At 36.8% G+C, this 141,506-nt stretch overlaps 11 protein-coding genes, 2 long non-coding RNA genes, 2 other non-coding genes and 1 pseudogene across 47 annotated transcripts in view; 6 read left to right on the forward strand and 10 right to left on the reverse strand.

The window, feature by feature from the left end:
* The first annotated feature begins 15,412 nt into the window (after positions 1-15,412).
* On the forward strand, positions 15,413-16,325 carry LOC147565550 (uncharacterized protein At4g22758-like). The gene is made up of 2 exons (XM_086667819.1): positions 15,413-15,942; positions 16,046-16,325. The coding sequence occupies exons 1-2, from the start codon at positions 15,510-15,512 to the stop codon at positions 16,243-16,245; spliced, it is 633 nt and encodes a 210-aa protein (XP_086523945.1). The 5' UTR covers positions 15,413-15,509; the 3' UTR covers positions 16,246-16,325.
* A 132-nt stretch (positions 16,326-16,457) lies between these two features.
* Positions 16,458-16,529, reverse strand: TRNAG-UCC (transfer RNA glycine (anticodon UCC)). Its single transcript has one exon. It is a non-coding gene; the product is annotated as a tRNA-Gly (tRNA).
* Positions 16,530-16,837: 308 nt separating this feature from the next.
* LOC147565552 (glucomannan 4-beta-mannosyltransferase 9-like) lies at positions 16,838-26,974 on the reverse strand. 2 transcript variants are annotated; one of them, XR_015230229.1, is made up of 9 exons: positions 26,183-26,922; positions 25,950-26,048; positions 25,590-25,842; positions 19,179-19,289; positions 18,957-19,093; positions 18,534-18,647; positions 18,244-18,443; positions 17,768-18,150; positions 16,838-17,707 (listed from the first exon to the last, which is right to left on the reverse strand). XR_015230229.1 is itself a non-coding variant. In XM_086652023.1 (9 exons), exons 1-9 carry the CDS (start codon positions 26,465-26,467, stop codon positions 17,193-17,195), a joined length of 1,569 nt encoding a protein of 522 aa, XP_086508149.1. In that variant the 5' UTR covers positions 26,468-26,974; the 3' UTR covers positions 16,838-17,192. The 2 variants fall into 2 exon arrangements, 1 of the variants encoding a protein (XP_086508149.1); XM_086652023.1 differs by having other exon boundaries at positions 16,838-17,355; positions 17,944-18,150; positions 26,183-26,974.
* Positions 26,975-28,484: 1,510 nt separating this feature from the next.
* On the reverse strand, positions 28,485-29,562 carry LOC147565553 (uncharacterized). The gene is made up of 3 exons (XR_015237295.1): positions 29,495-29,562; positions 29,330-29,387; positions 28,485-28,670 (listed from the first exon to the last, which is right to left on the reverse strand). It is a non-coding gene; the product is annotated as an uncharacterized LOC147565553 (long non-coding RNA).
* A 1,513-nt stretch (positions 29,563-31,075) lies between these two features.
* LOC147565554 (AT-hook motif nuclear-localized protein 1-like) lies at positions 31,076-34,585 on the reverse strand. Its single transcript, XM_086652024.1, has 6 exons — positions 33,985-34,585; positions 33,617-33,684; positions 33,194-33,325; positions 32,513-32,677; positions 31,468-31,816; positions 31,076-31,360 (listed from the first exon to the last, which is right to left on the reverse strand). Exons 1-5 carry the CDS (start codon positions 34,298-34,300, stop codon positions 31,481-31,483), a joined length of 1,017 nt encoding a protein of 338 aa, XP_086508150.1. The 5' UTR covers positions 34,301-34,585; the 3' UTR covers positions 31,076-31,360; positions 31,468-31,480.
* A 2,779-nt stretch (positions 34,586-37,364) lies between these two features.
* Positions 37,365-41,618, reverse strand: LOC147565555 (uncharacterized). Of its 2 annotated transcripts, none has more exons than XM_086652025.1 (5): positions 41,514-41,618; positions 41,343-41,413; positions 40,430-40,641; positions 39,441-39,559; positions 37,365-38,015 (listed from the first exon to the last, which is right to left on the reverse strand). In XM_086652025.1, the coding sequence occupies exons 3-5, from the start codon at positions 40,515-40,517 to the stop codon at positions 37,902-37,904; spliced, it is 321 nt and encodes a 106-aa protein (XP_086508151.1). In that variant the 5' UTR covers positions 40,518-40,641; positions 41,343-41,413; positions 41,514-41,618; the 3' UTR covers positions 37,365-37,901. The 2 variants fall into 2 exon arrangements, with proteins under 2 accessions (XP_086508151.1, XP_086508152.1); XM_086652026.1 differs by having other exon boundaries at positions 40,430-40,653.
* A 7,319-nt stretch (positions 41,619-48,937) lies between these two features.
* Positions 48,938-60,782, reverse strand: RAD5 (DNA/RNA helicase protein). 26 transcript variants are annotated; one of them, XR_015230232.1, is made up of 24 exons: positions 60,141-60,762; positions 57,991-58,111; positions 57,135-57,872; positions 56,900-57,033; positions 56,251-56,386; positions 55,551-55,604; positions 55,335-55,481; positions 55,094-55,245; positions 54,932-55,016; positions 54,562-54,834; positions 54,221-54,367; positions 53,967-54,119; positions 53,731-53,798; positions 53,119-53,241; positions 52,936-53,035; positions 52,738-52,850; positions 51,299-51,577; positions 50,970-51,170; positions 50,778-50,871; positions 50,620-50,691; positions 50,161-50,259; positions 49,435-49,590; positions 49,119-49,336; positions 48,938-49,003 (listed from the first exon to the last, which is right to left on the reverse strand). XR_015230232.1 is itself a non-coding variant. In XM_086652046.1 (24 exons), the coding sequence occupies exons 4-23, from the start codon at positions 57,678-57,680 to the stop codon at positions 49,468-49,470; spliced, it is 3,099 nt and encodes a 1,032-aa protein (XP_086508172.1). In that variant the 5' UTR covers positions 57,681-57,715; positions 57,991-58,111; positions 60,141-60,475; positions 60,603-60,734; the 3' UTR covers positions 48,938-49,336; positions 49,435-49,467. The 26 variants fall into 26 exon arrangements, 21 of the variants coding, with proteins under 21 accessions (XP_086508172.1, XP_086508170.1, XP_086508165.1 ...); XR_015230230.1 differs by having other exon boundaries at positions 49,119-49,590; positions 60,141-60,475; positions 60,603-60,734; XR_015230231.1 differs by having other exon boundaries at positions 49,119-49,590; positions 57,135-57,715; positions 60,102-60,475; positions 60,603-60,734.
* An 832-nt stretch (positions 60,783-61,614) lies between these two features.
* On the reverse strand, positions 61,615-83,547 carry LOC147565557 (uncharacterized). 2 transcript variants are annotated; one of them, XM_086652048.1, is made up of 8 exons: positions 83,455-83,547; positions 65,059-66,246; positions 64,039-64,192; positions 63,831-63,884; positions 63,496-63,587; positions 62,597-62,832; positions 62,328-62,498; positions 61,615-62,154 (listed from the first exon to the last, which is right to left on the reverse strand). In XM_086652048.1, the coding sequence occupies exons 2-8, from the start codon at positions 65,982-65,984 to the stop codon at positions 62,057-62,059; spliced, it is 1,731 nt and encodes a 576-aa protein (XP_086508174.1). In that variant the 5' UTR covers positions 65,985-66,246; positions 83,455-83,547; the 3' UTR covers positions 61,615-62,056. The 2 variants fall into 2 exon arrangements, with proteins under 2 accessions (XP_086508174.1, XP_086508175.1); XM_086652049.1 differs by lacking the exon at positions 83,455-83,547 and having other exon boundaries at positions 65,059-66,522.
* A 4,181-nt stretch (positions 83,548-87,728) lies between these two features.
* Positions 87,729-93,235, forward strand: LOC147565558 (pyruvate kinase 1, cytosolic-like). Of its 3 annotated transcripts, none has more exons than XM_086652052.1 (16): positions 87,729-88,078; positions 88,247-88,343; positions 88,462-88,559; positions 88,716-88,871; positions 89,307-89,384; positions 89,602-89,733; positions 90,086-90,166; positions 90,338-90,409; positions 90,550-90,639; positions 90,891-91,035; positions 91,402-91,490; positions 91,825-91,920; positions 91,996-92,063; positions 92,178-92,268; positions 92,353-92,397; positions 92,811-93,235. In XM_086652052.1, the coding sequence occupies exons 1-16, from the start codon at positions 88,010-88,012 to the stop codon at positions 92,961-92,963; spliced, it is 1,560 nt and encodes a 519-aa protein (XP_086508178.1). In that variant the 5' UTR covers positions 87,729-88,009; the 3' UTR covers positions 92,964-93,235. The 3 variants fall into 3 exon arrangements, with proteins under 3 accessions (XP_086508178.1, XP_086508179.1, XP_086508176.1); XM_086652053.1 differs by having other exon boundaries at positions 87,748-88,078; positions 91,996-92,126; positions 92,215-92,268; XM_086652050.1 differs by having other exon boundaries at positions 87,748-88,078; positions 92,178-92,397.
* A 3,067-nt stretch (positions 93,236-96,302) lies between these two features.
* On the reverse strand, positions 96,303-97,327 carry LOC147565559 (uncharacterized; annotated as a pseudogene).
* Positions 97,328-97,633: 306 nt separating this feature from the next.
* Positions 97,634-97,706, forward strand: TRNAR-UCU (transfer RNA arginine (anticodon UCU)). Its single transcript has one exon. It is a non-coding gene; the product is annotated as a tRNA-Arg (tRNA).
* A 577-nt stretch (positions 97,707-98,283) lies between these two features.
* On the forward strand, positions 98,284-100,754 carry LOC147565561 (thioredoxin reductase NTRB-like). Its single transcript, XM_086652054.1, has 2 exons — positions 98,284-98,464; positions 99,306-100,754. Exon 2 carries the CDS (start codon positions 99,343-99,345, stop codon positions 100,456-100,458), a length of 1,116 nt encoding a protein of 371 aa, XP_086508180.1. The 5' UTR covers positions 98,284-98,464; positions 99,306-99,342; the 3' UTR covers positions 100,459-100,754.
* Positions 100,755-106,348: 5,594 nt separating this feature from the next.
* Positions 106,349-108,894, forward strand: LOC147565562 (protein RGF1 INDUCIBLE TRANSCRIPTION FACTOR 1-like). 3 transcript variants are annotated; one of them, XM_086652057.1, is made up of 4 exons: positions 106,349-106,787; positions 107,118-107,300; positions 107,612-107,830; positions 108,095-108,894. In XM_086652057.1, the coding sequence occupies exons 2-4, from the start codon at positions 107,127-107,129 to the stop codon at positions 108,383-108,385; spliced, it is 684 nt and encodes a 227-aa protein (XP_086508183.1). In that variant the 5' UTR covers positions 106,349-106,787; positions 107,118-107,126; the 3' UTR covers positions 108,386-108,894. The 3 variants fall into 3 exon arrangements, with proteins under 3 accessions (XP_086508183.1, XP_086508181.1, XP_086508182.1); XM_086652055.1 differs by having other exon boundaries at positions 106,453-106,899; XM_086652056.1 differs by lacking the exon at positions 106,349-106,787 and adding an exon at positions 106,870-107,009.
* Positions 108,895-109,428: 534 nt separating this feature from the next.
* On the reverse strand, positions 109,429-109,992 carry LOC147565563 (uncharacterized). The gene has a single exon (XM_086652148.1). The coding sequence runs from the start codon at positions 109,990-109,992 to the stop codon at positions 109,429-109,431; it is 564 nt and encodes a 187-aa protein (XP_086508274.1).
* Positions 109,993-110,100: 108 nt separating this feature from the next.
* On the forward strand, positions 110,101-111,466 carry LOC147565564 (uncharacterized). The gene is made up of 3 exons (XR_015230235.1): positions 110,101-110,319; positions 110,417-110,459; positions 111,271-111,466. It is a non-coding gene; the product is annotated as an uncharacterized LOC147565564 (long non-coding RNA).
* Positions 111,467-141,009: 29,543 nt separating this feature from the next.
* LOC147565565 (ADP-ribosylation factor GTPase-activating protein AGD7-like) overlaps positions 141,010-141,506 on the reverse strand; it is a 2,656-nt gene continuing 2,159 nt past the window's right edge. The window contains exon 3 of the mRNA XM_086652058.1: positions 141,010-141,506. This exon is cut by the window's right edge and continues 18 nt beyond it. Coding sequence (XP_086508184.1) covers positions 141,150-141,506 — 357 coding nt within the window. The 3' untranslated portion in view covers positions 141,010-141,149.

The following is a 141,506-nucleotide window of genomic DNA, read 5'->3' on the forward strand; positions in this document are numbered from 1 at the left end:
AATTTTTCTAATTACGTTAACACGCAATTCAATTGCAATATTAAGACAATTCGTTCGGATAACGGTTCCGAATTTATGAACAATTCTTTACAACATTGGTTTCTTGAAAAAGGAATTTCCCACCAACGTAGTTGTACCTATACACCTCAACAAAACGGAGTTGTTGAGCGCAAACACCGTCACATTCTTGAAGTGGCACGTTCTTTACGCCTTCAAGCTCATCTCCCGCTTTACTTTTGGGGAGAGTGCGTCCTAACCGCCGTCTATCTCATTAACAAGTTACCTACACCTATCCTTGATGGAAAATCACCTCATGAAGTCCTCATGGGTTCTCCTCCAAATCTTACACACTTACGTGTATTCGGTTGTCTTTGTTACGCCCGAATCCCTTTGGTCAACACCAAGATGGACGCTCGTTCCTCCGCCGGCATCTTCCTTGGTTATCCTAATGGACAAAAGGGTTATCGAATTTATGATATCTCCACACGACGTATATATACTTCTCGTGATGTGACTTTTTTTGAAAATCGTTTTCCGATGTCAACCGAACCGACGGATAAACCGTCTAGCTCGCGCCCGACACCTTTCATCTCCATCGACGACGACGACACATTCGAGTTTCCGGCAACCGATAAACCTCGATCAATATCACCGCCGGACAGCAGCAGATTCAACGATGAACCTGCTGTTGCTGTTCCGGCGAGTCTGAATTCGGGACAGGGGGTGCCTTCAGACACCCCCGATGACCCGCCTACAGGCCCTGTTCACACAGGACCATCTTCCCCATCAGGAGTGCCTTCAGCAGACCGTGATGGGGATCCAGTCTCTGGAGTGCCTCCAGAACAGTATACTCCACCGACGAGCAATGAATCCTCATTGCCGTATCCTTCTTCCGACACCGCTGTTGCCGATTCCGGCCGACCAGTCCGGTCCCGCCGACCACCTAGTCACCTTGATGATTACGTGTGTTCCAATACAAGCAATATTAAATATCCTCTTGAAAACTACTTTTCCATCAATTCGTTTTCAAATTCTCATCAACAATTTCTCTCTTCGGTTTTATCAACTACCGAACCAACCTCTTTCACTCAAGCAATGAAGTCCCCTCATTGGAAAGAGGCAATGGCCAAGGAAATCTCAGCCTTGGAAGAAAATAAAACCTGGACAATCACTGTTTTACCACCCGGTAAAAAGCCCATCGGTTGTAAATGGGTGTATAAAATTAAGTTCAAATCCGATGGTTGTATAGAACGATATAAAGCCCGCTTAGTAGCCAAAGGATACACCCAAATCGAGGGGTTGGATTATCATGACACTTTTGCTCCGGTTGCTAAATTAGTAACCGTTCGTGTCCTTCTTTCAATTGCCGCCATTAAAGGTTGGAATCTCCATCAATTGGATGTCAATAACGCCTTTCTTCAAGGCGACCTCGATGAAGAGGTTTACATGAAATTACCCCCCGGTTTTTCATCTCAGGGGGAGTCTAAGGTATGTCGTCTCCATAAATCCCTTTATGGTCTCAAACAAGCATCCCGGCAATGGTTTTCCAAGTTTTCCTCCGTTCTCATCGAACGAGGCTTTTCTCAGTCTAAAAGTGACTATTCTCTTTTCACTTTTCGATCTCACTCCACTCAAATTTATGTCCTTGTCTATGTTGACGACATAATTATTACAGGAAATAATGATCATGCTATTTCCCAGTTAAAAATATTCTTAAATAAAGCTTTTTCACTAAAAGATATGGGCCGTCTACAGTACTTCCTTGGTATCGAAGTATCTCGCTCATCACAAGGCATTTTTCTATGTCAAAGAAAATATGCGCTTGATATTTTGAAAGATTCTGGACTCACCGCTGCACGTCCTTCTGAGTTTCCAATGGAACAAAAACTCCGCCTCAGTCCCACTGACGGTACACCTTTACCAGATCCGTCAGTTTACCGCCGTCTCATAGGCAGATTACTTTACTTAACGGTTACACGGCCAGATATCACCTTTGCCGTAAACAACCTCAGTCAATTCATGCAAACACCTAGCCAAGTACACTTAGACGCAGCTCATCGCGTTCTACGATACTTGAAGGGTACTCTTGATAAAGGAGTCTTCTTATCCGCAGACAGCTCTCTCCATATTACAGGATACTGTGATTCGGATTGGGCTGGCTGTCCTTCAACCCGTAGATCTACTACTGGGTATTTCACAATGTTGGGATCCAGCCCCCTCTCCTGGAAATCAAAGAAGCAACCCACAGTTGCAAAATCTTCGGCAGAAGCAGAATATCGAGCTTTAGCCATCCTCACATGCGAATTACAATGGCTCAAGTATTTACTACTTGATTTTGGAATCAATCACTCTGACCCGATGACAGTTTACTGTGACAATCGGGCCGCTCTCCACATTGCTGATAACCCCGTCTTCCACGAACGTACAAAACACATTGAGATAGATTGCCACATCGTTCGTGAAAAGATTAAAGACAACGTCATTGCCACACGCTTCACCAGTACAGAAAATCAGTTAGCGGATATCTTCACAAAGCCACTTGGGGCAGAACCGTTCAAGAACATTATTGGCAAGTTAGGCGTTACTTCCATTCCCGCTCTAACTTGAGGGGGAGTGTTAGAGAGTCTACTCCACTCGGCTAAACCGAGTGGATTAGTCCATTGATTAGGAAAAGGTTTCCTACTATAATTAGGAATCCTAGTCCTAGTTTAATTAGGAATGTTGTAGTAATTAGTTTTTCTATTTCTATTTTCTATTTCTAAAACTTCTTCAATGTAAACCTATATAAAGAGATCAAACCATAATGTAATGTTTATGTTATTGTGAATAAACAAAGGTTTTACCTAATCTCTCTCACGATCAACATCTTCTTCTTCTCGACTTCATCGAAGCTCTCTCACTCCATCTCTCGGTCTCACCCGAAGCTGCTACACAGTCCTCTCGGATTCAACCGAGTTTACTCTTTCTCTCGCTCTCGGTTTCACCCGAGAGCCATTATCATAGCTCTCGGGTTCAGCCGAGAGTTACTTCTCCTCCTCTCGGTTCACACCGAGAGCATCTCCTTCCCACTTCTCGGCTTCAACCGAGATATTGCTACATCACCCTCGGCTTCATCCGAGTCGATCATCAAGAGGTTAGTACCTCTTCACAAACTTTCGAGCAATCTCCTTCTCAATGTACAAAATCAAAAGATCTACAAGAAAATTTCATCCACTTGACTGCGTAAAAACACCTAAAGAAAGTTGTAAGCATCATCAAATATAGAAGTATATAAAGATAAAACAATTGATCTTTATTAGATAAACTTTACACTTTCAGGATGTGGTATATGTTAATTATTTATCATGTGATTAAGAGGGGTTGTTAAGAAGTTTGGCTTAAGATCCCTCACCTTGGGTTTCCTATCAAAAGAATATGGTATCCGCAATACGCGTTTTAAGAAAGAGTTCATCTCTTTCACAATGTAGCAAAGACATAATAGAAAACCTACGGGAGTTCATCTCCTTAAGAAGAGATAGTCTCAGTAAAGGCCAAATAAAAAAAATGGGAGAGGTCTGACAGAACCAGTGGAGATTTAAATTTGAGAAATTCTAAAAGCACCCACTGTTATTACCACTGGTACTCCCTTTTATGTGTAAAAAAAAAAGCGTAAAAGTTAATAACGTCGAGGGCCGTTGGAACTTCTCTTCAAATTCTCTTAACTTACCAAATAGCATAAAATAGATTTCTGATAACAAATCTTGGTTTTCATTTCTACCAGAAAACAAATAGTTTTCACATCCAAATTCTTTCACACTAATTAAACGGACTCTAGATTCAATGGTGGGTTCTTTTGTTTTGAGAGTGATCTGACAAAACTTTATGGGGCCACTCCTAGTAAGTTTCGTCTATGTCACTTTATGATATTTCTATATATTCATTATTTGCTGGTGTTGATTTTTCTAGAGTTCTAGGAGGAAAATTAAGTTGGCACAGTCGATTTGGTTGGACACTTCAGCTGCCTTTGACTCTCAAATCTGAACTCGGTAATGTTTTACTTTAGATCGAGTTTATGTCCCATCTAGTGAACTTCTACTAGAAACTCCACATTCTTTTGGTAAATATTCTTCTAAATTAAATATACTTATAAACTTCTATTAGAAGTAGGTATATTATATAACATTCTATATCATATACGTTAGGGACGAAGACGATAGATAAATAAAGTATTACTTTTTATAAAAATAGTTTTTAAGCATCTAAATAACTATTTTTTTTTATGTAAAATAAGAAAATGACTTGTCCAATGAAATTACCATTTATAAGTAAAACTTGAGAACGTTGACTTTGATAACCAAACCAGTCGTAATCACTAATCACTAATCACTAATCACTAATCACTAATCAGTGTCCTCTTTGCGTGACCTAATTGAACAAGTTTGAACATGTGGGTAGAGAGCCAATAAGAGAGAGGAACTGCTCTGAGTTAGTTAGCTACTCTAATAACTCTAACTTCTATCATGTTTAACACTCAATCTCTCAATGTCTTACGGGGTTAGTTGGGCCAAACGGATCAAACTGACCCGTAGTGAAGCTAGGTTTTTTTTTTTTATGAGATACAGTGAAGCTAGGTTGAGCTTATGATAGTGAGATATGTCCAAAGAGATATTTGATTTTGTCTCATTTCATTCGTTTAATTGTGAATCTTCATTGACCACGATACAAATCCACTCAAAAATCTGTTCAAATGCTACAAATTAAAAAAAAAACACAAATGTCCTGAAATCTAACACGAGTTTCAATTTCAAATATAATGTAAGAAAAGAATAAAAAAAAAAAGACAAAAATGGATCAAACGTTTTGTCAAGTACTACTGCATCCAAAACGGAACTTCTCTCTCTAAACTTAGAGAGCAAAAGTAGATCTAAACTTTTTTTACCAAGAACATAGAGCAAATACATGATCTTGGCTGGTAACAGTCGGAGATAAAGGTACCCCTGAACAAGGGCGGAGCTATGTGGAGGCAGCCCCTGGCTGCAGCCAGGGACCAATTCTATGAAACTAGTGCTGTCCAGTGTAATTTTATAACAAAAGTTAGGGCTAGCCAGGGTGGTTTCGTCCCTGCCTCCCACACCACAGGTCACGGGTTCGAATCCCCTGTCCCTCCTATTTTAGTTTTTTCTTATTTTTGGAATGAATTTCGTCTTAGCCCCTCATGTTATGTGTTTTTCGTTTTTGGTCTCAATTTATGACCCCTACTTCTCAACCAAATTCTATTTTGATCCTTTTTTTTTTTTTTTACAAAGTCAAGTTTTACCCATTTCTTTAGGTTCCATACTATCTTCTAATAATTTCTTTGTCCCCAAATTGCCAAAGATCACATACATTATAAATTCTAGATTGTTCATTTTTCTTAAGTTTTTGTTGTTTAAACTATTAACGACATTTTTACGTAAATCTTATTTTTTTCTAATGTGAAGTTTTGGAATCGCTTGTTTTTTATCGAAAGTTATATACATACATATATGAGAATGATAGTCGAAGAAAATCTTGTATGTGTCAAATTTTTTGCTTTTGAAATACTACTTGTTAGTACATATACATCGAAAATGAAATTTTTTCTCTCTTAGTAATTTTAGGCTAGTCCGGGTTAAGATAAAATCCTAGCTCCGCCCTTGCCCCTGAACCCAATCTGCAGGGAGTAACGATCTTGCCTTATATCAATCCATAACAGAATCATAACCGAATTGGAAGAAACTATCATCTTTAAGCCAAAAAGATGTTCAGAGTTTGGGAAATCAACTGAGATAGCCCTAAGTGATGCTGCTTCATGGATTACTTTGTTGATCTCCTTAACCCCAGCTATTTATTTCTTCTTCTAACGCCTACTTCATAGATTGGCCTTGTGTATGTGTTATCTTCGGGTTATTCTTCGGTACAAGTAGTAGCTTCTTAGTCTAGTTTCTTTTGGTTTTGTTTTTGGTTCTGTAATTACAGTTCTTACGTTAGATAGTCCTGTTGTTTTTGGTTTCCAGTTCTTGGGTTCATATCACTCAAGCCTTTAAGTTCGATCTACCTTGACTCCATGCTTTCCGACGACTTTAGCTCTGTTGCCGGCAAGAATAGCCAATGGAACTCGGACATCCACGTGCTCAACTATTTGCTCCCCACCTGGTCTCCATTGTCACGTGTAGTTTCCCTAGTCAAGGAGATTATTTTCACTCAAGGGGGATGTTCTTTTTTCCTGGGCCCAGCTACTCTTCAATCGGTTGGGCCAAGTTTTTCTACCTTCTGGGCACTCCCTTCCACCTAGGAGGATTCAGCCGAGGCCCATTTGTATTTCTTCTGGGTCGGTCTTTTGATCCTGGAAAATTGACCAGCTACATCTCTCAAGTTACTACTACAACTACTTGCTTCTTAGAAGCTATCTCTTTAGGGAGATGCTAGAGTGCCCAGTTTTTAGCCCATTAAATTGCCCAGCTGATGTGGAATCACTAAAAGACAAGGGTTTTTCAAAGTTTGACTACAGTGGGGACCGCTTTTATTTCTAAATAAGGAAAGTTGGGCATTTTAATGGGCAAAATTGCTGGGCACTCTATCATTTCCCCCATCTCTTTAATGACTCTTCGAAACAGATTTGGTCTGCATTTGTCTTGGAATACAAATTTATTGTCACTCCCTCCGCCTTTTGTAGCCTTGCTACTTCCTTTAACTGATTCAGTCGGGTCTTTCGATTTGACCTGAATCAGTAACCCTAACCAGGTATCCAATTTTTCTTCCTTTGACAGATAGCTGGATATTATCTCTCTATCGAGAGAAGTCTGGATGGTACCCCGAGTCTGATGATTTCGAACTCTGGAACACTATTGTCTTCTTTGAAGATACTAGATTCTTTTTTCACCCTACCTTGGAGTGGTTAGTTTTTGTGTTCTCGGGACTAATTTGGATTGGTCGGCTTGAAAGTTTTATGGAGTGGCGCTGACTTCTTGAGATTTCATGCTCAGTTCCGAATGAGCTGCAATGGACTGTATCTTTACTATACACTTACTTGTGGGGGTCCGTTGCTACTCGTTCTCTTTTAATGGAAGGTTGGACGTTGTTACATACAAAACAACGGCTTATCACACAGCCATGAGGGTTACAATCAGGAGATTTAATTTTATGTTGCGTTTTCAATTTCTAACTCCTATGTTGTAGCTTCGTTTCTTTTCCATGGGAAACTTCTGATTTATAAATAATACATGTTTCAGCTTTCTCAGAAAAAAAAAAACTGTACTACCTAGTAACAGGAATTGGGTGGACTCTAATATTCTACCAATTACATTGGTGGGTCTTGTTGACCTACATTAATAAACTCAATTTGATTTCGTATAGGTAGAAGAAACATAGTGTGTGACACTTGGCCCCAATTATTGGGACAACTTCTACACCATCTATAATAGAATATTATTTGTTTTGTTGAAAGATCTATAATAGAATATGATAATTGAAGATTCATTGAACACATTTCTATTTACTAGGGGCCACCATGAGAAGTCTGCTCCCTCTCCATTCAAAATTTCAGGACATTTGTATATCACTTGGTTTTGTTTTGACTTAAAGTTGGGTGTGATGACCAAGTTCTTAAGTCCATCCTTTTTCCTTTTTTCGTTAAAGAAATTCTTACTCCATGTTCTTTTGTAGTGTTTCTTCATAGTTAGTCTGAAGTACGATTCAGATATAAAATTTACTGACCTAATATTAGATCAAATTGTGTCAGACGATTAGATTCACATAATAAGAAACAATGCACCTTTAGTCTAGTTTTTTCTTTTTTGTTGACTATTTTCATCCAGGAAGTGTTGTGTTATAATATAGTAAGGTTGTGTTTGTTTTTTTATTTGTGTCTGAATCTAAATTAGCTGAATCTGAAACGGCTGAACTGAATTAGCTGAATCTGAATTGGTTGAAATGTTGTCCAAGTAATCATGTTTGTTTTCCAATCTGAAACATATTATATAAATTTTATTTGGACATTTTTACCCTTATTTTTTAGGGTCTTTTGGCTGTGAAAACTCTCTCCATTTCTTCTCCTCTTCGCACCAAATTATTCCCCGACAAAGAAACCCCCATTTTCTTCAATAGATCAATTAGGGTTTCGATGGTTGGAGAAACTAGGGTTTTGGAAGTAAGGGGTAAGAGTTCTGTGAGATTGAGATAGAAGGGGTCTGTTAGATTGAAAAAGAAGGGTTGAAGGGTTTTGGAAGTAAAGATTACGGTTTGCAGGACTGTGGTGACGAACCTGTTGAGAAATTGCTCCTGGAGTTGGCGGCTGAGCCGAGCACCACAGGATGATGGTGGTGGTGGTGGTGACCGTGTAGGAAGAGGGTAGCAGGAAACTTCTCGACAAGTTCACATGCAGAGAAGATTTGAATGAAAACTTCTCTAAATATTCAGAACCGAGATCAAACTTTGAAGAATCAAGATCTATCTTCTCTAATCTAACAGTGAATGGTAATATGAAGGACCTTTAATGAAGGAATCAATATATAACTTCGAATAACAAAAGAGAAGCAAAACTTTAATGGAGGAAAACTTTGAAGAAGAAGAGTAGTCGACCTAGTTTTCTGTTGCCCTTTCTGTTTTTCGATGGAAGATAGAAATGTGATATTTTTGCGGGGGTAAAATGGTCATTTGGTGTATTTCAGATGGTGCCCTGAAGTTTCAGACTGGTTTTGAAGTCTGAAAAAGTGGGTTTTATTCAGCCCATTCAGACTTTCACTCCATTCAGTCAATTTTTCAGATTTTGTTAAAGAGGAAAAAAACATCTGAAATCTGAATTGGGTTCCATTTCAGATTTCAGATCTGAAAAAACAAAAAAAACAAACAGCACCTAAGTTGAATTCGAATTCAGCCCCCAAGATGTGACTAATTGGAAAACTTGGTCATGTATATGTATTTGTCTAGCATTTAAATAAGACCCCTAGACAATGGTTCTGCTAGTCAGACATAACAAATTTTATTTTTTTCTGTTCTTATTTCAAAATTTCTCTCTCCTTATAATCTCTCTTTCTTATTCACCAGATTTAGTCTCAGAAAGAGTAGCTGACAACGGTTGATAGACCATCGCCAGAGACCTAAAAATGGATAAAAGAAGAAGAAAATCTTAACCGTTGAATTTGATCAATACTCTAGGACCCAATTAGAGGGTTGGATAATAGGAAAGCCATATTTTGTGAAATTACAAATTGTGGACCAATGGAGTTAAACTAGATTATTATTGTTTTGAATATTGACTACAATATCAATACAAAGACATTGATACTACTAACCTAAAGCCCGACGAAATTAAATGGCCAAAGTTCAATATTCCTAGATTTACGCTTTCATGGATCGAACCTAGGACTTCCACACTGCGGAGTGTATGCACTTGCCAGTAGGGTCGTGGATGGGCCTGTGCGGACAGGGCACCCGCACTGGCCCCACCACAAGGGGCCTAATATATTTGGAGTCACTTTCTATCACTCATTAATAATATATTTACTTGTAGGTTGAAAGATTAACATTATATTAGTAGTAGCCCAGCTGGTTGGCATATGAGAATACGCGCAAATGAGAGGTTGTGCGTTCGAGGGTCATAGTAGGCGTTTTTTAGTTGGTTTCTTATAGCTTTTTGCTAACTTCATTTTTTCTTCTAGTTTCTTGTAAAAATCACAATCAATACTTTGAGTCTTGCATTTTCTATATTAACTTTAAAGGTTATTTTCAAAATAGCCCCCAACTTTGACTGGTTTCTTGCTTATCTCCTTACTTTATCAAAAATATCCAGACGGTCTCATTTTTAAGATTCAGTTATAAAAACGTTAACTACTCATCACCTTTTCTCCTCCATCTCATCACCTCTCTCTGCCACCTCATCGTCTTCACCGGTGAAAGTCGTCGGCCGAAAAATTTTCCGGCCGGCAACCTTCAAACATGAAAAAAAAAATCCTCTCTCTTTCTCTAAATTTTTTTTTCTTTCCTCTCTAGATCTGGATCAGATCTAGAGAGAGAGGAAAAAAATTTTGTTTTTTTTTTTTTTTATGTTTAAAGGTCGCTGACCAGAAAATTTTTCAGCTGGCGACTTTCGCCGGTGAAGACGATGAGGTGGCAAGAAGGTGAGGTTGCAAGAAGGTGAGGTGGCAGAGAGAGGTGATGAGATGGAGGAGAGAATGTGATGACTAGTTAACGGTGTTATAATTGAAAAAGGGGGGCATCTAAGTATTTTTGATAAAGTATTGTGCTAGGCAGGAAACGGGGTCATAAAGTTGGGGGCTATTGGGGAAATAACCCTAACATTAATTGCATCTTGGTTTTTTATCTTGTAATTTTCCTCTATTTCTTTTCCACTCCATTAATTCACCTCTTTTTTTCTCGATAGCTAATCTTTATCTCTATCAAGTTTTCTATTTTAACTGTTAATTTTAAATTGTGTGACCGTGTGAGAAAAACATTAATATCCTATTTTGAATAGTGATACGATGAGAGAGTTTAAATCTTCTTATTGCCTACTTAGATACGATAATCACACAAAATGTTCTTTTTTTCATGAAAATATTAAACTCCTCTCTAAATCTTGTCACACTAGCAAAAAAAAAAAAAAAAATATTGATTCTTTATCCGAGATGAGTACTTTTCGAAAATAAAAATTTCTATAATTCGGATGAGCTTTACTTACAAAAATGCAAAATTTATTATATAGTAATGTCATATATTAACCACGATAAAACTATTTTTTCCAGAGTTAAATTATATCGACTTTTTATATATCACTTTTTGTATACAAAAAACCTTTCAGTTCGTTCAAAATTACCCTTAAAAAAATTTCGCACTGGGCCTCTAAATAGTCAGCCACAACCATGCTTACCACCTGGGCTACCAGTTGTTGGCAAACTAGGGATAAATAGAGTAGTTTATGTATGTTTTAGGCCATTTAATTTCGTCGGACTTTAAATCATTAATTTTGTCAAACTTTAAATCAGTAATAATTCGGTAGTTATCTTGCTTATCACATCGTATCAATGTCTTCAGAATGATTATTGTAGTCAATATTCAAAACCATAAAATAATTACTATATAGTTAGTGGTCAAGTAGACACGTGGCACGGCATATTTAAACGAAAAAATGAGTGAAAAACCCAAAAATCTAGACCCTAATAGGAAAAAAACCCACTCAAAAATAATAATGTCAAAAAGACCCATTTTTTGAACACTTTTCAAAATGTTCACAACATATGTAATTATGTTGTTAACAAGACAACATATTTTTTTCATAATTTCATTTTTACCCTTATATGTTGACAACATATATCATTGTGTTGTTATAAAATGTTGACAATATCTATAATAATGTCCCGACTTATTATAAAATGTTGGCGTCATGTATAATTATGTTCTTAACAACATATATAATGTATTAGTCAAACTATTATTTGTTCGTTAACGGATTTGTTAAATACAAAGGATAATATGTATAACATTTTAATTTTTGTAAAGGACAAATAAAAAAATGCTTTAGTCTTTATATTTATGTCGAAAGCAAAACAAAAAATGCGGAAACCATTTATTTTTTCACAAGACAAATCGAAAAATGTTGTAGCCAAAATGTTTGTGTTAGTTTGTCTATGTAAAATGCAAAAGAAAAAAATGCGAAACATTTTGGCAAAGCAATGTCTAAGCAAAAACGAATTTGTTCAAAAATTTACAAATTGTTGAGACAAACTAAGATTTGTTCAGAAATTTACAAAATTTTCGAGAGCAAACCAAGAATTGTTCAGAAATGTTCAAAATTGTTTTTGACGTTGATTTGGACGGAAAATTTCATTTTGGAGGGTAAAATTGTATTTTTACCTACTGGGTTTTTTCATTATTATTTAGTATTGGGCCTGATTCTCTTTAACTTCTCCATTTTAGGCCTTATAATTACCGGCCCTATTTAAACTTGTTATTGGGATCCCATTTCGGCCGGACAACCACATGGTAAACATTGCCATCCCTTTACCTCTTTTTGTCTTTTTTTTTTTCTTTTTTTTTTTTATTTTTTTATTTTTTTGATGAACTCTTTTTGTCGGTTTTGACCATCTTTTACCGAACCTTCCACTTTCCTTTTTCTTTTATGGAGTAGTTTATCCTTTCCACACTCTAACTAACCTCACGTGCCTAACATTTACCTTCTATAGCCGGTTACCAAAAACAAATAATGATGAAAACCAACTCTTTCTATTTCTCACTCCAACATCCCCCTAATCTAACCTCCTCTCTTTCCTTATAAATAATAAACTCACCAAAAACTAAACAATACTCCCAATTATTATGTTATCTTCTCTAGCCCTAGATTCATTCGAAACTACAAAGAGAGAGAAACTAGTCTGTAATTATTCTCCATCATAATACCATGAATACTTCTTCTTCTTCGAAAAATCATCGTAGAGTAGTAGAAAATCATCATCATCAAGATAAGAAGGGAAAATCAGTTACTGGGAAATCAGTATCTTTTCATGTTCACAGCAAAAATCCGACCAGTCAGAGTCTTCTTCGCCGACCAAAAACCGATCCTAACTTGCTCTCGGGTTATCATACTTCATCATTTTTATCATCATCATCGATTGATGAATCTAATAAGCCTAAGAGGCTAACGAAGTTACTTCTCAATGTCAACGTACAAAGAAGTTTAGGAACGGTACACGTGATTATGTCAGAAGAGTCAACGGTGGAAGATCTTGTAGCGGCGGTGATAAAGAAGTACGACAAGGAAGGAAGAAGACCTTGTTTGTCAACTACCAATCCTTGTGATTTCAGTCTCCATTATTCTCAATTCACATTAGAAAGTAAGTAGTTACTAGTATTATTTTATTTTGCTATTTTTAACTGTCAGTCTGATTTTCAATCGGTGGTTTGACTAACTTAAATCTGTTTATAATTTTTTGAGAGGGGTTAAGAAGAGATGAGAAGTTAATAACACTTGGATCAAGGAATTTCTTTATGTGCCCTACTAGGAACAACAATGTTGCCGCTTCTCCTCCTGCTGGTGTTGCTGCTGAATCTTCGTCTCATGTCTCATGCTCCAAACAAGTAAGCAGGGAACCACCAAAGACCGATCTCCCATGGTGCAAGCTCATTGATTTCTTTATTTTGAGTCTATAGTTACTTTTGTTATTTTTTTTCTTTATTACAACTTCATAATTTGTACAAACAATGAAGATTTGAATATATGTAATGCAAATTTCTTATGGGACTGACTGTATTTCATCCAAATGTACCAATTTTAATTAGACCTCTTTCATCAAAAAAAAAATTTAATTAGACCAATAGCTTTTCTCCTTTTGAAAATTTTGTTTTCTCTTCAACTTAATGAAAAGTAGGTCAACACATGGTTGCCAAGTGGTTTAAAGTGTTGATATAAACTCGAAAAACCTGGAGGTTCTAGGTTTGATTCCCACGGAAGGATGAGATCCATAGTTATTGAACTTCGGTTATTAAAAGTATAAATAATGCTATAAGTTTGTCGGGTTTAGGTTCTCAGATTTAGACCTATTTCATGTTGTTGGATTTTAAGCCTCTTTCATCATAAGTTCAACGTAGGCGGTTATCCTGTTTATCACATCTTCATTATGTATTAATGTCTTGTAACGACGAACATAGATCGTAGTCGGTTTCTCAAATAGAAAAAAAATCTATGGAAAGTTCTCTTAGATGATAGAATTACATGCATAACAAGAAGTTGGGGGCACAACAGTGGTGGGTCTTGTTGACGTACGTTAATAAACTAAGCCCGTTTCCTATGAGTACAAACATATAGTGTGTGACACTTGGCCCCAATTATTGGGACATCTTCTACACCATCTAGAATAGAATATGTTAATTGAAGATTCATTGAACACATTTCTATTTACTAGGGGCCACCGGGAGAAGTTTGGTCCCTCTCCATTCAAGACATCTGTATATCACTTGGATTTATTTTGACTTGAAGTCGGGTGGGATGACCAAGTTCTTACTGCTTTGTTGTATCTGGTTCATGTCTTTCATTATTTTACCTCACATTTATTTATTTTTTTGCTCTGTTGAAGAGAGTTCGCAATTAGGTAGTTTCTCGCTTTGTATTAGTTTGAATATGATTCACGGTCTAAATTGGTTCTCAAGATTATATGTTTGTCTGCGTCGTCTGAATAGATTATAAGTCAATTTGCGTACTTTTCAGATTGAAACAGTAAATGAGTAATATTCACATAATAAGAAAAAAAAAAACACTTTAGTTTAGTCAGGATTTGATATCTTTACCATGGGTTGTGTAACTTGTGTTATAGAATAGTAAAGATAAATTCCAATTTAACCCTCAAATTGTGACAAATTAAGAAATTTGGTCCTCTAGTTATCTAATTTCCAAATTTGGCCTCATTACCATGGCTTTGCTAGTCGACCTCAACTATTAGTCCGTATTTCTTTCCTTTTCTCCCTTATCTTAAAATCTTTCTCTTCTAATCATCTCTCTTTCTTGTTCACCAGATTTAGTCGTAAGAAAAGTAGCCGACAACGGTTGGTTGACCATTATCAGTACCTTCAACAATATTTATTTCCTTCAATTGTCGTTTTTTACTCTCACCAACCCCACCATCATCTAATCACTGCAGCCGCCAAATTTTCACTCTCGTCTTCCCCTATCTCTCAGAACAGAAACCCCATGGATCTACGAGGTTGCTTCACAAACTAAAATTCCATAGATGAAGCAACAGAGAGATTTCGGTGGTGGTGGTCAAAGGAAGTTTTTTTTTTTTTTTTTTTGTAGATTTCTAGAAATGATCTGTCGTTGCCCCACCCGACGACTAAATCTAGCTAACAAGAAAGAGTACTAGGGAGTTGAAAAATGGATAAAACAAAAAGGAAAATTTAACTTTTAAATTTGAATGATAGAATTATAGTCTTTGGGACCAAATTAGAGTGTTTAGACATTTATGGAAGCCAAATTTTTTGAAATTACAAATTGTGGACCAAATTGAAATTAAACTAGTGTAATGTTGGGGTCCCAAATCTTACTCATTTCCGCCGGACAACCACATGGTAAATTCTTTTAACAAAAAAAAAAAACCACATGGTAAACATTGCCACCCCTACCTCTTTTCGACCGTTTTGACCATCTTCACCGGACCTTCACTTTCCTTTTATTTTTTAGTTTATCCTTTCCACACTCTAACTAACCTCACGTGCCTAACATTTACCCGCTATAGCCGGTTACCATAACAAATAATGATGGAAACAGAATCTCAACTCTTCTTTCTTTCTATTTTTTTTTAGAAACTTCTTTCTTTCTATTTTTCTGACTCCAACTTTCCCTGATCTAATCTCTTCTCTTTATAAATAATCTCATTGAAACTAAACAATACTCCCAATTATTATGTTATCTTCTCCACTTCCCCTCATCTTTTCTCGCCCTAGATTCATTCGTTTCCGCAAATTCAGATAACCTACAAAGAGAGAGAGAAACTAGTCTGTAATTATTCTCCATCATTATCCCTACCATGAATACTTCTTCTTCTTCGAAAAATCATCGTCAAGTAGTAGAAAATCATCATCATCAAGATAAGAAGGGAAAATCAATTAGTGGGAAATCGGTATCTTTTCATGTTCACAACAAAAATCCGACCAGTCAGAGTCTTCTTCGCCGACCAAAAACCGATCCTAACTTGCTCTCGGGTTATCATACTTCATCATTTTTATCATCATCATCGATTGATGAATCTAATAAGCCTAAGAGGCTAACGAAGTTACTTCTCAATGTCAACGTACAAAGAAGTTTAGGAACGGTACACGTGATTATGTCAGAAGAGTCAACGGTGGAAGATCTTGTAGCGGCGGTGATAAAGAAGTACGACAAGGAAGGAAGAAGACCTTGTTTGTCAACTACCAATCCTTGTGATTTCAGTCTCCATTATTCTCAATTCACATTAGAAAGTAAGTAGTTACTAGTATTATTTTGTTTTGCTATTTTAACTGTCGGTCTGATTTTTAATCGGTGGTTTGACTAACTTAAATCTGTTTATTAATTGTTTGATAGGTTTGGGTAGAGATGAGAAGCTAATAACACTTGGATCAAGGAACTTCTTTATGTGCCCAAGCAAGAAAAGTGTTGTTGCTTCTGCTGCTCATGTTGCCGAATCTTCGTCTAGTGTCTCATGCTCCAAACAAGTAAAGAAGGAACCAGAGACAGATCTCCCATGGTGCAAGTTCATAGATTTCTTTATTTTGAGTCTATAGTTACTTATGTTATTTATTAGAACTTGATAATTTGTACAAACAATTAAGATTTGAATATATATAATAATGCAAATTTCTTATGGGGAATGACTGTATTTGATCCAAATGTGCCAATTTTCATTTGACCTATAGTTTTTCTCTTTTTGAAAATTTCCTTTTGTTTTCTCTTCAACTTATTAGGAAAGTTCTTTGGATAAAAAAAAATTAAAAAGTGCGTTTGCCGGGAGTCGAACCCGGGTCTATTGCTTGGAAGGCAATTATCCTAACCGTTGGACTACAAACGCTTTCATGCCAAACCGTTACCATCACTCTCACCCATAGGAATTTTAAATTCCCCTCTTAAGAGGAATCATGTATCGCTGGGAATGCGATTCGTAATGTATTCTCGCATAACAAACACTATTTTGGAATGTAATTTTTTGTAATCACATTTCATTCATGCTCGTCAAACATGATTATAGAATAAATGTTCTCCCAATGAAACTGGAGGTCACACTACTTACAATTCCATCTACAGAAATAAATTCAGATTTTAAAATATTTCTGTGCCCGTAAAGTTTATACCTTGCTCAAACACAAAACAACATAAGAATGACGATCAAACAAAACAATCTAAATATCAAATAACCCAAATTTGAAAGTTTAATTACAACAATATAAACACTCTCACACTTCTTTAGCATTTCAAATTTCTTTTACTCGTTCTCTTCTTCTTCTTCTTCTTCTTCTTCTTCTTCTTCTTCTTCTCCCCGTGCAGTATTGAATTTTGGGTGTTCTCTTCTAAGTTTTTCTTTTGATCTTTTCTTTTATCACAAAAAAAATTATATACCATGAAGGCATGAACCAAACATTTTGTGTTCTTTCTTACAAGCTTAAACATACAGATATTTCCGGACCATAACAAACCCATTTTTTGTACCAATAGGCATTATGCAATGTTAAATTTGCTAAGAGTTGGGGACTACTATACCAACATACCCAAACCCCATTATTAAGAATGCACCAGCTTGGAAGAAGAGATATATGAAGTAATTGTTCTTCCCCATTGCAAAATCATAGCAAGCACAAACGAATAGAAAGCTTCCGACAACTACTTCAAGAAGGTGGAGTCTGTAAATGTTTTCCACACAAAACAATCAGATAAATATGGTTAACATCGTTAGTCCATACATGCCCGACTAAGGCCCAAAGCAACAATTTTTTTGCTTTGAGCTTTAAAGTCACGGTCTAATCGACGAGAATGGGACAAATCTTTTCAATAGAATATAGATGAGACTAAAATGCTATCTCAGTGGTTTAGAGTGTAGTTTCTGTGTAAGTGGTTGGAGGTTCAAATCATTTTCAAAACACTCTCAGAGTCTCAGGTAGTAATTTATTTTGGGTCAATTCTTTGTTAGCTCCTTAGCTGTGAGCAACTCATCCGTCTAGCCCCTTACTTTTTCTAACATTTCAGTTTGACCACCTTTTTCAAAGTTTTGTTAACTCAGTCTATTTGTTACGGTAGCACCCATAAAATAATCGCCTTTCATATCAGTTCATAACTCTATTTTTTTTTTATATTAAGGTTCTAAAATGGTTTATCTTCGTGAACTAATAACTAAAACGACTTTTCGATGTTGGCCCTAGAGCTTATTGATTCCATATTTTTTAGTTTGTTTGAAGAGTGTTAAAGAGTTTAAGATATAAAAGATAGTTTACCTCTCTCCTATTCTATGAAGCCATTGAAGAGGTTTTCTAGCGGATGATTTCGTTGTTGCTTTGATCTTGAGAGCATCGCCCAATTTCTCCGTTACAATCCATTCATTTACTCTTTTAGCTTCTAATAAACCAATGAACAACGCTTTAACCCGATGTAAAGCCATGACATTCTCAAATAGGATCCAAAAGATTATTAGGTGAGCAGACCTGGAACAACAAAAATATATGGAAAAGAAATTCAATTTCCATAGAATATAGTAGTTCTTTTCGTTTGTTTCGGTGGATAGAAAAACCACAAACCTTAGAGTTCCAATGGCATTAAGGATGGTAATTACGGCTGGGATATAAACAGCTCCCCATTTGGGGATCTCAACTTCAGGAATCAACACCGTTAACGGAATCAGGACGCAGTAAAAAATGAATGTGACCAAATGTGCTACGATCTTTCTAACAAAGAAGAAGTTGTATATAACATAAAACTTCTTCCACAAATTGACATTCTGCAACCATAGAGAAACAAAGAATCTTAATCTAAAATATCAGAAAAATCAATAAGAAAGGGAGACGAAGACCCAAGTTTTGAAACATACCTTACTTCTCACAATCTCCATTGCCATTTTCCTAAACAAGTTAGCCGGACCACACGACCATCGATGTTGTTGATAGCGGTAAGCCTTAAAAGTACTTGGCAATTCATTTTTCACCTACATAGTAACCCTTAAAATTGTTACAATTTTGATTCTTAGTTCCACTTGGTACACATTATCTATTAGAGTAGTGTTAGAGAATAAAACATTCCAGCCAGATTCTAGGCAGAAATCCAATATGGTTAATGAGCGAACAATTTGATGTTGGGCCTTCTATTAATGGTAATATTTAGACTACACCTCTATTTTCTTGAATCTACTAATATAGACCCATCTCTGGACGGAAACAGCCAAAACCTAGTTAAGTAGTTTGTGTGATAATGTTATATAAAAAGAATGACCATAATACCCCTGTTATGAGAATACCTTGAGATCTCCCAAGTAAACAAATTTCCAGCCCTTGAGACTAGCACGGACGGCTAAATCCATGTCTTCAACTGTAGTCCTGTCATTCCATCCACCAGCCTCCACAATAGCTGCAGTTCTCCACACTCCGGCAGTCCCTATATCGTAATAAAAACATTTAATAAGGGTAAATAAGAACATACAGAAAAGTTGTTTATTAATAAATTAAGATAAATGGTTTACCGTTAAACCCGAAGAAGGCGTAAGTCGATGATCCGACCTCTTGTTCCACTGTGAAATGATAGTCTAATGACATTTCTTGCATTCTAGTCATTAAGCACTCGTCGGCGTTAACTGCAAAACCGTCAGGAAAACCACTTATATTTGACAAATAGCTTAAAATTGAAAAAAACAAAAAAGTTAGGTGGATTGTGGATGGAGTTATTTAAAACATCCACCACCATGGGTTACCCTACCATTTATTTCAGTGTAAATATGTCTTTAAGTAATATTTGAGTAAAAATTCTAAATAGTTGCAGCCCTTTCTTAACAATTAATTTTCTATCAAACTAATTATCGAAGATCATCTAAGAAATTTATAGCGACATCACAACTCAAGTCAAAGCCAGATGATGTCACTTTAGTAAAATGGAACTCAAGTAATTTATACACGTAGACGCTTCACATGAGAGATGTGTATAGAAAGTTGGATTCAACGGAACCCATCTCTACATAGTGTACAGGTGTCCAACCGTCAAAAAATGCAACATCTGTTGGGGTCCCTCCTTATAATTAAAGGACTCCTAGTTGGAATAGGATTTCCCTTATTCCTTGTTTGGGGAAAAAATAGAAGTTTCTATTTTTTCAAGCCTAAAAAGGAATTCCTATTTCTATTGGTAAACCTCCTTATTTATTATTATAAATAGGGAATGAAAGGGAAGAGATTATACACAACAACTTCCAGAACAAAGAGAAGTCAGAGAAAGAGAGATTTCTGAAGTGGTTCTTTCAAGAGAGATTGAAAGAGCAGAATATTGGTTTGAAGAAAAGAAGATTATTAATCTTGTGAAGCAATTTAGTTTGTGGTTATCTTCTTCAACCTTTAGTAATCTAGGATTTGTTCAAATCCTAAGGAGTAAGAGATTTCTATTTCTTTGTTTCTTTGTTCAGTTTATCCACCATAGGTTTGGTGAAGAGTTGTGTAACCCATTATTTAATTATAGTGGAAGATTTCTGGACTAGGTCCCGTGGTTTTTTACCTTCTAGTTTGGAGGGGTTTTTTGCCACGTTAAATAATCTTGGTGTCTTTACTTTTACTTTCGCATCGTTTATCTTCATATTCTTGAACAAGTTAATTAGGTTATTTTTCCTAACAAGTGGTACCAGAGCTAAGGTTGGATTTATTGTTCAGAAATATGGAAGTGAATACTAATCGCATGATTAGTTTAGATGGAGAAAACTACTTGATGTGGAAAGCAAAAATGGAAGATTTGTTATACTGCAAAGACCTAGCTGCACCCATTGAAAATCACGGTACAAAACCGATGAAGATAGATGAAGAAGACTGGAAGGTATTAGATCGTAAGGTTGTTGGATTTATTCGACAATGGGTAGAACCCAGTGTTTTTCATCATGTATCAACGGAGACTTCCGCTTATAGTCTATGGAGGAAATTAGAAGAATTATATGATCAAAAGACAGCTGCCAAAAAGGCTTACTTGTTCAGAAAGCTAGGAAAATTACAATATAAAGAAGGAACCTCAATTGCTCAACACTTGAATGAGATGAAAAGTCTAGTAAACCAGCTTTCTGCAATGAAGTTAGTTTTGGATGATGAGTTGCAGGCCTTACTTCTTCTAAATTCTTTACCAGATAGTTGGGAGACATTGGTGGTGTCTCTTAGCAATTCTGCTCCTGATGGCATAATGCGTATGAATCACGTAACAGGTAGTTTGTTGAATGAAGAAACAAGAAGGAAATCATCGTCAGACGAGTCTCATTCAGAGGCACTTGTTACAGAAAGACGGGGGAGAGGTAAAAGTAGAAAACCTCATAACCGTGATAAGTCAAGGGGGAGATCAAAACCAAAGAAAGAAGTTAGATGTTTTGGTTGTGGAAAAATGGGTCATTACAAGAGTGATTGCAGGAAACCAAAGAAGGAAAATAAAAAGGATGATGAAAAACAAGATAATGTTGCGGCAGTTGCCTCAGGTGATGACATTATCTTACTCTCAGGTTGTGGAGACACTTGCTTAAGTATGACTGAGTCAGAACCAGAAACAACATGGTTGGTTGACTCAGGTGCTTCGTATCATGCTATTCCATGTAAGGATTTCTTTAACTCTTACAGAACTGGTGACCTTGGCAAAGTCAGGATGGGAAACTTAGGTTTCTCAAAAATCGTAGGAATTGGAGAAGTGAAAATTGAGACGAGCACAGGGAGTACATTGATTCTTAAGAATGTGAGGCATATACCAGATCTTCGATATAACCTAATCTCTACCGGAGTATTAGATGATGAAGGGTACCACAGTCACTTTGGTGATGGAAAGTGGAAGCTCACAAAAGGGTCAATGGTGATAGCAAGAGGGAAGAAGTGTTGTACTTTATACAGGACTCAAGTAAAACTGTGTAAAGGAGAATTGAATGCAGTTGAAAAAGATTCTTCCACTGATCTTTGGCATAGAAGACTCGGGCACATGAGCGAGAAAGGACTTCAAATCCTTGCTAAACGACAAGACTTACCGAACGTAAAAGGTATAAATTTAAACACTTGTTCTCATTGTTTAGTAGGAAAGCAACATAGAGTTTCTTTTCAAAGGAATGCATCTGAAAGAAAATCCAGTGTTTTGGAGCTTGTTTATTCTGACGTTTGTGGACCTTTAAAGGTCAAAACACTTGGTGGTGCTTTGTATTTTGTTACTTTTATAGATGATGCTTCCAGGAAAGTTTGGGCATATGCCATAAAGACCAAAGATCAGGTACTTGCAGTTTTCAAGAATTTCCACAACATGGTAGAACGGGAGACAGGAAAATCATTGAAGTGCATTCGCACTGACAATGGAGGAGAATACATCGGGTCGTTTGAAGAGTACTGCAAAACCCATGGTATTCGACATGAACAGACAGTTCCCAAAACTCCACAACAAAATGGTGTAGCAGAACGCATGAACCGCACGATTGTGGAGAGGATCAGATGTATGCTCTCAGAAGCAAAGCTGCCTAAAAGCTTCTGGGGTGAAGCAATGCGTACTGCATGTTATCTGATTAATTTATCACCTTCAGCACCATTAGATGGAGATGTAGCTGAGAGAGTGTGGGCTGGGAAAGAAGTCAGTTATGAACACTTAAGGGTGTTTGGTTGCAGGGCTTTTGTGCATATACCTAAAGATCAAAGAGCAAAGCTTGATGATAAAGCCAAGCAATGCATCTTTTTAGGGTATGCAGATGAGAAATTCGGATATAGGTTATGGGATCCAGTCGATAAGAAGATTATTAGAAGTAGAGATGTGGTCTTTCTTGAAAATCAAACTATTGAGGACTTCGGGAAAGTTGAGAAGCATGAGAATCATAGTAATGATCTTATTGATCTAGATCCACATATCTCTTCTAAGGTTATGCATGATAATGCAGGTGAAGAACAAAATCATGAAGATGAAGCTCATGAAGATGTTCCTATGGGTGATGATGTTGAGCAAGGAATGGAAGTTCAACATGAACCACCAGTTGAATTGAGAAGATCGACTAGGGATAGAGCACCATCTACCAAGTATCCTCCACACGAGTATGTGATGGTTACAGATAGTGGAGAACCACAGTGTTATGAAGAAGCCATAGATGATGAACACAAGAAGGAGTGGTTGAAAGCTATGCAAGATGAGATTGAATCATTGCATAAGAACAACACTTTTAAGTTGGTTGAAAAACCTAAGAATAAGAAAATTCTTAAAAATAAGTGGGTTTTCAAAATCAAAACCGAAGAAAGAAATTCACAACCACGGTATAAGGCACGCCTAGTGGTGAAAGGATTTGGGCAGAAGAAGGGTATTGATTTTGATGAGATTTTCTCTCCGGTGGTGAAGATGTCCTCTATACGGTTAGTATTGGGATTGGCTGCAAGTATGAACCTAGAAATTGAACAACTAGATGTCAAGACCGCTTTCCTTCATGGTGACTTGGAGGAAGATGTGTATATGGAACAACCAACAGGGTTTGAAGTTAAAGGTAAGGAACACTTGGTTTGTAAGTTAGAGAAGAGTTTATATGGGCTAAAACAAGCACCAAGACAGTGGTACAAAAAGTTTGAATCATTCATGAAGGATCAAGGGTATCACAGGACGGCTTCAGATCATTGTGTTTTCGTTCATAAATTTCCTGATGGAGATTTGATTATACTTCTACTTTATGTTGATGATATGTTGATTGTTGGTCAGGATGCTAATAAAATTAGCAGGTTAAAGAAGGAACTAAACAAGTATTTCGATATGAAAGACTTGGGTCCAGCAAAACAAATTCTTGGCATGCATATCTCTCGTGATAGAAAAGCTGGAAAACTTTGGCTATCACAAGAAAGATACATCGAGAAGGTTCTAGAAAGGTTCAATATGGACAAAACAAAACCAGTGAGTTGTCCATTAGCCAGTCACTTCAAGTTGACTCGTGATCAGTGTCCATCAACTAGAAGTGAGAAAGAAGAAATGGAGAAAATTCCTTATGCTTCAGCTGTAGGAAGCTTGATGTATGCAATGGTGTGTACAAGACCAGACATTGCATTTGCAGTTGGAGTAGTAAGCAGATTTCTTGCTAATCCAGGCAAAGAGCATTGGTTAGCAGTGAAGTGGATTCTGAAGTATCTTAGAGGTACGTCTAAAGCTCGTATATGTTTTGGTAATGATAAGCCAGTATTAGTCGGTTACACAGATGCAGACATGGCAGGAGATGTAGACTTTAAAAGGTCCACATCAGGCTACTTATTTACATTTTCAGGGGGAGCAGTGTCATGGCAATCTAAATTACAAAAGTGTGTAGCTTTATCTACTACAGAGGCAGAATATATTGCCATTACAGAATGTTGCAAAGAGATGTTATGGATGAAGAGGCTGTTAGAAGAACTTGGTATGAAACAGAATAATTATGTTATTCATTGCGACAGTCAAAGTGCCATCCACCTCAGTAAGAATTCTAGTTTCCATTCCAAGTCCAAGCATATAAATGTGAGATACCAGTGGATCCAAGATGTTCTTGAAGAAAAGGTGTTGAAGATCGAGAAAATCCATACTGACGACAATGGTTCAGATATGATGACAAAACCATTACCCAAAGGCAAACATGAGCTATGTAGCAGTGTTGCAGGTTTGGGGATGGTAGGTCCCTCTTCATAAGTCGGGAGGGGGAGTTTGTTGGGGTCCCTCCTTATAATTAAAGGACTCCTAGTTGGAATAGGATTTCCCTTATTCCTTGTTTGGGGAAAAAATAGAAGTTTCTATTTTTTCAAGCCTAAAAAGGAATTCCTATTTCTATTGGTAAACCTCCTTATTTATTATTATAAATAGGGAATGAAAGGGAAGAGATTATACACAACAACTTCCAGAACAAAGAGAAGTCAGAGAAAGAGAGATTTCTGAAGTGGTTCTTTCAAGAGAGATTGAAAGAGCAGAATATTGGTTTGAAGAAAAGAAGATTATTAATCTTGTGAAGCAATTTAGTTTGTGGTTATCTTCTTCAACCTTTAGTAATCTAGGATTTGTTCAAATCCTAAGGAGTAAGAGATTTCTATTTCTTTGTTTCTTTGTTCAGTTTATCCACCATAGGTTTGGTGAAGAGTTGTGTAACCCATTATTTAATTATAGTGGAAGATTTCTGGACTAGGTCCCGTGGTTTTTTACCTTCTAGTTTGGAGGGGTTTTTTGCCACGTTAAATAATCTTGGTGTCTTTACTTTTACTTTCGCATCGTTTATCTTCATATTCTTGAACAAGTTAATTAGGTTATTTTTCCTAACAACATCCTCTCTCACAAATCCTATTGAGTCACGGACCATTTCAGAAACTACGATGATGACTTATACGATTAAAGAACTGTATTTTTTATAACAAGAAACAGAGAAAATGTTTTTCTTCCTTCTTTTAAAGAAAAAAGAAGCTAAGATTTAATGTATCATAAGTAGTTGATATTGGGGACGGGTGGTGTTATTAAATCAGGGTCCCAGAATTCATGAAGAAGTGTAATCTCCACACTAAAGAACAAATGGACAACATAAAACCATAAGACTCAACTCACTCAAAAGTAGAAAATGAAAACAAAAAGCAAACCACCGACACTTCATTTGTCACACTAGTTCAAACCCTAATTTGAGTGAGATTCTAACTTCTCATATTTTCACTAAAGCAATGAGTGGGTATAGAGACTAGAGAGAGGGTCAGAGGGGTAATTAAGGGGAGGGTAGAAAGAGGGGAATAGAGAGTTAAGGTAGTTTTTGTCCAGGCTGAAGTTTAAATTAACTCGAATCAGATTTGAGAATATTTGTTACGACGTCTGACAATTTGAATGACTGATTTGGATTGATTTTGATCCATTTAAATCAGACAATTCAAATTTAGACGAATTAAGTGAGTCAGATCCAAAACAATGAAGAACAAAAAAGTAGAGAGATTACCGAAAACCCAACGAGCTTGAACAAGACCAACTTTAGGATTATGAAGAAGAAAAGGAATAGTTCTCCATAAAAAATCAGGTTCGGGTTGAAAATCAGCATCGAAAATTGCAACGTAATCACATTGTTTAACGTAATTACGTTTCATTCCTTCTTTAAGTGCTCCTGCTTTATACCCATTTCGATTATCTCTTATTTCATATTTGATGTTAATTCCTTTGCTTGCCCATCTTTGGCATTCCAATTCCACCAAATTCTGTCAAAATCACAAAAACCCATTTCCATATCTCACTCAATTTGGATTAAAATGGGGGGAAACATCAACTTTTTCTATATTTAATTGTTAGGGTTTATGAAGAAAACCTTGATTAATGGGTCTGTAGAATCGTCAAGAACTTGGATAATTATACGATCGGACGGCCATGAAAGTCCACATGCAGCTCCAATTGAAAGCTGGTAAACCTGGATTTGATCATTTAATGAAATCAGGATTATGAACCAGAAAAACATGAAAACAGGGTAGAGAGAAACAGAGAGAATTTTGAGAGAGAGAGAGAGAGAGAGAGAGAGAGAGAGAGAGAGAGATGGAAATGGACCTCCTTTTCATTGTACATAGGAATTTGAACAAGAACCATAGGATAAGCTGAATTACCCATCTCAAGATCATCTTTAATGGCTTCCCATTTATAACATTTCTCAAGTTTTCTCCCAAATAACTTCACATAAATGATAACAATAGCCATATAAACCCTCTCAATCAATAACATCAAAGACATTAACAAACACAAAAAAACTGCAACTTTCATTAATGGGATGATCAATGGTTCTTTAATTTGGTTCCAAATGAACCCAAATTGCACTGTCGAATCGACTCGATCCATACCTCTCTCTCTCTCTCTCTCTCTCTCTCTTTCTTTAGACAGAACAGGGGATTATAGAATCAACTAAAACTGCATCAACTTTATGGAAGTAACCAAGAATTTATTCCTCTCTCTAAGCTGTCAGTTCTAGTTCAATTACTCTCCTTCTCCATTGAAAGAAACCCAAAATTCAGACCTCACTCCTTTGAAAGAAACCCAAAAACACCCAAAATCTCTACCCTTTTCTAGCTTTTCTCCAATTGGAGATTAGCTAGAGAGAAAGAGAGAGAGAGTGAGAGAGAGAATTTGAGTCTTGAGAGAGAATATTAGAAAAGATAGTGTTTTTAACTTCCAACTTCTATCTTGGTTTTATAGTAGTTATGGTATTTCCTCTAATTTCTCTGTTTCTCTCTCTCTCTAAACATCTCCTCTGTTTGAGCTAGGCAAATGCAATACGTACGTCCGATCCACCAATCAAAATTTTCTTTTTTTGAGGTTTTTAAATCAAATTTTTCTTTTACTTAATTTAAAAGGAAAAAAATGAATACTCCAACTTATATTTAGGGTGAAGTTTGGCTATCCATTTTTAAGTCTATGATTTTCGAAAAACTACTAAAGAAGTCACGAAATTAGTGACTCAGTGTTATATCAACGGTAAGTAAGTAGACTTGTCGTTGTCTATCACTATAGAGAAAAGATTTATATGTCAAGAATAATAAAATTTTTCATTTCTAGTATAAATTTTGAACTAATGAATTTTTTTAATTTTAACGTTAAAGATTATGATCGGGTGAGTTCTTTTAATCCATGCATGTTAAATTTTATGGTTCTTCTTTTCTTTAATATGAAAGTATCGAATCTTAGTTAGTCCACTTGATTTTAGCTAAAATTAATTTTCGTCAAAAAATATCTAAATGTAACCCACTAATCCAAAAACTATGATGTACTTATAAAATTTGTTTACACGATATAAAACCGATAAAATTCCAAAAGCATGCAACTTTAAAATATAAAATAAAACTATCTCCACCAATTAATATAAGGGTCCGTGGGTATAAGGTCCAAAATAATCTTTTAAAAAGATTTATGATCCAATCTTCTCAAAACATGGATATTTAGTCCTTTTGCTTAATGGACGAAATTATCCATACTTTACAAAATACATACCGTCCATGTCCCTCGTTCAAAACACGCGGGTGTTAATGAAGTCGGGGGTTAAAGCGTATTTTCCATCTTTTTCCAGCGTGGTTTATGGGATTTGATAAAAGCAACGAATCAATCATTTCTCTCTCTTCTCAACCGTTTCGGAATCAAAATCCAGATTCAAATCTTTTCAAAACCGAAACCCTAAACAATCGTACGCACATCGAATTCGAATCAAAACGATGAAATACTATCCTTTGTCTCCATCTTTTATTAAATCTGTGTATAGAATCAATCATTTCTCTCTTTTCTCAACCGTTTCGGAATCAAAATCCAGATTCAAATCTTTTCAAAACCGAAACCCTAAATAATCGAATTTGAATAGATCAGAAAATATTGTATTTCATCGTTTTGGTAATGGTTTATAATCGGTAAAAACCTAATTTTTATTTGAAAATCTTACTTTTGTTTGAGATTTAGACAAATTTCAGTAACAAAGAACGCATACTTTATTAAACATGTAATGTAATTTTTGGGGTTTAGGGTTTTATTTGAAAATCTTACTTTTTGTAATTTATGATAAAGAATGCATAATTTATGTATAATGTTATATATATTGTATCTAAGTGTTTATGCTTTATGCAACATTTATATTTATTACAGGTCGGAGCAAGCTCAGCCACCAAGAAAGGGAAAACAAAAGAAAACACTTGACTAATTTAGAATAAATTATGCAAACTTTACGAAACATAATGATACATTTATCAAAAATAATAAAATTTTATTCATTAGATTGTCAAAAATAGAACCGGAAGTACATAGCAGATGCGGTAACCGAAGAAATAAAATCAGTTATGAACATGGATTCTCATTTCAATGGTGCCCACATGCACGCTTCATTTGCTATCTTCAACATGACACACATCAGTAACACGGTTCAAATCATTTTTTAAGAATTTGAAATCATGCCCTGTGTTGATTCTATATTGCCTGAAACTCCATCTGTAAATATCTTATCCAACCCCTCTGATTTCAGTGTGATTTGCTTTTTTTGATTTGATGATTCTACTTGAAACTCCATCTGTGATAACAAATGGAGAGAGATTAATACATATAAATTTTATAGAAAAGCATATTTTTTACAATAAATGACATGAACGTTTATGTAAATTATATATAATTTATTTCAAAGTACACTAGATTTGCATAAATAAAGCGAAGTTGTTCTAATAATGAAACGAGTACTGTTTTGAGATTAAAACATACGTAATGTTCTATAAATTACGCATAATTTATGGACAATAATATAAGTTTCATGATATTTCTGATAAAGTATATATAATTTGTTAGAAAATACATATATCATGTTCTCATTTTCAAAAACCTCGTACGGGGGATGTTTGCATAGTTTACGGTAAAGTATGATAATTTATGGTAAAGTACATGTAATGTTAATTCTGTTATTAGGAACCGTACGAAAAACGCACGTTTCATAAATCCGTACAGATTGAAAACCAGATCTGAAGAAAAAGTGTGAATATCATTAGGCTTAAATTGCAAATCTAAAGTTATCTGATATGATGATTGATTGCAACAATAAGTATACTCGATTTGTAGGAATCAGTAATGAAGGATTATCTCATCAATATCAAAAACATTAATGAAACTTTAAGAGAGAGAGAAAGACAATAATAACATACTCGATTTGAAACAGAATCAGTAAATAAGAATTTTGTTTACCTGATTAACAATTAAGAAGATGATTTTCAGAAGCTCCAATGAATATGAAACAAGTTTTCTGTTTTAATGGAAGATTTTCAGTCGATTAAGATGTAGAGGGAGAGAGAATCAACTATAATAGACTGAAACAGGATCAGAAAACTTTTAAATTGATTTTTGTTTTACCTGATTAACAATGATGAAGATGATTTCAGCAACTCAAATGAATATGAAACAAGGTTTCTGATTTAATGGAGGAATTTTCGATTAAGATGTAGAGAGAGAGAGAGAGAGAGAGAGAAAAACTAGAAGGTTTCGGTTAAGATGTAGAGAGAGAGACAAAACCAGAAGGTTTCGGTTATAGAAAGCTAATGAAGATCACGGTTGCTTAATATAAAACGTGATTGGAGAGAGAAACAGTGAGATAAAAATGGAAAATATCTTAACGGATTTTGATCTTATATATAACTGTTTAGATATAGGACTAAAGGTTAGTCTGGGTATTAATAAAGTATAATTATTCTAGGGATTTGTGATTGCTCTCTAGATTGAACCAAAAGGATTAGATATCTATTTCTAATATTATTTTGGTTTTTATACCCTTTATGGGATTAGGGAGGACTAAAAGTCCTATTAGGGCCACTTTTTTGGGCCATACACCCAAAAATTCTTAATTTTTTTGAATAAGTTTTCTTTGAGGGATTTCAATACTAATTTTACTTTTACTTAATATAATCTTTTTGGTTACCTTTAACAGGTTAAGGCCTATTTTTATTTTCAGCCCTTCAAATAAAGGTACTTTGGATTTTAGGTACGACCATAAAACATACACAATTTGTATTCTAAAGCAATTGGAGTTTTTCTTTTTGACATGAAAATAATGTGAATATTGATATTTGATTAGAATTTAAAACAATTAAATACATTGTGCCCTAAATCATCTGACATTCATCACCTCTTGTACTCTCGTCCATGGTCCTCTTCCACAAAACTGAAAAAGCAATTTACTCTGAGTGCTCCTTTTGAAGTTTTTTTAATACAATGAAGCAAAAGATTACTAATAAAAAAAATTATGGTCTCTGGAAACTACCGACAAATTATGAAGTAGTGTCAACAATCTTTGGTTGGAGATGTTACCAATTAGGTTTCCAACATTCAGGTCAAAAGTTCAAGACACGGAGTCATACTCCTTAAAGCATGCTAACATTTCGAAGAAAAATTATGAAGTACATAAACCTGATTTAAGCAATTAACCGTCTAATTTAAGCACTTACCGTTTTATACCTAGTATAAAACTCAGCTTCATCATTGACAAGAAAAAGAGAACATTAGTGATGCAGTTGGATGGGTTCATATAAACCCTTTGGAAATGATATTTCATCTACCATTGTCCCCAAAAAGACCAAACAAGTCATACTTCAAATGAGATTCTCATGAAGCTTCCTTTTTATCCATTTATTAAACTCATTAGATTTTTTTGTCCAACTTGTAGAAAACAATACTAAACCAATACCCAAATAAGCTACACAAATCCAAAATTATTGTCTTTACCGTCGATTTCTGAATGACTTGGATCTCTATAAGAAGAATAAAAGGTTGATAGTTATATTTGTAGTTACTTTAACCCTGTGCCGTGTCGGTGTACCACAAAAAGAAAATGTTATGAAATTGTTGATAGTTATATTGTGTGAACACATAGGCTATCTTTATATATGTGGGTTAAAATTAAGAACCAAATAGTTGTCAAGACAACCATAAACAATCTCATTGTAGGACAGGAAGAACAAATGACATCTTTTACTGGTACAAAGTAAAGTTTAGGTCCACAAACATTGATGAGATCTAAAAGCTTCCCTCTCCTACCTATTTCTCTCACTCTATTTAACAAACAAGAAGAAATAAATAACAAGAAGAAACAACAATTGAAAACACAGGTTATTTCCTCTTTTCTGGTTTGAAGTTTTAACCATCAGAAGCATTGCAGAAACAAGAAGTGACTTCCAAGATAGCTTCTTCTGCTTGCCCGTTAGTCATGAGCCCCAATTATAATACCTGACAAAGAGAATACCATTTAACGATGAAAAATGTGTAGTTAGATCATTTTTTAGTAGGTCCTAGATTATCGTACAAAAAATTAACAGAGAAACAAAAATACACACCTTAGTAAATATCCTATTCCCCGGGTAATCTCACGTTAATGTCAGGAGACGGTTTATGATGTGATGTGGCGTTAGAACCTGCTTGCCAACCAACACGTTCAAAAGAAGTTGAGTTTAGGTTGTGATTGCTGCTTGCGCTATTTTCTTCTGCTTCAACTTGGTTGTTTTGTTCCGGCAATGTTGAAGTTGGTGAAGCAATATTATCGCCGTTAGGTGTTGCTTGAGATATGGGTCTTGCGGTAGTAACTACCTCGTTCGAACTTGGGACAGTTGATGCCACTGACGGGGCAACATAACGTTTCTTTTTCTGCACCTTCTGAGTATTGGGAACGAAACTCCCCACCACAACCTATGAGGCATTCGAGTAAAATCAAACGGTTAAGTTTGTGGTCATCCAACTCAAACAAATTGAATAATGAGTTAAGAGGACCTACCTAGACATCTATGTTTGGTTAGCAGATCGCCCTTTTCATAGGGTGGGACTATTCTCACACGCCACTATCACGTGTGGCGTTTTGACCCTAACACATGTTTTTTTCCGGTGATGTGGAACGCACGTGGCTTTTAAAACCTATCACGTGTGAGTCTAGCTCCGTTACCAAATTAACTTTTGTGGGCATCCAACTCGACACCTATTGACTAATGAGTGGAGAGGACCTTGACATTATATTTTTGGTTACTGGAGCATCCTTTACCCATGTGGGACTATTCTCAAAGTATATACAAAATCTGCTAGTTCCTTATCGGGCTTGAGTTTAACATTCACAAACTTAATAGGTTTCCATGGGATCATAAACTAGAGCTTGGAGTCTATAGTTTAAAATAGTGGTTTCATTGTCGGTGTTCGGCCAATTATTCTATGTATGATTACAAAATGATTACTGAACTTCCTGTACTTAGGTAAGCGAAAAGGAGGATCTCCACTCTTTCATATAAAACTCAATGTGAGAGAGTGTAGATACAATATTACGATTAAAGGCAGACGGATAACATCTCCCACCCTCGAAGCACCGTTTTAATCTGAGAGATTATAGTAATCACTTACTTGGATTGGACTTGCAGCTGTTAATAAACCTGCAACTCCACCACCGACCACACGACCATCAGGGCCAGCCAGTGAGACACTTAATCCACCAGTTCTACTACGCACACCACCGCCAATATCAGTGAACGAGAAGGACCCTGTTAAAGATAGTATCTCAAAGCGACCCTGCACGAAAACACAAAGGTTAGAAAGCCCGCCATCCGAATGATAAATTTGTCTTTTCAAGTAAATAATTTAAATTCTGATGGGAAAGATCTGAGACAATCTATCTTTCACTCATGACTCAAGTGGTCTAAGCCTTTCTTTAACACATTTGTATGTGCATGTAACTATTTCAAACCTAGTAAGATTCATTTGGTATTTATTTTCAATCGAAACTACAAAATTACGATATTTGGTGCCTTATTTGAGTTCCACGATAACAATATAATATCGGCTTCGCAACTGTGTACATGGGGGGAAGTTTTACCCAAACTATAACTCTCGTCATCAATGGCAACTGAAAAAAAAAAAAAAAATCTTCAAAACATCTTTCCGAAATGAACATGAGTTACATTGGCTAGTAAGACAACTCCATACTAATTTTGAATTTAGAGTAAGAAAGAACCCAAGAGATCTAGAACGTAACTCCAGTAGACGTCCTATGAAGTAAGAAGAACAAAAAGCGATTAAGTATCATACCTCATAAGTCAACAAACCACCACAAGAACTAGACTGGCGGATCGTAACATTTGAGACAGATCCATTGGCAGAGAGAACACAAATTGACCGAGAACCCGTTTGAGAAAATGAAAATATCTTTGTAGCAACATCCTGCCCTCAAAAAGAAAAGGTGTGAATGTGTGATGGTATGAAATCTCAGATCAATAGGAGCCAAAAACATGATTAAAAACTGGTATGTTTTTTCTCTGTGTCTGAATTTGACTGGTTTGAATCAAATGGGCCCATAATTAACCAGAATCAGCCCTTCGAACGAGTCGAGAGTCAGACAAAGACGAGCGTTCTGAAGTCTGACTTGATTCAGTTCAGAGGATGGAGTCAAATTTCAGATCTGACTTGGAAAAACAACAAACACTAAAACAAGTTGAGGAGAACAAGTATTACCTCTCCTGTATTGATGGTAAGAATATGAGGAGTGAAATTTGTTCCTGCTGAATTAGCAACCCATTCACCTTCAACAAAATCAAAGTTTGTCAACTTCAACTGTTTGATCAAATTATTTGAATCTCAATCCAAATAAAAGTATTTGATTTGAAGGGGAATCAAGTAAAGAAATAAACATTCTATCTTTCTCACTCATCTTCCCCAAAAACAATTTTAAAAAAATACTAAAAAAAACTGAAATAATGAAGAACACTAAATCAAGAAGAACCCAGATAAGTAAAACATAGATAGATTAGAAAAAGATCAAAAAATTTCATTCAAAATGGAAAGAAAAAAAAATACCCATTTCTTAATTTTGTTGAGATTACCTAAAGAAGGAAGAAGATGGCGGTTAGCAGAGGCAAGTGTTCGTCCTTTGGGTCTGTTAGGAGAGAAATCAGAGGAAGGGGGAAAGGATTGAGAAGATGAAGAGAGAGAAAATGAAATATTTCCATCTGGTCCATATTTTCTAGGTCTTCCTCTCTTTTTCTTTTCCTCTGTTTTTTTTCCTCCACTTCCAATGCTTCTTTCCATGCTCATATTCACAGCCATATCAATCACTTGAGGAACTACTCTACTCACTGGAGAATCAGTACCTGTGTTTGTTGGTGACCCAGAAAATGTACTCTCTCTACCATCCATCATGCATATATTTTGATTTCTTCTTTCTTTCTCACTCTAACAGTTGCAGATGTAGTATAGAAGTTTTAGAGAGAGAGAGAGAGAGATACCCACTTTGAGGAAGGAGAAGAAGAAAGGATCAAACTTTTTTTTTTGGGTGTTTCAAATGAGAGAATGCCCTGAAAATGGCGCCAGAATTAAAGGGTTTTGCAAGTTTTTCAGAGACTAATTTGAAACCTCTTTCCTGTTAATGAAGAAAAATTATAAAAACTGCTCTCTCATTTTTATCTCTCTAGTTGTCTGTAGGTTAGAGGAGAGAGAGAGAGAGAGAGGCTTAAGAACAGTTTAGTATTTTCAATATGACTAAGATACCCTTTAAATTTCTTTTTTTTAATTAAACTGTATTTTACATTTTTATTTTTCACTTCTACATTTTTAGAATTATTACTTCCTATAACTATCTTGAAATAAATTATTTTCATCTTTCTCTTTCATCATAAGGAATGATTTTTTTTGTAAATAAAACTGTTACAGTTGGTTGCTACGAAACATTAGGGCGTAGATTATCTTTTGTTATTCATTCACTGACCATTTATGGATCTGACATCTTTTCTAGAATCAACTAATATATCAATTTTTAATTTTTGTTGTTTTTTTTGCTTTTGTATAATATCTCAAGATTTTGTTTCAAGTAGGTTCTCGATTATGTGGCTAACATACAATTTTTCTTAATATTGATATTACAAAAAAAGAAAGATGTGCAGTACAAATATTGATTTTATTTTGCATATTTTCAAAACTATTTTTAAACATATGCAGTAAAAAAAAATTACAACACATAATTCTATAATGGTACAAAACATTGGTAACCACCGGTTTTATAAAGAAATTGTTAAGTCACGTACACATAATGTATTCATCCTAAACTAGTTTATATAAGACAGAAAAATTATACTATATTTTTTTTCTCGTACGACAAACTGGACACTATAATATCTTTGTTTTCAAATACTTATAAGCCGTTTTAAAAAAAAAAATACTTATAAGCCATATCATTAAAAAATTGCAAGATCATATAATCATGGTTTTAGTTGAAATAATATATGAAATTGCATAATTGAAGGGTATATTGGTATGATATAATGAAAATTACTTCACTTTTTTTGGATAATGATGGTGGTTTGCCCAAACTATTTAAGAAGAGTAATTAAGAGGAGAGGTTGGGATAGTAGAAGGGTAAGGTGCACCTTTCCCCACACACATCCAGTCAACTATTAGCTGTGTTGTACAAGCTAAATTACCTCTTACCTATTTTAATTTCCAAAATTTCAAATCCCTAAAACGTTGAAGAATTTAAATATAAATAAATAAAAGGGGAAAAAACAAAATTAAAGAGAAAAGGGGAGAGAGAGAGAGAGAGAGAGAGAGAGAGAGGGTAAAATTAATAAATAAATAAATAAAAGAATTAAAGAAAAGAAAATTGAAGTTCCCTCTGCCAAAGCAAACTGCCGTTTAAAGGCTGTCGGGAAGACCGTTGACCGACTGGACTTGTGAAAACCTCTCTAACAAAAGACCTAGACCTCTAAATCCACACATTTTCCAATTCACCCAAAATTATGACAAATTTCTTAATGAAACAGTTGTCCCTTCTAATGGATGACTTTTCCATAGCATTTGGGTTTAAAGTATTGGAGTTTATAGAGCTAGCACAATGAGGGTATTTGATTTGTGTGAGGTAAAATTTTAGTTTCTCTTTATAATTCACTCCTGACATGAAAAACAAAAATATTCTGTATTAATATTTCGATAGTGTTGAAGTAACTGTCAGTTTATAAAATTGATACAAATATCAAATAAATATGAACATGATGTAGATGTAAAATCTTTGAGACAAGATAAATAACTAAATAGTAAAAAAGCAAAATGCATATTATTTTATTCTAGTCCCGACCGATAAAAGTAATTTAAATAGTTAGTACTATTTTACTACCGTGTTACTATAATGTTTTTGTTCTCACGTATTTAAATATTTATTGACTACGTACATAGGTGTGTAGCTACCATATTTCCCCAAATTTCCACTAAAGCATATATATTTTTAACCTAAACAGAAATCTTATTGGTTTTCTTTGCATTATTTTTACAAAATGAGAAGATAATGAAGTCTTCTAATGTATTAGTGATCTTTTTCTAGTTTCTTTAAGTTTTAAGGGAAAAATGTTATTTCAAAATTATTACGTTATCTATGTAACTCCAATATAAATAGTGCAAAAACAAAAGCACATAAACTAAGATTCCATTTTTTTGGCTCACAAAGAAAAATATTTTGATTATTTTGGTGAAATGTTAAGAAAGTTTAACGCAGTAATCTTTTTCCCTTTGTTAATATTGCACTTACCACTATACTGAGACACACTTAAAAAAAACTACAATCAGGTACTCTGATTTCTATTCAACAGTCTCTTAATTGATATTCCAACTTGTGGTCTCCTAAGCGACAGATACTGATTCAGTGAATCAGACCCATAAAATGTATGCTTTCACTACAATTAGCAAATACGATTTCTAATTAGCTGTCCCTTAACTGACTGGTTCCAACTCGTGGTCTCCTAGTTGATAGATTCTGACTCGTAGCTCGGATGACCCTTAAAATGTACGCCTGCAGGGCACGCGGTGAGTACCCGAACTGAGTAGTCAATTGCATAAGAAAACTTTCCTATTTTTCTAATGGATAATAGCCATACTTTGAGTGCCTTTTCCTCTAATTAACCCTAAAAAATCTATTTATTAAGAATGGGTTTCTTAGATAATAAGCAACCAAAATACAAAAAAATTAAGGGCAAAAAGAAAAGAGTGAGATATGAGAGGAAGATAGATTCCCGAGTAATGATCATGTGGGGAGGTAAGAGCACATGTAACCCTAATTAACAAATTAAAAATAAAGAATTGGGTTTTCCAATATATTCTTTATAAGGTGATTAGTCCAAAGAGAAACCCTAATCCATATAGTGCTTTCTATTCTTTTGATTCTTGCAGTAAAGCATAACTATATATATAACTAAATAAATAAATAAATAAAATGTTCATCTTTTTGAAGTAATGCCTTATAATGAGATAAACAATACATCTTATTGCAAGTCACATTGTTAGTAATGGTATAAAGTATATAGCTAAGATGTTCATCTGATAGGAGAATTCGATCTCTAGGCTAGATAACATATTACTTCACAATTTAAATTTAACTCAATGCATTGGAAAGAACTGTCCGTGCTCCACGGCCACGGGTTACACCCTCGTATATATAATATATATATATATATATATATATATATATATATAGAGGGAGATGCAACATTTGTGTTTACTTAAAACTAAAGAACACAAAACACAATGAGAGAAGAGATAAGCAAGAAAAAAACAATGGCCAGTCAATGAATGCACAATAAAAAAAATTCTTCTCCTTCCCTTTTAGGCTTACTTCCATGAGAGGTGAGTAGTTGCTAAAATTGGAGAAAACTCACTTGACCTAGTCTTTTATGTTCTTAATGCTTCTTGTTCATGTCCTTTTTATGCAATGTGTTAGTAAGTTGCTAAAAGAGCAACAAGAAATGTAGAGCCTGTCTTCTCATTCCATGTCGTCAAGGTGACCAAAGAGTTCTTGCCAATGGGTTGAGGCATCTTCTGGAGTTCTGAAAGACCAGATGTGGGTCTTTGCTTTCTCCCGGGCTTGTAGAATTTCCTGTCGTTAGAAAAGTCGAAACTTTATTACTTCACAAGACTAGATAAGTAATAACAGCTGAAAAACAATGGCGCTTAATCTATCATAAGAGTTATAAACAAGAAAAGGGAAAAGAGATTTAAGTGGTTATATTTTTTCTGGAGCCCGAATCAGCAATATGGTTCTCATCCAAATGGTAGACTGCCACCAGGGTCCAACCTTTTGGTTCTGGTTTTCAGTCTCCCCTCACCTAGTCTTCTAATAAGCCTCCCGCATACCATAAACTAGAAAACAGATCAACTTATCGTTTCTAACCTCACCAAGTCCGTGTCAGCATCCTTCAGAGACACATAGATGTCGCATCCATCAGCTAAATGCTTTTCTATTCTTGTTGCAATTTTATTATCTTCAAATTTAAGCTTAAAAAGAGTTCAATCAATGGGATACTTGAAAAACAACTATCACAGTATGAAGTTCTTGAAGTTGACCCCATAGAAAGGATCGAACTTCTTCTAAGAATTCAATTGTGATATTTCAAACTCTAAAAGGCTACAAAGACAAGAGAATAGTAAACTAAGTTGGTGTTTGTGTTTTAATCATCTGAATATAATTTGTGTGTTGTTAGGTTGCTAGTTTTTATCATTCTAATGGAGTTAGATCTTAAAACAAGATTTTGTATCCAATGCATGTGTTTTCAGCTATAAAAACAAGTCTAAATTTAAAATTTAAGATCTGATTTTACTAGAGAAATAAATGCCTATAAGAACTCAAACTATAAAAGTAAATTACACATGAAAAAAACGAAGACTCGGACCTTTGAAATACAAACAGCACCTAAGTTGAAGGATCCAGATTAGATAATTTTGCAAGTACTGAAAAACAAAATAGATCCCAGGGTCGAGAAAGGAACCACTGTGTCGCATACTAAGAAGTAAGAACTGTTAGGTTAATTACCATCTAACTTCAAACGAAATTCGACTTTTTTGGGGAACTCGCTGACTGAAACAAAAAACTTTATGTTCTAAGTTTCCCAGATAAGAACTATCGCCCCACCTAACCCTCATCCATTTGAATACAAGAACCATAATCCGTATCTTTTGTAATAATCATCAAAGAGTTAGCAGGGTAAACTGATTAAGCAATAACTGGATGCAACTATATAGGTTTAACCTAATGTGGAAGTTTATCACAAAGAATGAAACGTTCATACGCACAGAGTTCTGAACTTATATAAATTGTTTCTGAGTAACTAAGTAACCACCCGACAGTAGCCACACTGACAATCATGCTACATGATCGTTACTAACAATAGTGTACACTTTTAATGGTTTCGGAGTAAAATTGATGCAATGTTTAGAACAATTTCATTTTTATGATTTACTGAGATTTTCGGAAACAAAAAACACAATTGTCAGTAAAACAAGAAAATGCGGCCAGAAAGCAAACCTCTGCCTCAGCATGGCGTTTTGTTTTCAGATTTAAACAATCAAAGAGAGCACTCCATTTCTCAGAACAATTGTCAAGAGCTCCAAGCCTGTAATATTGCTGCATCTGGTAAACAGGAGCTGCAGAAAGATAAACACCCTTTAATCCGGCAACATCATAAAAAATAGTAAACAAAGTAGAGAACTTGAACAACTAGTCGAGAATATTAAGTTCCAATACCACGCAACAAACATAAAGCAGAGGTTCCGACGAAAAAGTCACAACTTAATACGACATACTACTAATTTGCTAAGAAATAAAGAGTAAAAACAAGAACTCTTAGCTAAAGCTTTGAACTTCAATTTTTGAAGCGTCGACGGAAATATGAGAAAAGAAAAGACATAATTGAGTAGTCACAAGTCGTTTTCAAGTTCATCACGTTTATAGGGTCTCGTAGATTTCAGAGGAGAATAGGAGACAAAAATCAAAAACCAAGTCTTGAGAGAATTCGAATAAATCAAGAACTTAAGCAGGATACTGAACGATCGTGATTGAATAGATGAATTAGGGTTCATTATATTAAGAACATTCTCATTCACCTCCTATGTTCCTACCGTTGTTTTTCTACATGACCTACTAGATACCACCTTGTCAAGTGTCAACATACTACAATAACAACATAAGTTGCACAAAATTGCCCATATTTTCTGCACTCAATGAGCCAGAACTATTCAAGGATATAAACCCTTGAAAGAAAAATCTCTCCCCTTTCACCAAACAAGTATAAGTTCCATCAATTGCAAGAGACCCCAAATTTTGAATAGTTACCTATCATATCAAATTCGAAATTTTGTCCAGGGGATCCAGATTTTTTTAGGGTTTAATAACAATCATATTCAATAAGCTAATAACTTCACTAAAGGTAGTATGGATTTATCTAAGTGAAGAATTAAAAATTGAAAACAATTCTGAAGAATATTTTCTTGAATAGAGATGGTTTAGGTACTTACAGTAGCAAAATCCGAGAGCGTCGAAGCATTTCATGCACGATAGTTTAGGGCGAGCTGCTTCGCTTCCTTCTTCTCCCTTTTGATCCATTTCTTCCTCTCTCCAAAACTCTTTCTCTCTCTCTCTCTCTCTCTCTCTTTTCTGGATTAGAGAGTAGCAGAAGGACGATAGATCTGATTGGCGATGTAATCTCTAATGCCGGCGGGCGGTGATCCTGGGGATTTGACTACTAATCCCATTAAGAAGGGAGAATTACTGAAATCTTGACTACTAATCCCATTAAGAAGGGAGAATTACTGAAATCCCCACCTTTTGAAAACGTCTTTACATAAATCCCAACCTTTTATTAATAATTAAATTTTCCACCACCTTCTGTTAGATTTAACTTTAAACTTTTCAATATTACTTTATTGTCCATTTACATATTACACCATGTTTTACTAATTCATTTACAGATTACACCAGGTTTTCAAAATCAAGGGACATGATCAATCTAAAATGTAGCCGTTTTTTTTTTTTTTTACCGTTTCCCCCCTTAAATTTCCCTATTTCAACACATCAACTAATGAAAAGTTTGTTGTTGCTTCCTTTATGGTGGTAACATTCAGTGACAATTCCCAACTATATTTCATAACGAAAAGATAATTTGATAACAAAGTTTACAATCAAGCATAACTAATGACAACCTTAGAGCAAAATACAGTAACAATTCCCAACTATATTTCTTGCAATAAAAAAGTTTACAATCAAGTATTCAAAATTAACTTGGTGTTTGTCCCTAAACTATCTTCATCAACCCATATTTAGTAAGATTATGTAATTTTTTGAAGAATGGAGGTTTTTTTTTTCTGCTGTTAGAAACCCTGGTTCGATTTCGCGCAAAGATTAGGTAAATAATGAGAGAGTAGAGAGTACCTGGAGACGAGAGAGAGAGAGAGAGAGAGACTCCCTGTTGTAGTCTTTAGTTTAGATTTGTGGAAGGAACCCTAGTTTGATTTGGGATTTGTGAAACGCAAATTCGATTAGGGTCTGTTGCTACCCTAGTTCGATTATCAAAAGTATAGAAAGATAAAGGAGAGAGCGTACCTGGAGGCGAGAGAGAGAGAGAAACCCTATTGTAGTTCGAACGACATGAACACAATCAAAAGTATAGAACGATGAGGAAGATGAACAATAGAGGATTCCCGTTCGTTGTTTTGATAATCCGATTTTGAAGAGGGGGAAGGTTACCCATATGTGTTATAAACGCCCCTCCTTTAGGCGCCCTTTTTATGGTGCGGGACACTTCTGATTTAAAGTGTTTATTTAGCAAATCCGTCTTTACACTTAAATCTAATAAAAAGTGGTGGAAAATGTAATTACTAAAAATAAGGTGAAGATTTATGTAAAGACGTTTTTAAAAGGTGAGGATTTCAGTAATTCTCCCATCTGTAGATGTACTCGCCGACCCTAGGGATTTGACTACTTATCCATCCAAAGAAGATGGTTATATTCCGTATTGATTTTTTTGACATTACACCCTCCCTCTAATCGGAAATTGAGTTTACCTCTTCCATCAATCAAAAGGAGATGGTTGTACTCCCCAATGGGGTTTTTGACATTACACCCTCTCTCTCACTAATTGGTAATTGAGTTTATCCGTCCGTCAACACTTTCCGTCACTCTTCTAATAAGAACCAAATTCGTGACCAAATTACCCCATTTTTCAAAATATACTCTTTTTTAAATACTTTTCTCATCATTGACCTTACCATTTGAAACATTTCTAATTTAGAAGTTATGACATCACTTGTTAAACGACCAAATACAAATGAGAGATTCAATTTACATTTAGTGCCAGAGAGTAAGGTCGAAAAAGACTTTTTGCACCGAAGCATAGATTCTTTTTTTCTTTGATAAGAACCAAAGCTATTCAATTAGGGTAAAAAAAGATTGTCATCAATTTCATTGTTTTGACAACCTAGCAAGATCATATATGATTTTTGTATCCATCCATATAAGAGATTTTGTGTCCTCACATATAACCAATAAAAGAGTTATGGGGTAATTTCTATAAAGGTCAACATAATATTGAAAATGAGTAGAAAAGCACATAACGTTTGAAAATTCCCAAAAAGTGTGCAAATACTAAAATACTCATTTTTGTCATTTTATGTGACTAAATTCTTTTATTTTTCTTTAAATTTTAAATTGATATAACTTTTGTTTGATATGTCGGATTTTTATAAAATTATGGGTTATTTCCCTAATAGCCCCCAACTTTGTGACCAACTTCACGCCTAGCCCCCTAAATTAGCAAAAATACCCATATGGCCCCCTATTTCAGTTATCTTTAACTTCCGTTACTCTCTCTCCTCCATCTCTTTTTCTCTCTCTACCAAGTCACCGCCACATCATCTATCACGCCACATCATCATCTTCTCCGGCATAAGTCGCCGACCGACCAAATTTTCGGCCGGCGACCTTAATTTTTTTTTTTTTTATTCTCTCTCTCCAAAAAAAAATATTTTTTTTCTCTCACATCTCTCTCTCTCTAAACTCCGGCGAAGGGTTTCCTTCGCCGGAGTTTAAAGAGAGAGAGATGTGAGAGAAAAAAACAATTTTTTTTTTGAGAGAGAGAGAATAAAAAAAAGAATTTAAGGTCGCCGGCCGGAAATTTCCGGCCGGCGACTTATGTCGGAGAAGATGATGATGTGGCGTGACTTGGCAGAGAGAGAAAAAGAGATGGAGGAGAGAGAGTAACGGAAGTTAAAGATAACTGAAATAGGGGGCCATATGGGTATTTTTGCTAATTTAGGAGGCTAGGCGGGAAGCTGGTCACAAAGTTGGGGGCTATTAGGGAACCTAAAATTATATTATATATTTAGAAATGATTTTTCATTAGCTTTCTAACAAAAGATCCACTTTCAATACTTTTTTTCCAAAAAAAAAACCCACAAAAAACGACGTTTTTTTCCTTTACGTTTTTTTGCAAACGTGTTTGCGACAATCTGTTATGCAAACGTGTTTGCGACAATCTGTTTCGCAAACGTGTTTGCGACAATCTGTTCCGCAAACGTGTTTGCGACAATCTGTTCTGCAAACATGTGTTTGCATAATGTAAACTGTAAACATGTGTTTGCATAATGTAAACTGCAAACATGATTTGCAAACTTTGCAGAATATAATCTCGAGTTGCATATCTTTCAAACTCGATTTGCAAATCGAGAAAATAAATTAAGAGTATGTGTCTACGAAATCTTGAGTTTGGAATCGATTTCATCATTCCATATAAAACTCTTGAAGAAATTGTGTCGTTGAATTTAAAATCAAACCTTCAAAATTCTTATTGTTTTTTACTTTATTGATACCTATTAACGGAGTCAATAAACAGTGGATTTCCACTTCCTTTGAAAAATCAAATTGTGACCTCATGAATTTTTGGAACGGATGCACAACCAACTGAAGAAGCACATAAACTACAGGTACATAAACTTTAATTACCTTACATAGATCTTCTAAGCCAGAGCATAAGTTATAAGAAGAGTTAACCAATTACTGGATATATTCATGACATATGCAAACTGCAAACTATTGCTTAAAAAGATTATGAAACTAAACATTAAAGTAGGAGAATTCCACAAATCTAATCAAACAGTTTTGTTGCAAGAGAAGACCAAAGGTAAATTCTGATTAAACATTCAACTGATCACGAAAAAAAACAGATATAAGTAAAATAGATCAAGAGTGTCACAAATAAGTAAATAACAAATCATATTTACAACCACCCAACAATCAAAGGAATGAAGTTTCAAACTAAAACATACATGCACCCTCTGATCATGACGAGGGAAAATAGTGCTTCGAAAAGCATGAGCCGAGAACTACAACTGATACGCTGAACTGAACTTCACCAAACACATTTTTCTCCTACTTTAATGTTTAGTTTCCAAATGTTTCTCTTTGCTGTTTATATTATATCTATAATAAGATCTTGGAGTGTAGGTTTTAGAGAGAGATTCTTAAAATCAAATCTTATTCCACACATTTCTTCTTATTGATTCTTCTTGTTCTTCTCTGTCTAACATGGATCACATCTTCATTTTCTAAAGTTACAAAAATTAAATTCGATGAGGGATTTAATCCATTTGTTGGTGATTTTATATGTTTAAGGGATGGAAGTAAGTGAGAAAAGAAGATTCAATATCGCCGAATTCTATGATGAACAATTCAAGAAGATTGAAGATGAAATTACAAGTCAAGAGACAAGAAATATCATGATTTCACTTTTATTAGTTTAATATTATTGTTGTAATTTTCTTTTTGTCGACCTTTAGGGTCTTTTGTTCTCGATCTATAGGATCTTTTTGTCGATCATTAGAGTATTTAATTCTCGATCTACAGGATCTTTGTCCCTTCATGAAGCACTTTACATTTGAATGTATGTAACTCTCATGAAGTTTTCAGAGGAGAGGAATAAGTCTACAATGTACTTCGTGATCTTCAATGATGAAATAAAGTAACCGCTTTGATTAAAAGATAAAATAAAAGAGTTATTCCCTTGTTACATCAATCTATTCTCCACTTGTAATAGCTATATTAATTAAATATTCAATTTTCAATTTTCTCCAACATCCTAAGTTTAACTTTTTCTTTTTGTGTGCGAGACATACCTAGTTTCTTTTTTTTATGAAATGGGACATACCTAGTTCAACAAAAAAAAATGGGACATACCTAGTTAACTAATTGATGTATAAAACAATGAAGGTATGCATAAATGCGAGAGTACTACTGGGTAGGTTCATAAATATGAGTTTAGTTTTAATTTTTGTGATACCATGATATTGTCATTAGTTACCACACAATATGCAAGACAAATGAACCAAGTGTGACAATACAATCATAAAAATGGATTGAATGGGAATCAGACGGGCACAAGTATCCATAGGATATTAGGATCTAATGTCATGTAGTCGGATAGCGTCTATGTTGTAACCTAATTGGCCCAACTCCATTAATCAGGCAACCTAAGTCAACATGCAAATCTTAGTGTCTTTTTTTTTGTTGAAACAAATCTTATGGTGTGTTTGGTTGCAGGATTCCTATCAAAAGTTGAATTTGGTAGGAATCATGAATCCTTGGTCTGTTGGGCTACCAAGAATCCTTGGTCTGTTGGGCTACCAAGAATCCTAGGACTCTTGAATCCTAAGAATTCCTAATTCCAAAATTTGTATTGGACCAAAATCCCACCCTACCCCCTAGGATTTGCTAGAATTTTGGATTAATGAACCTAAATTTCAAACTTAAAATCAACAAAAAAATATTTCCTTCTACAAAATCATTATTTTTTTTCAAAATCATTGATTTTTTCAAAAATCATATTTTTTCTAAAGACATTTAAAAGTACTCAACTAATAGGGTCCGTGGGTATATAGCCCAAAATAATGTTCAAAAAGGGTTTAGGGTCCAATCTTCCCAAAACATGGATTTTTAGTCCTTTTACTCTTTGGTCAAAAAACCCTTACCATCTCTATTTTTTTTCCAGTTATGTCCGAACTCTATTTACACGGGATTTCTAAATGTGGGGCCGAGGAATCTTGGTAACGGTTAAATGAAGCGTGATTTTTGGATTATTTCTGTTTACAACAAAATCTCTTAATCGACTTTCTCTCTCATCAGTTGTACTGTTTGGCAAAAATCACAACTTTCCTAAATTGAAACGCTCCAAAATCCTAACGAGAAAATTGAATCGTCATCTTCCAGAAGGTAAGAAACCGGCTTTATTCTTCAACTTTCTTAATCTTTCAAGATTCTCATTCAGTTGAAGAGGTATCATCGCCATTAAAACGAAAAGGTTTCTCGATTCGTTTGGGTTTCGAACCATCATCACTTTCAGGTGAAAATCTATATAAAACCGAGTTTGCATGGTTATTTTTCATCATAAAGCAGTTTGTTTCAACGTTATGGTGAGATTTTGGGTTGATTTTTATGATTTTTCTGTTGTGACATAGTTTCTGATGTTCAAAGCTTCGTCATAAATCAATTTTTAGAGATCTGTTTGATAAATTATGTTAATTTCTGTCTGGTATAACTTAAACAACTGTAAAGTATGTATAATTTATTCACAAGTATCCGTGATTTACCACAGGATTCGGTAATTTTTGATAAATAACCAATGATAATAACAAAAATTTAAAAGTTTTTAATTGATCAAACCTTGTAATTTCTGATAGTGGTCATTTATATGAAGGAACTTATATTGTATACTGATATACAATAAGTATGTTTTACAATGGGATTTAATGATGTACAACAAATTATGATATACTAATGATAAAGTATAATTTTAAACGTTATATACCTAAACTGTAAATACGGTATTATGTATAATTTACAATAAATTATGCAAACTTTGTGAAAAATAATGAGACATTTATCACAAATAATGAAATCATGTTTCATTTCCATGTCTTTCAATATGAACATAGGATCGCATTCCAATGGGGCCCATCCATGCACTATCCATTTGCAATCTTTAATAGGGCACACAGCAGTAACACGCTTGGAATCATTCTTTATGAATTTGAAATCATGACCGGTGTTGATGCTATATTGCCTAGGAGCATATCGAAAAGCTTTTCCACCCCCAGGAAATAACTGTCCTAGTTCTGTAAATATCTTATCCCAACCATCTGATTTCAGTTTGATTTCCTTTATTTTGATTTGATGATTCTGCCTGGAACTCCATCTGTGATAACAAAGTGAGATAGATTAATTCAAATAAATTATATATACAAGTATATTATTTGCAGTAAATTATATGAACATTTGAATAAATTACATGTATTTACAGAAAAGTACACAGGATTTACATATGTAAATCAAAGATGTTCTAATAATAAACGAGAACTGTCTTGATATTAAATCATACATAATGTCCATAAATTACGTATGATTTACACAAAATAATATAATGTTAATGTTATTCGTGAAAAATTTGCAGAACCAGAACATATATCATGTTCTCAATTTGATAAACATCGTAGGGAAAAGTTTATATAATTTACGTTACATTATGGTAATTTATTCTAAAGTATATATATAATGTTAATTCTGTTATGAGTAACCGTGCGAAAGAATCACGTTTCATCAATCTGTACGGAAAAAAAATCAGATCTGAAGAAATTTGAATATCATACTTTGCATAAACTCCAAATCTATTGATAACTGGTATGGCGATTGATTGCAAACAATAAGTAAACTCGATTTGTAAGATTTAGAAATGAAGTATTAATCTCATCAAGATCGTGATCATTAATACAAACTTTAGAGAGAGAAAGACAATAATAACTTTCTTGATCTGAAACAGAATCATCAAATAAGAAAATTGTTTACATGATTAACAATTAAGATGATGATTTTGAATAGCTCTAATGATAATGAAAAAGTTAATGGAAGATTTTCAATCGAAACATAATCAGAAAACATAAAAATTTGATTTGAATTTTACCTGAACTTAGAAACTCAGTTTTCTGTTTTAATGGAGGATAGTTTCAGAAGATGAAGATGTAGAGAGAGAGAAAGATAGACGAGAAGGTTTCGGTTACAAAGTTTTCTGTTTTAATGGAGGATAGTTTCAGAAGATGTAGAGAGAAAAAGATAGGACGAGAAGGTTTCGGTTACAAATTTAAGGAAGATAACGATTTCTTTCTTCCTTTAGAGCCGGTAATTGGAGAGAGAAACAGGGAGATAAAAAAGGGAAACGAATATTGGTTGTTTTGAGCTTAAATTAGAGCTTATATATATGGAAGGTTAGTTTAGATATTATAAATTATTTGGTATTCTAGGGATTTGTGTTTTCTCTCTAGATGACACAAAATGGACTAGATATCCATTTGTATTATTTTTTTGGTTTTGAAACCCGTTATAGGATTAGAGAGGACTAAATGTCTTATTAGGGTCCGTTTTTTGGGCTATAAACCCAAAAATTCCAAATAATAATCAATCGTAGAATTCTTAGTTGCCAAAAATATTACTTGGATTCATGAATCCGTGGAATCATGAATCCGAAGGCCTCATGAATCCGCCGATTCATGATTCCGCAATCCAAACACATCATTAGTCTTCTAGGCAATTATTTTTCACTTCTTATCTGCACCTCTTTCCCTCCCTTTGGGAAAAGGGTTCCTTTGAATTTTTGTTGGATACTTTGAATTCATGTGGGTTACACATGTAAGCATCAAAGTATATTCCTTTAACTCTAAATCATAAGAATCCAAGGCAACATTTGACGCAGAAAATAGAATACAATTACCACACAAATAGCAATATCGTTATGTGACTGAGAACAACATATTAGTGCAGATTGATTTTGACAATAGATTACTTAGTTGCCAGAATCGAGGAGCCGCCTTAGGGAGGGGCCTCCAGCAATTCTACACAGTTCGAGGAGCGCCTTAGAACAAACCAGAATCGCAAAGATAAAGTTCGTCGTACCAAACAACGGATTAGCTCAGCGGAATAGTGCCTCAATAAACAGCCATAGTTCATCAGCCTACAAATAGTTAACTGTATACTAGTACAAGGGAGTTATGGACCTGCTTTCAGTCAAACCATCAAGTCAGAGTGTAAGCAGCATATATTAATACAAAATCAGATCAAAACTAAATTATTGAACTTTTAAATGATCAACACGGTTTATGACATTTATACCATCATTGATGAACTTCAAGGTAACTGAAAGAGCTGAGTGTAAGACTCCGACCCGAACTCAGCATCACAAAACTTGCTTTGGGACTGGGTGTTTTTGTGTAGGTTCCGAAGAAAGGGAACCTCTCACTTTCTCCCTAGTACAGCTTTCATTATGTGCTAAAGAATGATACAATGTGACCACAGCCTGTCGAAATACCTGCTCGAGTTCTCTGCTTTTCCTGAGAAGTTTAAGAAAAATAAGCTCTCAGACTTGCACGAGTTATCGTCTTTTTTTAGCTGCAACTGAGTTGTGAGTGAGTTGCTCCTTTTGCTTAACCTGGAAACGAGGTGATCTGTTTCGAGAGCTGTTTCAAGTGAAAAGCATTTTGAGTTCCTCTATACGTGCAGATCGTACTTCTTGATCAGTTAAAGCACCAGATATCATCCGTTGTTTACGGGCCTGGACTGCCTCCATTCTTTCCTCCACAGTTCCCTAAATCAAATGTCATTCAAAGGTATTAATAAAAACAACCATAAAACGATGAAGTATAAGTTAAGCCAAGTTTAGTAAACCGGCCTCCCTAGGCATCAATCTCAAACTCCTATCCGTCGTGTTTGACAAGAAAGATCAGGATAGGATTTAGTAAACCGCATTCTTTTTCCCTCTTTGGTACACAAATGAAAACCCTGAACCATATTTCCTCCAAGTAGCCATAACTTTCCAGATATTCGGAAAAATGTCCTACCGAATATTTTAATCCTACATATGATCTAAAAAAAACAAAAAGATCTCTTTCCAATTCTTGGACCGAAACGATTTTCACTAGGAAAACAGAGTTCAAATATCTAGAGTTAACTGCTTGGCCATCCTATCAAGGTTTCTCCTAGATTTAGTGATAAAGTTATCAACCAAGGTCGGTAGACCAACAAGAAGGTATTCATGATTCAGCTGTATATCCAAGAAGGGTTAGAAAAATCAAAATATATGACAAAGCACGGACCGTTAATTACCATTAAATACTAGATAAGGGACAAAAAGATACTATTCATTAAGAAAATATACCTTCACAATGAACCGTTTGATCATAACGCTTTTAGTTTGACCAATTCGATGAATTCGCATGACTGCTTGTTCCTCAACTGCTGGATTCCACCAAGGATCCTACAACAAAATCGAACAACAGTATGACTAGTCAACCTCTATATAAAAAAGAATATGTCCAGCGCAATCATCAGGGAAAAAAGCGTAAGCGTTCGTGTTATATCGAACAACAGTATGACCTCCCAAGTCCCAATCATTTTTGTTTTCCTTTTTTCTGTTTTTTGTGGCTAGCAGATGAAAGGAGATTCAAAGCGGGAACAAGGTAGAAGAAGCACATGCATAGATTAGAACTCAACAAGCTGGTATTTTGAAGTTCGAACCTACTTGGTAACACACGTCGCCGGGTCAAGAACTTAAACTGGCCAAGTAATACCAACAAAAGAGATGATTAGGGTAAATTACTTGAAAGTTGAAACGTACCAAAACAAAGGCATTGGAAGCTGCTGTTACATTTATTCCAACTCCACCAGCCTTCAGGGACATCAACAACACCTGTGGTGAACATATAGCCAACATTGAGATAATGAACTGCTACTGCCGAGATAACAAAAGCAAATTATTTCTTAACCATGACATACTGATAAATCATTTTCTTCCGAAAATTGTTTAATTACTTTCTCCCTCTGTTGCTGATTTAGAGTCCCGTCCAAACGGACAAAAGGGATATTACTCCTGTGGACAGAGAGAACATAAACTTTAGGCTATTAAACATGACAAAAACATTAACAAAGAAATCCCCTTCAAATCTTAATGCAGTCGAGAAACATCACCGGGAAAGAGGAATCTGCAGAAGGTCCAAAAAGGAAGTCCACTGACTAAAAACAATACTTTTGGAGCCCGATGCACGAAGATTTTCTAGCTCATGCAGAAGAGCCACAATTTTTGTTGATTCCACCCAATTCTTCTCAATATCAATCTGGAAGCGACTATTAGTTGGAGCAGTGATCAAATCCTGCTTAATAATGGTTTTCCTGTAGATAAAAAAAATGATACATTAAGATTTTTTACCTTATAAAACATTGGTGAGCATGATCTGTTGTAGAACCAGATTTGATTAAAATATAAACATAAATGCAAAAAAAAAAGAATTGGAAGATACCTACAAACGGGGCATAAACCAGATGTATGGTTCCGCCAACTTGCTAAAAGACATTCCCTGCACAAGCGGTGAGCACAAGGTGTCAACACTGCATCTTCGAAAGCTTCAAGACAGATTGGGCACTCTCCGTTGTCCCCCTTGCGCAGTTCATCCACAACCTCCTCGATATAAGCCTTTGAGGGTGCATCAGTTGATTCCCCTTGTGCAGCATCCTGACCACCTCTAAGAAAACGCTTCGCAAGCTTATTTAGGTCGGAATATTCTTGAGTATCGCCACGACTACAAAATAAAAACTTTCACCACCAATCACTATTGTGTACATATATATCAAACAAACCAAGATCTCTGAATTTCTGAAACCTAAGACAAGATAGTTATATCCATCTCTCTTCTGGAATCACTGTAGTCAAACATTATGAAGAGAGGACCTAAAAGCACTGCAATAGATTCCAGCGGACTCATCGTAATAGGTACGGTTTTCCCTTTTTTATAGCTTTAAATCTGTGCAGCGGAACAGGAGCATGACTCTGAGATCAGCTCAAGCTTCGTAGTTGCCTGAGCTGGCCACACAGGTGCAAAGATACGGCAAGTCACAGTCAAGAGCGAGCCGCAGCGGAAACAGGAGCATGACTCTGAGATCAGCTCAAGCTTCGTAGTTGCCGGAGCTGGCCACACAGGTGCAAAGATACGGCAAGTCGAGAGAGAGAGAGACCTATCCATATCAATCTTAGATAAGGTTTCCATTTCATCTTGACAAGACTAGGTCAGCTAGTGCTGGTGAGCTTCATCTGACTCAATGAATCTCAAGCATGAGTCAGATAGTGGAGTAAGGTTTTTTAATCCTCTCTCATTGTTTGCCTTTATCTATGTTAATTGCTATCAACATACCAAAAGGGCAATTGTACGCACACGAATAAGTTTCAACACTGTTACCTATCAAGACTACCTGAAGGTAAACTCAAGTAACACTTTCTAGTCTCTAATGATTACAGTAATCAAATTTCATTAGGAAATAAGCTTGCGATGCAAATAGTAATCTACCAAAACTCTAGAACAATATATTGAAAATTAATATGACTTCAAATTGGTCATGTATTCCCGTAACAGAAGTTAAAAGTACAGAGTCAGATTTCATGAAGTAAAATTTTAGAATGATAGAGATAAACGGCTTACTAGTTTCTAAAGCATAGGTCTGTTAGAATAGTTATAAAGAGTTTTATAAAAAAGGGGGTGAACGTAAAGGTTCAATCTTTCAGATTTTAATGAAATGGAATATTTACATGGGTGACCTTTCTACGAACTAATCTAGGCTCCAAGAGGATGGAGCAGCAAACCTTACTACTGTAAAGTTCTAAACAAGCAATGTGTTCTTCTCTGTTATGATAGCCTGCTTAAACATAAAATGTGCAATGATAAAGCTGATGAAGTAAGAGTGAAACCTCATTACAAGAAATGGATGGTCGCAGCACTGACGAAGACGTAGAAGCAATTCTAATATGGAAGCATAATTATGAAGAACCCGCCCTTGCTCAACAAACTGGTCAAATTTAACCTGAAAAGGGGGCCCATCCAGTGAAAAAGTTCTGTCGACACTTATAAAGTTACATCTGATCACGTAAAAGAAGAAATATGTATACCTTGGATCTTTTAAACAGTGCATCATAGAAGTCTCTTTCAGCTTCTGTGAGTTCACAATAGACCACCTGAACATCAGCTGGAGGGAGAACAAGAATAGGCCTGCAAGCAAATAAAAATGTCAGAAACAAGAAAAACAAAAAGGAGCTGTAGTGACAAGCCTTCTCTTTAATTAGTTCATTTACCTGCCCTCTTTGTCTGTGCTGGACTTAGTTCTTCTTAACATAATTGGCTTTAGGATGGACTGGACCAGCTTTAGGCCCCTTTCATCACCTTCCTCATACGGCTTCTGAACTAATTTATTCCATCTAATACAAAAGGAAATGTATGAATGAGAGAAATTCAGCACCACTGAACCGAAAAAAGATACATGCTAAAATCCCCCTTTTCAACGACACAAACTCTACCAAGTTCCAAATTTCATGGACTATTTGAAGTTTTAATTAACAGAAGAAGTCATCAGTACCAGCAAGGAGCAAATGCCAGTAAAAACAAGTGCCTTCTCAAGGTTGCAGAGTTTTCCATAAATAATTTAAACACACCTTATCTAGCTACAGAAAACAAAGCCTCGTGGTATTTTATTTCAAGTACAAATACATGAAATAACAGATTTGTTGGAGTTTGCAGAACTAAAATGCTAATAGTTAGTAACGCTTCGGCGCTTGTTCACTATATTGTCCCTGAGGTGGAAGAGTAAAAGTTCTGCACAATTGATGACTTATTTCACAAGCAAATAGGCACCTCAAAACATCAGTAATCAGTTAGGGTGAAATTGTCAAATAAAGTGCATTACTTACATTGGCCAGTTGCCCCACGGCTCAACTCTCAAGAAACGGAGAAGACTGTAAATGTCCTCCAAATTGTTCTGTCACAAATAAAGAAGTGAAACGAAATCTTAAGAAAATAAAAGTATATAAAAATAGAGGTAGAAAATAAAAATAAAAAAACAGAAACTTTTCAAAACATAAACTAAATTTCATCCAAAGAAAAAAAGTGACAAAATGTAGAATCGTAGCCCGGTAAGATAAATCACCTGGATAGGAGTACCAGTAAGGCACCACCGACAATTTGCAGTTAAAGCAGCTGCAGCCACTGAAACTTGACTTTTTGTAGATTTTATTGTATGTGCCTCATCTAGCACAATTCTTAACCATCGGACTGAATAAAGTCCTCCATTTTCTTCACCCTGAAACAAAGAACGTAGATCTCTCGTAAATGGAAGTGCGGAAGTGTCTCGTGGAATACCGATATTCTGTTGCATGAACCAGACTAAGCATAGGGAGATACCTCAGCTGAAAACTCTGAAGCTAATACACCATACGTAGTAAGAACAACATCACTCTGTGCTAGTAGCTTTGCATCTTTTGGTCTGCTTTGCCCATAATGAACAAAGAGAGACAAAGAGCCAGGTTGGGTATGAGTCTCAATTTCTGCCTGCAATTTAGATAATGGAAAAAAAATTGTAACTTTAGCAGAAGACAATATACAGGGACAAAGCTTACATTTCTTTTTTTATGAGTAGGAAGTCTAACATTGTTAAGTGAAATCTCGAACAACCAAGAGATGGACAATAAGAAGTAAGATTGTGCAAAATAAAGTGCATAATAAGAAGCGAAATATGGAGTCACCTTCCATTGTCCTAGCAGGGTCATTGGGCAAACAATCAAACTTCCCCCACCAATGAGTGATGTATTAGGTTTCATCAGCTTATCGAACCCAGAGGGTCTCTTTGCTTTCTCAGAAGGAATTGGAGATTGACATGACAAATTGCTCACTTCACTATTTTCACTAAAATTTTGGTTCATCAGGCAACCTCGAGACGAGCCACCCCTTTCAGAATGTGCAAGAAGCAGTGATATGGTCATAATGGTCTTCCCTAGACCCATAGCATCTGCTAAGATCTTAAAGTGAACGATAAAGTTAGAACAAGCCACCAAAGTATAAGCAAAAACAGTTTAAATCCTTGATTAGCGAAGAGATATAAGGCATGTCACATACACCTCCTCTTGACATTTGAAGAGTGCTGGGAAATTCAGTTGTAGCTTCTCCAGAAAACGAGTTCAAGTAGACAACAAGCTCCCTCCTGCAAGACAAAGGATGTTCAGAAACCTAGTTTCTGAGAAAATGAAAGAGGCAAAGCATGTTTAGCTTTTCAAATACTTGTCTGCCAGTTGATATGCATCCCAACATGGGTGGAGGGTTGTTGCTGCACTCTCACCACGTCCCCCCTTCTCCAGCTGAACCATCCAATGAAGAGCTTGTTTCTGGTAGGGCCGCAAATCACATTGAAGGGTAGTTGGCGGATCCATCTCCTGCCACAAGTAAGAAGATTTATATTGTCTTCATGCACTAAATGAGGGTGCACAACAAGAAGGTAGGAAGTTCTTGGACATAATAATACCTCTAGCTCGGAGCTGTCTCCTGCCCCTACAATATTTTCCAAGTCTGAATCCGACACAGGTACATGTTCATTTTCTTCATCACTTCCACCGGAAAGCTTTTTAGACTTCTCATTGTGTGATAATGTGGTATCAGATCCAACATTATCCTGTTCAAATACTAGTATTAAACCCAATCCAACATAGCAGAAAATAAAAAATATTTTTGTGAACAGTACCTTTGACTCACGAGGTCGCTTCCTCGTGTAAAGATCCTCTGGAGTGAGTTCTGCCTAATTTTCAGAAGGGACAAATTTTCAGAAACAAACCAACAAAGACTGCCCAAATGTAAAATTAATGCACAGAACTTAACTAGTAGCAGGCTAGCAGCCTTATAAGCTTTTTAAGATGGATTCTTTACTTGCATCAATTTTGCTACATGGCAGCTAGTGGATCACTAAAGTTAATTTTTTTGAAACTTTGATTGAATATATAGAGAGAAAAAAACTATTTACAAAAGTCGAGGAAAAGGAGTGAACATCTCACGACATCCATGCCTCCCAATTAATTACAACATCAATGTAAGAAACGAGCTTGAAAGTGTCAACACTTTTTATCCAAGAATATAAAGTGTCATCACTAAAGTTAATTGAATCTCAGGTGGTATACCAAATACAAGTTGTGGACCCAATTTTCTCCATCCTACTTGAATTTAATAATTAATAATGCATGTTAAATCCTAAGTACGGCTAGATGCCTAAAGTCAAAGCAAATGTGATTTAGAATGATTTCGAATAAACTAGACAGGAATATAGTCATCAAACCACTTCTTGTCCTGGACGAGATGAGAATCAATTCTAATCAGACTTCTAAACCATGGAAACTGAAGAGAAATGAAAGAATTTTCCGCATGCATACAAAAGAAACAATAAAGATTACCTTCTTGAATGGAGTCAGCCCAAGTAACCTGAACAAGTTTGGTAAAGGATGAACAACTGATTCCTCTGTAGGACTGCGGGTTGTCTTCAATGAAGTTTGACGGCACTTACGGAACAAGGAACTGTTAATGTATACACTGAATGGTCCAAAAACATAGATTTGTTAACACTCGTCAAACCCATATAAAGAATTACATGAAGACACTCATGTACTCCTCATTGCATAATCCCATTTCAAATGTGGAGCATCCAACGAAATGTGTAGCTCAAATGTTCTCTGTATTTTTCTTTTGTTTATCGCCCTCTTACTCTGCTCTCAATTGTGAATTGAAATAGATGTTATTCACATTCGGTAATTATACCGCAGAAACAAAATGCGAAAGAACATGCATTTTGGTAAGAGAGCATTGTAAGCGACTTAAGAAGCATTCTTTTCTAAAATGGGAAAACAGGATGATGAGAACAACAGAAAAAATGTAGCTGATGGGTATGCTTTATTTTGTCATTCAGCACCTTATTGGTATTATATGGTGGCCATTGGGGATATGTAGTGACATAGTGTCACTAGTGACTATTGCCATCAAATGAAAATAAAGAAACCACCAAAGACAACACTATAATTTTCACAGTTCATATCGTCACTAACATACCTAACTGACAGCAGAATCGTATCCATAATGGAGAGTACATCAGGAGCATATTTACAGTACCCCTCAATCCGGACCTTCTTATCTTTCACAAGTGGAAGAAGGCAACGAGCCCATTCATTTGGAATTCGACCAATCTAAAACACATTACAGATTTAAAAACATGATAATCAATTAAACCTAACCAAGAAAACAATGATGAAGAGAAAAAAATGAGTTCTTTAAGTTCAGAACAAACCTCTCCAGAATCTTTTGACGAAAACCTCACAATCTCTGAACAAGTAGAAACCGATGATCTTCCCTTACCAAAAGGCTTACTTGTAGCAGGCGAATTAGATTTCTTGAAAGGAAATGAAAAAAATACATCTTCGCCTGGTTTGAGTTTTCTCCCTTTACAAGTGGATAATCCTGCAAGTTCCGAACTACCAATCAACCACCATTCGTTACCAGTACTAGTGGAGGGCTTCTTGGGTGCTTCAGATTCAGTGAGAACACTACTCTGAGGGATCAAGTTAGAACCTCCTCTTGAATCAGATTCGACCAAATTAGGGTTTGCCACAATCATTACATCTTCGGAATTCAAATCCTGAGACGAGGCTTCGGGATCCTTTCTAACCTCGGCTCTGGTCCTAAAATCTGGCATGTCAAAGATTATGTTAATTGCGGCAGTTACGTCGTTCTTGGCCATGTGAAGAGCTCGGATTATATCCATGTCTGAGAAATCTTGACCAACAACTGACCTAACGATCATCATCATTTCTTCATTCACTTTCTTACTTCCCATTGAACCGGTACCAGTAAAAACCCCTAATCGAAACCCTAACTTTCAATAATGAAATTCAATACATTAGAAAGAACAAGAAAAACGATTGAAGGAACTGAAAAGCTAAACCAGAAGATGAAACGCTGAACCCAAGAAGATCGTAATAGGAGAAAAGGTTCGTAAATGAGATGAAGAACTCTCTACTGGCGCGAACTGTTTATGAAAGACGCGCCGCGCGCGTAATTATTATTAGTATCTTTCTGGAGAAGATACTAGAAAAAAAAAAAAAAAAAGTATCTTTCTGGAGAAGAAGCACCAAGCGAAACATCACCTTTTTCCCGCCAACTATACGTATTAGTCTGTGTCGGTTTTGGTTCGGCAGTCTGGAACCGGTACTTGTTACTGTCTGGTCATTCTTATCCCAAATATGGACTCTCTCTGACCAGGTAAATCTGCTGAACCGGTTCTTGTTAGTTGTTACTCTCAAGTTGAAAAAACTATTTACAGAACTACTTTGGCTATTTACAAAGCCTAAAAATTGGAATTTTTTCACTTTCTCTGTAAAAAGGTTTTGCTATTTACATAGTACATAGTCTGACGCACCTGACATTAAACCTTGTACTTTCCACGAATTTACAGAATTACCATTACAAAATTTACCAACTTGCCATTTTCGTTCTTTTTTCCAGATTTATTTCTTATTTCTTTTTTATTTTCTCCCACACATATTTCTCTCTCCAATCTCAACAAATTTCGTTCTTTTTTTCCAGATTTATTTCTGATCTCTTTCCAATCTCAACAAATTTCTTCATTTTTGGTAGTATTTCATTGATTTGTGTAAAGAAATTTTCTTGTGTACCGGGAACTATTTAGTGTACTGGTCATTTTTTAGATATGTACTACACATTTTTGTACTGGGAATTTTCTTGTGTACCGGAAATTGTTCTGTGTACATGCCATTTGGTTATGTACTAGAAATTTTTGTAGCGGGAATTTTCTTGTGTACCGGGAATTGTTCTGTGTACTCGCCATTTGGTTATGTACTAGACATTTTTGTACTGGGGAATTTTCTTGTGCACCGTGAATTGTTCTATGTACTGGCCATTTGGTTTAGTTCTGGACACTTTTGAACTGGGAATTTTCTCCTGTACCGGAAATGGTTCTGTGCACTGGACATTTGGTTATGTACTTTGATGTTTTTAGAGATGAAGAAGATAAAATGTGAAACAAATAAGAGTGATGAAGAAGAAAAATAAGAACATAAAACTTTTAGAGAGAGAAAGACAGAAAACTTTAATGTTTTTAGAGATTGATTGAAAGAGATGAAGAAGATAAAATGTGAAACAAAATAAGAATGATGAACACCCAAAAATGAGAACATAAAACTTTTAGAGAGAGTAAGAACAGAAAATTGATGTTTTTAGAGATTGAAAGAGATGAAGAAAATAAAATGTGAAACAAAAAAGAATGATGAACATCCAAAAATAAGAAAATAAAACTTTTAGAGAGAGAAAGAAAAGAAAATTTATGTTTTTAGAGATTGAAAGAGATGAAGAAGATAAAATGTGAAAAACAAAATAAGAATGATGAAGAAGATTTTTGGATGTATAAATAAGAAGAAAGAAGGAGTTGAAACAAAATATAATGGGAGGGATCCAAAAAAATTAGCTGAAATTTCGTCAAAAAATGGCGCCATTTTTGAATTTTCAGAAAATCTGAATGTTTCTCTAACATGACGTCATGTACGGGGAATTAATTGCTTCGCTGTCGTCCGTCAGATTGTCAGAAAATACAGAACTTTCCCGTGGAGGGGTAAAAGAGGGATAAATAAAATAAAAGCCAAAAAACTGTGAGCTGTCCTGACAATTTGGACTGGGTTCTAATTTTTTTTTTGGCTGGGGGTAATGCTTATTTACCCTCCATTTTTTGGGCCTCTCACTCAAAAATCCTAAAATAAACTAGTTTATGGTGATTATTCTAAAAAAGAACTCAAATTTCTAGGTCAACATTGTAAGTGAACGACCCAAATTTTCGGTGAAATAATGCTTAGAACGATGAACATTTTCAGTGACGTTTTTACTAACAAATTTCGGTAACGTTTTTACCAAATAATTTCGGTGACGAAATTTTGTGTGAAGAAATTTTTTTTGAAGAAACTTGATTTTTGATGTTTAATTTTTTTTTCTTAATGTTTCGGCCATTTTGATGTTTAATTTTTCAACATTTTCGGTCAATTTGATGTTTAACTTTTCAATATTTTCGATCGGTTTGATGTTTATTTTTTCAATATTTTCGGTCGGTTTGATGTTTATTTTTTCAGCATTTTAGATGGAGAGGAATGACCTATCTCTAAAATAGGGGTTTTATTCTAAATAACTAATAAGTCGTTAGGAAGTTAAAAGATTTGTAAATAGTAAAAAGTAGATCTACAAATAGCCAGACCTGTAAATAGCACTTAGTAGCTCTGTAAATAGCACCTACCATCTCTGCCGGAGTGAAAACCCGGAACGTTTTAATTGGGCTACTGTTTTGGGGAAAGCATTAAAGTTTCCGGGGAAGACGGTGGAAAACAAAAAACATTAAACCGAACACTCCTTTAATGTCGCCGGAAAAAGTCACCGGCCGGATGTTGCCGGCGACTTCACCATCTTCTCTTCTCTTTCTTCTCTCTCTCTCTCTTCTCCCTCTTTTCTCTTTCTTTATCTTCTCTCTCTCTCTTCTCCCTCTCTTCTCTTTCTCTCTCTTCTCCCTCTCTTCTCTCTTTCTTCTCTTTCTCTCTCTTTCTTCTCTTTCTCTCTGGCGAAGGGGAGGAGCCCCTTCGCCGGAGCTCGTCTGATTTGAACAACCAGACGAGATCTGGTTTGAAGATCAAACCAGACTCGTCTGGAAACCAAACCTCCGTCGAAGGGGCTCCTCCCCTTCGCCGGAGATGAAGAGGAGAACAAAAAAAAAAAAAAATTGTCGTCGGAGATGATGGAGTCGTCGGAGATGGTGGAGTCGCCGGAGAAAAGAAGAAGAAGCCGAAAAGGATTTGGTTGTTTGGGGGAAATAAAAAAATCAATTTTTTTTGTTTCCATCCAAAACTTCACACCCCGGAAACTATATAGCTTTCCCCAAAGCGTTGGCCTTTAATTGAGGAATGAAGGTATGTATCTATTTTCCCTGATTTATTAACTGGATAAAAACAAGAATTCGATATTCTGGTTCTGGTTGAATCACGAATAAAACATGTGTAGGGACATGAGATTTGAGCTGAAGATCACAAATCATCTAGAAATCCAATGCGTTTGGTTTTGTGATATACGTCAGTAGTGTACATAATTTTCGAATTAGGATCAGGGGTTCTAGTGTTTTACAACTTTGCGAAGAAGGGGCCATTCAATTTGTCTCTACAACTCTACTACTCTCAATGGAGAAAAAAAAGTGAGGTTTGAGATATTAGAGTAACAACATAAATTGTACTCTGTATGAAGTGGGTGAGACCTAAAGGAGTTCTATAGCGCTCACCCCAGAATTCTTCCTGTTTTTGTTAGAAGCCCCAGTGTACTACCATTCAGTGACACTTGGATTTCTTCCTATTTTAATTAAAATTGGAAGTGCACCACCATTCAATAACACAAGTCCGTTTGAATGTTTCCTTGCTTGTTCATAGACTTAATCGTTGTTACAGTCTACTACTTCCATTGTTTTGTATCGTATTTAGAAATTGAGAGACAGGACGGATTCCTGGACATGCTCGAACCCATCAAGAGTACAAGAATGGTGTTGCCTGCATATACGATTTTGGTTTGGCCTTCTAAATCCAATTCAAGCAGTTTCAAGATTAGGAGGCTCTCAGCGTTAGCACCACCCCTCATCGGGCCCTTGTGGATTTCTTACACTTGGTCAAGAACTTTCTATATCCCTGAACAAACCTGCAACTTTTTAGAAACTATATTATGAATTAACACTGATAGAAGAAATATCAAACTACTTGTTTCTTCCAGTAAAATAAGTACATTTTGTCTTCAAATCCAGTTATATGTCTAGATCATAAGAGTAACTACATTTTACCTTCACCTTCTTCCAATTCTCTCCCCCATTATCAATATCACTACAGCAAGCTTTGATACAATCTATGGGTCAGAGAGTAAACAACAACAGTAATAAACTCTGAAGGTTATTACTGCCTTCATTGCTGCTAACACGATAAGAAAATAAAGATCCTGAGTAGTAAAAGACTATCTCTGAACAGGTAACTAGTACAGAGGGAAATCAGAATCTAATTCCCCACATTTTCATGTACAATGGGGATGGTGCTAGATTAAGATCGCTAACTACCTGAAATGTACTAATTCCTCCATTCGATTTGATTTAAGAACTGGTTTTCGATCGGCATATTAACTGCTTCATATGCATCAGTTCATCTTTCCTGACTCATCAATAAGGGTTCCAACTGGGTTTCCACATAATGCACTTGAAACGTTGCCCGATTCAAGGAGATTAAAGATCACAACTACAATAAAATAGAATACACTCTTTATTCGAGAAAAAGAAGGTCAAATACCAAGATATGTATATATATATATATATATATACATATAGAGATAGAGATAGAGATAGAGAGAGAGAGAGAGAGAGAGAGAGAGAGAGAGAGAGAGAGAGAGAGAGAGAGAGAGAGAAACCTACCAGGAATCCCATTTTCTTCACAGAACTGTACTGCCATAACGTCCATAGGACTAGCACCTCGGGAAACTAAGTCTCCATAAGAAATATGCTCAAAAGCCACATTGTTGTTTCTGGAGCGGCGATCATACACACCGTCAACATTGGTACCTTTGAGGAGTGCTTCGGCCCCAACTGACATAAAAGAGGTATATCACATCAAAGTCTCCCCAGGAATATATGACATAAAACAGAATTATTTTATAAGCTATGTAAATGGAGGAGATCAATACTCTCGGAAGCTCTCAGAGCTGCAGCTGTGTCTGTGGTGAAAATTGGATTTCCTGAGCCAGCACCAACACCACCAAATATAACAACTCTCCCTTTTTCTAAATGACGGATGGCTCGATTTTTATTGTATGGTTCAGCAACCTCAAGCATGGGAAAAGCAGTTTGTACACGTGTTTGAATACCCTGTTTCTCCAAAGCTGACTGAAGCAATATAGAGTTCATCACAGTTGACATCATCCTATTATCGGTCAAACAATTCAACATGATAAATAAGGTGAAAGTTTACAAACAAACTTAATGATAACTGAATCGAACATTTTTTTTCACGGAACAATTAAGTATGGATAATGGAAAGAATACTAGAAACGGAATCTGCAGTGGCAAACATATGACAGTATTGTTTTGACTGGTGGTGGTAGGTATTGTGGCAAACATATATATATATAATCTTCATTTTAAATTTTAGTAAGTATAGGAATGATAAGGCATTAAAGACAAGGGAAGAAACACAGCAAAAGACAGGTGAGGTAACAAAGGGCACGAAATTAGAAATTAAGTGTTGGATAGAGAACACAAAGGACAATTCAGGTGTGAGGAAACAAGCCGCACCAAACACATTCTATGTCTGAAGAGAAAATTGGGAGATCAACAAAGGCTAGCAACTTCATGCAAAAGTTGTAAACATAAAAAAGAACATCTAGTATCGCTGCTATCGCACTATAAGCATGATAAGATAAGACATGTAAGGCTATAAGTTTGGTTCCATAAACCTATTATTCGAAGAAAAAAAACATAAAGGATCTTTGAAGTTAAATAAGAGATAATAAAATCTTAGTAAAAGGGTAGGGAGAATGTGGAACAATAAATATTTAACTACAAGCGGCAAAGTAACCAAAATTACCCAATTTGGTATGCTGTAGATCGATCCAATCCAGTGGCGTTAACCCATGAGTTGCCACAAAAGAAATTGCGACCACCAACAACAATCGCTACCTGGTGAATACCAAGAGGATAATGTAATCGAAGTTCAATATATAAATGCTCGTATTTCTTTTCGGGTCATTCGTAGTTTGGTGCTCGTATGTATTTCATTATTCTTTTGTTAGTACATTATTCTTCCTTTCTTCGATATATGTATATATGTGGTGTGTGTGGGTGCGTGTGCGCGGAAAATCCGACGAAGTAAAACCAAGTTTTTAGAAGGCAAATAGAATCTGGATAGTACTCTGGGGATACCTGTATACCAAGGCGGCAAGCCGTTGCAACTTCCCTAGCAATCAGCATAGACACCTGACATACAAAGGATGATTCTATTTATTCTATTTTTATCTTCTTTAAACAATAAACTCTAAAGTGATCATCGTTGCTCAAGTAACCACTATGTGATATTGTAATAATCAGATAAACCATCCATATATAAACTAAGGCATTTGCAAGAACACACCTTTGGGTCAATATTATGAGGGGTTGTCCCAGCTAATGCCGCACCACTAACTTTAAAGACCACTCTTTTCCATCTAGGATTTGACAAAGACTTCACATTCAAGTTATTTGTCGGAGAAACAAGCCTAGATGCTACAATTGGATACTTGCAGCTCCTGCAAAGTATATCAGCTACTTGATTAACAAATTATATCTTAAACTTTGGCAGAGCGTTGATGACATAATATAGACTTGTACAGTGAGAGATCGTGTTAAGAAAAGAGGTGTCCTTTCTAAGCATGGTCAAGAAATTTAACTAGGATACTGTAGTACCATTAACTTCGTCAATATTAGGCCCTTACTAGTAAATGAGATGATTTTATTGAAAAGAAAACATACAAACATAACAGCATGCATTCAAATTTAACAAATAAACCATTTACTATCCATCTGCCTATAATTACTATATTAAGAAATCTTAAGGAACTTATTTCTGGCAGGGAGCTTGTGTAGTCCAAACTAAGATCAAATACATCTTGGTTTGTGAAACTTTCTAGTACCTTCATGATGATGAATGGGTGAATCGGAAAAAATATCAAATACAGATAACCCACGAAAAGGAAATTTATTCAAATAATGCAATTGGGAACTCAGGGGTTTCATCTTTGTGCACCTTCACCAAACATCCGATCACGGGAGAGAACCATTTAGCTAAAACGAAAAGGTAGATACAAAGAAAATGATAAACTTGAACACTAAAACGTTAAATAAACTGATAAATCTACAAAGTTCATCTCCATCTAGATTAGCAAATAAACCAAAAACAATTTCAGGATTCAGAGCATAACCCCTGAACCCTAATCCACTCTTGCGAATACAAATGCAGAGAAAATAAGAAACATGAATCCATTTGAATAGTAGCTTGAAGAAACTATGAGCATTTATTCAATCAATATCTATCTAACAAGGAAGAGCATGATCAAACTCTCCATAATCTTAACCAACGAAGTAAGAATATGATAACAATTATGAAGAAAATTACCTCTTTGGCTGCTGCCTAGTTACACTACCAGGAGTAGAAGCAGCAGCAGGAGACTTCTCTTCATCAGAAACAAACTTCGAATTCGAAGAAGGCGAACTACCCACTACTTGATCCATCTTCTTAAACCAAATCCAGTGACTTTCATCTAAACCACTTTTCTGAACCCGATTCAACTCAACCTTATATCTTTTCTTCAGATTATCCACCTTGTTCTTACACTGTTCAATACTTTTACCTGGTTTCTCTTTATCAGGCCTATTCTCATTAACAATTTTAGCTACTTCTTCCCAATCTTTACCTCGTAAATTGCTCCGATTTAGCTGAAGAAACTTCTCTACGTAATTATCAAGAAGAATACCTATATCAGTTTCACTCCATTCCTCTCGATCTTTCCTACTTTCACCTTTGTATCTGTAATCTTTCCCACCAGATGCAGTATTAGTTGTAACATTTGTTGTATTTGTTGAATCCGTTTGCTTAGATTTCTTGTATGAATCAGTAGTTTCAGTATCGCTGAGTTCTTCACGATCTTTCCTCTTCTCACGTTGAGAATCATCTCTAGATTTGTTTGGATCAGTCCGATCTGACTCATTACCATCAGCACCAGGAGTAACGAAAGGATTTGAATCGTCTTCACCGAAAGCGTTGATGTTGTTCGCCTGAGATCCAAATCCAGCCTCAGTGAAATCTTCTTCTCCGGCTACTAAATCGCCGGGGATATTAGCGTCATCTGCTTTATCCTGAATTTCGGTGTCACCGAGGACGTTGATTGGATTGGGTTGATCTGGATGTGGTTGAAGTTCTGTGTTGATCTCTGGCGATTTAGATGAAAATGGATCGGGATTGAAAATTTCGTCGTCGTCGTGGTTGTGGTGAGTTTGGTTATCGTCTCCGAGGAGAGAGAAATCGTCATCGCAGGAAGCCATGGATTGACGGAGTTAGGGTTAGGAAAGGGGGGTTATTTCGGGGTGGGGAAGTGAAGAAGATGAGATAGAATGTTTAGACGACGTTAGTTTACAGGGATGGAAATATTTGAGAAGTGTTTGATGGTAAGCGTGATCCCGTGATAACTGTGGCAGAAGTTGTGACGTTGATTTGAAGACTCCGTTAAGGGTTAATTCCATTTTGGCTATCCAAGGATAGCCAAGTCAATAAACGCTCCCCTAAAGATGTTCTCGTCAGTCAACTCTATGCATAGACATTTCCTATTATTTTATTTATTTTTATTTTTTTGCCATTTGACCCCAAACATCTATTGGCACGCGGGCACGGATCGACCCGCTTGAAACCCAAAGCGAGGCTTCAGACTCTGGGCAGTCCGAGCTCTTGTTTTGGGTTTCGAACCAGCCCGAGAACAGTTCGAAAATAAGGTTCCCCAGATTATTTTTAATTCTGGTTTTGGTGGTTTTGGATAAAGGGTTTGGAATCATGGTTCTTTCTCTCTCTAACTCCTCATCGTGTATCAAAGTTGGTTTGGAACCAAAGTTCTTCTCATAATTGTTTTACTTTATTTCTCTCTCTAAAACAAAGTTTTTTATCTCTCAAACTCCTCATTGTAGATTGATGAAGATGGGTTTGGAAACAAGGTTTTTTTCCATAATAACGTGATGATGATAGGAAAGAGAGGAAGAAGAAGAAAAATGAAGAAACATGATTATGGTTGGGGGCAGACTAGGTGCCTCCTCAGCAAGCACCATGCCCGTGTTGGGTGATAATAGGCACCCGACCCAAATAACTCTATTCCCTTGTCTTTTTTGAATCTTCGATGGCCATTCCCATAGTAAAACAAAAAAAAAATCTTCTTCCTCCATCACCAAGTCCGACTAAATACCAGCATCTACATATCTTCCTCTTATTCTCTATCTAACTTTCTCATATTTCTTTTCCTTTTTCTATAACTTAGCCTCTCCAAATATGTTGAGGCTTGAAAAAGGCGAAGGAGATGCTTCCCCTTCTTCATCTTCATCGTTGCAGCGCAGATATGTTGCTTTATCTCGTGAGGGACACTGAAGGATATAATGCCTAAAGTCTGAAGGAATGGTATCCTTCCGAAGGAGTGTCCTTCGACCAAGGATGCAATGCGTGCAATTTGGCTAATAGGATCTTAATGACCTTACTCGGAAGATCATTAGTCCGGTCCAATTAGGGGTCGTAATGCTTAGCTAGAAGCCAACTACGATCGTCGAATCAAGAGTTGATTCGCGGCTAACATAGACCAGATCCTACAAGGGTTACACAACAGAGTAGTGATTTGAACGGAGAGAATTGACTAGATGGACAATGGCAAATAAGTGGATTGGATCCATTATCGGTAAGTCCTGAAAGATTCGGAGAAGTCCGAAGAGATAAACATGTCCGGGCCCAAAAGGGAGGCCCGGAATGGCTTTAGGGAGGCCGGCCATGTGATGGCCGGCTAGGCCCTAAGTGGGCCGGCCAAGGAAGCCCATAAAGGGCTATGTTGGCCGACCAACTTAAGTGACCCAATGGAGGGTATTTTGGGTGTTGCCTAATAATTAGGTTTATGGAATCCTAGTTTGAGTCTAATACCTCTTCTAGGGATTTCTATATATACCAAATTATACAACCTAAAGAGGAGGCAATTCAGAGACAGAATTGTGAGTGTCTGAAAGAGTTTCAGAATATACATCTCAGAGAGAGAGAGAGAGAAAAGGAGTTTTCTCAAGTATCTAGTCAAGAAGGAGTTCTTCATCTCAACCTTCAAGAAGGTCCTAGCTGACTGTAAGGAGGGAGTTTAAGTCATTACTCAGTGTCTCAAGTAGAGGAGTGTGTTGACCAAAAACTACACCTGGGCCCTCGACGGTCAAATGTCCATCAGGACGTCAAGCCCAACCCGGCTCGCTTGTCCTTGTTTGGGCCCAGCCCAGAAGTCTCTTAATGGATACTCGTCAACTAGACCCTAAAACTCGTGTCAAGGCCCAATCACGTGCAAAAGAGTTCCCACGTGCACAAAGCCCCACACGCCCGAATCTCCACACGTCTGGCGCTCGACACGTCTATAGCTCCACGTACCACGTGTAAGAGATTATTTAATGAAGAGATACTCCACATGTCAAATATATCCATAATGACAAAGATATCTGACTTGGTCAACGTAACCTCAGAGACAATTATCCCCCATCAATGACATGCATAACATGGTAACGTCTCACATAAATGTGAGACCATGCACATGCAGAGTAGTTGTCATAGAACATGCACAACCGTTGTGCATGTACAACCAGTGTACACGTCACCATATCCCAGGTATCTTGACGTGCATTTACTCCGTAACGGTCAGCCTTTACTCCTCCCAACGGATCACTCCTCAAGCCTATATAAAGAGGAGCACTTTCATTTCTCAGATCATCGAATACAGAGCAAAGCAACTCATACAACTTCTTCTTCTCCACTCGCCCTCTGTTCTTCGATTATCCTCGAGACGTTTGCATACAAGTTCACCTGGTTCTGGTCGTGGACACTACTAGACGCCTCAAAGGTGTTATAGCTTATCTTTGCTCGACGCTTCCTGCTCGACGCTTCCGGCTCGACGCTTCCTGCTCGACGCTTCCGGCTCGACGCTTCCTGCTCAACGCTTCCAGACGTCTTCGAGGAGATCACAACCTTCTTCTTGCTCCACGCTACTGGTAACATCTACTCTCGTACTTCTGATCATTTCGCTCCCGTAGATTCGAACTCCGGTCATTCTACGAGCCTAGCCACTCTCCGATAATACATCAACGGTTATACCCTCGGCTTTTCGTTTATTATCCATTATAATACTTTGCTGACTTGACCGTCGGAGGGCCCTTGGCAGGCACCATCCCGGTGTCCCCCCAAGCCTTCACGGGTTTGTTTGTGTCTGTTCATCTTCTTTTGCAGGTTTCTTTCACACGTTGCTGGTGCCCATCAATCAAGAACTCGACGTTTGGAATTCCAGAAGACGTTTCGGCTACCGACCTTCTGACTTCCGACCCGTAGACTTCTCACCGTCTACAGTTTGGCGCCCACCGTGGGGCTTCAGCAACTAACAACGAAGACAATCAGCCACATGGAAGAGAATATGACATCTGCTCCTCTTGACGTTTCTGCTCAACTTGCTCTACTTAACGCCCAAATGCGAGAGAACGCTGAACGTGTCAAGGCGTTAGAGGAAGAAAACCAACTGGTCAGAGCAGAGAACCAGTTACTCCAAGAAAAAATTACGGAAATTTCTATGATGACTCCAGGAGGTTCCAGAATTCATACCTCGAGAAATGCCCGACCAGTTCCTATAAGTACAGAAGAAGCAGGCCCCTCGAGTCAAGAAGTTCCTGTAACAGCTGGAGGATCGACTCCAGTCCCTACCGCTACTCCTGTCACACCATTACGTGCCACCCAGCACACGCATCAAACTCTTCCAACTACTACCCCCTTTTACTCTTCTCTCCCATATACTTTACCTACTGTGTATCCTATGACAAACGGATCAACTCAGGTTAATGTGTCTTCTGATTCACTTCCGTTTGCGTTTACAGGTACTCCTTTAGAACAGGCAATGGCAAAGAAATTGGCAGAGATGGAAGCGTTGATTACACGTATTCCAGGAATGCCCACTCCTTTCAAAAAGAGTCTTCCTCACAGTTACGCTGACTCGCCCTTTGTCGATGCTATCGCGTTGGTGGAGATGCCAAAGAAGTTTTCTTTCCCAAACATGAAGATGTATGATGGTACGTCTGACCCAGATGACCACATTGCCTCTTATAAGCAGAGGATGTTCACAGCAGCTATTCCAAGAGACCTGCGTGAGGCATGCATGTGCAAAAGTTTTGGGTCTAGTCTCATCGGACCAGCATTACAGTGGTACACAAACCTCCCAAATAACTCAATTGCATCATTTGCCTAGTTGACGGACACCTTTGTCGAACAATTCGCCAGCAGCAAAAAGTTGGAAAAACTTTCTGGTGACTTGTACCGAGTCCACCAAAGAAGAGGAGAACCATTACGTGACTACGTGGGAAGATTTAACAGGGAGAAAGTATCTATCCCTTATTGTAACCAGGAAACTGCTGTAGACGCCTTCAGAAAAGGTCTTTTACCAGATGGAGAGCTTTACAAAGAACTCACAAAGTTCAACTGCACTACAATGGAAGACGTGTTAGCAAGGGCGTGGGTAGAAATTCGTTGGGAAGAAGACGAAGCTCACCGAAACAAGTCGTACTCGTATGAAGGAAGAAGCAGTGATCGACGCGCTAGACAGTCCGACAGAAGGACCGATCGTCGACATGCAGAACCATATCCAACATCCAGAGGACCCTTGTCCCGAGAGAACAGGAAACCATTCAACACCCCCTCTGGACGTCCAAGTGATAAGAATCAAGCGCCTGTTCGCTCCAAACTTCCGGAATACAATCTCAACATTGAACCTGTCGAAGTAGTCGCTGTAATGAAAGGAATGGGCAATGTAGTAAGATGGCCCGCCAAGACAAAAACTCCTAGTGATAAGAGAGACAATACCAAGTGGTGTGAGTTCCACGCTGACCACGGACACATGACCGCTGATTGCATAGCCCTTCGACTAGAAGTAGCTGAACTCTTGAAGAGAGGTCACCTCACTGACCTATTGACAGATAAAGGGAAAAATACTATAGCCCAAAGAGATGTTCATCCAAAGGAACCAGAGGAACCAACTCCAACAAAAACATGTTTGGTTATCACAGGAGGATCAGAAGTAAGCGGAGTCAGTCATTCAGCCGCCAAAAGAAGTGCACGTGTAGCAGCCAACCCAGACGCTCACTCATCTAAAACATCTTCACCTATCTTCACAGACCAAGTTCTCAGCTTCCCAGACAATGAAGCATCAGGGCTCGTCAACCCTCATCATGACGCTCTCGTTATCTCACTTACTATTTCTAATGTTCTTGTTAAAAGAATACTTGTCGATAATGGTTCGTCTACTAACGTGTTGTTTTTACATGCATTGCGAGGAATGGGACTGGAAGAAACGAGTATATGTCGCCGACCCACCATTCTCATCGGTTTCAGCGGCGAGCAAAAGTACACGCTCGGCGAAATTTCTTTACCTGTTTTTGCAGGTGGAATCAACATGAGTACAACTTTCGTAGTACTCGACAGTCCCTCTGCCTACAACATCATACTTGGACGTCCTTGGATCCACAACATGAGGGCAGTCCCATCAACCTTCCACCAAGTTATAAGGTTCCCTACTCCATGGGGGGTGCGTGAAGTTAAAGGCGAACAGAGCACGTCTCGAAACTGCTACAAAAACACCTTGAAGACGCCCAAAGCTCCTTTATAGCAATTACAGACAGAACAACTACTCCATAGTGACCCAGACAAGCCAACTATGGAGGAGTTGGACGAAGTACAGATTCACCCAGAGCTACCGGATCATAAAATACAGATCGGTTCAAGACTAAATCCTACGCTCAGAGAAAAGCTAGTAGAATTCCTCACGCTTCACCATGATTGCTTCGCATGGTCACACGCTGACATGACAGGTATTGATCCTCAAATCATAGTTCACAAATTGCAGGTCGACCCAAGTTTTTCTCCTGTCAGGCAAAAAAGGAGGAAGTTCGCTCCAGAGAGAAATAGAGTTATCAATGAAGAAGTTCAGAAATTGATCGATATCGGATCAGTACGCGAAGTCAATTATCCTGACTGGCTCGCTAATGTAGTAGTGGTAAGAAAGAAGAATGGTAAGTGGAGAGTCTGCATCGATTTCACCGACCTCAACAAAGCATGTCCGAAAGATTCTTTTCCATTGCCACATATTGACATGCTGGTCGACGCTACCTCTGGCCATGAACTTTTGAGTTTTATGGACGCCTTCTCCGGATACAACCAAATCTTGATGCATCCTGAAGATCAAGAGAAGACGGCTTTTGTGACGGAACGGGGTATCTTCTGTTATAAGGTGATGCCCTTTGGGTTAAAAAATGCAGGAGCCACTTATCAAAGACTCGTCAACAGAATGTTTGCCGAAATGCTAGGTGATACCATGGAAGTATATATTGACGACATGTTAGTCAAATCTTTGGAGGCTGAACAACATTTGGATCATCTCCGCCAGGCCTTCGACGTCCTTAAAAGGTATAACATGAAACTAAACCCTGCTAAATGTTCATTTGGTGTTTCCTCTGGAAAATTCTTAGGTTACATGGTGACACAAAGAGGAATCGAAGCCAATCCAGAACAGATACAAGCAGTCATGAACATTCCATCTCCCACTTGCATAAAGGACGTACAGAAGTTAGCAGGGAGAGTCGCCGCACTTAGTCGCTTCATATCAAAATCTTCTGAAAAGTGCTACCTTTTCTTCGCCACCCTACGCAAGTCAAAAAACTTTGAGTGGACGCCAGCATGCGAAGACGCACTTCAACAACTCAAAGCGTACCTGACCTCTCCACCTCTACTCTCAAAACCCAAAGAAGGTGAGAAACTTTATGTTTACTTGGCTGTTGCAGAAACGGCAGTAAGCGCCGTGCTAGTACGAGAGGAAGATAAAAAACAACTTCCAGTTTACTATGTAAGCAAGTCACTTCTAGACGCAGAGACGCGTTATAGCCAGTTGGAGAAGCTTGCACTTGCACTGGTCCACGCTGCTCGTAAACTCAGACCTTACTTCCAATGTCACTCGATGGTAGTGGTTACAGAATTCCCGCTGAAGAACATTCTCCATAAACCAGAACTTTCTGGACGCCTTACCAAATGGGCAGTGGAGCTGAGTGAGTATGACATTTCATACCAACCAAGGACCGCCATCAAATCACAGGTATTAGCGGATTTCCTTGTTGATTTTTCACCTAACATGCTAATGCAGGCAGAGAAAGAGTTGTTGTGTTTAACCAACAAAAGCGAACAGAAGTGGAACCTCTCAGTAGATGGTTCAAGCAACATGAATGGTGTAGGGTTGGGCATAGCTCTGACTTCTCCCGAAGGAGATCTAATACAACGAGCTATCCGTTGTGCGTTCAAAGCAACAAACAATGAAGCTGAGTACGAGGCACTTATAGCTGGACTTACACTTGCAAAAGAAATGGGAGTCCAGAGAGTAGACGTTAAGTCAGACTCCCAACTCATTGTCAACCAATTACAGGGAACATATCAAGCACGTGATGCCAAAATGACTGCATACCTTGCTCATGTAAAAGAATTACAAACTTCCTTCAAAGAAATGAACATAACACAGATACCTCGTCTAGAGAATGGACACGCTGATGCACTCGCTAACCTCGGTTCTTCAATTCAAACAAAGGTAACTCAAAATATTCCTCTAGTTTTGCTTGAGTGGCCAGCAGTATGGAAAAATCCTACTTCAGAGGTAGCCGCTACGGATCAAACCGACAGCTGGATGAATCCTTTGATTCGATACTTGGAGAATGACGAGTTACCAGAAGACAAAGGAGAAGCAAGAAAGATTCGTGCTAAAGCTGCCCGATACACCATCCTAGATGGACAACTACTCAAGAGGTCATACTCAGGACCTTATCTCAAGTGTATCACCCCACAAGAAGCCAGGTACGTCCTCACTGAATTACATGCAGGAGAATGTGGGAATCATTCCGGAGGACGCAGTCTAACAGCTAGAGTACTCACTGCCGGGTACTATTGGCCAACTATGAGGTCAGATTGCATTGACTTCGTAAAAAAATGTGATAGTTGTCAGCGCTTCGCACCCACATCTCATCTCCCCCCAGAACGCCTCAACTCAATACTATCTCCTTGGCCATTCATGAAATGGGGGATGGACATAGTAGGAAAACTTCCTACAGCACCTGGACAACGGGTGTACATGTTAGCTGTGACGGACTACTTCACCAAATGGATTGAAGCAGAAGCATTCCACCAAGTCCGTGATAGAGAGGTAAAAAGTTTTATTTGGAAGAATGTCATTTGCAGGTTTGGCGTTCCAAAAGAAATTGTGACCGACAACGGTTCGCAATTCATTAGTTTCGACTTTCAAGATTTTTGCAAAGAATGGGGGATCAAACTAAACTTCTCAACTCCGAGATACCCCCAAGCAAATGGACAAGCTGAATCCTCCAACAAAACAATCATGAACACAATAAAGAAACGATTGAAGAAAGCCAAAGGCGCCTGGGCAGATGAACTACCAGGAGTCTTATGGGCGTACAGAACCACTGTTCGAACTCCGACAGGAGAAACTCCTTTCTCACTCGCTTATGGCTCAGAAGCCGTCATACCAGCAGAAGCAGGACTTCCTTCTACCCGTTACCAATGGACAGAAGAAGAAAGTAACTGGCAACAACTCAATCACAATCTCGACACGCTCGATGAAATTCGTGATATGGCAGCCATTAGAAATGCAGCTTACCAACAGAAAGTGGCACGTCATTACAACAGAAACATACGAGCTCGAACATTTAAGGTAGGAGATTGGGTACTTCGAAAGGTGTTCCAGAACACCAAAGAAAGCGGCGCTGGAAAACTTGCACCTACTTGGGAAGGCCCGTATCAGATCACTAAAGTGGTAGGACAAGGCGCGTATAAAATTCAAGCACAAGATGGACGTGACATAAACAACAGTTGGAATGCCGTGCATCTCAAACTGTATCATTTCTAAACTCTATTGTTACTTCTTTGTTTTCTCTCCTACTTGTACATGTACTGACTTAGGCATCGGAGAGTCGGTGGGATTTCCACCGACTATAGCCCCTCGACGGAAATTGTGCAGGTAAAAACATCTTCACACCAGTACACGTTTCACGCTCACAAGAACATGTCGAGAGGAAATGGGAAGTAGTTTTCGCACTTTAAACTCAAATATTCCATCTTTCGCTTCTCTTTTAGTACTTGACTAACTTGAGCGTCGGAGGGTCAATGGCTATGCCATTGACTACTTGTTTCTTCCCCCACAGGAAATCGAAGACACCTCTTGCCGAAGGTTAACACAGCCTAAGTCCAGCACAAAGTTCAGTACTACACTTAGGCTGGGGGGAGCACACTCATGATGTAATTTCACAGGACAAAGAGATGTAGGAAAAAACAAGCATGAACGAAGAAGCAATAAAATACACATACAGACATGAGAAGAAGCAACATTGCACGTAAAGACGTATGAAGAAGCAACAGTTGAAGAAGCAATAAAATTCACATACAGACATGTGAAGAAGCAACATTGCACGTAAAGACATATGAAGAAGCAACAGATGAAGAACCAATAAAACGCATGAAAAGACGACACAAACCAGGTGTGAATGTACAACAAACTCAACTACAAGACAATCCGTTTGTCTACATTCGCAAGCATCGACAAAGTGGCAACCCGATTGCTCATTTTCTTTACATGTACTTAGCAACCCGATTGCTCATCTGTTTTACATGTACTCGGCAACCCGATTGCCACCCTTCCTATAAAAGGGTTACATACGACAACCCGATTGTCTTGTACTCGTACTAACGCACGAAATTTTCACATGTATCAATAAAGAATTTCCTGAGGTATTATTCACTTAAAATCTAAGTCTCTTACTTCTGCTTGTCTTTTTACATGCACAAAATACTTGCACAAGATTCGGCATGCTCCACATCTATAAGACATAAGTCAATATGACTCATAAAAGGCAACCCGTTTGCCCATACAAAGAACGTTCACACCTTGTGTGCACAGTATAAACGTAAACAAAATACTTCATTCATAACATAACAAGTGAGAATCAACGCCTCACCAAGTTCGAGTTGAAATACTTAAAAAGAATGGGGCAAAAACGCGCCCATTCACGAAGTTTATCAAACTAGTACGGAAACAAAAACAAACAAGCAAAGAAGGAAATAGAGTCCACGACTCGAAAGACATCTCTAATCAGAGCAAGGATCCAAGCTGTAATCAATATCCTTCAGGGCCTCATAACGCTCAATCTCTCCTTCGGGGTCCCATCCTGCGTGCTCGTTTGCGACGTACTGCTTCATCATCTCGCCTCGAGCTACTGCCACAGTGTTGTAAGTCATCTCTTTAAGCACTCCCGCACACTTCTTATGCGAGATCTTCAGCTTGGAGTACTTGGCCTCTAACTCCTCATAGCGCCCTTGCATGGATCTCTCCGACTCTACACGGCGACTACTCTCCGCTTCGATCTGCGCGTTCAGAGAATTAATATGTTCCTGGGCGTAGTTCGCACTCATCATCGCCTACAACAAAGAATATGGACGTTAACACATACAAGTCGGGAAACCGATGATGTAACAGACGTCTGCTCTAACATTTTCTGAACTACAAACCTGGTAACCACTAAGCGCAGTCTGCTCCAACGCCTTCTGAACACCTATCTTCTTAAGATAAGCTCTATCACTCTCAGAAGTTAAGGAGCTAGAAACACGTTGGAGGGAGGATGGGTCTTCGAACACCGACATCGAGGGGGAAAAATCCACATGCATCGCTCCAGAGTCTGGCTCATGCGTATTGACTCTCGAGGAAGAGGGCTCAATACCGGAAGTAGGGGGATGAACGAACACACACTCGGGAGACGTTTCGACTCTCGGCTTCTTCGTTGGAATTTTCTTCTTGGAGGCCACCTCCTTGGCCGATGGTACCTTGAAACTCTGTCTTGGAGCCATGTTTCCACCTGTAAGAAACAAAGGAAACAGCTGAAGAAAACATCTACTCGCACGAAGGAAACAGGTAAAAGTCAAACGACTGAAGAAAACATCTACTCGCACGAAGGAAACAGGTAAAAGTCAAACGACTGGAGAAAGCTAAAAGCAGAACACGTACCCTGTGCGCGTCTAGACTCAGTCTCTCCGAAAACCAACCTTTTCCAAGTCCTCCTCAATGCGGGTTCCTCCCAAAATTTTTGGAGCCTGACTATCTGGTCGCCACGAGAAAATCCGTGCAAATTCCCGTCTGCTATATCTACATTACACAGAGTAGATGTCAGAGTAAAACATGTGAAACAAAACATGTGAAGCAAAACATGTGGAGCAAAACATGTGAAATAAAACATGTGAAACAAAACATGTGAAACAAAACACGTGGAGCAAAACATGTGGAGCAAAACACGTGGAGCAAAACATGTGGAGCAGAACATGTGAAACAAAACACGTGGAACAAAACATGTGAAACAAAACACGTGAAACAAGACATGCGAAACAAAACATGTGAAAACATAACGCGTAAGAACAATGCGTGTGAAAGCGTAATCGACAATATGGACGGCACTCACGAGCACTTCTCCATTTAAACGAGACATTCCCGCTCTCGCGCGGGGTAAACACACCGTCCCTCTTAACAAAGAAGAACCGGCGCTGCCAATTCTTTTCAGAACGTGGCAAACCGACTATAATCTTTGCCATCTTCGGACGGACTTTGAGTTGGTACTGCCTTGATCCATGATCATTTGCTTTCATGAAGTAGTGGGCAATTACATCTTGCGCGGTTAGAGGATCATTCAGATTCTCCCCAAGCTTCTCCAAGGCCATCAACAACCTCCACGCGTTCGGCATAAGTTGGGTGGGGGCTATCCCAAACCTAATCAACACATCCCTCACCAGACAAGAAATGGGGAATCGTACGCCCGCTTCCAGAAAGTTCTCATAAAAGGCATAATATCCAGGCCGACGCGACTCGACTACAGTTTCGCCAAGTTCAGGCGCTCTCATCTTTAGAGTTGCTGGAATTTGATAGTTCACCCTGAGGTTTTCTACGCACTCCTCAGTCAGCACCGAGAGTTGTTGTTCCACATCGATCTCGTCATCAGAAGACGAGTCGACATGAGGCACTTCACCTAAATGCGGAGAAAGCTCAGCACTACTTTGTTCACGGTTGTATGGGAAAGTCCTGGCCATCCTACGTATCAAAGGGAAAACACACTCAGGAATGCCTCACGCGAGTACAAGACGGAGTAACTGAAGATCGCGTGCAAAATGGGGGCATGTACAAAATAAAGACACTTACGGATCAAGAACGCATATAGACGAGTCTCGTTAAATTGAGGTATTTTCCGCACTACTTACAGGATTGAGTAATTTTTTGTGAATAGATACATGTCAGAGATTTCGCACGCATCCTCCTCATGAGTACGCGTACACACCTCCACCTCACAAGTTTGCATGTACAACTACGCATGTCATAAAGCTTTACATGTACTCCCACACGCGCTACTAATTTACGTGTACTCCTACATGCTTCACCGGTTCACTCGTGCGTCAATACGAATTACAAGTTTACTTGTACTACAACTACTAACAGTTTGCATGCACATTTACAACTACTCCTAGTTTACACAACAGCTACAGGTTTCCATGTATCCTTGTAACTCCTACGAGTGAATGTATACGCCTACTACAAGTTCACATGCATACGGGAAGTTTCATACAAAGCACTAATATGGAAGAACATGCTAATCGGTAAGACAAACGGAAAATAACAAGTTCCATACGACGAGAACAGATCGAAGGATCGAAATTTCAAAAAATAAAAAAGTGACTTACTTGTTGAGAATTGGTATGAAGATCACGAAGAACGCGAAGAACAGGAGAAAACCGCTTCTAGGAATCCAGAGCTCTAAAAAAGTTTTCACAACAATGAATTTCAAGGGCCTAAGGACCCCTTTTATAGGACTTTCAACCCCTGATCAAAGGGCCATATTGACTCATGGGTCACATCGCCACATGGCAAGATCCTGATGACCCATGACATAAACGCCACCTGGGCGTCCACATGGCGCTACTCCGCCAAGTCACCAAATTCGGCCTTCCCGAAAAAAGAACCCCATGCGTCGCACCTCGACAACAGTGGACCCTCCGCGCTGCCCCGGCAGCAAGAGCTCCCCGCTGGCCCCACGCCGCCCAGCCGCGTGGGAAGCTCCACGCTGCCCGTCAGCGTGGAGATCCTGCTCCACGCTGCCCGTCAGCGTGGAGGTCCTGCTCCACGCTGCCAGGCAGCGTGAGAAGCTCCACGCTGCCAGGCAGCGTGGAGATCTTGCTCCACGCTGCCAGGCAGCGTGGAGATCTTGCTCCACGCTGCCAGGCAACGTGAGAAGCTCCACGCTGCCAGGCAGCGTGGAGATCTTGCTCCACGCTGCCAGGCAGCGTGAGAAGCTCCACGCTGCCAGGCAGCGTGGAGATCTTGCTCCACGCTGCCAGGCAGCGTGGAGATCTTGCTCCACGCTGCCAGGCAGCGTGAGAAGCTCCACGCTGCCAGGCAGCGTGGAGATCTTGCTCCACGCTGCCAGGCAGCGTGGAGGTCCTGCTCCACGCTGCCAGGCAGCGTGGAGGTCCTGCTCCACGCTGCCAGGCAGCGTGAGAAGCTCCACGCTGCCAGGCAGCGTGGAGACCCTGCTCCACGCTGCCAGGCAGCGTGGAGACCTTGCTTCACGCCGGAAACCCGCCCGACGAACCTTCGACGTGTTCCGATAATGCGAGGGACATCTCGAAACCTGCCCGACGACGGGGAAGGTCTCCCGGACTTCTCCTCCCAAGCAGGGCTGCAACGTTGTTATCTGGTTCACACGCTTGACACAGAAATCATCTAACCAACGGGACCGCCCTCGTTCCTTCCTTCTCATCTACTCTCCAAGGAAATAGACCATTTACTTAGAGAGTGGGGGGCAAACTGTGTTGACCAAAAACTACACCTGGGCCCTCGACGGTCAAATGTCCATCAGGACGTCAAGCCCAACCCGGCTCGCTTGTCCTTGTTTGGGCCCAGCCCAGAAGTCTCTTAATGGATACTCGTCAACTAGACCCTAAAACTCGTGTCAAGGCCCAATCACGTGCAAAAGAGTTCCCACGTGCACAAAGCCCCACACGCCCGAATCTCCACACGTCTGGCGCTCGACACGTCTATAGCTCCACGTACCACGTGTAAGAGATTATTTAATGAAGAGATACTCCACATGTCAAATATATCCATAATGACAAAGATATCTGACTTGGTCAACGTAACCTCAGAGACAATTATCCCCCATCAATGACATGCATAACATGGTAACGTCTCACATAAATGTGAGACCATGCACATGCAGAGTAGTTGTCATAGAACATGCACAACCGTTGTGCATGTACAACCAGTGTACACGTCACCATATCCCAGGTATCTTGACGTGCATTTACTCCGTAACGGTCAGCCTTTACTCCTCCCAACGGATCACTCCTCAAGCCTATATAAAGAGGAGCACTTTCATTTCTCAGATCATCGAATACAGAGCAAAGCAACTCATACAACTTCTTCTTCTCCACTCGCCCTCTGTTCTTCGATTATCCTCGAGACGTTTGCATACAAGTTCACCTGGTTCTGGTCGTGGACACTACTAGACGCCTCAAAGGTGTTATAGCTTATCTTTGCTCGACGCTTCCTGCTCGACGCTTCCGGCTCGACGCTTCCTGCTCGACGCTTCCGGCTCGACGCTTCCTGCTCAACGCTTCCAGACGTCTTCGAGGAGATCACAACCTTCTTCTTGCTCCACGCTACTGGTAACATCTACTCTCGTACTTCTGATCATTTCGCTCCCGTAGATTCGAACTCCGGTCATTCTACGAGCCTAGCCACTCTCCGATAATACATCAACGGTTATACCCTCGGCTTTTCGTTTATTATCCATTATAATACTTTGCTGACTTGACCGTCGGAGGGCCCTTGGCAGGCACCATCCCGGTGTCCCCCCAAGCCTTCACGGGTTTGTTTGTGTCTGTTCATCTTCTTTTGCAGGTTTCTTTCACACGTTGCTGGTGCCCATCAATCAAGAACTCGACGTTTGGAATTCCAGAAGACGTTTCGGCTACCGACCTTCTGACTTCCGACCCGTAGACTTCTCACCGTCTACAAGGAGCTACACTTGGAGCTCTTATCTTCCGAATACTGGTCGGGATTTAGTTCATGGGAAAGCGATTAAGAGGTAATCATCTTTCAAATCTAGTTCATTGGTATGTTCATGTATAGATCCTGGAAACTAGTGTTAAACATATGATGTTTGAGATTCCGTTACCAACACTAGACAATTAGGTGTATGAGATACACTAGGTTATTCCCCTTCAGACACTTCGTATTCTTTATCGCGACAGAGAAAATATTTTATACCGCGATGAAGACCCTTCATTTGCACGTAGAAGAACCATGTCTTCTCTACCGCAATGTCAGAATGGAGGGGAAGTTTCCTTTTCTTTGCTTCAAGCCTTAGCAAATTTGTCTGTTAATGCTAAATCATAAAGAAAGAAAAGAAAAATGATCTAGAGGAAGAAGAAAAGGTCAATGGAACTCGCATATTTTGTGCCCTGACCATTTTTATTTATTTTTTGGTGAAAGTATGTCCGTTTGAAAACAAGTTTGTATCAGGTGCGTATCTTCTGACATGAGCGTATCTTCAGGTAATAACGACTCACATATTGAAAGCGTATCTTTGGCACTATCATGGCTTCCACGTAACTGTCATTCTCAGACAAAGAAAAGCTCAAGGTGTCGAACTTGAAGGAGTTGAAGGAGATGTCCTTCGACCAAGGTGACAATGCGAACAAATTGTCGGATAGGACAATTGATGTGGAAGATCATCAAGTCCGATTGATTTAGGGATCGTAGAGTTGTAGCTAGAGACCAACTACGATCGTCGAATTACGGAGTAATTCGCGGCTAACTTCGATTGGATCCTACAACGGGTTACACATAAGAGTGACAAATTGATCTAGGATATGACTAGTGGGAGTGAGATATAATCATGGGAGTGTCCCATAAACATATCTCATAGGCCTAAAAAGGAATTAGGCAAAGATAGTACAAAAAGGCCAAAAACAGGGTTTTTGGGCCTAGACCGGTTCGGGTACTTCTAGGATTCGGATTGGGCTGAATTTTGGAGGGTTAGTTGCTGATATAATAAACATTATATCTGCCAATTTTCGTGGTGTTTGGGCACCTCCTCCTTAGGGAATTGAGAAAATACCAATAGTTGCTATTTTCGACTATTTCCCTAAATCTTATTCTAAAGGGTGTTTTAGGAAACCTAAAAGGAGGTGGATTCTTATTAGGGTTCTATATAAACACTCTTAGGGCAGAGAATAAGGCGTGGAATTTCACTCTAAGCTTTCTTACTCTACCACATCAAGTAGAGAGGAGAAAGTGAGCTAATTCCCATTAACTATCTATCTAGTCAAGAAGAAAGGAGTTCTTCTTTTCCAACCACCATTGGTGTGCTAGCTATACAACAAGGTGGGAGATCAAATTGATTGCTCGTGTCCCAAGTAGAGGAGCTACACTTGAAGCTCTTGATCTTCTTCAATCAATTCAACTAGTTCGAGGGAAAAGCGATTAAGGTAATCTACTATCTCCATTAGATTAATTACTAGTTTTGCATGTGATCCTGGGAATACTAGTGTAGACATTAGATGTCATATTTCCGCTATAAACACTAGTAGAAGGGTGTAAATCCCTACAGAACTTACATATGCAGATCTTTTTATTTTAGGGCTCAAATGGTAGAGCTTACTTGAGTTCACCTCTTTATTTACCTTTAAGTTGCAGCAAAGTTTCTAAGTGCCTAGGAGACTCGTGCCGACCTCCAACAATCTCCCAGGTTAGAGTTTGGTTTCATGTGACAAAACTCTTTTTTGTCCACCTCTTTGTTAACTTTGTCACTGATCCGCTTGTGCGCGTGTAGACTGTAGAGTCTCGGCTCAATTGTCTCCCAATGGCGGAGCCAGACATCAACAACATGGATGTAGTCAAGAGCCTCAAAGCGTTATTTAGGGATTAGACAAACCTACTTCGTCATGTTAGCTTTGCTAAGTTGATCAGTTACTTGGTTATCCCCATTTTAAAGTCTGCCGTTAATCTTTTTCTTTAATCGATTATGATCTACGTTAGTCATTACAAGGCATTGATACATCATCAAGATGTGATAAGCACGATAACCGCCTGAGTTAAACAAATAGCAGAACCTATGCCCGACAACCCCTCTGAAATCGTACTAGATACCTCCAGGGTTAAATCTTACTAAGGGCATTTTTATTTTGTATTTGATTAATTCGTCTCTGGCCATTTCTTTCTCTACAATTTCGTTGTTGCCCCCCTTAACTTTACCCTTGTTTCATGTTTGACCCTTTAAGTTTGTCCTTAATTTCTGATCAAATTCTTTTCTAGGGCTTTTTAAGCTAGCGCACATTGACTCCTAATCCTGACTCTGCACATGTTGCCTCCTGGTTAATCTGGTGACTTATTGACGAGTTAAATCTTACTCATATTTAGCTCAACAATCACAAAATGCGAGTCAAACTGAATTGATCGTGGTAATAGTCGTATCCATCCTCCACCCTAACTTTGCAAGGTGTTGCCCAAACTTGATATTTCTTTTAGGCCCAATAAGGAGGCAATTGGGCCCTTCATGGACTCTAGTCGGTCTACAAAAAGATAGATGATTGGGCCAATAAGCATCGTGCTTCCTCTTCTTAGGCTTTAAGGTTGTGTTCATTTTTGCTAGGGGGAGTTCTAAAGGATCCAAATTACTGCAGTCAGCACCCTTCCGTGAGCAAATCTTTAAATATGGTAATTCGTAAATGAGGCACAATAATGCGGGACGCAACGCCCGTCTTACTATTCACACTCCCTAAATCACAAAATTTTGCAAAAGAGAAGAAGACTCAACACAAACCTCAACAAAAGAGACTAAATTTGGTTTCTAAATCTCCCAAATTCCAATCCAACGAGTATTACTAAAAGAATTCTATATGAAATAACATTAGATTCAAACTTGGGTAAATTTGGTTTAACTTTGTTTTGACCAATATATACAGAATAATGTAGCAATAACATTAGACTGATTTTGGAGGCTCATTTTTTTTGGAGATTATGACATTTTTTGTGATGAAAATTCACAAGTGAAACACACATTCATAGGAAAAGATAAAATAAATCAATCAAGAGGCTGACGACGACGCCATGACAAAAGTAAACTTGCTCGCTACTTATATTATTACTTTATTTGAATTTTAAAAATATATGTGATTTTCACTGATGAAGATGTAAATTTTAAATAACCTTTTTTTCTTTTTTCTAAATAACCTATTATTTTATTCGAAATCTTTTCAATACAAATTGACCAGTAATCTATGAGCCAAAATAATCTTTATCTTGCATTAGTAGTATGGATATGGTATATGCTAATTTGTCTAGGTTGTCAATAAAGATATACCAATTATCTAATGTCATAGAATTATGATTTATACTTCTTATCAAAAAAATTATGATTTATACCGACCTTAGTCCACTATATATGCTTATGCGGAGGCATAATGCCCTTTACTTTTTGTTGGAAAAAAGGCATATTCCTTTGAATACATCATCTCTGTTCCCACACTTTTAATACACCAGACGAGGTTAGGTGACTCCACTGCTATGACTCCAGCCTCCATATATAACATAAACATGTGAAAAGCACTGACTATTTTTTTTTTTTGTTGAAAAAGCAGTGACAGTCTCAGACAGCAAAGAGGGAATGGAGGAGATGTTATGCCTCGTTTATACAAGAGAATGAGAGATATCACGAAAGTTTTGGGTTTCTAAGTTTACTTGGAAGTTGTGTTGTTTTATTTACAAAAAAAAAAAAAAAGAAGTATATTAGATTCATGTAAATAGAAATGAGTGAAAAACCCAAAAATCTAGACCCTAATAAGAAAAAAACCCACTCAAAAATAATAATGTCAAAAAAACCCATTTTTTGAACATTTTTCAAAATGTTCACAACATATGTAATTATGTTGTTAACAAGATAACATATTTTTTCATAATTCCATTTTTACCCTTATATGTTGACAACATATATCATTGTGTTGTTATAAAATGTTGACAATATCTATAATAATGTCCCGACTTATTATAAAATGTTGGTGTCATATATAATTGTGTTCTTAACAACATATATAATGTATTAGTCAAAATATTATTTGTTCGTTAACGGATTTGTTAAATACAAAGGATAATACGCATAACATTTTAATTTTTGTAAAGGACAAACAAAAAAATGCTTTAGTCTTTATATTTATGTCGAAAGCAAAACAAAAAATGCCAAAACCATTTATTTTTTCACAAGACAAATCGAAAAATGTTGTAGCCAAAATGTTTGTGTTAGTTTGTCTATGTAAAATGCAAAAGAAAAAAATGCGAAATATTTTGGCAAAACAATGTCTAAGCAAGAACGAATTTGTTCAAAAATTTACAAATTGTTGAGACAAACTAAGATTTGTTCAGAAATTTACAAAATTGTCGAGAGCAAACCAAGAATTGTTCAGAAATGTTCAAAATTGTTTTTGACGTTGATTTGAGCGGAAAATTTCATTTTGGAGGGTAAAATTGTATTTTTACCTACTGGGTTTTTTCCTCATTATTATTTAGTATTGGGCCTGATTCTCTTTAACTTCCCCATTTTGGGCCTTATAATTACCGGCCCTTCATGTAATTGGGTGTCAATAAATTTAGGTGGCGTATTCAATCAAGATTTTGGTTGACATTCATAGACATCATGTCAATGTACGTTTTTACTCACAATGGACTTTAAAATGTCTGCAATTAAATGTTACTGACAATCGCAGACTTTGAATTGTCTGTGAAAAATATATCATTTTAAGTGATAATAATAATACTAATAATAATTATTATTTTTAATTACCATTATTGATATTAATTATAAATTAAAGTAGAAGCATCAAAATGTCAACGTAAGTGTACCAAAATCTATGGATTTGCAAATGCCACTGATATTTGCGGACTCTGAAATGTATGTGATTGAATGTCACTGACAATCAAGGACTTTAAAATGTCTGCAATTGAATGTTACTGACAATCGCAGACTTTGAATTGTCTGTGATTGAATGTTATTAGCATTCGCGGACTTTGAAATGACACCCAAAGTCATCATTGCCTACCACCCTCTTAGAATACCTCCAAGTGTGTGGAGTTTTTGCAACAAAAAATGAAAAAAAAAAACTGTGAGAGATTGAAGTCCGAAATTCACTGTCATTACGATCTGGACCCCTTGGGGCTAAGGTGAGGCTCAACCCAAGGGGGATGCACAGTCGGCGGGGATGTTCAGTCGACTGAGCACAACCTCCACATGACCGTCGGGCTCCCAACGATCATGTGGAGGATGATCTTGGCTGTTGGGGCAATCCAACGGCCAAAATCAGTTTTAATCTTTTTCAAAAAAACCCTAATTAGTTTTAATTAAACTATTACATCTCTAATTATTATACTCTAATTAAACTCATACATTAATAACTAAACTCTTAACTAATAATTAAGGATTTACACACATTTTTCGCACTCACAAAAAGTCCACACACGTGTTTCTCACATGTAAAAATTTTAGACCTGAACTCCTTTTGAGTTGGAGTTGATTTTTGAGGCTGAGTCCATCGACTTAATTTTAAATTGGAAAAATGATTTTTTTGTCTAACTCCATCTTGGAGCGGAGTTGCTCTTATAAAAAACCAGAGTCGACTGGGATAAATTATGGTGTAGGCAATATCATGGATGCATCTAAAACTAAATTTTGTTTGAGAATGCTAAAAAGTTCAGCCATGTCACGAGCATGTTTCACCTCAACAGTTAGCTAGCTAAAGAGATTGAATTTCAACAAAAAAAAAAAAGAAGCTAAAGAGATAGAAATTTTACCGGACTTGTGAATTTATAATGGGATCATCCCAACAATCTCCCACCTTACACATTAGATTTGGCTTCAATAAAGTACTGGGATTCTCAAATAAATCACATTCCTAGTAGAGAATGATCTCTTAAAACGTGAATGAGTATGGGATCTATTTATCTTCGGTCGTGAATCAAATAATCTACTTACAAAATCAATTTTTTTCCAATTGTATATGTGACCAAACCAAACATTAAAATAACGTGTTGCAATTATTGGGAATCACACGAATTGTACTATGGGATATTCTAATCCTGACTATTTATCTCATTTCTTGCCTACTTAACATGATCTAGGACTGGAAGTACAATTGATGTTGTCGTTATAGTTCGAGAGTTTGTATTCCCGTCACATGATGTTTTTGATTAATCCAAAAGCAATTAATTTTTTGTCGAGGTTGGGGTCGTAAAAAAATATTCTCCGCAACATAAAGACTTGGGTCAATTGTAATTGATGGAGGCAACCTTCATTTGAGACCCAAAATCAATTAGTTTACTTTTTACTCCATAATCTTGGCATTCATTCTCACTTCCGACGCTCCCACTTTGACTTGACCACCACCCACCACCTACAACCCCCATCCAACACTGAACAGTAATATCTTTCCCTCTTTCTCCCCCTCAACCTTTTTCTCTTATTATTTATTTTGAGAAATCGACCACAATCTACGTTAGTGGTTATAAGATATTGATACATCGATACGATGTGATAAACAGGATAAAATCCGACGAATTAAATGACCTAAAGTCTGCCAAATTAAATGACCTAAAATCCACATAAATTATTTTTTTATCTAGTTTAATGTTCCTGGATTTGCACTTCTATGGAACGAACTTGGGATCTTCACATTGCGAAATATATGCACTTATCAGCCGGGCTACTAGTTGTTGACATCCTTTGAGTGAAACAACTCATAATTGTAAGGTTTCCCCCTTAACCAAATCAGGGTACAATGTAAGGAAAATCTGTACACCAAAAATCAAAGTGATTGTTTCTTTTCTAATTTCATTTTTTTATCCCAAACCAATTATATAGTTAACCGAAGTCTTTAGTTTCTCACAGCCGTTAGATATGGTCAATAGCTGAAAGTCACGATCAGAAAGAATTTCAAGAGATGGGTATAAAAATTAAAAAAACCTTCCATTTACTGACTCCAAGTTTTGGTTTCTCTCTCAAGAAACAAACATCCCCCGGTTAGTTGGAAAAATTCAAGAAAGGAAGGAACCTCTCAAAGTCTTCTTCTTCTTCAAGGAAGAAAAAACCTCTCGAACAACTCCTCACCATCTTCATCATCATCATCATCATCAAAAATGCATGCAACACACTTGCTCCTCGAAGAACCTATCAGGATGGCTTCCATCCTCGAGCCATCAAGAACTGTAAGTTTTCATCTCTCTCTCTAGCTCTCTCCTCATTGTATGAAAGAAATCAATTCTTGATCGGAGATCCGATCTCTCTCATTATTTCTTGATTCAGAACTGTAAGTTTGATTCTTCTTGATTTAGAGACTAGGCTTGTTTTGATCTCTCTCATTATTCTTGATTCAGAACTTTTATTCTGCAATGACAAGAATCGTCGGGACATTAGGTGCCAAATCGAGATCTGTGGAAGTTCTTTCTGGTTGTCTCAAGGCCGGAATGTCTGGTACTTCATCTCTCTCTCTCTCTATACCTAACTAGTATGCTCGAATTTCATTTTCTTCAAAATCCATAGGGTAAATGATGCTGGTTTTGATTTCGATTTTGAATTCCATTTGTAACAGTTGCTCGTTTCGATTTCTCCTTGGGAGACGCTGAATACCACCAAGAAACTCTCGACAATCTGAAAGTTGCTGTCAAGAAAACTGAAAAGCTTTGTGCTGTGAGTTCACTTTCTTAGTCTGTTTTGGTTTTGTCGTTTGATATAGTCAGATCTTCATCTGTTTTTTTTCTTTATTCAAAAGACAAAACGGGGTTTCTGTTTTTCTTTTGTTTTCTTGCGCTTGATTTTGATGATCTTTGTTTTTCCTGTTTCTAGGTTATGCTTGACACTGTGGGCCCTGAATTGCAAGTGGTAAATAAGAGTGAGGGTTCAATTTCACTTGAAGCTGATGGGTTTGTTGTTCTAACCCCAGATCAAGATAAAGAAGCCAGTTCAGAGATTTTACCCATCAATTTTGGTGGTCTAGCTCAGGTCCTTCATTCTCTTTGGACTCTTTATGTTCTATTTGGTCAAAAGTTATTTGGTTCTATTTATCACATGATTTTGGCATATGATATTTCAGAATATATTCTTTTATAACTATTTTATACCCATTTTCGATTAATTGAGTGGCTTTTATTGTTCAGTTAGTTTAGTTGGTTTTGGTATATGTTCTTTTAGGAATATTTTCAGTAAACCTCATTTAGGGATAATTTTCCATAATTTGGGTGCTCATCTTATTCAGTTTGATTAAGTGAATTGTGTTGTAGTGGTTGCTCTTTACTTGCATAGAAAATAAGACTTCGAAATCCCTTTTTAATTTTTCTATAGTCATCATCTATGTTGCTATCAGACTTTAACTTTATTTGGTCTTGCCTTGCTTGCCAATTTTGAATTCAATTGTGTCCTAAAGAAAAGTGGTTGCAGGCGGTGAAGCCAGGAGACACTATTTTTCTTGGGCAGTATCTTTTTACAGGAAGTGAAACTACGTCGGTTTGGCTTGAGGTAAGATGAGTAGTTAGTTCTTAAGTTGCGAATATGTTTTTATATCTTTCTAGCCTTTTAATTTAGATAAAAAACCCGCTGCCAAATTTTGACGCGTGTAAGGGAGGCTGATTAAATTTGCACTTCAGCAGGATATTTTTTTCACTTTAGGCGTCTCTTGTCAATCCTATACGTTCTCTTTCTTTATTGGTAGAATCCTAAATATTATTTTCTTTAGGTCTCCGAGGTAAAAGGGGAAGATGTTGTTTGCATTGTAAAGAATTCTGCTACTTTGACTGGGGCATTGTTCACGATGCATGTTTCACAAGTTCACATCGATCTGCCAACATTAACTGAAAAGGATAAAGAAGTAAGTATCATTCTATATGTTATTGTTTGCTTTATTATATAGCTACAACAAAACACATTATAAGCAGAACATGCTTTTCTCACAAATAAGTCATGGTCAGACACCAAGTATACAACATATTGCACACTAACAGAATGTTGACACTTAGGTTTTGATTATCTAAAAATTGCTTGCGTTTTCATTACCCAAAACTTGCAGAATAATGCTCTAAATTATAGTTTTAAGAATTTTAAGGCAGAGATCCCTGTACACTCGAGGATCAATATAAGTTCCAAATATGTGTAAGTTTGCTGCTAGGTTAGTAGATATGCTTATGATTATACCTAAATTTCCTCCTAAACTCAATGTGCAGATCATAAGCACTTGGGGTGTTCGAAACAATATTGATTTCCTCTCGCTATCATATACTCGGCACGCTGAAGATGTCCGTGAAGTAAGTACTTCATATAAGTAAATTCCTGATGCCGTTCTTACCCCATCCCTTTTACCCGCGGTGTGCTGATGAAGTAGCTTTGTCTGAAGTCTTTATCATTCTTTGTGACCATTGTTGTTCATTATGTTAATCTCTATAAAGGAGTAATCCCTTTCTTGCTTAAACTTGCAGGCACGTGAGTATCTTTCCAAATTGGGTGATCTGAGTCAGACTCAAATTTTCGCAAAGATTGAAAACGTTGAGGTGATATATTTAGATATTTAGCTTGGTTGGGGTCCGAATCTTCTTTTTACTGATTCAGTTTCTAAGTCACAAGGTTCTGTCATTAGCAGAATAGTAACTCGCATTGTTCTTCTGTCACCATATCTCACCATATCTTGCAGGGATTAAATCATTTTGATGAGATTCTTGAAGAAGCAGACGGCATTATCCTTTCTCGTGGAAATCTTGGCATAGATCTACCACCTGAGAAGGTAAGGGTTCTGTAGTTGAGATTAAAAAACCATCTCGAGGAATAAGTTCTGAGTATACAAATGTTCAAATAGAATATATATACATATATACACACATTTTCCAATTTTGCAATATTATCACAATTTTCCATGTCACATTTGCTTTAGACTTCTTCATTAAATATTTTTAAAAATTTATTTTGATTTTTATGTATGCGGTGCTTGTTAGTTATCAATTTATCCCCGATCATCAAGCATCATCTTTCCTGCAGGTTTTCTTATTTCAAAAGTCGGCAGTTTACAAGTGTAATATGGCTGGAAAACCTGCAGTTGTTACTCGTGTTGTGGACAGTATGACTGACAACCTAAGGCCAACTCGTGCAGAGGCAACAGATGTTGCTAATGCTGTGTTAGATGGTATGTTAGTCAAATTCAGTGAATATCCATATTCCATAATTATATTCTTAGATTATTAGGAAGCAAGTAGTATAAGTAGCTGCCTCTTAGCATTTTATTCTCCTACACTAACATGAGATTATGGCTGAAGAATTTACTTCCAAAACTCTTTTATTGATTTATAAACATGAAATGTTTCTCCCAAGGTTTAAATGACTAACTACATCAATGAAATGTGAAGGCCTCGTACCACTGAGTGGGTAGAGCAGACCGTGCAATTAGATAAACTATGTGGGGATTCTGTATTATAACAACCAATTTAGCAGTTCACTGTATCTTTTATATTCTATCTTAGTTTTCTGTTTGAAAAGTTTCCAATTGTTGTAGGAACTGATGCCATTCTTCTTGGAGCTGAGACTCTCAGAGGATTGTACCCTGTTGAAACTATTTCTATTGTTGGTAAAATTTCTGCTGAGGTAATAATTATTTTCTTCGCAGTTGTTGTGTACTTTAGCTGTAGAAAAGGGTTTGGTGTTCAAATGGTTAAACTTAAGACTGTAATTTTTCTGATGTTTTCTTTTCTAATTTATATGAGCTTGGAGCCACTAAGGTTCTGGACATGTCTGAGGATCAGAGCTATCTGTTAATACTTTGAAATATGACAAATACCAAAAATAATTGTTCTTCTTCCATTTGTTCCCTCTATCCAACTTACTTCGCTCCACTTTCTATCTTTTTGAGTCATTCTGCGGTTTGAGATATTATTTATCATTGTCTGCACGCCGTTCAATTGAAACACTACCCTTGCAGGCTGAGAAGGTTTTCAACCAAGACATGTATTTCAAGAAGACTGTGAAATATGTTAAAGAGCCGATGTCCCACTTGGAGTCTATTGCTTCCTCAGCGGTATGTTTGTACATTTTTCCTGTTCGAGGTCATCTATTAGCAATTTGTTAAACTTTTGGAATGTTCGTTTTCTAGGTACGTGCAGCAATTAAGGTGAAGGCATCCATTATTATTGTTTTCACTTCATCTGGAAGGGCTGCAAGGTACAGTATATCTGCACCTTTCCGAACCAAGTTTCCTTTTGGGACACATTTTTGGTTATTGTCTTTAGGAATCTCCTATGCAATTAGTGCCCTTAATGTTTTCTGTGGCTGCAGATTAATTGCGAAATATAGGCCAACAATGCCTGTACTATCAGTTGTTGTCCCCCGACTCAAAGAAAATCAAGCTTACAGCGGTCCCTTTGAGGTTCGTCCCATCTCTTCATCAAAGATTTTAACACAACACCGTATAATGAATCTAATTATTTTTCTTTGCAATGTGAATGAGCAGGCAAGACAATCGCTTGTAGTCAGAGGCCTTTTTCCAATGCTTGCAGTAAGTTACTCGAGCTCTTTTAATTTTAATTACCATGAGATCGCAATTGTGATAGGAAGATATCCCAAATTGGCTGTGATAGAAGGTTGTGGTTAGTTTATAATTGTGCGGAGATAGGCCCTTGAGGCTAAGACCTTTTTGTGGGTGGGAAAGGCTTACGACCATTCAACAAATGTTGAATGGTATCAGAGCCCGGGTTTACGCAAATCTTCCAAGACTCAATGCCTGAAGGGAAAGAATGGTAGGACTATCCTACATTGGTTGTGGTGGTCAGTTTATAAGCGTAGAGAAAGTTTCATCTCTCGATATACCTTAAGAGTTGATTTAGGCCCAATATGACCCGACAATATCATTCAGGTGGTTAATAAAAATTTTCCCTCATGGTTTAATCTAACTGATGATATTTCGACCAGGCTGAATCGACTACTGCTACAAATGAGTCAATCTTGAAGGCAGCTCTTGATCACGGCAAGGCTTTGGGCGTGATCAAGTCACATGATCGTGTTGTTGTTTGTGAGAAAGTGGGTGATTCTTCAGTGGTGAAGATCATTGAGCTCGAAGATTAGAAATTTTATATAATCCATTTCCTTAATGTTTGTTTTTCCTCGATTATTTTTTTGATTTTGATTGGAGTAACTGGTCAGCTGCCTTCCTCAAGGAGCTTCATTAGATAAATATTCTTAATATATGTTCCACAAATTAGAGTGAGAAACTGATTTTTGTCTGTGTAGTAAGATGTATTTATAAAAAAGAAGTGCAACTGAGACAGTTGGATGCTTCTTTAAACACATTATTAGTGTTTTTATTCATGGTTTTACGTATCAATGAAGTTATATGCGTATCTTGAGGGCTCATGGGAAAATATGTTGGCAATCTGTGCAAATAGGTTGGTAAGAGATTAGCTTGAAGTGTTTTTTCCCCCATACTTGGGATAAAATGCCCCAAGATGAGTACAGTTAGACTCATAAAATAGAAAAAAAAATGTAAAAGTATAATTAAAATCAAAGAATATGTTATAATTAACATTGATTCTTTGATTTTAATCAAACATAGTGTCTTATGTCTGAACTATCTTCTAATTTGTCATCGCATAAAAGTATGTGTAATAATAAGGGCTTCTAATAATAAACCTATGCCAAGTTGGATATTGATTCTTGACTTAGAAATGTAAAATTTCTCTTCAAAATCTTGATGTTTATGTTGATTTAATATGCTGCCCAGTTAAAATTAGAAGATAGTTCAGACATAAGCCACTATGTCTAATGAGTTATCGATCAAACGACAGTGTAAATCGTACTAGGAAAATAAATGAAAATTAGGGTAAAACAACCAATATATTAACACGAATATTTCTTAACTATTACTTTGTTAGTTTATGAGTTTCGGGGTTTATACCAGGATCCTTATCATCATTTAGACATATTCCTTTATACCGAGGAACTAAACTAGTTGTCTGAAAGTTTACTAAAGAGGGATATTCTGAAAGAATTAAATCTCCTTCTCTAGTTTGTCTTTCTCGACTTAGTCTCCAGCCCGAATCCAAATGGGAAGAGAGGGTCATAGTGCGAGTCCCCCACGTTCATTGGTAGTTGATCGACCGATTTGAACCAAGTTCTTGCTAACTTGCCTGTGAACCCATAATCGCCAAATAGAACATCAGCCACTCCTTGGCCTTCACTTCCAGGAAGCCAAGCGGCCACCAGCATCCATTGATGCAACAAAAGGTTCAATCACGACCGGACGCCCTGAGATGACGACGACAACACATTTAGTTACTCCACAAACATTGGTGATTATGGTTGGACCTGGCTCAGGGATGGTGAGGTTCAAATTGTCACCCTTTGTCTCTGCATATGGGTGTTCTCCAATTACAACAATCGCATAGGAGAAGTCGTTCGACCTGACGAAGCTAGCATCCGGGTTCTCATTGTAGACAACTTTGGTTCCTGGGTCAACAGTGGCTCTTACGGCATTGAGGATAGTTGTTCCTTCGGTGAGGTTATTCCCGCTAAGTCCTTGCCACTCAATGGTCCAACCACCACATTGATAGCCTAGGTTATCCGCATGAGTTCCTGCAACAAGTATCTTTGGTGCTTTTTTAGGAAGGGGCAACAGTGGTAGATCCGACGATTTTCCATTCTTCAGTAGCACAAGTGACTTACGGACGGCTTCCCTAGCCAACTCCCTGTGCTCCTTGCATCCAACCTTATCAGCAAAGCCTAAATCAGCCAGGGGGTTTTCAAACAGACCCATGGTAAATTTAACCCGCAAAATTCTTTTTACTGCGTCATCTATACGGCTCATTGGCACAACATTCCTATTAACCAAGTTGGTTAGTTCGGTAATGAACTCGGTATAGTTGTAAGGAACCATGACCATGTCAATCCCCGCATTAATACCTTGTTCAATGGAGTAGCTGTAATTTCCATGCATCGGATAGGTAATCTTATCGATTCCTTGCCAATCTGAAATGACAAAACCACGAAAACGTAGCTTCTCTTTCAGGAACCTTGTAACCATATCGCGATTAGAGTGCATTTTTACACCATTCAAACTCGAGTAAGAAACCATGACGGTCGAAACACCCTTGATGATCGAAGCATAGTATGCAGGCATATGAATGCTGAGCAAATTATGCCAGCTTGTAATTGTATTGTTCTCATTTATTCCATTGATAGTTCCACCATCACCTACATAGTGTTTCGCGCAAGCTGCAACTTTGTCTTTTCCACCAACATAAGGAACGCCTTTCCTAGAATTAGCAGGAACATCACCTTGTAATCCTGTCACGAGATCTGTCATGTTCTTTACAATATGGTAGTCCTCGCTATAGCTTTCGTAGCACCGACCCCACCTAGGGTCACGACAGACGGCAATACATGGAGCAAAAGCATACTGGATGCCGGTTGCTCGAACTTCCAAAGCAGTTGCTGCTCCAATCCTCTTGACAAGATTTGCATCTCTAGTGACTCCTAAACCAACATTGTGAGGAAATATTGTGGCTTTATACACGTTATTATGCCCATGAACTGCATCAATTCCATAAACCATCGGTATGCCAAGACGGGTAGAAAGAGCTCCGTTTTGGAACTCATTTACCATATTTACCCATGTCTCGGGCGAAGCTTGTGGAGCAGGAACACTACCTCCGCCACTCAATAGGCTACCGATAAAATAGTTTTTCATTATATCAGCAGTTATATTAACTCGATCGAGTTGGGTCATCTGACCAATCTTCTCCGCTAAAGTCATTCTTTTCATAAGATTTTGATTCGAACACCCATCGGCTGTTTAGGATCTTTGCATTTCATGTATTCTTCAGATCCTGCCATGATTGCCTCACTAGATAAAAACCATATGGCCACCATGAGGAGCAAAATTTTCGACATCCTTAGTGGATTAAATTATTCTTTAGCTAAATAACCTTTGATTGTAGGAAATGTGATAATTCAGACTTATGCTGTGAGGATGAAGTTAATGGATTAATAGGAGGTATTTATACCTGAAAAAACGGTTAGTTTTAGATAATATTCAAAGAGATAAGAAAGTATAAAATTGAAAAGAGCCCAATTTAGTAAATATTGGCTAAGAAGATTTCCATTAAATTCTTACTCATAATTATCCAATTTGAAAGCCAAACCAAATAATTAACTTTCATGGAAACTTCAGCTTTCCAAAACCCAACTATATGAGATCCGTAAAGTATTTTATGTCGAGAGTTATCGGTCGGATAATAGTATCTCATGCTGATTAACATATATTAGTTTGCCAATTACTAGTTTTCAGTTCTGAGTTTCAATGTTATACAATCTCATGCTTCGTACATTTTTTTTTGCGGATGGATTAATCGAATTATTCGTGAATTTGACAAAGAGGGATGTTCTGAAACAATGAGATCACCTTCTCTAGTTTGTCTTTCTCGAGTCAGTCTCAAGCCCAAATCCAAATGGGAAGAGAGGGTCATAATGCCAGTCCTCCTACGTTCATTGCTAGCTGATCTACAGATTTGAACCAAGTTCTTGCTAGCTTAACTGTGATTATGGGTGAGCCCCTAATCACCAAATAGAACATCAGCCACGCTTTAGCCCCTTTCGTACCAGAGAGACGAGCAGCCACAACAAGAGCATCTGTTGAAGGAACATTTGGTTCAACCACAAGAGGATGGTAGGAGATGATGACAACTACATTTAGTAGCTCCACAAACATCAGTGACTGTTGTTGGACCTGGCTCAGGAATTGTCAGGTTCAACGGGTGTTCGCCAGCAACAACAGCGTAGAAGAACTAACTCGACTTGATGAAGCTAGCATCCGGGTTCTCACTGTAGAGAACTTTAGTGCTTGGGTTGACAGTGGCTCTGACAAAATCGAGGATACTTGTTCCTTGGGTGATGTTATTCCCGCTAAGTTCTTGCTACTCAATGGTGCAACCACCACATTGATAGCCCAAGTTGTCGGCATGAGTTCCTGGAGCGGGAAATTTTAGCTACACCAACATTTATTATCATAGACACGTAAATACCACTTGATTTGGTCAATTTATTATGACCAAAACGGCCTTGGGTGTGTAAATTTAGCTTTTCTTACTTATCTCACTCAGATATTGATTTCACGGTTTTATTCACGAATATCTACGTTGGGTGTGTAAATTTGTTATGACCAAAACCGCGTTTGTGTCATCCTTTGGTCATTTATAAAACCTTTTTGCAAAATTAGTCTTGGTGTAGTTATTATAAACTTTTCGTTCATGAATATCTACGTTGTTTTTATTCATGGTTTTACGTATCAATGAACTTATATGCATATCTTCATGGCTCATGGGAAAATATGTTGACAATCTGTGCAGATAAGTTGGTAAGAGGTTAGCTTGAAGTTTCTTTTTTCCCCAATACTTGGGATAAACTGCTCCAAGATGAAGTACAATCAGATTCATAAGATAGGGAAAAAAATTAAACAATAACTAAAGAAGGGTGGGGGATCGGTCGGGATAGATTGTCTACCAGGGGTTGAACATTTTGCTTGGTCTTACTTGTTGAACTACTCGACCGAGTACTCTGGTAGCCAGGCAGTCGGTTTTGTCCTACAGGGCTCAGGCGAACTGTTAGGTTGGGCATTTGACTTGAATCCCACTCGTTGGGTTGGCTGGGTGGATTTTACTTGAAATGAGACGCCTGATTAGAGGCAATCAATAAAAACTATTACACTTCTAAGACAAACTTATGATCAACAAACACCAAAAGCACCCGTGGCCTAATGGATAAGGCGTCTGACTTCTAATCAGGCGATTGTGGGTTCGAGTCCCACCGGGTGTGCAACACTTTTTTTTTTGGCCACTGTTTTGGGGAAAGCATTAAAGTTTCCAGGGAAGACGGTGGAAAACAAAAAAAATTAAACCAAACACCCCTTTAATGTCGCCGGCTGGATGTTGCCGGCGACTTCACCATCTTCTCTTCTCTCTCTCTTCTCCCTCTCTTTCTTCTCTTTCTCTCCGGCGAAGGGGAGGAGCCCCTTCGCCGGAGCTCGTCTGGTTGTTCAAACCAAACGAGATCTGGTTTGTTCAAACCAGACGCGTCTGGTTGTTCAAACCAGACTCGCCTGGTTTGAAGATCAAACCAGACCTCTGGAAACCAGACCTCCGGCGAAGGGGCCGGAGATGGAGAGGAGAATAAAAAAAAAAAATTTGTCGCCGGAGATGATGGAGGTCGGAGATGGTGGAGTCGCCGGAGAAAAGAAGAAGAAGCTTAAAAGGATTTAGTTGTTTGGGGGAAATAAAAATATCTATTTTTTTTTGTTTCCACCCAAAACTTCACCCTCCCGAAACTATATAGCTTTCCCCAAAGCGTTCGCCTTTTTTTTTTCATTTGACAAGAATCTTCTTCAATCTTGGCCGTCTACTATGATCAACGGTGCATCATTCGAAGCACTCCAATAGGTAGAAAACTCTCTCTCTCTCTCTCTCTCTCTCTCTCTCTCTTCTTCTTCTTCTTCTCTGGGTTCTATCGCTCTCTCTTTCTCTAGTCGCTGGGTTATATCGCTCTCTCTTTCTAAGTGATTAACCATTGAAGCTGAGGTACTTCTTATTTCTATTTCTTAAACTAGGTTTTGATTTGGGGCATGATATTGTAAATTCCATTATCGTCAGCTGTTAACTGTGAAATTCTCTCTTTTTTTCTTCTAGGGTTTATGTTTTGATTTTCAAAATAAATGCTTTATTTGTTATTGTTCTTAATGTTAGGTTAATTAGAGTAGTCCTTTTAGGGCCGTTTTAATGTTTTAGGTCAGTTTGAGCTGTAGGAAGCTGGGATTTGATAGTGCGCTAGGGTTTTAAATGAAGGGTTTTTTTTCCTATTCTGCTTACAAGTCTCGGCAATATGAATGCCAAAAAAATGTTTGAGAATAGATGTTTGTTTTCTGTTGATTTTGATCACTAGTTTGGAATACTTTTGTGTACAAAATCAAAATTTGACTTTAATTTTCGAAATTTTGATTCCAGTACTTTCTCTAGTTGGAATCTTTTGTTTTGAATTAACAGAAACTAGATAAACACAAAAATTTTGACTTTAATAAACGACCGTAGAAGGTAAATAAACCCTAGTTTTATGTTGATTTAGAAAAACACTTATTCAGTCACTCATCTATCGTTAGTCATTATCTTTGGGACAAATGTTGCAAGAATTGTTGTTTGTTTTATATTTAGGTTAATGAAGGACCACTGGAGGTGAAGAAACCCTAGTTTTGTGTTGATTAAGAAGAATACTTATTCAGTCAGTCATGTATCGTTAGTCCTTGGACCTTGATTGGTTATCCTCAGTTTTGCAAGAATTGCTAATTTCATTTCATATTTATGTTAGTTGATTGACTATTGATACATTTAGTAAAGATTGTTACAATTTTGATTAATCAAATTGCAGGTTTGGGAAATAGATTAAAAGAGAGAGAAAAAAGGTTATGCACTATTACTCAAAGTTCTTAAATCTCCTGAAGAAAGCCAGAAGCTTCACCGGACTCGCCGCCACCTCTTCAGCCGCTGCTGTTACTCTTTCTGCTTCCCCTCCTAAAATTACCAGCGCAATGGACGAGCAACTCCAATCCCTCAAGACCCGCGTCTGCATCATCGGAAGTGGCCCAGCTGCCCACACTGCCGCCATCTACACCGCTAGGGCTGAGCTCAAACCCATCCTCTTTGAAGGTTGGATGGCCAACGACATAGCCCCCGGTGGCCAGCTTACCACCACCTCTGACGTTGAGAACTTTCCCGGCTTCGCTGATGGGATTCTAGGGTTTGAACTCATGGACCGTTGCCGAAGCCAATCTGTCCGTTTTGGCACCGAGATATTCACAGAAACTGTCACAAAGGTGGATTTTTCCTCTAAACCTTTCAAGATATTCACTGATTCAAAGACTGTTGAGGCGGATTCGGTGATCGTAGCTACCGGAGCTGTAGCTAAGAGGTTGAAGTTCCCAGGGTCTGAGGAGTACTGGAATAAGGGGATATCAGCCTGTGCTGTTTGTGACGGTGCAGCACCCATTTTCAGAAACAAACCTTTGGCTGTGATTGGTGGTGGAGATTCAGCCATGGAGGAAGCAAATTTCTTGACCAAGTATGGATCCAAAGTTTACATCATCCATCGAAGAGATGTGTTTAGGGCATCTAAGATAATGCAAAACAGGGCTTTGGATAACCCTAAAATTGAGGTGATTTGGAATTCTGCAGTGGAAGAGGCAACGGGAGAAGGGGAGAGAGGGGCTTTAGGAGGGTTGAAGGTGAAGAATTTGGTGAGTGGGGAGGTTTCTGATTTGAAGGTCTCCGGGTTGTTCTTTGCCATTGGGCATGAGCCTGCAACGAAGTTCTTGGACGGCCAATTGGAGTTGGACTCTGATGGGTATGTTGCCACCAAGCCAGGGACAACTCTGACTAGTGTTCGTGGTGTTTTTGCTGCCGGAGATGTTCAGGATAAGAAGTACAGGCAGGCTGTTACTGCTGCTGGTTCGGGATGCATGGCAGCGCTGGAAGCTGAACATTACCTACAAGAGATTGGGTCTCAGGAGGGTAAGAGCGATTGACTATCTTCAGATTGTCCTGAGGATATAAAAACTCTTGCCTTAAAGACAAAATGCAGTTTATGACGGTGGGAAAAAGAAGAATACTATTTCGATATCCACCAATCTCATCTAAATTATATTTATATCAATTGTTGCAAAATAGGAGAAGAGCAAACAGTCGGCCTGAACCTTCTCTTTGTTTTGAAGTATTTTTATAGTTCATTTCTGGGTTTAACTCAGGATTATGATTCACCTTTTGATTATAATGATTGAGTTTGATTTAACTAGTAATTACTAATATCAACATAGTTACAAAATGAGATTAGTATTTGCAACTAATAAGACTGCGGTTTAGATGTTGATCTGTATCAAGATTGTTTTCATTTGTTCACGCAGTCAGGTGAGATCTTCTTGTTGCAAGGGATTCAAGTTCAACAATGTTGTTGTATATGAACTAACGACATCCCTTTTTTGAGAGTTCATTTATGACTGAGTTTTTTTTTTTGTTCTTATACTTGTATAAGTTGCACTATCCTTCGACCATACTTTTCTCTCTCATTTACAATTTTATTAATTTGTTACATTTATCATCTGAGGTTTGACTACACTATTACCGAAATCATATGCTATTGAAAGTCCAACTAGAAGGTTAGAACCCCAATTCTATAGACGCTGGGAAGCCCAGACTTGGTCTCTGGAAAGAATCTCAGGCCTGATGTCCCAGTGGGCGCATGCTAGTAAATTGAAAACAGTTGTGGAAAGCAATTCACAGGCATATGCCCAATCATTTGATTACGTGGGTTTGATGGCCTGAGGGTTTGGTGGTTCACTCTGCAGTTCATGCTGACTCCATGGCTCTCTATTTCCTTTCTGCTATCTGTCGTATTTTCCCTGTATTACTCTTTCCTAATACATTCATTAGTCATTCTTCAGTAAAGAAAAAGAAACAGATGCTGAAAGCTTACGAGCTTATGTATATTCTTTACTTTTCTGACTGTTATAACATTTCTGTTTAACTTTCAGCTTATTGCAGGTCATCTGTTGAGTTGAAATATCAGGTGAATATGTTGTACGAGGACTCCTCATCTACACACACGCACACACAACACACACACACAACAGACACAACACACACACACAACAGACACAACACACACACACACACACACACACACACACACACACACACACACACACACACACACACAACACACACACACAACACAATGCGGCAGTCCCTCTCTACTTGGATATTCTCAATTGAAGTTATTATCTTGTCCTCGAGATACAAGCTTCTTTTCACCAAATGCTGATCCAACCAGCAGTATGGCTGCCTGTGAAATGTGTTATGCAAGATATGTAGGCGAGTGCGGAACCGTAGTTGAACCAGGCACTCCCTTTCAAACATTACATCATCCTCCAGCTCAACAACCTCAACATGTTTGAATTCGATAAACACAGTGTTTTTCGCTGCTTTTCCAATAGAGGATACTCGGGGATCACGACCTTGGGATTTGCTCAAGAAAGATCAACCACCCCACTTTTGTTGTTTTAAGAGTTGGTCGGGGTTAGAGTATTGTTGTTCTCCCTTCTTACCTTAACTTCCACTGTCATTAGATTGAGGAACTATAGAGGAACTGCTGATCAATCAAAGTTTGAGAAAGCAAGAGAAGACATGTTGAAAGCAAGCAATGGTGGGAAACCCTCAAGGATGTTTGGTTTGAAAGATGTGTTCAAAGGAACTTATGGATTTTCTAAAGATAAGATGCGCGACTTTGGAGAAGTATTATACAAAGGCGAGTTTCAAGATGAGACTGTAGTTAGCTGTGAAGTCGGCTAAGGTAGGCACTAAAAAACTCAGATCAAGTTCGTAAGGAAGTTGGGATTCTCTCTCAAGTCAATCACAAACACCTTGTCGGATATATTTAGATTGTGGTGCCGCAGCTGAAAACCCATTAGTTATCAACCAGTAAGATTCCAAAGGAACCCTCCACGATTATCTAAGTGGAGATATGTCAGCGTAAATACCCATCTATCCTATTAGATGAGGGTTTGAATGCAAAAGTTGCGGTTAGTCTACCGAGATAAATAATGTCGGGCTTGAGCCATGTCTCAAATTGGGCATGTCTGTTAGATTATTAGACTTGTATGACAATGAGAGAAAATTTACCTAGTTTATCTTTTGCAACCTTGTGGAATTTTGTTGTGGTTGATTCTTCAGAACCACTTAAATGCACACGAAATCAAGTCATGTGAAAAAAAAATACATGGCATTGATTAATTAAAATGAGCAAAGGTTTTGGGGAACCAACTCCCAGTATCAAAGAAGGTCCGACCTCCCATGAGGTTCCATACAAAATAGTTTTAAGAAGGTAAGTTGTAAACTTTATATGGTGCACCTACCCCATATGTTGCCAGCCTAGTCCTGGGCTGGCTTGCTCTTCTTGTTTCACACATAAAATGGGCATTGTTTGTCTCGTAACCCTAATACCAAGCTACACTTGCATTCTTTTGCTTAATATATCAACATATAGGGAACTTTATGAACTCAAGGTTATTTTTTTTACATTTCTCTTTTCCGGAACCGCGACTACTTTGTAACATATTGGATGACATTGTTTATTTTCCTAATGCTTAACGTATGCCATACATCATGAAATCGTGTCAGATTAAATCTTATGTCATACCTTATGCTTGAAGTATGGGAATAACATGTCCATATTGACTTAGAGGTGTATGACGTCCTAATCTTTTCGCAGATGTAACGACTCAACTATTCTAGTAAAACTTGGAAACAAAAACTTCAAATTTGTAAATTTCAAGGCTAACAAATTTTATATACTTTGTTATGTCAAAATGTCTACTTAAATTTATTTCTTGAAATATGTTATCTAAATAAAAATAGTAGAATTGGACATTGCTCACAAGAGAATTTGATAAATAAATTATCTAATTTAAGATTAATATATAAGTAAGACAACCAGCGTTTTAACGTCTAGATGTACTGACAATGGCAATATCACTAGCGACCCTTTCTTTCATTTTTTTTTATTAATGGTAGGATTAGGCCATAACTTTTAACAATTGTTGCTATTTTATCTCTAATCTGCGCTCACCAACACACTAATGTTTCTCTTACCACATAATCTTACCTTATTTATTACCGTTAGATGTTCCTCAAACGCACATATATCTAATCCAATCTGTATCTAACGGCTAATGGCTGGTATTTGGGTAGGAGTATACCAGTATACAGCCACAGAATTCGTAGGCAGATTTGGGAGGCAATACCAAATTAAGAGTGAGATTATCTCTAGATCTGGAATACAAATCAAGAAGAAGTTGGCAAATCAATTACAACAGTTAATTTGCGATTCCGTCCCATATTTGATATGTCCAAATGCTCTCTTTGTTTCTTCACATCGGTCGTCGATCGAAATCTCAGATGTTTTAGAGATGGGCATTGTTATTTCGCTCTTTTGGAACCGCACTGTAGTTGCGCATATAGTGTGCATCCGTGATGCAGGATCGAATATTGTGGGCCTTCGTTTCTTTTGGTTTTTTCCTTTTACTACAAGCTTAGTTAGATTGATAGGACAATTATGAAATCTATGGAGTAATAAAACAGTAGGGAAAAACGTTGACTGGGACAAACATCCTTTCTTAATAAAGAATATTTTCTAGAAGTCCTTCCCAAAATTTATAATATAGTCTTTCTTATAAATAAAATAACCTATTTAAAGAAAAAAAATAACTGTGTTCTTCTTAGAAATAAAATAACTAATTTAAGAAAAAAAGAAAGAAGAAATTGCAAGGGTTAAAAAAGAAATTGATACAATTGTCCGTGCCCTAGGACACGAGATATACCCTAGTAAATCTATATTTATTTCTCCGTTGCAACCTTTTTGTTGTACTTATTTTATTTTTAAGTGTTGTCGAAAATGTATATTTGAAGCTTCCGATACTGTGTTAATATCTATATACTAAAACAGAAGGGAAAACGTTGATGAGGACAAACGTTCTTTTTTAATAAAGGATATTGTCTAGAAGCTTTTCCTAAAATTTAAAATATAGTCCTTATAAATAAAACAACCTATTTCAAGAAAAAAAATAACTGTGTCCTTAGAAAAAAAAAAACTAATTTAAGAAAAAGAAGAAATTTCAAAGGTAAGAAATTACAATCTCTCTCAATAAAATAAGGGGTTTTTGAGCTTACCCCCTCGTCACTAATTGGTAATTGAGTTTAACCCCCTCAATGATGGGTAATTGAACTTACCCCCTTCCATTCACTATTTTTTGACAAAAACACAAAGGTTGTGTTTGACGTATGTGAAATAATTGTAACTACCAAGAGAAATTGTTCTTGAATATGATTCCTATTAGTTATTCCACCTTACTTTATTGTTTGATTTGGTCCATGAAAATGTTTCATAAACATAGCGTTAGCGACATATTGTGTTTGAAAGTCATTCGTAATGGTTTCTTTTGCATTATATTTATATCTCTATGTTTGACATGTAGTTTGTATGAGCTCCATAAACATAGCCTTAGCGTCTTATTGTATTTGAAATCAGTAATATGATATCTTTTGCATTGTTTTTGTATATCTCTAGATTTATTTTTATATTCACATGTTTAATCCATGGTTTTTATGAATTCCAGACCAATTTCAGTTCTTTTGGAACTGGCTTTGCACCGAAAGAGAAAATTATAAGCCCATTCGCTTCTAATTTTGTCAATTTCAATTGCAATTTTACATTGTAAAAAGCTCCACTTTATATAAGTCATTTTGATCCTAAACTAGGATTTACCAGTGTTTATATATGAAACTGAATTTTGATGATTTCTTCTCAATCGATATGTGTTTCTACTTCTTTAGATCTTGAAAATTCAATCAGATGTTGCAGTAAAATCCATTAGAAACTCAATCAAACCCTCAAAAGATATCGAAGAAATACACTTTCAAAAGCGTATTTTTTGAGGTAAATGTTTCATGGATACTCTATTGAAATCTTGCAATCTTGATGGTGATATTTTGAAGTTTGAAGATCCATTTGATATTTTTTTTAATAACCATATTTAGCTAACTTTGTAGATCAAAAGTACTTAATCTTGAATGGGTCGACATCAAGACTCCGTTCTCAAGCTTTGGTGAAGATGCTTCAGCTGTCTGGATTCTTCAAGTTATGGAAGATTCGAATAAAGTTGAGATTTTTGGGGTTCAACGAGGGTGTCGGTGAAAAGAAATTGTATCCCAATTCGTTTTTGAAGATTTACATTCTCAAAGATTTAGTGTGGTTTGTCTTTGGTAAAAGATCTAATAGTTCTGATAGTAGAAGGTTTATCTTTGCAAATTGAAGGTTATTCATTTTCGTAACGGGTAGCCAACCACTTTATGACGTATGAAATGCTTAACAGAATTGGCCGTGTCGGAAGCACAGGTTATGCCTAGTCTATATAATATGATAGAATGGAAAACGCTGATGGGGACAAACATCCTTTTTTAATAAAGGATATTGTCTAGAAGCCCTTCAAAAAATTTAAAATATAGTCCTTAGAAATAAACCAACCTATTTAAAGAAAAAAAAAATAACCGTGTCCTTAGAAAAAAAACTAATTTAAGAAGAAAAAATTTCAAAAGTAAGAAATTACAATCTCTCCCAATAAAATAAGGGGTTTCTGAGCTTACCCCCTCGTCACTAATTAGTAATTGAGTGTATATCATCTTCTGCTTAACTTCCTCTCTTTGCCACTTCTATGTCTTTCTTACTTTTATTTATTGGACACTAACTTCTCTACTTTTGAGAGTTTTTCAGACTCGACTGATTTGAAAATTTTCAAGAACTTTCGGTCGAAACTTTCGAAAAGGTTCTCATATAAAATCAGTAAGAAACATTAGGGTCGTCATTCTTGATCTTTTTATAAGGTAATGGTGTTGAGATCAATTCCTGGTCTAATTTGAAGAAAAAAAAAAAGAACAGAAATGGAGGAAGAAGCTAGGGCACGCCGTTACACTGGTTAGGTCAAAATTAGGTGGGTGCTTGAACTAATATCTACACAAACAAATTTTGGAAATGGGTTGAAATGCAAGTAGAGCTGCCCACTAAAAGCCATAAACAGAAATGCTATCTCGACCAATAGTAACCGGTCACATCAACCCTCCATTTGCCCTCAGCGGAATAGCATTTCTCTTTCTCAAGTGCCAATAGCAGCCCACCAAGAGATTATTTGAAGCATGAAAGCCACGGCTATACAGTTTTGATAGATGCTTTTCTTGAAGAAAGACGCAAAGAAGACTTCTCACTCTTTTTCATTTTTTTTTGTTTAAAAATCGAAGGCCGATAAAAGAGGTTAGCTTTCTCGATTGATATTGACGGTCAGATAGAGAAGTTAAATGACGTTTGTTTTATGTACTTGTCTCATTGGTTAGACGTTGTTGTGTTGTTGAATTCTAAGTTTCAGGTCGGTTAAGCATCTCTTTCTTTCTCTCCCACATCTCTCTCTCTCTCCCTCCTTCTTCTTCTTGTTCTCTCTCTTTCTTTAAGCTTTTGAATATTTCTACATTGATAATGGTAAGCTGTTCTTTTCTAGATACTAATTGAAACCCATTTTCTCTTCCTTCTTTCTCTCTCTGCTAGATTGAATATTGATGTGGGTTTTCATATGAAAAAATTGAACAGGGGGAGTCAATGTTGGTTCCACCATGGTTAGAGAGATTGTTATCAACCAATTTCTTTACAGTGTGTAGAATACATGGAGATTCTGCTAGAAGTGAATGCAATATGTATTGCCTTGATTGTGATTCTGATGCATTTTGTTTCTATTGTCGATCTTCCAACCATAAAGATCATCCTGTTATTCAAGTAAGTACATATATATATATATATATATATATATATATATATATATATATATATATATATGGTATGAGACGAACACCTATCTTATATATCGAACCACAACAACAATGATACTCTGTCTGACAGACCGACCGACACTAGACCAACATGAGGATGAGTTATCCAGCCAGGATGGGCCGATCTGAGTATCTAGATAGAGTTATTTGGCCCATCCTAGTCTGCCAACTCAGCCCGTTGGTCAACACTGCACCACTAGGGCGCGGGTTATACCATATATATGTATATGTATGATGACAAGGTGATGATGGGTGCAGATAAGAAGGTCATCATATCATGATGTTGTGAGAGTGTCAGAGATACAAAAGGTTCTTGACATTAATGGAGTACAAACTTATGTGATTAATAGTGCTAGAGTTCTATTTCTCAATGAGAGACCTCAACCTAAGTCTGGTACTAAAGGTGTTTCTCACATTTGTGAAATATGTGGGAGAAGTCTCCTTGATCCCTTTCGTTTTTGCTCTCTTGGTTGTAAGGTTAGTTCTTTTATTTGAATACAGTAACATTCGTACTCTGGTCTCTCTACATTACAGAAAGGTTCATAATCCGATCTCAATATTACAAATACACGTATAATGTCATCCTATTAAAGTGGGCTTCACATTTTTCTCCTTAACTCTCTCTCTCATTCATTACTCATGTGCATTATCATGCATACCTTGCTTTTATATGTGCATTTGATGATGAAAATTGTTTGTTTTCTTGTTAATTTCTATTTTTGGTTGTGTTCGAAATTTAAGCTTGTAGGTATAAAGAGAAATGGAGGGAATGATAGCTTTATGGTAGATATGAAGAATAATGGAATACTAATGGAAAGATCATCATCTTCATCATCAATTATGATGATGAAATCGACGAAATCAAGAAACAATGAGGCGGGTCATCAAGAATTGTGTGAAGGTACCAAACAACACGATACCTACGTTCCACCTCCCACGCCACCTCCACCTATTTCTCTTTCTTCTTCTTCTTCTTCCAATCCTTCCCGAAGAAGAAAAGGTATCCCTCGTAGGGCTCCATTTGGCTCTTAAACTTCTTAAGGTTCCTTTTCTCCCAACCCACATCCCAACCAAGGGTAGGGTATTCTAAACACAACCTCGAATGCTAGGAAATAAGAAAACCAAAAAGATTCAAAACCAAAAAGATTCAAACAGAAATTTTATTTGGCTTGATGTGATTAATGGTTCCAATTGCACCGCAAATTACAGCTCATTGCATAGAATTTTTGCCCCGAGTTTTCCAGATTTTTCTTGTTCTTATTACTCAAACAATGTTTTCTCTCCCAACAATACACATTCCCCCTCTCTTCCTCTCAATAGTGAAGAGGAAAGAAACAATCAATAAACTAATTAAAGGTGAATTGTGATAGGGGAAAGTTATTGAAAGGTGCTTGCAACAAAAAAAAAAAAAAAAAAGTTATTAAAAGGTGTGTATATGGATGTAATTCATTTATTAAATTAATCAATGAAAGGTCATTATGGAGTCCTTTATAAGCACATGTGGACTTGTTTTGTAAGCAGACAAATGACTTTTCTTTTCATTTAATTGTCAATAAATACTAGTACGTAATTCTAGATAGATACACTCTCATTTAGGTGATTTCTCGTCATTTCTTTACATCCATAATGATTTTATTTTGGAAAATAACTCAATAATGGTAGGTACCTAATAATCTAATTATTTTAGTAATTTCATATTTTGAGTTATTAGATGGTGGCCAATACACGGACAATCGTTTCTCTTATATGGACAACTTTTTTTGGGCCCGATGCGAGTCAACTATGTTTGACTTAGTTGACTTTGATTTAATAAGGGGACAACTCCATAAAGTCTTAAATACTAATAGTTAGTAACTTGTGGACCATGAACAAAAATAATAGCTAGTCTTCTTCATCATCATCTTCTTCTTTGTCTTATTCCTCTGCATCAGCCATTTTTAATCACCTACTCGATAACCAGTTCCACATTTTTTTTTTGAAAACAAGTTAAACATAAATATAAAGTAGACCTTACAGACACGTCCGAGGACTAACTTTACAAAAGATTAACAAACTTGGGGTGAAACAACACCACTTCAATTTTCGGAGGGTAAAACGGACGCAGCCAGAAGATGTGCCTCTTTGTTGAAAATACGGTTACAGTAAGCTATTTCCAGCTGGCTCCCCCCAATGATCTCACGTATTGCCTCAATCTCGCGCAAGTATCTCCACGACGGATCTAAATCGACGGTTGTGATGAGGGTAATCAAAACCCTAGCATCACCCTCCAATAAATAGTCTGCTAAGCCGAGTTCTCTTCCAAGCTCTAACCCACAAAAAATTCCTTCGATTTCACTAAACATGGCCGATCTTGGTTCGATGATCTTTGTTTTAGTCCCTAGAATTTCACCTTTCCAGTTCCTTGCTAAAGCAGCACATGAAGCCATTGATTCTCTATATGAACCATCAAAGTTGATCTTGATTTTGCCAAACGGTGGTGGGCACCAGTCATCTACCTGCAAAAGTGGGTTAGAAGCAGCATGATCTAGGGGTTCAGTCACATACCTTAGTGATTCTCTGATCAACCACCAACAACGAGATAAATCCAATTGTTTATGTTGAAAATGGTTTTCGTTCCTGGATTTCCACCATCCCCACATCAAGTAAGTCAATTTACACCAATCTTTACCTTCTTTAGCTTCTGTATTGAGTAGATCTGCTAGGGATCTACTTCAATATGGTGTAAATGAACAGAGTCAGAGATCTACTTCAATATGGTGTAAATGAAGTAAGTCAATTTACACCAATCTTTACCTTCTTTAGCTTCTGTATTGAGTAGATCTGCTAGGGATCTACTTCAATATGGTGTAAATGAACAGAGTCAGAGATCTGGAGCAATTCTCTGTATTTGGGGCATTCGCCAAAAAGATGGAGTATAGTTTCCTGCTCCTCTAGTCCACAAAGCTTGCATAAATTATTGATAGAAGGTACTCTCTTGCTAATATTTTAAGAGTAGGCAATCCATTGTGAATAAGCTTCCAAATAAAAATTTGTATTTTTGGATCCATGTTCTTCTTTTTCCAGAACAACTTCCAAGGGATGTTAGAAGCAAGCTCAGACAGTATAGGTAAAGTTTTAATTTCCCTATAATATGATTTAGTATTTAACTTACCATTTACTGTTGGACACCACATTAGTTGATCATCCTGAAAAGTAGGAGATAAATGTATGTTAGTAATGGCTGCAACTGTTTGAGAGTCAAAATACGTGTTTATAATATCCCAATTCCAACTAAATTGATTTGGAATCATGAGGTCCGAAACCCAGAATATGTGATTTGGTAGTGGTTGTATGATAACTGGTAATCTATCTTGGGTGCTTTGAATCCAGGGATCTGATTTAATTTTAACTTTTGTACCATCACCAATAAACCATATCACATTCTTCCTCATTGTCTCTTTGGTCTTATTTATAGCTTTCCAGAAGTGTGAAGCACCTGTTGAACAATTTTCCAACCAAAATTCATCCTTCTTCAAGTATTTTGCTTTAAGTAACTTGACCCATACTGAACATTGATTAGTAAGCAATCGCCAAGTCATTTTGGCTATTAGTGATTGATTAACTTGCTCTATAGATCGAATTCCTAACCCTCCTGCATACTTTGGACTAGTTAGAATTTCCCATTTAATAAAATGTAGTTTGCTTTCATCCTCAATGTGACCCCACTAAAAGTTCCTTTCTATTCTTTCTAGGTCTTCTATAACTTTCTTTGGTAGTAATTGGAAACTGCATGGATAAGTACAATATGAAGCCAGAATAGATTTAATGAGAATAGTTCTGCCAGCTTGAGTTGTGTATTTCTGTTTCCAACCATTAAGTGAATTATTGAATTTCTCCAAGAGCCATTGATAACTTTGAATCCTGTTGTCTTTTTTGAGAATGATTGCTCCCAGGTACTTCTCTTGGTCCTTCATTAAGGGAGCTGAAAGTTGATTGATAAAGAGATTTTGTACGACATGTGGAACACCTTTACTAAAGAAGAGAGAAGATTTGGCGAAATTCACTTGTTGACCTGAAAAAGCTGAATAGTGGTTCATAAGTTGTATAATTGATTGTAAATTATCTGAATTTGCTTTGCCAAACACAATCAAATCATCAGCAAACAGCAAGTGTGTTATGCTGGGGCTCGATGGATTGATTTTGTAACTTGTAAACCAACCTTTGGATTCATAGTAATCAAATAAGAGTGAGAGAGACTGTGAGGTAAGTATAAAAAGATACGGAGATAATGGGCAGCCTTGCCTAAGGCCTCTAGAGGCCGTGAAATCTCCGATGACATTACCATTAAGCTGAATATTAAATCTAGCAGGAGAGATACAGGACATGATAAGATTTAGCATTGGACCATTTATTCCTGCCGCCTGAAGGACTACACGAAGAAAGTCCCAATTGACTCTATCGTACGCCTTAGACATATCCATCTTTAAGGAGAATTGTCCCTGTTTAGATACAGACTTGTTCATAGAGTGTAGTAGTTCCTTAGTAATGACAATGTTATCCACAATTTGTCGATTTGGAACAAAAGCATTTTGGGCCCACGAGATGCTCTGATCTAAATAATGTCTAATCCTATTAGCAATAATTTTAGTGATGAATTTATAGACCGTATTTCATAGAGATATCGGTCTAAAATCCGAGGCCATACTCGGGTTTCTGAGTTTCGGAATTAAAGCGATAGTGGTCTGATTAATAGATGGATCGATATAACCTGACATGAAAGCTCCCTGTATGTATTGAATCAGTTCTGTCCCAATTACGTCCCAATGATGTTGATAGAAAAAACAGGGTAGTCCATCTGGTCCAGGACTCTTTATCGATCCCATTTCTTTGACCACTACTTCAATTTCTTCCGGCGATGGAATCCTAGAGATGTAGCCCAGATCTGTGGCCGAGAAAACCTTATATGTTGCAAGTATTTCGGTCGGTGGTTGAGTTACCTCCTCCACAGTAAATAAATTCTGAAAAAACAAGATGAACTCATTAGCTATATCGTCTAAGTTATTAGTTGTTTGACCATTGGAGAGGGTCAATTGATGGATTGTGTTTTTCTGTTTTCGGGTCGACATGGCTACATGAAATGCTTTGGTATTTCTGTCTCCATTTTGGACCCATTTCGACTTAGCTCTTTGTTCTGCTTTACATCGCTGTAGATTTTCCAGGTACATTATTTCCTCTTGTATTGTACTTTCGATTTCCAAAACTTCATTTGATGGCATCTGCATCTGAATGTCGAGAAGACGCTTATGAAGGATAGATAATCTATTTTTTATTATGCCAAAAGCTCTTCTACTCCAACCTTTGATTCCTTGTTTAACTGTTTGAAGTTTTTCCGTAAGAGTGCCTTCACTATTCTGCCAAATTTGTTGGAATTCTGTATTATAGTCTCTATGATCTGTCCAATAAACCTCGAATCTCTATAATATTGATCGGGTGACCCTGTACCGTAAGTTTAAGTAGAATCGGAGCGTGGTCACTATTGTATCTAGGCAGATGGAAAACACCTGCTTCTGGAAATTGCAGCAACCATTCTGAATTGCAGAGTACTCTATCCAACCGTTCTTTAGTAAGGTGATGGATTGATTTACTGTTTGTCCAGGTGTAAGCCGGACCATTAAATCCCAGATCGATCAACTTCGCTTCACGAATAAATGCCTGAAAATGAGACATAAAAGGCACGTTAGACGAACCACCCCACTTTTCTGATTTGTTGGAAAGGGCATTTAGATCTCCCAGGCAACAATAGGGATTAGTGATCGATGACATTCTCAACCGGATAGAATTCCAAAAAGACTGTCTATGTTGAACCTGAGGGGGTCCATAAACACAAAAAATATCCCAAGCATTTGGGAAGGTTGTGCCTATAACAGTGGCGTGTATTAAATTAGCCGAAGAAAAATGAATATTCAATTGAATGTCATTCGACCAGTGGAGAAGTAATCCTCCACTTCTACCAATAGAGGGAACGTCAAAATAATTAACTAGATTAATATTATTAAACTTAGTAAGAGGAACATAAGAAGAAAGTCTCGTTTCCGAGAGAAAAACAAGAGAAGGCTTGGTAGAGCCTAGGAACTGAAATAGAGTATCTTTTGTCGGGGTGTTCCCAAGCCCACGACAATTCCAAGCAAAAAGATTCACTGCTTCGCCGACATTTGGGTTGCCGGTACCCTTTCATCTAAGTCTGTCAATAGTTGCTTCCTTTTACTTTGTTTTCTGACTCGGACTTCTGCGAGTGGCATATCTTCATCATTATAACCGCCATGATTTGATGTTTCTCCTTTTTCCGAGTTGACACGATCTTGCTCGTTGTTGTAGACAAAATTCGAGTATATAGTGGTAACGCCTGCTTCGGTCTGTACCTTACTTCGCTTTGCCTGGCATAAACTAGAAATAAGGTTACCATAGTTAGAACGGATATTGGGGTTGTTTGCACAAACATTTTCAAAACCATTTCTACCCTCTGAGTCCAAATTGAGATTATTAAATTGAGGTATGAGGTCCTTTCGCAGAGAATCCAATTCCCGTATTGGGTTTCTTGTAGAAAATGAGACTTTAATTGTCTCAGGAAACTTAGGAGTCATGGCCTTATTTAATCGGTTCTTATGAAAATCCGATAAATTCTGTTTAAGTAAATCATTAAAAGTGATCATGGTGGAACAAAACTTTATGGAGTGTCCCACAAGACCACATAAAAAGCAGAATCGTGGAAGATTTTCCACCCGAATCTCTATGGAAATAAGTTTATTGTTGGAAATTTTAAGATTTACTCTCGGCCTCAGTGGCTTTGTAATGCAGAGTTCAATTTTGGCTCGCCCAAACAAACTTCATTTAGTCGCTTCCTCGCTAGTAGTAGGCACAAAGTTCCCTATAGATGAAGCAAGTCTGTTGATAGTTGTACTTGTTAGAAGGCCTATTGGAACGCCATGGAATTGTACCCAAAACCATGCCGTCTCAAAAACGTGATCCCCTGGAGCAATATCTGGTTGACATCTCTGTAATATGATAAGTTCCTCCTGTATGACCCAAGGAGAGCTTTCTATAGCAATATCCATTTCTGTCGCCGTACTAAACTTGATGAGAAAGAGATTATCCTTGATTTCATTCAGAGAAAATTTATTTGGCCCATGTATAACACGTGATAAGCGAACCAGAGCCTGACCAATTTCAATTTTCTTTGAACATTGAAACCATAGAACCCCATGTTTGCTAGTATCAGTTATACAATTAGTGATATCTTCCCCTTCAACTGTAATGGGAGTTTGTTCTTCGGTAGTAAGAGCCTCAAATTGCTCGATAAATTGGTCATTTGTAGGATCCATGATACACAAGAAGTAACACTGAATGGAAATTGGAAACAAAGGAGATATTGTATCTCACAAAAAACACCCCTATAGAGCGACAAAGAAGGATATCAGACTCAAAAACAAGTCTGCATCGAGAAAATTAACACTATATGTGTCTGAGAACTGCCAGTAACCGTCAAATTTGAAAAATAATTGTAAAAAGTCAAAAGTAAACTGCCTAAATAACCGAAAGCACCACCCAAAGTGGAGGAGCCGATACCCAAACTGAAATCACCATCCGGGACAAAATCCCCAGTTTTTTTTTTTATAATTTTATTTACTACGTACTCTAATCTCCGTAAACTACCAGCTCCACATTAGGATACCACCAAGGACTAAAAACAGGCTTATATTGATGTATGGTTTATCTACTTATGAGATACAAATATGCAATAAGGAACATCCACAAGCTGGATGCACCTTTACTCAAAATTAAGCAGCAATTCATTATGTCTCCTTCCGGGGGGAAAATCATAGTTAATATGATGATTAGAATTAATGAACAATGTGGACTTCACATGAAGATCTGTGATCCCATGGATAGGCATTCAGATAATCACATAAAATAGAAATTAAACCAGTAGTTAAACTGCTACTGTTTCAGATAATCACGAGCAGATCTCATTTACTCGTGACCTGTTCGTGTTTCGCCAATTTCCCGCGAAACACGGGCAGGCCTACTCGTTTTGGAAAAAAAAATTAGGGTTTTCAAATGTTTGATTTCTTAGTTTTACATGTACAGGGTTCTTAGATCTTACCTTTCTCTTTGAGAAGTTTCTTCAACTATTCCCTTCCCTTTATTTGATGCCATAATTAACAATTGTGCTTCTCCAAAAAGTTTCTCTCTCTAGAAATTTAGGTGTTGATGATGAACATGAATTAGTAGATGAAGAACAAACTAACTTAGGGTTTATGGAAAAATGGGGATGTGTCCAAATAATACATCTAATTTTAAGAGGACTTTAGTGAAAATAACAGAGAGTTGTCCCCTTAAAAACTGGTGTCCATATAAAAAAATTACTTATTTTGGTTGTCCACATAAGATAGTTGTCCATATAAGAAAAATGGTTGTCCGCGTATTGGCCACCTATTAGATAATCAATACTGGCCTACTTTTAGTAGTTTTATAATTTTAGGATTCTAGTATTTTATTTTCTTAGAAGTTGTTATTCAGAATTTGATTAGGTTTATGGAACTCTAATGTTATATAAAAAAAGATTAAGTAGTTGTGTAATTCATTCAGTATGATTTAGTTTATTGATAAAAGTTCAATCTTTAATTTAAGTGTCCGTGGGTATATAGACCAAAATGATATTCAAAAAAGGTTTATGATCCAATCTTCCCAAAACATGGATATTTAGTCCTTTTACATTATAGACATAATAACCCATTCTTTATGAGAGAACTACCGTCCATGTCCCTCCTACAATAATCACGGGATTTTTAATTTTCCAGGGTGAATTTGGAATGTTTCTAATGTGGGCGTGATTTAGGGGATTTAAAGCAACTAACGTATAAATCCGAAATTGATTTTTCTTTATCTTCTAACCGTTTTGGAAAGCAAATCTATTTCCAAATCAATTCAAAATAATCGTAACCAAATCAATTTTCTCTCTCTTTACAGATTTGGAAACCAAATCAATTTTCTCTCTCTTACTATGTAAATTTTTTTCGATTCAAATCAATTTTCTCTCACTTAACTTTCAGATTTGGAAATAGTATATTTTTTAGGATCAATTTAGCGTGATTTGGGGGTTAATATACAAAACATATATATCACTTTCTCTCATTTAACTTTCAGTTTCGGAAATAGTATATTTTTCTGGGAACATTAAAGCAACATATGTTTTCATTTTTACTCATACATAAATACACATAGAATACCAATTACGAAACAAATACGTAAATTATGTATTATTTATGACGAGGAAACCATCATTTGTCAAGTATACAACATAATTTATCAAATGTATGTGGGTCTTGTTCAATAACTTACACATAATTTCCTTTACATTACACATAATTTCTTTTACATTACACATCCTTTACATTCTGTTACAAAAAAAAAAAAAGTACAAAATCTTCTTTGGTTCAAAAATGGTGCCCATCCATGTACTCTCCATTAGTTTCGTTGACTCACTTTGATTTGATGATTCTCTTTGAAATTTCATCTGGTATATAAAATCTACACACATAAATACACATACATTAAAGAAAAAAAAATCATATATTATATTATAAACTACATGTACAGTTTCGTAAATTATATATAATGTTTGTCAAATTTTGACAACATTTGAAGGTTTTGAGTAGTTTGGTAAACTTATCAAGGCTACTATTTTGGGTGAAAAGTACACGTAATGGTAAATAAATAATACACAATTTATGTGAACTTATACGTAAATTATATACATAATGGTAAGAACATGAAGATATACGTAAATTATATATAGTTTATTGCAAAGTACACGAGATTTGATAGTAAAGCGAAGTATTTCTACTAATGAAATGAGTATTGTTTTGGTGTTAAAGCACGGGTAATGTTCTATAAACTACCCATAATTTACTATAAATTGTGGTAATTTACGATAAAGTACATGTACTGTAAATTCTGTTATGAATAACCGTACGAAAGAACAAATGTTTCAGAAATCCGTATGGATTGAAAACCAGATCTGAAGAAAAAAATGAGAATATCATTAAGCTTAAACTACAAATTTAAAGATATCTGCTATGATGATTGATTGCAATAATGTCAAACTCGAGTTGAAGGATTAAACATCAAGATCAAAAACATAAATGAAATTTTAAGAGAGAGAAAGAAAATAAACATCAAACATTCGATTGATGATTGATAATCTGATCTCACGAAATATCACAAACAACAGAAGATTAAACATAGATCTAAAGAAATATGATATTATCACTAATGCAAACATAACATACTAACTTTGAAGGAATCATTGAATAAGGAATAAACATAAAGATCTTAAACAGTTATGAAAATTTTAGAGAGAGAAAATAAACATCATACATTCGAAGTTAATGAATTAGTAAACAGATCTTAAAGATATGTATCATAAATCTAATACGTTTTATAATAGAGCGAAATAATTAGGGTTTTAGTTATAAGAAGAAATATTAGATATTAACAATGGTGTTTATAAAGATTTCGAAAGTATTAAACCTGATAAATGATGAATTTGGACAGCAATATAATGTAGAAGAAGAAGATTTTCTGAGTTTAATGGAGGTTTGTCAACTAAATCGGTTTTAGAGAGATCAAATAAAGAGTTTCCATTATTGAAAATAATGAAGATATCCTTACTTTGAATAGAAACATGATTGGAGAGAAATATGGGAGATAATAATGAAGATATCCTTACTTTAAATAGAAACATGATTGGAGGGAAGTATGAGAGATAAATATGAAAAAAGATATGCATAGATTTCGAAGATAAATCAGTTATAAAATATGGAAAGGTTAGATTAGGGATTATGAAATAATATTTATTCTAGAGATTTGTGTTTTCTCTCTAGATGAGACCAAATGGACTGGATATCCATTTATATTATTTTTTTGGTTTTAAAACCCTTTATAGGATTCGAGAGGATTATATCTACTATTAGGACCCGTTTTTTGGACTATAAGCCCAAAAATTCTTAATTTGATCTTGTTATTTTCGATTCTATAAGTCTTAGACGAAGATCTAAGACTTTTTCTGAGTTTACGTTGTGTCAGTTCATGATTAATATGATTCTGTGGAATAAATTTTTTGAAGTGGACAAGTACGCTTTCATAAATTTTTCTTGAAACGGGCAAAATTTGTATTTGTAATAACTAATGCGAAGAAGGCAATTGTACAAAATTTCACGAACCAATAATTTCAAGATATTCATGAACCTATTAACTACACGTAAAAAAAACTTTTCATTTCCTTTGATTTGTTCTAAGTTCTAACACCAAAGGATTAAAATGAATCTTGTAGAATACGTCGATAGAGTGGATAGAGTTATGGCAGGGCCGTGTGGTGGATGTGCGGGCCGTGCGCGCGCACAAGGCCTCCCACCACACGGGCCCCACTTGTGCTCTTTTAAGGGTATAGAAGGTTATTAGAGACAAAAAATTCAGAAAGTTAACATCTAACTGTACCAGCTCGGTTGGTATGATGCTTGCTTGTGTACGCGGAGGTCTTGAGTTCGAGAACAATTAGTTACAATTTGCATTTTTTTTAATAATAACACAATACTTATGCTCTTTTTCTCTAAGAGCACAGCACTTGGTGCTTTCTGTTTTTTTTTTCTTTTACTTTTTTGAGATCACAATGCTTGTGTGGTTGTTAGTTGATTATGCCATATTCAATTTTAGTATGATTTTAATATCTTTTTAGTTCGTAAGTTCTTGCACATCAAATAAGTATTAATGGTTGCAAAAAAATCACGCTTTATCACTCTCTGGCGTGTATCTCCTTCCAAAAAATTTCTTTCTCTTGTTCATCGACCTCACATCTCTTTCAAGTTTGTCGTAGGTCAAAATAAAATGGACAATCGTACATTGAGAGGATGATAGTTCAATCTTTCTCGTATCTTACCAGACAATAAAATTTGATTATTTCAAAAAGAAGTTTTCATGAATAGTGTTATGTCCTTATTCTCATAGTTTAGTTTTCATGTCTTAAACTTCAAAATAATAGTTTATGAGAAAAAAAGACTCGTCAAAACAGACAAGTTTTACATGAATAGTGTTACGTCAATCATATATTAACATCATACATTGAGTTTGGATTCGTCAATGGTTCAATATTTTTTTTTCATAGTTAAATTATTTTAAAACAAAAATTTGAAGTAAAAGAAAATTTTCAACTCTCGTGTTTTCCATATAAAGAGGTCTCGTTTCAAGTTTGGCACCGGGCCCCTAAATTGTCAGGCACGGCCCTGAGTTATGGGCTTGTTGGTAGTGGGGATCCCTTTTAGAATGATGTTCTCTAAAATTTTATCCACACCTGACTTCTTGAATAGAAAAATATTTTTAATATAGATGGAAACTTCAAGTGGAGATAGAGAGAAGAGGAAGCTATGTGTAGACTACCCACACTATCCTGGGTTAAGTGTAAATAGTCCCGCATAAGGGTGAGCATCGGTCGGTTTTTTTCGGTTTTGACTCGAGCCGAAGCCGAACCAATAAATGACGGTTTGACTAAATCGTCGGCCGAAGTCGAGCCGATCATTCGGCCGGCCGACGTGGTTCGATTCGGTTTGGTTCGGCTCGGTTGAGTTCGATTGATCGGTTTAGCCGAACACAATTTAGAGAAAATTGTAAACTAATGTTATTCATTTTATTGTATATGCCGAAAATAAAAATTAAGAACCCATCATACTTTTCCGCCATTACATATGCCGAGAATGAAAATTAAAAATTCATCGTACTTTTCCACCATTACAAAAAAAAAAGAGTAGAAGTGTGAATACAAAATTTATAATTTTAAGTTACCAACTAAGAATGGGTTGTGGTAAATAGAAAATCAGTGAAGACTTACCTTTGAAACCTTTCAATCAAGTTCAATAGGTGGTTGATGAAGGCGACAACAACAACTAGGAAGGAGGATGGATAAATACTTAGATTAGGGTTTTTTTTACAAAATTTCCTTTTTAGTTTAACACTTGTACAAAATTATTATTCCATTTTTCCTTAGAGTTCGGTCGGTTCGGTTTGGGCGGTTTCTAGAAACCCAAGTCGAGGCCAAACCAGATTGATTTTGGGTTGTCCAGTTTTTCGGCCGAACCGAGTCGAACGGTAATCGATTCGGCTCAAAAATCGATCGGTGCGGTTCGACTTGGTTTGGTTCGGTTTTTGCTCACCCCTAGTCCCGCACCTAAACCCTAACACTTAAGTTAACTAGCCCAGATGGTAAAGGCTATGGCTTCCACATTTTAGTGCATGGGTTCGAATTTCCCCCAAAGCATGGTTTTTACTCTTTTTTTGAACGGGCTTTTGAAATGATAGTTGCTGTTTGGTTCCCCAACTTATAAGGAAGTCAGGATTTTAGCCTTAATTCTTAATCAACTACCGTTTTGACACTTAATTTTGTTGTATTTTTTCTCCTATATTGTTGTATTTTTTCACCCCCATTAATTTTTTTTCTCCTATATTGTTGTATTTTAATTATTTTGTTATTCTTAAATTTTTTTCTCCCTCATATACTTCATCTTCGTCTTTCTCCACTTCCCTCTTTTCATGCTTATCTCTCCCTCTAAGTCTTTTTTTACTTCTCTCTTTCTCTCAGTCGTTGTAGCGAAAGGGAGAGTCTCGTTTGACGGTACATTTTTTCTTTGTAAATAACTAACTTAGAATATTTACCACATTTCGTTGATTAATTTGGTTAGAGAAAAGAGTTTATGTCTTATTTTTTGTTTTACCTCAAATGTAATTAATTTTTTTCGTTTGTGAACTCCTAGACATGTCTATTAGTAGAAACAAAAAATTATCATAAAATGATTAAACCTATGAAGCAATTGTAATTGAATAAACAAAAGTGTATTTATCTTTTACAAGCACTGATACCTTCAACATACAAATTAGTACGCAGATTTTATTTAAGTCAGCCCTGCCTAGAACAAATTCCTGGCTCCGCCCTTGTCCACAAATCATATCATATGGGCGCATAAACAAAACTGTTGTATTACTTCCCTCATGGGCCTTTTAGAATACCTTTCCAAAGACAAATACCTTGGAAATGATGGAAGCTAAAATGAAGCCTTTGTAGGCAAACCACCAACATGAAGACCTAGATATTTTAAACTGAGATCTTCTCCCTTACAATGAAGAATAGTAAGTGCTTATGGACAAAATATTCAAACAGACTGTATGTCTGTATTGATCTTTTTAGTATTCTATAGAGTCCAATCATGATGTCCCACCAAATTTTAGACCTTGTCACATTCTTATACGACAAGGTTAGGTTTAGATCGAAAGAAACTGCATTGGGTATCACCGACCCAGTATCGTCTTTTCAGTGGATAGGAAAGAAAACATTTTCATGAAATTTATGTGGAATCCTAGGCCCCCTGAATCACATAGCCAAATTAGAATTGGGGTGCCTATAAAACTTTATCTACAATAAAAATATGTGCATAACCCAGCTTCAATTTATCTTCCAGAGAATTATAGGCACCCTAAAATTGCTGATGCAAACCTTCACGAGGATATGTTTAGGCAGCCTTTCTGCACCCCGTTCTGCTAGCAATAAGAAATTCGGTCGAAAACTCCATTTTACGTTAACCCAATTTACCTCAGCTTTGGTTTGTATTCTTTATACAAACTGCACAAACTTTTCATATGTAAATTTGTGCAAATTATGTACAACTTTTACATAATATTTGTGTAAACTTTGCTATATGCAGATTTGTATAGACCACCATTCAGAAAATATCGATGGCCCAAGTTGGACAGGCAAGATATTTTCTCACTTTAGATCTTTTCGTATTAAAAAGAGAAGAAGAGTTTGAAAGGAGGCTTGGATGTGTAGCATCATAATTGACATATCTTGACATTTGAACTTCCAATAATCTTGATCGTTAATCTTAGACCCGTATGAATTTGATAATATCTTCTAATAAAGTGAAATGTAAAGTGAATAAAGTCATTTTCTTATAAAAACAAATCTCCTATTCACGAAGCAGAATCATTGAAATCCGAGTACATGTGAATAGCCTAAGAGCGACTCCAATGTGCATGGGGCTGGGGCTCCCAATTTGAATTTGGGAGCCCCAGCCCCCAGCCTGGGAGCTCCAACCCGGGAGCCCAGGGGCTGGGCTCCCGGTGGGGCTGGGAGCCCCAAGCTCCCAGGCTCCCAAATGGGAGCCCGGGCTGGGGGCTCCCAGCCCCAATTATCTTCCCGTTGGGAACTCCCAACGGCTAGTTGGGAGCTCCCAACGGGAATATTGGGGTGGATCCCCTTTAAAAGGGGATCCACCCCAATTTTTCTTCATAATCTCCTTCTCTTTCTCTATTTTATCTCTCTCTTTATCTATTTCATATTTTCATCTCCTCTCTCTATCAATTTCTCCTCCATTATTTTTTTTTTTTTCAATGGATCCAAATGCCAATTTACATAATTTAGGCTATGTGGAAATGTTGAACTCCGATTTCAATTATGTCGATGAAGTTAATTTATCCAATGATGGGTTCGAAGAAAGGGTCGAAGAAAGTCTTGATTGTAATGAAACACCAATGTCGTCGGTTTCTAGTAAGCGTTATACTAATGATGATGATATTTTGCTCGTTCATGCTTATTTGCATATTGCCACCGATGCGATTATTGGTAATGATCAAAGAGGGGGTACTTTTTGGAGCAAAATTACCGAACACTTCAACGAACGTACAAATCAAAATCGTGTACCAAAAGGTCTTAAATGTCGTTGGGGCGAAATTAACAAGCAATGCGCGAAGTTTTGTGGGTATTTGGCATTGTTGCAAAGGAACCCAAAAAGCGGAGAAAATGATAATGATCGGGTAATTACTCTTATTTTACATTTTGACAACATTATGATTTATTTTTGACACATATTTGAAATTTTAAAATTTTATTTTTGTAGATAAATTCCGCAAAGGCGATGTTTAAACAAAACGGCAACAAAGAGTTTAGGTTCGAACATTGTTATAAAATTTTGAAAGACCATCCCAAATGGTCATTAAATTTATCTCAATCTTCGTCACACAAAAGAAAAAATTCTTTTGACCAAGACGAAGGATCTCCCTCAATAACCCAACAAAGACCACTTGGAAGAAAAGCAAGCAAGGAGGCTAGAGATAAATCCAAAGGTAGTGAAATTTCCGCGGTGCTTGAATTGTGGAAAGAGAAAATGGAGAAACAAGATAGTAGAGATATACTTATCAATGAAGCCATTATTTCGCAAAAAGAAAATCGACTACTTCAAAACAAACAATTAGAAATGAAAGAAAAAGAATTAGCCATTGAAGAAAAAAAAGTAGACGCTAAAGTGTGGCAAATGGGGATAGACTTGGCGGGCAAAGATACTTCGAACATGACTCCCGAACAACTTGCTCTTCATATGATGTTGATCTCAAATTGGCAAAAGAAAAATCTATGAATTTTAGTTGATTTGATTATGTATGACTTTGTTTTTTGTTTTGATTATGTTTGAATTTTAGTTGTTTTGGTTATGTATGAATTTTAGTTGTTTTTTATTAAACCCGGAATTTATGTATTTTTTTTAAATAGCACTTCATTGATTGAAAACCAAATACATAATCGAAATACATAATAACTCCCTACAAACACATAATCGAAATACATAATAACTCCCTACAAACACATAATCGAAATACATAATAACTCCCTACAAACACATAATCGAAATACATAATAACTCCCTACAAACACATAATCGAAATACATAATAACGGAAATAGTTCCGTTTAGTCGTTGCGATCTTTAGTATTCCACACGTGTTGTACAAGATCTGCCCTTAATCGTGTATGCAAATCTTTGCTTGTCACTCGACCAAGACGATTAAACATTTCTTCATTTCCCCCAACAACCACTTCTTCTGGAATACTTCCGTCAAAATCATTAGTCGCATTAGGTCCTTCATCTTCGATTATCATGTTATGCAATATAATACATGCCTTCATGATATCACCTAGTGTTTCTACATCCCAAACACGTGCCGGTTCTCGGATGATAGCAAATCGAGCTTGCAATACACCAAAGGCTCGTTCAACATCTTTTCTTACCGATTCTTGACGTCTCGTAAAATATTGTTCTTGTGGAGTAAATGGATTTTGTATGCTTTTAACAAAACAACCCCATTGTGGATATATCCCATCAGCGAGATAATAACCCGTATCATAATGCTTACCATTAATCTCAAAATTAACAGTTGGAGCCTTACCTGTGGCAATTGCATCGAACACCGGAGAACGCTCCAACACATTGATGTCATTCAATGATCCAGGCAACCCAAAAAATGCATGCCAAATCCAAAGATCCGACGATGCAACAGCTTCTAGTATGACTGTTGGATTATGGCAATGGCCAGTATACTGTCCGTGCCATGAGGTCGGACAATTTTTCCATCGCCAATGCATACAATCTATACTACCGAGCATTCCAGGAAATCCTTGTTTTTCACCAAGTGTTAAAAGCCTACAAATATCAGATTCATTAGGAGACCTTAAGTAACGAGGACCAAACACATTGACGATCGTTGATACAAATTGTCGTAGTGAATCGATTGTAGTCGTCTTTCCAAGTCGAAGGTATTCGTCAATTGCATCTGCTGGTGTCGCATAAGCAAGCATTCTCATAGCCGCAGTTATCTTTTGATGTGGCGATAAACCCATTCTGCCGAAGGCGTCTGCCTCTTGTGCAAAATAGTGATTATGAGCAACCAACGTATTGAGGATGTGAAGAAATAAATCACGACTCATGCGATATCGATTTCGGAATGTAGCAGCATCATAAATTGGATTCTCAACAAAATAGTCACGCATCAGTCGTTCATGACCATCTTTCCTGTTACGATTTATCGTACGATGACCCGGAACAGAACCAACATGACGGGAACGTGGTCGTTGATCCCTTTCCCTTTCCTGTAACTCTGATAGACACAATCCAAATAAAAATTCATCTTCTTCCCTATCTTCTAACTCTTGTTGAATGATCATATTTGTTAACTCAAAATTATCATCCATTGAAGGGAGAGAGAAGATGGAAAGAATGTAGAAGGAAAATGTAGAGAATATAGAAACAAGATGTAGAAAACTTAATGGATAAGTGATTGTATTTATAGGTGAACAAAAAGTAAAAAAAAATCGAAATTCAAATTCCCCCCAAATTTTTTGGAAAATTCGAAATTCAAATTCCCCCCAAAATTTTAAAATTTGAAATTCAAATTCCCCCCCATTTTTTAAAAAATTTGAAATTTAATATATTAGAGCCAAAATTTAAAACACAACCCTCACACACATACACCACACATGTGCATATTTTGGATTTGGGAGCCCCTCTTGGGAGCCCAACGTTGGAGTTGCTCTAAGCCCCGGGGCTCCCAAAATTCAGGGGCTCCCAAAATTGGGAGCCCGAGCCCCACATTGGAGTTGCTCTAATCTCATTAAACTTCTCTCATTTTATATAAACTATTTCTATATTTCTAAATATATAAATTTAAAATTGTTTGACAAGATAGAACTTCATGATTTTCTAACTAACTTACATTCTTAATTTAAATGGATACTGGCTCGTATGTCTTTTTTAAGTAAATACAACCATTAATAGTATACCGCATTTAATTTTGGAAAAAGTAAAGACGTAAATACTAGTAAACAAGTCAGATTCAGATGCCAAAATAAAACTTTTATCTATATTAAAAACTTAAATGAACATAAATATAGAGACCAAACAATTACCCTAGTTGGTTAGTGAAGTAGGGCATTCCATACTGTGCCCTACAATTTAAGGGTAAAAGTTAGTTAGAGGACAAGCCATGGGTTTCCCCATGTGCAAGTGGGTTCTTAAAGCCTAGGTTCTATATGAATTTCAAAATATTTCTATTTTTTGAATAGTTGAACTATATTTATATATAATAAAAGATGGTGACTATTCAAGCTACCATAAGACATGGTCCAACATATGATTTTGATAATACATATTATCTTCTTCTTGTTTTTTGTCGAATATATATATCATCTTCTATATAAAAAGAAAAAAAAATCATTTATAAGAGAAATAACATGTATTGTGATAGCATTTTCGTGCACCTAAGTCCGATAATGAACTATCATCTGGAGCCGAAATAGCAAAAAAATATTCAACTATTTAATCCAAAAAAGCTTTCTATATAACATTTAAAATTTTCTTGTGAAAGGTGAATCTGGAGTGCAATTTGAAAACTTTAACAATTACAATAGCGATACACATGACTAGGGGTGGGATTTTGGTCCGGAAACCCGGAACCCGCCCACGACCGTCCGAGTCCGAAGGGTCCGTGACCGTCCGATGCCCGAATCGGTCCGTACCCGCCCGACCGAAAGATCTTAAGCGGACGGACGCGGGCATAGGTCTTTATCCGGTGGTTCGACTGAGTCCGCCTGCTTATATCGTCCGCCCGACCGAATCCGTCCACACCCGTCCGTTTATCCTACCCGTTATACCCGCCCGCCTATATGATTGATTTTAAGCCTTTAGATTTATAAAGTTAGCTACAACCATTAGATTTCAAGAGTAAAAATAAATAACCCTAGAAATCACTTTTCTTAATTTTGTCTTCGTCGTTCTACTTCTCTAGTCTCTATCTCCTCCAAAATCTCAGTATCTCATCAATAATCCGAGAATCCACAATAAACCGGTCGTAATCCATGAGAAGAAGCATAGAAACCGATCATAATCCATGAGAAATCTCAATGCTTATCTTGCGATGTTGAATTCATTTACTTTTTGATATTGTAAAGTGGGAGTTTTAGAAAGTTGTATTTAGCGACTAAACATTTTAAATTTCGAATAAACGTTTCTTTATTTGTTCATTAGTGACCGGTGTCCGCCCGACCGATACCCGGTTTGCCCGACTATCAAAACGGTCACGGACGGGCACTTTGTTGGAGAAAAAACCGAAATGTCCGCCCGTTTTGTCCGGATGTCCGAGTGGACACTTAGGACTCGTGTCCGTTCCGCCCGGACCGGTTGAGTTAGTGTCCGTTTCCCGCCCGTCCGGACCGATTCCCACCCCTACACATGACAGAACGAGAGTCAAAAACTAAATTAGTTGATAATAGATTCAACGACCAAGATCATGAGGTTAACATATGATATTTGGAGCATATGTTGTGACGAAAATATGAAACCAGTATAATATAAAATAAACAGTCACACAAAATACAAAGTTTGATTTGTTTTCTTTAATGAAAATACAAAGTTTATATAGCAACTAGAACCCTAATCTCACCTATCCACCGTCTATCTCTTTCTAATTACTAAATACACATGAAAACCTTTTACATTAATAATCGTCTTAACTGAAACCCTATCTTTGAGATCAACTCTACTAACTGGTCTAAAATCCTAAAAGCATGTTAACAGATCGTAAACAAGATACCAAGCGCATTCATGGTCATTTCAGTTGATTTGAAACTAAATTACTTTATCTACGTGTCATTTTCAAAATAATTTGGGGATAGGGCCAAAATTATTGAAGGGAGACTTGTAGGTAAACGGTACACCCCCTTCATTGTTTTTTCTGTCACTAAACTTTCTCTCCATGCATCCACCTAATGGCAAGAAATGTAAGTGTCAATTTCAATACAGATCCCAAAACTTAAAAAACGACATGTCAGATCTGACAAATCACTATAATCTGAAATATGTCAATTTCTGATTCCACTCTTGTGTAAATCTTTACTTCCTTACCTGATCTAGTGTTTCTCCAAAACAAGATCAGAAGCCTCTAAGAAAATGACATTTTTGAAGAAAATTCTCCTGATAACAGAAACCACCAATCTTTATATAGGGAAAAGTGTTGTTGTTTTAGTAGATTTAGAGTGAGAAGCTCTCACTTGGGTTGTAGAGAGAGAGAAAGTCTCATTTGTATATTAAAAAATGAATCCAAAATCAATGATATGTGTACTAAGAAGAAGTTGTTGCTTTTTAGGCCATGTGACCATGCCAACATTTTACTCTTTATGGTATTTGCATGCATGGGCTCAACCTTGTCGGGATGGGGTTGCTTATTTTATAACCCCACACCCATAAAAATGTGTACTAGATGCATTTTTTTTTAAGTAGAAGGAATTGTAGTTGAAAATGTTAAGTTTATTATGGATCTTAACATACTTGAGACGATTGGTCACATAATATATTTAATTATTTTTTTTTAAATCAATTACATTGTCGTTACAATTGTCATTAAATACATCAAAGATGTGATAAGTTTGCTACCCGCCCACTCAAACTCTAACATAACCTGGTCTATAACCCAACTAGATAATGGTCTAAAGCCCAACTACACTACATTATTTATACCCTAATAATCCCAATTCAAATAACCAAATATTTTCATAAAAAAAAAATAACTAAAGATTCCATCTTCTCTGAAATTCAAATCTGGGACCTCCAGAGGTTCCTGGAGTTTAATTGTTAATCAATTTTGTTACAGTAATGTTGGAAACATACATTCTCATATGCGTGATAGAGAATTTAAAATTTACAGTGTACTCTATTTATACGTAAATTTAAGCATAAGGACAAATTTAATTGTAGACTACTAATTTGGATTATTAGAGAGAGAGAGAGAGAGGATGTTTACTATGAGGACTTCAATTTTAGCAAACATTTAATTACGGTGCTGTGCCCCTATGTTAATTATGTTGATAATTTACATTACATCAGTATGTCTTTTAGTGGAGTTGAATTTTAGCAAACATTTAACTCTAAACCCAAGAGTTTGATGAAAAACAAAATGATATGTAAGCATATTGAACCAAGCTTCCAAATAGGTGAAAGTCACTCAATTTGTTGCATGAAAATATATTTATTGGTAATGCTGATTCTATTTTATATGTATAAGATTAGGTTTTTAAGGCACACTATGGACACGATAAATCTCTCTTAGTTAAGGGTATTGTGGTTGATCATATCTCAATTTTTACGAGTAAGGTGTTTTATAGCATTCTTCGAGTGTGCGTCTAGCGTGGTGTCTATACTCACATCGTTTGAAGGCAGACGAAGCCACGTTTGATCGACAGACATTTTAGTTAATCTAAAACATTTATATAACTAGGAAACTGTGAGCACTTCCAACTATGGGTGGCAAACTTTTTACCAATTCTTTGTACAAAATAAGTAGGGGTTTGGGGGTGAGAGAGAAGATAAATTTGAGGGGAAGTTCATTATAAATGTAGACAAAGTGAAGTGGTACACGAATGGCATGACTCGCCGCCAGAAAGTAACCGTGTGGAGTGAATGGAATTTTAAGCTAAATTTGGTACCTTTTACACTGCTATAGGTACAGAGAATGCCAGTGAGAGAACGAAAGAGACATGATTCACTTTTAGAGAGAGAGAGAGAGTGAGAGTCTCATTTATCATGTAGAGAGAGAAAACAACAGAAAGAGAGAGAGTGGAATGGAAGGGAAGAGAAGGGCCGGGGGAAAGAGATAGGGGGGTACTGACTGAGGAACCAGAGGTGGGTGTCATGGGTGTCTACAATAAAAAAAAGTTATTTAATGAAATGGATCCTCTTGTTTTTTTTTTTCTTACACTCGGATTTGGCTTGTCTTAAGGTCTTTCAGAGTCTGTTTGTTACGTAAGTAAAGAGAGTAAGAAAATCATTTTTCACACGAAAGTCTATTTTTCTGTTGTTTGGTTGGACCTAAAACGTATGAAAACTGATTTTTTGTGAGAAAAAAAGTAGAAAAAAGGGTTGGTTTATTTTACCACAAAAACGGTGAGAAAGTTCATTTCCCACCCTCATCCAAAACACGCTCTCTCTCCTCCTGTTATTTCCTTTCTCGTAATCTATTATATTAAAACAGGTCAGTCGGTTATCCAGGGGATAAGTCTGACCGTCCATTTTATTTTAGAGATTTGGTTGGAACACAACCGACGGATGATATAATTTTTTTTAATGTAAATAGACTACAAAAAGAAGGGTATCTATGTAAATCAACTAAAATTAGTTAGAGTAACTACTACCCATATATTTCTCTTTTTTTTTTCTATTGAGTAGAAAAACGTGGGAAGTTGAGAAATTAGTGGGGAGAAAATCTCTCTTCCACATTCTTGATCGGTTTTGTTATGAAAAACTTCCCAAAGTAACTACTTCCAAAAATATATAAATAGGACTCTTGCCAGACTGATATCTTTTCACTGTAAGAAAAAAACAATCTCTCACATCTATTTTATAGTTCATGCTTCAATGAAATATTATTTTTCGTTTTTAAATGTAATTCTCTTTTTTTAAATGTACAATGAAATATTAATTTTCTTTTCTAAATGTAATTCTCTTTTTTAAAATGTAAATAGCTTAGTATTTGATTGCTCCTCTTGGTTGTTTAATGTATAATTATTATTTTCTTTAAATGTAAAATGGCTATTCAACTGTTACAATATTCTTAACACGACGGCGCAGCCAAAAGGGATCTACCTACGGACGCGGTGGGAACCTAGTGACTCTAAGTAGAAGAACAAAGAGGGAATTTTGATAGTTTTAGTATTGATGGTAGAAAAGACCTGGTTGTGGTAAGAAATCGGAATAACAGTAGAATGAGGAACCTAGTTGGGGATAGAAGTAAAAAGAACAATAGGATGAAGAATCCGGTTGGGTTCTTGTTTTTTTTTTATGAAGGTTGTTGGGTTCTTGTTGTTTATAATGTTTGTTGAAACTCTAACTATAGACCTTGAGGATATTTCTCTTTGACAGTCGCAGCCTTAAACTGAAATCAATTTTTTTATTCCTATTGTGATTGACGCCAGTTTCTTACATTAATGGAGGAATTGAAGCCAGCAAATTTCTTGAGACCCGTTGTTATTGTTGTAGATGGTGAAATGAAGCCAGAAATGGTGACTGAAAACTCTAATTGAAGATCAAACATTCAAACCCTAACTCCCAAAATCAAACTCTAAATTGATATGTCCATTCATTAACCTGAGCACTAAAATGATGAATGTGAAATGTAAATTGAAACATCCCTACAAGAATTAAATCATTTGTCCAGAACAAGAGATGTTATTGGAAGTGCCAATTCAAAAAAATGTTAAAGCGGAAAAACCCTAATTCCCAAATGGACAAACAGTTTGAGAAATTTGATAAACTCTAAAGGCACCCAATTATTTGCCTTCAGCGCGCTCTTTTAGTTGAAAAAAGAGCGCCTTAACAATAAATCTGGGTGCTTATAGAATTTCCCATTTAATTTCTCATGCCTTACCAAACAACAGAAAAATAAATTTTGATAAGAAAAACTTGATTTTCTTTCTCACAGAAAAGAAAGTGTTTTCACACGTAACAAGCAGACTCTCTATTCATTACCAAGATAAATGTACTATGATGTGTATTTTTCTCCCTCGTACACGGATTTTACCTTTTCAATTTTGGTTTGGTCTATAGTGTTAAACGCCTAAAAGAGTAGAGTGAGACGTACCAATATTCTGACATCACCTGAGTATAGGTTACAGGCGTGTCCCTTAGTAAATAAGAGATCCTTTGGGGACTCGTAAAGCTTAACGAGGGATCCTTAAGCTTTTGAGGTCCCTAAAATTCTGAATTTATTTGTCTTATCACTCTCATGATTGTACTTTGGGTTAAGTCCCAAACAACCAAGGTTCAAATCTCCTTGCCATCATTTTTCTTATAATCTTTTTGAAAAGAATCCTAAGACTTATTGTGAGGGCCTCAAATTTATAATGGCCCTTGGGCCTTGTGAAGGTAAGGCCGGCCATGCTCATCAAATATAGATCAAAGAATAAAAAACAATATAGATAATTACTAAATTTTGTACCTTATTATAAAAGAAATTACAAGATTTTTATAAATAAATATATTTAATTCTTCCATTGTTGAATGAGGGAGACTTGGATCATAAAAGAAGAAAATAACGATTTAGTTAGGTAAAGGAGCAATTGGTCACTAAGTTTAGGCTTCAATTGACAAATCTAGGCTGATAAAATCAGAACAAAGACTGCTTCAAGATCAGTGGCGGACCCAGGATATTTTCTTTCTGGGGGCACTTTTACTTAGAACAAAAATCGTCCAAATTTTTAATGTGATGTGAAAGCGAGTAATTTCTGTACATTATCGTTACATTCGACTTCAATTCAACCACTATTGTCTTGTGAGTTATTTTGACTGAAATCAATATAAGCAAGTAAACTTATACACATTGGAATTGTATATGAAGAAGTTAAGGAACGAGGGTGGAGAAACTCATTTTGAAAAAATAGTCAGAAAATAACACACATGTATATATATATATATGTATAAGAAAATTAAATATTTAGAAAGTGTAAGAATGATATAGAGAAAAATATCTATCTCTCTAACAATGTTAATGGGAGTCATTGAATTTACAATGAAAAAAGACTAAAAAGTGAACTGATCTGTAAATAGGGGGTCAAAATAAAGAAATATAGGGCTAAAAGTACAACTAATTACAAACTAGGGGGCATATCAGAATTTAATCAATTGGAAAATTAAAATAAAAAGGGGAGGCTTGAGGGATTCGAACCTGGGTGAACCAGGCGGTTGGCATAGGGTACAACCAACGAGCTGACTACACTCTAAGAGCAAGTCCAACCCCAGCCTGTCTTAGGCCGAAAAAACCATTTTTTCACCTAAAATTATTGGCCTCAGCTCAGCCTCTAAAATTCAGCTCCAACCCCAGCCTCTCTTGAGGCCGAAAATTTGTTCATGTGGGAAACACGTGTGTGCACTTTTAGTTGGTGTGCGAAAAACGTGTGTGATTTTATGTATATATAAAATACGTGTTTGAACTATTTTTCGAAAAAAATTTATTCGGGGACCAACATTTGGTGGGATTTATTTTAATTACTAAAATATTTAAGTTTTTCTAGAATTTGAAAAAAAAATTCAAACTAATTAGAATTACAAAAATGCATTTTGATTTTTAAGTTTATTTTAATTTTTTAATTGTTTAATATTTTTTTTTTTTTTTTTAAAAAAAAGGGTAGATCTGGCCGTTGGATAAACCAACGGCCAGATCTGTCCCCCCAAGTGACCGTTGTCACTTGGGGACGGTGTTCAGTCGCCCCTAATGTTAGGGGCGACTGAGCACCAGCCTCCGCTCCAAGCGGCTGGGCTTGGAGCGGGGGGCTGAGGCCAATAATTTGAATTATTGGCCTCAGCCCGGCTGGGGTTGGACTTGCTCTAATGACAGAAAACTGGAGTGTTTTCTATTTATTAGCTCTATTAGGAATCAGCCCTCAACCCTAAACCATTGGACCGTGGGGGCACGTGCCCCCACAGGTCCCTACGTGGGTCCGCCCCTGTTCAAGATCAACTGCAAACTATTTCGTAGAAAAGAAATGATTTTATTTCAAATCATTGTCCAAATGGGTTATTTCCCTAATGGCCCCTATTTTGTGACCAGCTTCCTGCCTGGCCCCCCACTTTACGAGAAATACCCATATGGCCCCCTTCCGTTATAACACCGTCACTCTCTCTCCTCCATCATGTTTTCTCTCTCTGCCAACTCACGCCACATCATCTGTTACGCCACATCATCACCTTCTCCGGCAGAGGTCGCCGGCCGGCCAAATTTCTTGAAGAACAGATCTCGGTCTGTTCTTGAAGAACAGACCCGAGATCTGTTCAGTGAAGAACAGACTCGGTCTGTTCAGTGAAGAACAGACCGAGATCTGTTCTTCACTGAACAGACCTGGTCTGTTCCTTGAAGAACAGACCACTCCGGTGAAGGTCTCCCTTCGCCGGAGTAATTTTAGAGAGAGAGAGAGGAAGAGAGAATTTTTTTTTTTTTTGTTTGAAGGTCGTCGGTCGGAAATTTGGCCGGCCGGCGACCTCTGCCAGAGAAGGTGATGAGGTGGCGTAACAGATGATGTGGCGTGAGTTGGCAGAGAGAGAAAACATGATGGAGGAGAGAGAGTGACGGTGTTATAACGGAATGAGACCATATGGGTATTTCTCGTAAAGTGGGGGGCCAGACAGGAAACTGGTCACAAAGTAGGGGGCCATTAGGGAAATAACCCTGGCCAAATTAAATTCGGGTCTCAATATATACATGGTCATATAGGATTGAGAAACCTTGTATAACCACATAGTTAGAGTGAGATGTAGTGGAATAATGTCGACCATAATTCAAGATTCTTTATCCTACTCTTGTGTAAAATCGTAATCAGTTTTGGATGCCGGATTTGGAAGGCATAAATCTGAAAAGATATAAAATGCTTTAACCTAGATTAAAACCTGGATAAAACAAGTGGTAGCCTTGTATTTTATGATAGCCAATTATTAAATATCATGTGGGTCCCCTACACGTGCCAATGACGCATGGACCACCCATCATGTAAGTTTAAGGATGTCAACTCCCAAACTTATAGAATTATGCAAACAAAAAAAAGTCATGGTAAGAAAATCATGTAAATTTCATAATGATATACTACAATTTTTCACCAAACTCATTATAGAAAATTTAAACACGCATTAAATCTTCTTCAATGGATCAGTTTTAGTAGCCTGTTTGTGTCCTCATGGAAAAAACGCACATAAAAAACAAAGCCATGCGAAATTAAAAGACTCACCTAAAGTCATTTATTGCTTAATTTGTTTCAACACAAATTCTGATCTAAAGTCAACCTTCCCCTCATATCTAAAGTCATTTACCTAGGCAGTACATTATAGCTGAATGAAGTACATTATAGCTGAATGAAATTAAGATAAATTGGACATTAAGATTCAAATGAAAAAGAGTTATGGTGGTATTATCTGTCTCATGTCTAAATTAATGTATGTGAAATTTTCGATAATAGTTCAAACGTGAAGCACTTCAAAGAACTTCACATCCATTAAAATTAATGTATGTGATCATCGGCAATTTGAGGACAAAGAACTAGAACACAGTATGGAACCAACCAAAAGGGATGTAAATTTAAGTTAGCAAAAAGAAGGGGTCGAAAAAGAGTCTGGTCCAAAAAGTGGGACCAAAAGAGAACTAATACGTAATGCAAGGACCAACATAGAATTAATTCACAAAATAAAAACAAAAAAAGAGTTTGTGGGATGGAATTTTTTTGTTTGTTAAGGATTGTGGGATGGAAGTTGATTGGGCCAAATATGCCACCACCGGGGCTGCGACTAAGTTTTTCAGTTTATGGCAAGTAGAATGTACAAATTCGAAGATTGGAACCCTGGCTCCGCCTCCACGTTCACATAAATTCATAAACTTTGTGTACGGACCTATATATCACAAAATGTGTGACTACAAAATTAAATTGTACGCATTCATCCATTCATTTACAGAAAATTGATTTAAAAATTAATATATTAATGGATATATTGATTTATTCAAAAATATTAAAGTATCTTAATGTTAAAAAATAATTTCTAACAATATTCAATTAGTTCAGTATTGTCAAAAAAGAATGTTAAATTTATGGCGACGAATTTGAGAATAATATTTTGTATCAGGATAATCCAAGTTTTTAGTAGAAAATCTTAGATGAATCCTACCTCTCTCTATCTTTTCATTCTCCCAACAAAATAAGGAAGATTACCCTTATTGGTAACCCGCATGGAGAAGATTTCAAGTGAAACTCTTCTCCTCCATTGCAACAATTAGAAGAGAGAAACTGAGAGAGTTACGAAGTAACCTAGAGAGTTTTAGGATTTCACGTGAGACCCTTTCCCTTCGTCTGAAACGAAAGAGGGTTCCGATGAAAGAAATTCTCTCTTCGCTGAAATAATGAACGAGAGAGACTGGGAGAAATAGAGAGTGGGGATGGGATGGGAGAGAGAGAGAGAGAGAGACAAAAAGGCTGACGATCAGCATAAATAATTGCAGAGTATGCAGGTTTATTTAAATATATTTTATAGATGTAATTAGATTTCTATTTTGAACATTTCTCAAAGAAAGTTAGAACAATAATGTTGGGAACACTTGAATTTGAAAATTGATGTTTGGAGCATAAAAAGTTATATGAAAAATTGATGTTTGAAAAGTTAATTAACATTAATTGTTATTTGACGCCGTTACTTCTTCAACGATAACATTAGTCAACATTAGTCTATATTCCAAACTTAAAAAAAGAAAAAAACATCTTCACACCAAAAGCCCTAAAACGTCTTCAGAACCAGCAGATCATTCTCTCATCTGCAACTCTAATGACTCTAATTGATTCTGATGAAGTATAGTGTTTGGTGGTTTTTCAGTGATTTTCCAGTGGTGATGGTGGGGGTCTGTTTTGTGGTATGAGACGGTGGTTGTTTTGTGGTTTGTTTCATGGTGGTTTCTGGTAGCGACAGTGATTTCCTCGTAGTGGCAGAGGTTTTTATAGTGGTGGCGGCGGTGGTCCCCTTGTTTGGGGGCAATTTAAGTCTAAGTAAAATATCTTTGTCGACCTTTAGGGTCTTTTCATTATCGATCTTAAAGACCTTTCCATTGTCCGACCTTTAAGGTCTTTGCATTTAGTTTTGTATTGTTATTCTTTTCCCTTCATGAGACACTTTACTTTCAAAGTTCCGTGTAATACTTTACTTAAATAACTCTCGTGTAGTTCTCAGAGGAATTAAATTTCTCAAACCGTGTAATATTGTGGATCGATTTCACTTTTGAATGTAATTCTCATTTTAATCAAAAAAATAAAAAAACAAACTATTTACCCATTCCAATTGTATATTTTTTTTTGTTGAAAGAATTGTATATCTTACTTAACAAATAATCAACCATAGTCCATAGCTAAGGGAAAAACACAAATACCAAGGAAGATTAAAAAATAGAGAAAAGTGAAAAAGTGAGATTTAAACAAAGATTAAACAATTACATAAACTGATCTACACAATGGTCATAGTAGATCCTTCCCCCATACACGTCTCATATCTCTTTCACATATAAATCTCCACACATGTACAAAACCTCTTCTTATCTCTCTCTAGTTTTCTCTCTCTCTAGTTTCTCTCTCAAAAACAAAATTCATCATCTTTACCACCTCACCTTCCATGTCTACAGATCTTGAATCAAAAGAGAAACAATCTCAATTACCATTATCAGAGATCTCATCAAATTCTTCAATACCCTCCTCAATTCAAGATGATGATGAAGATAGAAAAAAACCCTCCTCAATTCATCAAGAACTCAATTCAATTGATAAAGAAGTATCTTCTTGGACTACACCAACAGCAGATGAAAACAAAATCCCACTCAAACTAATTTGCCCACCAACACCAACAAAACCTAAATCAGAAAGGGGAATTATCTGTAAAAGAAAATTATGTTTTGATCTCAAATTCTTTGAAATTCCCGGCGGTGATCAAATTCTTGAATCTTCCTTTCCATCTACTACTACTACTACTACAACTACAAATGATGATATCAAAATCAACAAACGCCAAAGGTGTAATTGAATTTCTTATAATTATCATCACTACTATTACTGTAATTGAAATGAAACCCTAGCTTTTTCCTCTTATATATTAATAAAATTTTGATTCCTCGATCTTAATTCATCTCAATTTCTCAAAATTCAGTTCGATTTTCAATTTTTTTTCACAATTTATTATGTAATTTGTTTAATTCTGCTGAATTCTATGCAAATAGTTGATAGCTCCAATTCCAGAATTCAATAGATCGGAAAAACAGATTTTTATCGGCCGATGACCGGAGATGATGATGATGATCTTGTTGGTTATTTTAGTTTAATTAGTATTTTAGTGCAGGTAAGATATTTAAATCGGTGAAAACACGGGTTTATTGATCCAACGACCCTGTCTGGTTATGGGGATCCCGAGGATGTCAATCTAGATGGGGAACCGTGTGATCAAATAACTCGTACATTTTGAAAGAATTTATAATCACAAACAATTAGGTAGTTCTAATAGTATTTTCTTTCCAGTGAAATCTGATTCGACGTCTGAATTGTCCTAAGTTGTACTATAGATTGTTTGTTTTGTCATACCATGATGTCTAATTCGTCTCAGTAACTGATTCGTATTTTTAAGACCATTTAATTCAGTCAGATTTACAAATATATATTTTATTGTCTGAATCTCACTCTTATGGACATAAATTGTCTAAATCAAGTTACGCAAAGTCGACTCTAATCTAACAAGTCGGACCAAAACAAACTTTGAAATCTGAATCTAGACCTCGAATCAGATTTAAAATATGAGTTGGGAAAAAACAAAAACTACTTTTTTTTTCTTCTCATCATCTTCACCTGGATTTTACAAAAACTACTTTTGTCTTCTCATCATCTTCCCTTGGATCTTACACAAAGTGTAAAAATAAGCAAAAATGTAATTTGGAGATTGAATAATTCACCATGCAAGTTCACATGGGATGTTCAACTTTTCTAATGTAACACATTTATTCTTGAAAACATTAGTATTTAGTTTGTAGTTAATAAAATGGTTTCTTTTTGTCTAATTAGGGTAACTAAGACTAACAAATGAGTTGAGTGGTTAAAATGGGGGGGGAATCAATTGCAATGGAGAAATAAGAGTTAGTAGAGGTTGTTGAGATGGACCACTAATGTTGTTAATGTCTTTGAACAACTTTATATCTTTTTGGTATGTGCATTCTTTTTATTACATCTTCCATATAGTTTATACTACTACTAATATGGTATACAAGGGTATAAACGATCCCGATATCAATACGTATATCCTGATATTAAAATTCGATCACTACATTCAATGCTCAAATATACATGAATTGACGTATGATGATATTAAATTTATTATTATAATTAAATATTCGATATTTTAAACAAATCAAATATTTGAATAATATTGGAAAGTCACATGAGTATTTGAGAAACAAAAAGAGTAGATCTTCTTTTGGAATATAATAAGATGAGGAAAATAGAAGTACTTCTTTTTGGCTGAGATGGGTTGCTTGTAGTGCAAACTGAGGAAAATAATTACACAAGAAGGTAGTAATAGATATCTTTTGAGAGTGTTTTTTTTAATGATGGCTAGTTTTTTTTGTTGTGGTAAGATGGCAAGTTATGTTAGGATGACAGAGAGAAACATGTCTAAAAACACTCAAATAAATATTCCTTCTAATGCTTTGACATATAAGTCTAAATCTGAAAATGATATTGTTCAATACGTAATAGCGGAATATTTTGAAAAATTTTCATACTATTTCCATAAAAACTTGCCCTTACGCGAGTCAGTTCCCAATAAAAAAAGATGGATTAAAACACCTAAATAGATTAGAGAGTCGTACGTAAAAAAAAAAGAACAAATGGAGTAACTCAGACAAATAAAAGTGCATTTTGTTGAGTATTGTTGTCACACATATACAAAAACGGTCCTAGTAATGGGTTGGTCACGGCTACAATTCCGATCTTCCCACTTGTATTTTTAAAGGATATATACATATATACATGTATAAGTATAATTAGAGTGCTACATCTTGTGGTGAGATAATACTACACCCTTTATGTCAGTAGCTAGAATCATTTATTCACCTTTAACTATTTCACCAACAGAGTTCTCTTTACATTCTTAACAAAAAAAAGAAAAGAGTTCTCTTTACATACAAATGATAGCTTTAATTTTTGTGCCAACCTTTTCATTCAACTTTTTCATTTTGAAATGGAAGAACAAATTTCTTCAAACATTAGAGTTCTCAATTAGTACTTTTTTTGTATAACAAGTATTCTTGACCACAACCAATTTTTGTGAAAAAAAAATGCACTAATTTAAATTTACACGCTAAATTAGATACGAGGCCAATGGTACAAGTACAACGATAGCTAGTAAGAGAAAAGTTAAATTTAAATTTACAAGATTTAAACTCCCTTAAATTTTCCGTCTGTACCACCATAGAAAAAAGAATGCTACCATTGGAACTACAAAAGCCATCCGACTTAATAACCTTGTCTGAAATTCTACAAAAGGAAAATGTACTCTCCCACATCTATTATGGAGCCATAAATCAAGATCTCAAATTACGCCAGTCCATCAGGAGGGTCTTTTCCGCGAGATGCCATCATATGAAATTATAAAGGGTTTACAATTACTGATTTTGATCCTGAAGAAGACTTCATGACCTATCCAAAAAGTCTTGTGTGGTGGTACCATGTCTTGGATCTTTCAGCGCGAACAAAACCCCATACTGTTAGACTTGTCAAAAATGAGGATAATTATGGGGTCTAGATGGTATTGTAGTCGAGGATGGCTCGTCACCAACTCCCCATGGTGATAGTTTCACACATTGTTTGGGAGAGTGTCCAGATCTTGGCTCAAGCTTTCTAAGTGTTTTGGCCTTTTAAGTGGACTCGTAGAACCTCTTGAGGAAGAAAACCTCGTAATTGTTTTAGCTTGAGTCTGAGTATCGAAAACGGAGACAATATCGGTAACTGCTAAAGCTTAAGACGTTATACCTCGACACTTAATAAGCTTGAGTTCACACGTGTACTAGGCTTCCTACTTAAACCTTTTAAAAAGACATTTGCTTTTACAGAAAAGTGAATGAACTTAAAAAAAGAGCCATATTCGAAATGGTATAGAGTTTCATTATTTGCCTATAAAAAGTACAAATTGGAGCCAAAACTGTAAGAATGAGTTAATGAAAAAGAATGGGTATTACTCAGTTTATGCATCAAAGTACAAATAAGTAAATTGATTTCATGTCTGAAATCACCTAACAAGCAGAAAGAAGATCTGAAAATTTCTGCCAAAATACAAAAATAACAGTTTCTGCATTCAATCCCAGCCACCCCAAGCACCATCTTCTCTATTTTTCTTGCTTGATTGATCTGCAAATCCTTTATTTACACTAGTAGTTGAAATAGGACTATCTGAACCCCAATCATCCCATTCATTTAAAGAGAAGTCTTTATTTCTAGCTTTCTCATGATTATGACTTTGACTATCCCAAATTGAAGAACCATTTACACTATGAACAGGCAATTCACTGTTACATTGATTTCCATCAAATTTATTATCTTCAACCATTTGAGAAGCCATTGCCATTACATCTTTCACAATCCCCCATGTTTTATGCCCTAATTCGGTAGTTTTAGTAGCTACTGTATTCACTGTCTCATTCATAATTTCATC

The sequence above is a fragment of the Eschscholzia californica genome, unplaced genomic scaffold, assembly GCF_041429995.1.
Source record: "Eschscholzia californica isolate CP2 unplaced genomic scaffold, dmEscCali1.0.p SCAF_1, whole genome shotgun sequence".
Lineage (NCBI taxonomy): Eukaryota > Viridiplantae > Streptophyta > Magnoliopsida > Ranunculales > Papaveraceae > Eschscholzia > Eschscholzia californica.

What these genes read in the sequence shown, in the direction of transcription:
- LOC147565562 (XM_086652055.1), top strand. Translation starts at nt 106,846, where the DNA reads ATGTACTTGTCTCATTGGTTAGACGTTGTTGTGTTGTTGAATTCTAAG. An exon ending in TGTTGAATTCTAAGTTTCAG is followed by an intron (nt 106,900 to 107,117) that starts GTCGGTTAAGCA and finishes AAAATTGAACAG; the next exon opens with GGGGAGTCAATGTTGGTTCC. An exon ending in TTTGCTCTCTTGGTTGTAAG is followed by an intron (nt 107,831 to 108,094) that starts GTTAGTTCTTTT and finishes TCGAAATTTAAG; the next exon opens with CTTGTAGGTATAAAGAGAAA.
- LOC147565550 (XM_086667819.1), top strand. Translation starts at nt 15,510, where the DNA reads ATGAATACTTCTTCTTCTTCGAAAAATCATCGTCAAGTAGTAGAAAAT. An exon ending in TTCTCAATTCACATTAGAAA is followed by an intron (nt 15,943 to 16,045) that starts GTAAGTAGTTAC and finishes ATTGTTTGATAG; the next exon opens with GTTTGGGTAGAGATGAGAAG.
- RAD5 (XM_086652028.1), bottom strand. An exon ending in AGCGACCTCGTGAGTCAAAG is followed by an intron (nt 55,482 to 55,550) that starts GTACTGTTCACA and finishes GTATTTGAACAG; the next exon opens with GATAATGTTGGATCTGATAC. An exon ending in CCCTGCTAGGACAATGGAAG is followed by an intron (nt 54,368 to 54,561) that starts GTGACTCCATAT and finishes TCTAAATTGCAG; the next exon opens with GCAGAAATTGAGACTCATAC.
- LOC147565554 (XM_086652024.1), bottom strand. Translation starts at nt 34,300, where the DNA reads ATGATGGATGGTAGAGAGAGTACATTTTCTGGGTCACCAACAAACACA. An exon ending in GTGGTTTGTTGACTTATGAG is followed by an intron (nt 32,678 to 33,193) that starts GTATGATACTTA and finishes GTTTTCGTGCAG; the next exon opens with GGTCGCTTTGAGATACTATC. An exon ending in CAGCTGCAAGTCCAATCCAA is followed by an intron (nt 31,817 to 32,512) that starts GTAAGTGATTAC and finishes AATGCCTCATAG; the next exon opens with GTTGTGGTGGGGAGTTTCGT.
- LOC147565557 (XM_086652048.1), bottom strand. Translation starts at nt 65,984, where the DNA reads ATGGCTTCCTGCGATGACGATTTCTCTCTCCTCGGAGACGATAACCAA. An exon ending in ACTAGGCAGCAGCCAAAGAG is followed by an intron (nt 64,193 to 65,058) that starts GTAATTTTCTTC and finishes TATACTTTGCAG; the next exon opens with GAGCTGCAAGTATCCAATTG. An exon ending in AGCTCTGAGAGCTTCCGAGA is followed by an intron (nt 62,499 to 62,596) that starts GTATTGATCTCC and finishes CTTTTATGTCAG; the next exon opens with TTGGGGCCGAAGCACTCCTC.
- LOC147565563 (XM_086652148.1), bottom strand. Translation starts at nt 109,992, where the DNA reads ATGTGGGGATGGTGGAAATCCAGGAACGAAAACCATTTTCAACATAAA.
- LOC147565555 (XM_086652025.1), bottom strand. Translation starts at nt 40,517, where the DNA reads ATGGATCAAAAGGGAGAAGAAGGAAGCGAAGCAGCTCGCCCTAAACTA. An exon ending in CGCTCTCGGATTTTGCTACT is followed by an intron (nt 39,560 to 40,429) that starts GTAAGTACCTAA and finishes ATCTTTCTGCAG; the next exon opens with CTCCTGTTTACCAGATGCAG. An exon ending in AACGCCATGCTGAGGCAGAG is followed by an intron (nt 38,016 to 39,440) that starts GTTTGCTTTCTG and finishes TTCTAACGACAG; the next exon opens with GAAATTCTACAAGCCCGGGA.
- LOC147565561 (XM_086652054.1), top strand. Translation starts at nt 99,343, where the DNA reads ATGCACTATTACTCAAAGTTCTTAAATCTCCTGAAGAAAGCCAGAAGC.
- LOC147565558 (XM_086652050.1), top strand. Translation starts at nt 88,010, where the DNA reads ATGCATGCAACACACTTGCTCCTCGAAGAACCTATCAGGATGGCTTCC. An exon ending in TTGGTAAAATTTCTGCTGAG is followed by an intron (nt 91,491 to 91,824) that starts GTAATAATTATT and finishes CTACCCTTGCAG; the next exon opens with GCTGAGAAGGTTTTCAACCA. An exon ending in AGTCTATTGCTTCCTCAGCG is followed by an intron (nt 91,921 to 91,995) that starts GTATGTTTGTAC and finishes TTCGTTTTCTAG; the next exon opens with GTACGTGCAGCAATTAAGGT.
- LOC147565552 (XM_086652023.1), bottom strand. Translation starts at nt 26,467, where the DNA reads ATGGATCGAGTCGATTCGACAGTGCAATTTGGGTTCATTTGGAACCAA. An exon ending in CTATGTACAATGAAAAGGAG is followed by an intron (nt 26,049 to 26,182) that starts GTCCATTTCCAT and finishes GATCAAATCCAG; the next exon opens with GTTTACCAGCTTTCAATTGG. An exon ending in CTACAGACCCATTAATCAAG is followed by an intron (nt 25,843 to 25,949) that starts GTTTTCTTCATA and finishes TGATTTTGACAG; the next exon opens with AATTTGGTGGAATTGGAATG.